Source organism: Telopea speciosissima, chromosome 3 (genome assembly GCF_018873765.1).
Source record: "Telopea speciosissima isolate NSW1024214 ecotype Mountain lineage chromosome 3, Tspe_v1, whole genome shotgun sequence".
Lineage (NCBI taxonomy): Eukaryota > Viridiplantae > Streptophyta > Magnoliopsida > Proteales > Proteaceae > Telopea > Telopea speciosissima.
Genome location: NC_057918.1, coordinates 69,712,453 through 69,832,870, shown reverse-complemented (window position 1 = coordinate 69,832,870; position 120,418 = coordinate 69,712,453). Strand labels below are relative to the sequence as shown.

The 120,418-nt window shown below is 38.4% G+C and overlaps 6 protein-coding genes and 1 pseudogene across 12 annotated transcripts; 6 read left to right on the top strand and 1 right to left on the bottom strand.

The window, feature by feature from the left end:
• Positions 1-10,744: 10,744 nt before the first annotated feature.
• On the top strand, positions 10,745-17,321 carry LOC122656027 (guanine nucleotide-binding protein-like NSN1). 2 transcript variants are annotated; one of them, XM_043850449.1, is made up of 10 exons: positions 10,745-10,763; positions 10,883-10,958; positions 11,039-11,283; positions 12,455-12,566; positions 12,647-12,820; positions 13,157-13,374; positions 14,881-15,145; positions 15,907-16,086; positions 16,199-16,413; positions 16,751-17,321. In XM_043850449.1, the coding sequence occupies exons 2-10, from the start codon at positions 10,940-10,942 to the stop codon at positions 17,105-17,107; spliced, it is 1,785 nt and encodes a 594-aa protein (XP_043706384.1). In that variant the 5' UTR covers positions 10,745-10,763; positions 10,883-10,939; the 3' UTR covers positions 17,108-17,321. The 2 variants fall into 2 exon arrangements, with proteins under 2 accessions (XP_043706384.1, XP_043706383.1); XM_043850448.1 differs by having other exon boundaries at positions 16,739-17,321.
• Positions 17,322-21,137: 3,816 nt separating this feature from the next.
• Positions 21,138-28,933, top strand: LOC122655478 (beta-glucosidase 18-like). The gene is made up of 12 exons (XM_043849670.1): positions 21,138-21,277; positions 21,635-21,701; positions 21,832-21,890; positions 22,221-22,296; positions 22,399-22,473; positions 22,932-23,019; positions 23,737-23,980; positions 24,247-24,362; positions 26,638-26,887; positions 27,117-27,219; positions 27,422-27,530; positions 28,717-28,933. The coding sequence occupies exons 1-12, from the start codon at positions 21,146-21,148 to the stop codon at positions 28,931-28,933; spliced, it is 1,536 nt and encodes a 511-aa protein (XP_043705605.1). The 5' UTR covers positions 21,138-21,145.
• A 4,169-nt stretch (positions 28,934-33,102) lies between these two features.
• On the top strand, positions 33,103-48,716 carry LOC122656032 (annotated as a pseudogene).
• Positions 48,717-62,305: 13,589 nt separating this feature from the next.
• LOC122656030 (beta-glucosidase 18-like) lies at positions 62,306-73,033 on the top strand. Its single transcript, XM_043850456.1, has 12 exons — positions 62,306-62,437; positions 62,623-62,689; positions 68,463-68,521; positions 70,275-70,350; positions 70,441-70,515; positions 70,638-70,725; positions 71,151-71,403; positions 71,564-71,679; positions 71,942-72,197; positions 72,329-72,431; positions 72,567-72,675; positions 72,768-73,033. Exons 1-12 carry the CDS (start codon positions 62,306-62,308, stop codon positions 72,985-72,987), a joined length of 1,554 nt encoding a protein of 517 aa, XP_043706391.1. The 3' UTR covers positions 72,988-73,033.
• Positions 73,034-78,825: 5,792 nt separating this feature from the next.
• Positions 78,826-99,798, top strand: LOC122656028 (beta-glucosidase 18-like). 6 transcript variants are annotated; one of them, XM_043850450.1, is made up of 12 exons: positions 78,826-78,975; positions 79,416-79,482; positions 81,908-81,966; positions 83,349-83,424; positions 83,515-83,589; positions 83,708-83,795; positions 84,224-84,476; positions 84,637-84,752; positions 85,071-85,326; positions 98,983-99,085; positions 99,221-99,329; positions 99,440-99,798. In XM_043850450.1, exons 1-12 carry the CDS (start codon positions 78,838-78,840, stop codon positions 99,657-99,659), a joined length of 1,560 nt encoding a protein of 519 aa, XP_043706385.1. In that variant the 5' UTR covers positions 78,826-78,837; the 3' UTR covers positions 99,660-99,798. The 6 variants fall into 6 exon arrangements, with proteins under 6 accessions (XP_043706385.1, XP_043706386.1, XP_043706387.1 ...); XM_043850451.1 differs by lacking the exon at positions 98,983-99,085 and adding an exon at positions 85,458-85,560; XM_043850452.1 differs by lacking the exons at positions 98,983-99,085; positions 99,221-99,329 and adding exons at positions 85,458-85,560; positions 85,654-85,762.
• Positions 99,799-103,394: 3,596 nt separating this feature from the next.
• Positions 103,395-106,511, bottom strand: LOC122656031. Its single transcript, XM_043850457.1, has 5 exons — positions 106,393-106,511; positions 106,144-106,264; positions 105,828-106,056; positions 103,946-104,080; positions 103,395-103,630 (listed from the first exon to the last, which is right to left on the bottom strand). Exons 1-5 carry the CDS (start codon positions 106,470-106,472, stop codon positions 103,509-103,511), a joined length of 687 nt encoding a protein of 228 aa, XP_043706392.1. The 5' UTR covers positions 106,473-106,511; the 3' UTR covers positions 103,395-103,508.
• Positions 106,512-112,863: 6,352 nt separating this feature from the next.
• On the top strand, positions 112,864-114,320 carry LOC122653870 (F-box protein PP2-B10-like). The gene is made up of 3 exons (XM_043847825.1): positions 112,864-113,210; positions 113,480-113,598; positions 113,752-114,320. Exons 1-3 carry the CDS (start codon positions 112,929-112,931, stop codon positions 114,311-114,313), a joined length of 963 nt encoding a protein of 320 aa, XP_043703760.1. The 5' UTR covers positions 112,864-112,928; the 3' UTR covers positions 114,314-114,320.
• The last annotated feature ends 6,098 nt before the right edge of the window (positions 114,321-120,418 follow it).

Genomic DNA, 120,418 nt, shown 5'->3' with positions numbered 1-120,418 from the left:
CAAGGAAACATTAGCGACTAGTGGATATGTTTTCACACTAGGAGGTGGAGCGATTTCGTGGAAATCGGTAAAGCAATCCTGTGGTACAGGATCCACCATGGAAGCTGAGTTTATAGCTTTGGAAAAGGCGGGAACTGAAGCAGAGTGGCTCAGAACTTTGATGGCAGATATTCCATTGTGGCCAAAACCATTGCCTTCGATATCACTTCATTGTGATAATCAAGCGGCAATAGCTAAAGCTAAGAATAAAATGTACAATGGAAAGAAGTGCCACATCCGCCTAAGACATAATTTTGTACGGCAGTATATTAATGAAGGAACAATAGCTATTGATTTTGTGATATCTGAAAGCAACTTAGCTGATGTTTTCACAAAACCGTTGCCTACAAAAATAATTCATGATTCATCTAAGGGAATGAGCTTAAGGCCTGTGACATAGGTCATGTGATGGACACCCAACCTATGTGAAGAGGTAAATTCCTGAATTAGGTTCAAAGGGTACAAACGAAGTCACTGGATGACCTGTCTAGTACTACTACATTTTTTGCTCATTCTAGGTAGATAGGAAAAGTAGTACCACCACAAAGGAAGGAGGATGAGTCTTATAGACTCTTAATCTAGTCGGATCTCATGTAAAGTGGGGGTGTGTTAACTGTGGTGCACACTATGGACTGACCTAAATAGATGTAGGAGGTGAGGCCGCCTACCGATGAGAATTTTATAGGCAAATTCTCTAAACATCTATGAGACCAGGATAGGGGACAAGGCCAGTTAAAAAATGTCCATCTTTATAAAAGGGATATCACAAACGGTCGACTAGTAGGATGTGGCTGGTGAACTAGACGGCTACACCGATGAGGAAAGGTTCAAGAAGTCTGACTTTACCTGTACTCTGTGGCGTAGTTCATCAGACCTAGTGTAGGTTCAAGTCCTGAAGACACCTGCAACGATGTGTCCTACTATGTCTAATATACTTATCACTCGATATGTATCACTATTTTGAAACTTGTGGGGGAATTGTTGTATTATTATTTTATAGAAGCACTTTGGGTCAAAGCACTTGTTTCAAAAAGCACTTTTTCAAGTGTGTGTCAAAGTTTCAAAATTGTGTTTTGTTTCATTCCCTCCTCTATTTTGTTTGAAATTGGTTGTACTCTCTTATGTGCAAGAGGCTAGAATTGAGCTCAAGAATAGTCCCACATTGGTTGTGGGAGAGTTACTTGAGGGGTATATATATAGGATTGTTTCCTTAAGGTGTGAGCCTTTTGGAGAGGAAGATACCCTACTCTCTAGTGTGTGGGGGGTCCTTGGGGTGCTTTTGAAATACGCGCGCGCGCGGGTCGAGTCGGGCCGGGCCGTGGCCGAGGCCGAGGTCGGGGTCGGGGTGTGGGTGTGGGTGTGGGCAAAACCTTATAGGAGTTTTAATGTTTTATTTAAAACTTGATTTGGTTCACCCGTGGTTCATCTATACGGTTGAACCACACTTGTGTCTATTCGTACATATATATGAATAGTTACACCCCCTCCCTGTACGTGGAGGTATACATACGGTCACACCTCCCATGTAAGGGTTACACCCCTGTATTCATACGGATGTATCCCTTCATGAAAGGGTACTCCAAGATTATATATATACACCATGTCATGCCTGCATTTGATATAGACAACAGAAACGTATTGTCCCTGCAACAGTCCGTTCCAGAGACAGATACTTACTGTATTTTCGTTTAAGTAATAAGAGGGTGTTATAGCTGTTTGGTATCCTTGGTACTCGTATTAGGTTCTGCAACCTATACGTTTAGGAGTTGTATTTATCTTGGAGGGTAAGGTGCAAGGTCAACCCCGTTGCAGAAGAGGGGGCATCTAAATCCTTAAGGAAAGTATCTTTCAGATACTACTCAACTCGGTTGTCCGTGCTTCTTTCTTTCTGGTTCGTTTCACTCTGCAACTGGTGTGCGAGAACAGGTATTTCTCTATTTCTGTACATCTGCTTTGTCTTACAGTATATGCCTAGTATAACAATATATTCTCTGTCAAGTGTCTATTACATAAGATCAAGGATGGAATTTTCATCCTCCCACGTCCCTTGCAAGCACAAGTCAATTCGGTTAAGGCCCTTATGATTTAAATTTTTTTGGGAGGGTTATTTTTTATTATAAAAAAGGCAATTTGAAATCAACATGCCTTACAAAACCATACATCTGTTTAGATCATGATTCTAGATATCGGTATCATATCATGTACCCATTGATACATATGGGCATCGCAATGCTCGATACTGATACTTTACATATCAACCCTATATTGTTACGATATAGATTAGAAACATCGTCTAAGAGAAATGACTGTTTTTTAAATTTACACCGATATAGGCTGATACAGTCTGATTCATATTGTATCAATATCGGTATCAATACTGGAATTGATAGTGAACGATATGGCCGCCGACACCAATACCTACAACCATGGTTTGGATATAGCTTAAGTTAAATCATTTTAGAGCATTAAGAAAGATATATGTATTGCTTTTAGACCAAGAGAAGGTTGAGACATTGAACACTCTCCTACCATCACCAAACACCATAGGTAATCCCATCCCATCAAATTTCTAAAACAAAATTAGAGCTCAAGGGGGGTGAAAGTTACCTTTCAAGCAATAGCATCTTCATGACATTATCTTATATAAAAAAAATAGAAAAACTTGATGACATTATATAAGGATTTACGTTTAATCTTATTGGTGCAACGGCCGGGGGGTGGGGGAGAGAGTAAGATAATAATAGCTTGTCAATACTAGTTGTTGGACATGACGTATGACAACGTGATCATGTAGGCTCTCACTGGACTATGGGAGGGATCTAACTCTCATTTCATTAACTTACAAGTAATGTAATGATTTTTTTTGGTAAACACAAGTAATGTGTTTAAAAAAAATAAGGGAGAAAAAACGTCACTCGGTCGTGTGCTATGGTGTGTACCTGCGTTCAGACACAGTTGGGTCCAAAATGACCAGCACACCTCTGCATTTCCATAGGAGTGGGGCGGTCATTTTGCACCCGGCTAGGCAAGACTGGGTGGTGTTCCTTTCTCCCCCCCAAAAAAAAAAAAACACAAGAAATTTAATGGTTAGGATGGACAATAAAAGAAAAGCATTCATGGTCGCTAAGACGACAATGAATGCCATAATCTCCATCTTACTAGAACGGCGTGGGGGCAAGGGAACAATGTTTAGTTGCATTAGTGCATCTCCCTCTCCTCCCATTAAAAAAAAGAATTGCCTGGTTGTGTTCCCTTGTGCCCAAACATAAGGGGATGAAATGACTATTGAAACCCTCATGTTGGATGCCCCTATATGTCCTCTCATTGACTTTTACGTTGGTGCAGGGGCCAAGTGATTGGGCAGCAAAACCTTCCCTTCCAAAAAATAATTGTCTTTTGTTTTAAATTGGCTAATCTTTTGGGGTTTTAAGAGAGAGGATTGACAAGTTTATTCAATCCTTGGGGATATTAAAATTTGAGACAGAATTATATTTTATTAGGAATAAATCTATAGATTTTCCTTTGGGTTTTAAGAAGTGAACAATCCACTCAATAGACACTTGGACTGCCTTAAAATGGTGGAAACGATTTTTTATATAGGTTTGCGAATAGCATTTGTTTACCACCCAAAAAAAATGTTTGCATTTTTTATTTCTTTGGCTATTTTTTTTTCCGGAGAAAAGTTATGTATGGGGGAAGTGTAATGCCCACACTCATACTGTCTTACATAGAAGGAGTGAAATGAACCCGCCCCCATGAAAGGTGGGGAAATCTTGTCACCCATGATGGCAATGCCCATGCTCTCCTTAGCTCCCGTGTATACAAGAGCCGCATTCTCCCCTAGAGAACAACGATCCTTTTTTATTAATAAATTAAATAGCATCCTTTTGTTTTGGAAAAAAAATTCATTTCTCTACTTAAACTCATAGTTGGAAAATTAGGTTCTTAGACTCAATTCTGTCTTCTAGAAAAACCTGGTGACTCGACCTTGTCAAACCCGGTCAAGGCGAATCATGTTTTTCTTCTTTTTTTAATGCAATAATTTGTATAAATTAGTAAAAAAAACCAGAAAACACAGAAAAAATATGGAAAACTAAAATAATAAATAAATCAAGGAATCACATATCAATGCATTTGAGTTTATACCATTGAACATGAGAAGAGAGATGAAGAGTTGAGGGTTTCTATGCTGCCGGAGATTTGGAGAAATTTAATAACAATCACCTGTCGCCAAATCTGGTTAGAAAGGAATCGAATGAGATATGAATGCTCTAAGCAAGTACCAAGATATGTGGTGAATAATTGCTTGAGAGATGTTTCATATGGCACCTGTATCAATGGCGTGAGGATTAAAACAGTTCAAGAACTGATGCTAGCAAGGACGGTGAATGCCAAAATAGACAGCCCCAAATCGAGAAGGATAATTGAGGTAAGGTGGAAGCAGCCCCCAGAAGGTTGGTGCAAATTAAATATTGATGGTTCCTCACTGGGAAACCCAGGGCCAACAGGGTTGGGAGGAGTGTTTAGAAATCATTATGGAGCTGTAGTCAAATGCTTTGTCACTTTCCATGGCATTAAAACCAATTTCTATGTAGAGATGGAGGCCTTTTTTATTGGAATCAAAGAGGCTAAAAAACCTAGACATCAAGAAGCTCTTGAGTTACTTTATTCTTTTGTTCCTAATGTTTTATTGATGAAATTTCTAAGGTCACCATTTCAGAGTTTGTTGATCAATGGAGATGCTCCTTAGCTAAATCTGGATCTTTTCCCACCTAACTCGCGATCAAGTTCTTAGATGCAACTAATCAATCTAGCCCTATTTACACCAAATGATAGCGATTTTTTTTGAAAACATAACATTCATCTGAAATTTAAAATGCTCGTTTGGCGTGTCTTAAATGCAGGATTACTTGTCAAAGCTATTCTCTCAAAATGGATACCTGTCGAGCCTACATGTGTTTTCTGTGGTGCTTGTGATGAATCCATATGGCATCTGTTTCTATCATGTGATTGGACTAAGCGTATTTGGGCATCTAGCCCTCTCGGATTGCGAAAAGAGCTGCACTCCAGTCCTTCATTGGCACATCTGTGTGCTTCTCTCCTCTTTTCAAACGCCCTAGATAAACAATATGCTATTTGATTTTTCTCCGTTATTATTATCACTTGCTATTTTATTTGGTATGTACAGAACAAAGTTATTAAAGGTTCATCAAGCATGTGATTCAGTGGCTCTTGGATTTACACTTACACCCTGACACCCTATCACAAACTGAAATTGCTTCACCACAAATCACACACCACACATGTTATACCCGCACCCCAGACATACCCTTATACCCCGAGGCAATTTAGACCTTTACCTAAGGGGCAATGCCACGGTGGCACTGGCCAACACCTGTAACCTTAGACTTAAAATATTACTAAAAGTATCCCCTCGAAGACCTGGAAGTGTGGGCCAAAGCCCCGAAACTTTCCTTGAAGTTTGGGCCTTGATAGCAGCACCAGAGTCACGAACGGACTCACTCGTGCTGAATCCGCTCAAGGATCCGCCTGTGCTGTCATCTACCTTTTTGGTTCCTTTTCCTGTGGGACCCACATCCTCGTATCCCGGACACTATAATTAGACCTTTGGACCATATGGACCCCTACCCTTGCCATTAGATGGTTAGTTGAACTATGAAAATGGGCCCATAAGGCATAACTTAAATGAATAATGGATTTTATATACCCTAACCTAAACCAAATAGACCTTAGTGGACAATTAAGTCCTATGGACTTAGGGTGCACCCCAAACATGACCTAATGGTTATAACTAAGGCCAAACAGACCCTAAGACCTAACTAAAACCCATTTAAAGACCTAAAGGCCACTAAGTGTTTGGGGGTGCCTAAACCAAACATGGCCTAAAGCCTATTTGACCCTTAAAAGGATAAGAGAATCCTTATTCTCTTATCTCTCCCCCTCCCAAGTAAACCGTGGAGGAGAAGAGACAAGAGAAGAAGAAGAAGTAGAAGTAGAAGTAGAACTAGGAGAGGAATAGGAGGGGAAGGGAAGAAGATGGAAGCCATGCCAAGATGGCTGGCTGCCCCACATCTCCTCCCCAAGCTGACCGGACCCAAGGGAGAAGAGAAAGAGGAGGAGAAGAGATGGAGAGGATGGTTGGAAGGAGGATCTCACTAAGGTAAGCTTTCAAACTTGGTACTTCTCCATTCTCATTCCCATTTTTAGTAGTTTTCCTTGAGCTTGGGCTAACCTAGGGTTCTATTTGGGACTCAAGGTGATGCTTGACCCTAATTGGGAGCTCTAATGGAGCTAATCTAGACCCCTTTGTGCTATAATTTCAGCCATTGTTGGTGAACCCTTGGACCTAAGCCATGAAAACTAACCCTTGGACCAATTGAGACCAAACCCTTGAAGGATCTTGGATCCAAGAAGTAAACCTAGGTTCTAGTGACCCTAGGGGGGCTTAGATACCCCCTCCATGACCCTGAAGAACTAGGGTGCTCCAAGCTTCAAGTTGGAGCAAAAGCCCTCTGAAATCTCGGAAGAGATTGTCGACGGACGAACGACTGGATCCACCAATCATGGTACCGACCGTCAGTCCACCCAGTATAATCCCTGTGTTTTGGCCTGAGCGAACGAAGGCACGGAGTCACTCTGTTTGCCTCCGCCCTAGGCCTGTTGCTCTCGGGTCTGTCTCAGGGATCGGACGGATGCAGGGGCGGACCCAAGAAGCACATCCGCCCGTTGATCCTCTCCCTTTTGGGTGTTTCTCAGGTGTCGAATGGAGGCACGATCGGATCCAAGTATGATGTTCCGTCCGTGGGTCCGTTCGCTCTGTTTTTACCTTTTTGGTCTGAACAGAGTCAGGGATGGACTCACCTCTGCTGAAACCGTCCGTGAGTCCGCTCGTGCTGTCTTGGTTGAAACCTAATTTTAACCTTGAGGGCCTAGCATGGAACCCTTCTATGCATGCTTTAATGATTGTTTTTGTATTCCTAGGCTACCCAAACTCAATGGATAGTGGGGAGCCCAGGTGAGATTCATGTCAACCACACACGGCGACGCCCCGTGTTAGGTGAGTGGGTTCTGGGTGATTTTGTTGGGCTTTAATATATATAATATGCGAATCTTAAGCATGCTACTATATAATTATAAGCATTGTGCGCATTGCATTGTTATTCAAATGTGAACTATATGAATGTGATATTATTCTCACCACTGTATCGGGCTACGGTGCTTGGTGTGCCGGTGCTGGAACCCCAATTTATTTAAATATGAAAACTGTTATATGCCATTCTGATCTGTATGTGTCGTGCCGTGCTGGTACCCGGGTACTAGATGGAATGGGACGTTGATGCACCCGGAATACCTCTCAGGACGATAGGACTTGCATATAGTATATCTGTGGTTAGGATGCTTGTTCCCTTATGCTACGACCCTTGCCAACAAGGGTTTATGTGTTGGATAGTCTGAACACCTGTGGTTTGTGGAGGTGGAAGAGGCCAAGACAGCGGTAGTGATGGCTATCGGGGTCTGCCACTGGGTGGTCATGATGGTTTCTACCGGCGTAGTTCCCCTCGTGATAATTGACGTTTCACTGGGACGATAGGATAAGTGACCCTCAGTGTCTCCCGAGTTATCACAGTAGCATACACTTAACCGATAGAATTGTGTGCTAGGTTGAAAATGAATCTAACATTAGCATGCATGATTCTGATATTGATATTGTTTGTGTGTATGCGTGTGCATTTCCCTTTGCTCCCTCACTAGCTAGTGTAGCTAACCCCGTTGCGCAACCCCTTTTTAGTTGATATACAGGAGGTACTACTCTAGATGAGCACCGTTAGATGCGAATCAAGTGGAGCCGGTGACTGTGACTTGGATGTAGACGTACACCCAAGATTGGTGCCCTTGTGGCAATTATTTATCATTTAATTTTCTGTCTTCATTCCACACTCATGTATAAACTATGTGTTTATTTATAGGAGAGATTGAATCGTTACATTTATGAACAGTGTACTATGTGTTATCATTAGAGAACCGATGCTTTATAATTTCACATGATTTAATTAAATTTTGCTTCCGCTAACTCTGTATTTGGAACGACTTATTCCATATTGGTACGTTCATTTCTGTTATTATTATGTGATGACAGGGTGGACTGTGGCTTGGGACATTGTATCTATGATCCTGGTAGGTATTTGGATGACACGGATTGTCCCAGTCACCCCCTATGTGGCAATATATATATTACATCGGGATGGGGGCGTGACAACACAAATGGAATGCATGATGTTTCTAACCTCAATTTACAATTCCCTGTTTTATTTTGTGCAGACATATATGAACCTCAACTAAGATTAACATGATGGGTGTTTTGCATTTTGCTAGCAGGGTAGGGTGTTTTAACATCTGCAAGTCCTTACAGATCAACATATATAATGGAGCCTGATCTTGCAGTGGTGGAAACATGCTGCAAAAACAAAGATCCAACTTAAAGCAATATGGTGCAACAGTAGTTGTCTAGGATCCTACTTTCATCCTTTTGACAATATGTGCATCCCTTGGAACCTAGTTCAATCAATTTGTAAGTTAGATGATCTATCTAACAACTTTACTAATGCGTCTTTTAACTGGAACAATAATAGTCTTTTTTTATAGTGCTATTAGGAAAATGGCTCTCACTCCATTAAGAAAAACTGTATTATCCTTAATCACTTTTCTGATGTAGTGTCTTTCTCTTCTTATTAATATATTATTTCCTTTTTCATAAAAAAAAAAAGGTACAACCATGCACCATGCATGAAACTTTTTTTGTTGTTTATGCATTTTTCATTATTAAAAAGATATATATTTATTTGGATTTAACATTCTTACTAAGAATTGCAAAGATGGACTTTAAGTTCGGGTATCACTAGGAAAAAGGATCGGGATCCTCTGCTGTCGCCTGCCCATGCAGTTGATATGCAGCCTATCACAGGCAAGGCGTGGACCTCACATGGATCCCACTTGGGCAGAGTGCTCGGGCAGTGGGTATGGCAGTCATTTTGCCCCTGCCTGTGTGAGGCTGCACGCCAACCGCACAGGCATGCAACAACAGAGGATCCAAATCCTAGGAAAACGATTAGTGATTGAGCTACTCCTTTGCATGTCTGGCCTCTCTTAGATGTCCCAAATGCCTACGTGCCCAAACATTTATGATTAAATTTGACTGTGAAATTTGATAGGCGGATAGTTAAAAATAGGGAAAATTACATGATTAGCTACTTTTGGGTTTTCATTTACAAAATTGGCCACCCTATGTTTGAGTTAACAAAAATAGACAAAAACAAGTTAAGGTTTACCAAACTGGACAAAATAGTGTTTCTCCCTCCCACATTTATTTTTTTAGACATTTTTACCCCTATCATTGCCTTCTCGCTTAGGCATCCTCTGTCCCTGCAATCCTACCCTTGTCCTAGCCACCGCCATTCTTTGCTACCCCAAGTAACAGAGGAAAAAAAAAAAAGATTTTTTTAGAGGGAAATTGCTGAGGAAGGAAGGAGAGTCACTGTTTTGTCTAGTTTTTTAAAACTAAACTTGTTTTTGTCTATTTTTGTTAACTCAAACATAGGGTGGACAGTTTTGTAAATGAAAACCCAAAAGTAGCTAATCATGTAATTTTCCCTTAAAAGTACTTAATAAAACTTCATAAGATGTAATCATACATATTTAGATTGGTCACAAAATTCCACGTGTAAATAATCTAAAAGATCCCGATTTGAATTTCGACATCAACCCACAATTGATTTGATAGTTAAAAATACTTAATAAAACTTCATAAGATGTAATCCACAAAATTCCACGTGTAAATAATCTAAAAGATCCCGATTTGAATTTTGACATCAACCCACAATTGATTTGATAGTTAAAATTACTTAATAAAACTTCATAAGATGTAATCATACATATTTAGATTGGTCACAAAATTCCACGTGTAAATAATCTAAAAGATCCCGATTTGAATTTCGACATCAACCCACAATTGATTTGATAGTTAAAAATACTTAATAAAACTTCATAAGATGTAATCATACATATTTAGATTGGTCATGAAATTCCACGTGTAAGTAATTTAAAAGATCCGGATTTGAATTTCGACATCAACCCATGCCACAATTGATTTGATAGTTAAGAATACTTAATAAAACTTCATAAGATGTAATCATATGTATTTAGATTGGTCACAAAATTCCACGTGTAGATAATCTAAAAGTTCTCGATTTTAATTTCGACATCAACCCACAATTGATTGAATAGTTAAAAATACCTAATAAAACTTCATAAGATGTAATCATACATATTTAGATTGGTCACAAAATTCCACGTGTAAATAATCTAAAAGATCCCTATATATTCAATGGTATGATTTACGACATTAGCCTTCCACATGGCAGAACTACACCAACCGTGAATAGATACCAAATGGATGCATCGATCTAGAGAACCTTTTTACAAAACCGTCAAATTTGATAGAGTTTTGGTCCTGATGTAAACCCGGCCGAGCCCGGCTCGTTGCCACCCTAGTGGCGGTCCACCCTCACGTGGATTTTTCTGAAGCCCTAAACTAAAACCCTTCCCTTTCTCAGCAAACTTCCTCCTTCGACCTTCTCTGCACTGGGCAGGAGACACAAAGCCTCCACCGATAAAGACCAAAATTTCCTCCTACAGAGGCACAGAAGGTAAAGAAATAGCGGTTACAATTTGATTTTTCTGCACCTAGAAGTTCACTGGGTTGTGAATTTTTTTGTATTTCTCAGACTGAATTGGTGTTGATATCACTCTTTTTTTTTTCTTTCAGAAAGTACGCTAAATTCAAATACCTGAAGTGTCACTTGGGTTGCTCCAATAACTAGAGATGGTGAAGAGGAGCAAGAGTAAGCAAAACTATATTTTTATGTTATCGATTGGATGTTTGTATCGATTCGATTCTAAATGTTCTGTTCTAATATTGCAGAGAGTAAGAGTAAGAGAGTGCCGCTGAAAAAGAAGTACAAGATCATAAAGAAGGTGAAAGAGCACCACAAGAAGAAGGCCAAAGAAGCTAAGAAGCTTGGTATAAACAATAAGCGCAAGGTCGAGAAGGATCCAGGTATCCCTAATGATTGGCCCTTCAAGGAACAAGAGCTTAAGGCTCTGGAAGTTCGCAGAGCTCGGGCAATTGAGGAATTGGAGCAGAAAAAGGCTGCTCGGAAGGAGAGGGTATTGCTCCTTTGTCATTACTTTTCTCACTAAGTTATAGTTTTCTATTTTGATGAGACTTAATTGCGTTTGCATTTTTTTTTGAACTTGGGATTTTCGGCGAATACTTCTCACGTCAAGGAATTATCTCTATTGTGTGCATGCTGAACTGCTGGGCATTGTTGAATTGTTTAGGACTCATTTTTTATGAACCTAAGGGAACAGTTGCCTGTGTTTTTTAATCCTTTCCTGCTTTCTTGCATCTGAACTGGACATTGTTGAATTGTCTAGGAGCCAATTTTATGAACCTAAGGAATCAGTTACATGTGTTTTTTTACCTTTCCTGCTTTCTTGCATATGAACTGGACTTATTTTGTTTGTGCCTATCGTTATATCTGTAAAGCGATTGAAATATGTTATCCGTGACACTGATTGGTCACGGAAACTTTGTTTTCATTTTATCCATTTGTCTTATTTTATCTTCAAAAGGATCCATGAAGGTACAACATATTTCGTTCTGGTTTAGCTGGACGAACATTTATAATCATTTCATTCTGATAAATTTACTAGTCATTTTTTCTTTAATTAGTGTAGGGGCTTTGTTAATCTTCGTTTGGATGAAATCTGTCTACGCAGGAAAATATGGAAAGTACTTTTGTTTGTCCACACCTCTTCAGACCAGTCTATACTAGCACACATGTAGTCAGGCTCTCTCTAGTCACAGTTAGTTGCAGGCTGTTAAATATAGTGTGGAAATTTAATGAGAACTGAGTAGTTTAATTATGGAGAAGAAGTATAGCTGATCTCTGCATGATGTGCTTCTTTTGCTTGACTTTATCTCCTAGTATTCTCTGCTTGGATCTTAAACTTTTTGGTCTTTCTAACTATTCTTTGTAAATTTTTTTTGCTTTGCTCTCTCTTCTAAGATTCCTATTTCAGTAAAAAAACTGTTTGTTTTTTACTTGCCTATGTGTAATATTTCAGGATTTGAGTGCAGATACTAATAATGTATGAGGTCTGTACATTGCTTTGTCATTGTACTGTAATGTTAGTATTCTAATATTTCAACTTCCTATGGATGAGATGTGTTCCTTACTTATGGACTTGGTTGCTTTTATCTATTCTGCTCATACTTAGCATATGTGTTTTATCATATATGGTCATGACTGAATGGGTCTTCCTATATTTTCAGGCCCAGAAAAGAAAGTTGGGATTATTGGAGGATGATGGAGCTTCTGAAAAAGAACAAAATTTTGGAGAGAGGATTGATGGCGTAGTTTCATCGGGAATTTCTAAAAGCCAGGGTGAGTCAATGTGCATGGAAGATTTGTTCCAAATGGAGAATTTATTGATTTTAATTTCCCCCTTTCTTAATTTCTTGCAGATAACTCGGATAGGGCTTTCTACAAGGAGTTGGCCAAAGTCATAGAAGCATCAGATGTCATTTTGGAAGTTCTTGATGCTCGGGATCCCCTTGGTACCAGATGTTTTGATATGGAAAAAATGGTGTTGAAGTCAGGCCCCAATAAGCATCTTGTTTTGCTTCTGAATAAGATTGGTAATGGCTCATCCAATTTGACTGTCTTTCTGTCTTACATACATACACCCGTGGCGGGGGGGGGGGGGTTGTTCTTCAATTTTGAAGATCTTAACATGATTGTGACTTTAATTGACTTGTTTATCCTTTGGAGACGAAATTCTTATTTCGATTAGAATGTAGAGATTGGAAACTGCATGCCTTGTTATTTTCACTATTTTCTTTGCAAGGTTACAAGATGGGGACTTTGGCTGGTCCTTGGATTTTGTAATGCATTACAAATTAAATTTTAAGTATGCTTTTTTTTTTTGTGTGTTTGCTTCTTTTCTCTGATTTCAATTGGAACTTGTGTCTCAGATCTTGTACCTCGAGAGGCTGTTGAGAAGTGGCTTAAGTATCTGCGGGAGGAATTACCAGCAGTTGCATTCAAGTGCAGCACCCAGGAACAGAGGTCAAACTTAGGTTGGAAATCTGCTTCAAAGGCTGCAAAACCTAGCAATCGCCTGGAAACTAGTGACTGTCTGGGTGCTGACACTCTCATAAAATTGCTGAAGAACTACTCAAGAAGCCATGAGGTAGTTTTGAAGTTCATTTACTTGGGACACATGGTTATGAAGAACTAGTTTATGATTTTTCATTTGCTCATGTTTCTTGGTTAATGAAGACCTAGACAGTAGCATACTTTTAGTTTTTATGTAAAAATATAGCATTTGCGTCTTCTTGGTTTTGTTTTGGGTAGGCAATTTGTGACATGGTCCACTGATTTGACACAAGCCTGATACACAATGGCATTGTGCTGACAGAAGCTTGTCTTGGGGTTGAGGGTGTATAACCTGCAATATTTTTGAACCACTGACTTGTTAAGTGTAAAACATAACAATATATATATATGCATATATTGGGGATCACTGCCAGGCTGTGTGGCCCCTGCACCAGCTCAGGTGCATTTGACAGGGTGGGGTGGTCATTTCACCATTCCTGTGTCTGGGCGCAGGCTGCACACAGTGGCAGCCTTCTTTTCCCATATATATATAATACATATGTATGTATGTATGTATGTTGGATTTCTTTTTGTATGAGGATACCTTTCTGTTACATTGTTCCATGAAACTTGTAGAATGTGTGATGCAGGGGGTTTTAAAACCTACTCCCGCAGGAGAGGCAAACAAGCATTAAGGGCCTTGGAGGCAAACAGGCCTTAAAAGACCTTTTAAATATGCTTTTCCAAACAGGCCTTAGTACTGTTTCTTACTGTTATTGGTGGGAAGCCATTGGTTACTTTATCCTTTCTTTATGCTCTGTTTTCCCTTCAAGTACTGTTTCTTACTGTTATTGTTCAAGCTTGCTGGAGGTTATTTGACATCGAGCTTTCTGCTATTGTTATTACTGATTCAACACTGTTGTTAGAAGCACTTACATCTCGGCAAAACAAACCACCAGAAATCTGGTGGCAGCCCTGTTTTGGGCTTGGTTTTGCTGAGATATATTTTGGTGATCAAGAGAGATTGGCCAGCAGATCATCCTTGTCTTTTGGGGGTATTCAAGGCCTTCAACAGGGTCTGGTGCAGGTCAGGTATCTGATCTGGAGATATAAAAAATCTCCCTAATCTGTCCCTTTGTTTTTCCAGATTTGGTTATCTGACTTGTGACTGCAATCCAACCATTAGAACCCTGTAGTATTTTAGGATTTAGTTACTCTACTGGTTTGTGAACCTTGGTCAAATTTTGACCATCATGAGAAAAAGGTTGACTTAAATTCTGTTTTGGGATCTTACTTGTGATCTTGTTACTGGGGTGTGTAATTCTGAACCTAGGGTTCATCCTACCTGTCCCCCACCATGTGTGTATTTACAAGTTGACCAATTGCACTCTGTTGTACGTCTTCCAGTTTGAGGATTTTTTAATTTTATTGTATTTATTGTGAGAAAATTATTCTGTTATATGTAGATTTTTGCTGTCATCCTGCAGAATCTTGTAGTGTTGAATTTAGTAATCCATCAAGATATAACTATATAAGTGTTTTACTCCAATGTTAAGTTTTGGTGCTTGGGTTAATTTATGTATTATCTTTGATCCTGTAGATCAAGAAGTCAATAACAGTTGGTGTTATTGGGCTTCCTAACGTTGGTAAGAGTAGTCTGATTAATAGCTTGAAGAGGTGCCATGTTGTCAATGTTGGGGCTACTCCAGGATTAACAAGATCAATGCAAGAAGTTCAGTTAGATAAGAATGTGAAGCTATTGGATTGTCCTGGAGTTGTAATGCTCAAGTCTGGGGAAAGTGATGCATCCATAGCTCTTCGTAATTGCAAAAGAATTGAGAAGCTAGATGATCCCATTGGTCCAGGTAAACGAACTCTTTCTCCATCCTTTCTGGCATAACATGGTTCATGCATTTTCACTTGTACAAGTCATGATATTTTCATAACTAGAAATAGAAGACACTATAGTGAGCTGGAATTGTTCAAGTAATGCCGAACTTGTTACGGTTACTTATATGTTCACCCCCCCCTTCCTCTCTCTCATTTTTTTGGGTAAAGATTCATAAGCACCCTGGAACCATTTCCAGATTGGCTCTTTTTCTGCCACTTGGGCTTTTTGAATTCTGACCATGGCGTAGTCTGTGATCTCTAATTCCATTTCAAGTTTATGAATTAGTTACAGGACACCTGCAAGTAATGGATAGAGTTGTATTGAAATATGGAATGATGAAAAATATGGTGTAGTGAATCATGTTGGGTGGGCACTTTGGGCTTATAATGGAGGATCTGTGAGTTGCGTATTTGAGCTGAATTTGCAAAAACTTTTCAATTCTTGTTCTTTAGAAAATCCAGTTTCACAAGCTGAGCTACCTACTGATTCTGATTTCCATAACTTAAGCTGTAGAATTAGTCTGTTAAAGTGATTATTCATTTGGAAACATCAGAGACATGATATTTATCTGTCAGTTATTCAATGAGAATTGGAGGGAAGCCATTACAGGGTGTCTGTGTGGCTGTAATATGCATTTCTCAATTCCGGAGCATGTGTGTTACCTCCCCCCACCCCTTTACCAGGATAAAAAGAAGAAAATTTTCTTTTGACTTTGCTTGTTTATGAATGTTGCAGTGAAAGAGATTCTCAGGCTATGCCCTGCTAAAACATTGATAGCACTGTACAAGCTCCCAACCTTTGATTCACTTGATGACTTCCTACAAAAGGTGGCTACTGTGAGGGGTAAGCTCAAAAAGGGTGGTGTTGTGGATGTCGAAGCCACAGCAAGAATAATTCTGCACGACTGGAATGAGGGTATGTATGCCAGACAGAATTGGCTTTTAATATGATTTATTTATGGTCTTAAAAAGTGGATTGGTAATTAGAATCTTCTTGGCTAATGGCATTTCTCTTTGATGTATCTTAGGTAAGATTCCATATTACACAATGCCTCCATCAAGGAAGCGAGATGAGCACTTGGAGGAGGCAACAGTTGTCTCAGAGCTTGGGAAAGAGTTCAATGTTGAAGAAGTTTACAAGGGTGAATCTTCATTCATTGGGAGCCTAATGTCTGTTGAGGATTTTCGTCATGTTGAAGTTCCTCCAAGCTGCCCCCTAACTTTTGATGAGAAGTTGCTGGAGGTCTGTGCCTTCCCAATTCATCTTTCTGTCTTTGAGGCCTGTGCATCGGTTTCTGATATTTGGCACTTGCCATCCAAACATGCCAATCGTACCATTATCTTTTCCATGAACTGCATTTTGGATTTCCATTCGTTTGGATTGACTTCATTTTTATTTGCACTGTAAGCTGTTCACCCGCAGCAGTTGGTACAACTTGGAAGAATTAAGCTTTTTGGCACTGGATTTTCAATCTATTTCATTTTTTTATTTTTTATTTTTTATGAAACCTTCCATTTTGAATTGCATTCATCAAGAGGTCTGATAATTAAAGTGTGTTCTTCCCCAGAATGATGTACAACCCAAAGTACTAGTTCAAGACAATGAACCACCGAAGGAAATGAATGAAGATAATGGAGACCAGCCAATGGGATCTGATGAACAAGACACTGGAAAGACCGTGGCCAAGACTGTCAATAGTAGGCAGAACGAGCAGCTATATATGGCAGAAGGCATCCTTAATACAAAGTTGCGGAGAGCAGAGAAGAAGAAAAGGAAGAAAGCTAAATCATCTGGTACTGATGATATGGATGCCGACTACGATTTCAAGGTGGATTATTCAAAGAGTGGATTGACTATGGAAGATGGTGATGAGAGTGGTGATGATGAGGACAATCAGATCCGAAGTGAGGTGCCCACCTGTGGTATGGATGAATAAAGCAAGTGATGCATTTCAGAATTCAGGTGGGGCAAGATCATCTGCCCTCACTTGGTCAATTTTGCACTTTTATCGGAGTTGGGATGCTTTTGCTCTGTTTACCTGTGAATTTGACGTCACATTGGAGCTGCGGTTTGCTTAACTGGAAAAGAGTTATTCTTGCTGAAGGATCTACCGTGTTTAGGATGCTAACTTCTGGCTTTCTCTGTTGGGGGTTGATGCTTATTCCCTGCCTGAGGTGTTCAGAAAAGAATTAACACCCACACTCTTCAACCCCAAGTTTTGCCTTTCCCTTCATTCAATAGTATAATATGACTTGCATTAAGTGTATTTATCAATGTCTAAACCTTTGTTTATGTAATTTACCCTTTGGATTCCATATTCTATTTCAGATTTTCTAGATAGTGAGAAATTATTGTGTACTCAAGTCATTTGAACTGATTTATTTTTCAAAAGAAGGGAAAGTTTCCAATTGTTATCACATTCTCTATATACCTGTGGTAACATTTCCTACATGCTTTATGACTTATGAAGAGGTTGCATCTAATTATTGGGAGGAGTTTGCTTTTTTTCTGGAAGCAATCAACGTTGCAAAATCTATGGCTCTTAATTGTCTATGGGTGGAGTGTAACTCAAAAGCGGTAGTGGCTTGCAATAGCAAGGAACACATTCCATGGAGTTTTAGGCAAAAATGATTGCATTCTAAAAGATATTTGGATGGAATTACTTGGAGCATTACTCATTGTTTTCGTGAGGTCAATGTGATTGCCGATAGATTGGCTAAACATGCTGTGGCTTCAAGGATATCAACAGTTTGGGAGGTAGCTCCTAGATTTGTTTTAATTGACATCAGTCAAGATGCTCAAATGAGGCCTAGATTTAGATTTAGCTGATCAGACTGCCTATCTGCTGATGGCCATGACGAAGGTGGATAGTAGTTTGATTTTCTTTTGATTCTCTTTGTTCTGATTCTTGGCTTTATTAACTGTTTGGTGTATTTCATTCACTCTCCAAAATACCTTTCCGATACCTGCATATATAAAGCCCCATGGTGAATGGAGGAAAACTCTGTCCATAATTAATTCTCTAAATCTAATATGATCAGAGCAAAAGGTAAAAGATTTCAGATCTTCTTGTTCTTTTATAACGCAGATTCTGAAATGTGGAATGAATGAGACTTGACCAATAAAAAGGAAGGGAAGGTTTGCTCGTGAAACAGAATCAGAATCAGATGGAAATCCCAAGTTACACGTGAGGAACAATACATAACCTACCTACCAACCAATCCTTCTCAAGACTTAGCGATCCCTCTACCATTCAAAGTTATTTAAAGCAGTTGGGGACACAGCATGATTATGACATCTTACCATAAAAACTTGGCCTACTTGAGTGACCATTAATATTGGCATCGACAATGCCATTTCTTCCCCATCAGGATAATGTTCTGTTAGGGAGCATACCCTACCCCAGATAGTTTTGTCTATCTCTCTCCTTGCCCTAGGTAATGGCCTTCTTACCTAAAAAGAGGGTTACTAGTTATAGGGTTTAGGAGGGGTAAATCATAAAAATGTTCGCAGTTTTACCTCTATTTCATAGAGAGACTGTCCATGTTTCGAACCCACAAACCCACAACTTGATGGTTGCAGTAATAGTGCAATTTAACCGTGGCATAAAGACTCAACCCACTTGAGTTTTCTCAAGGAGAATATTTTTAACTGGTATAGTGTACGTTTTTGGGCATGAAACACTCTTCCTTTATTTATTTATCTATTGCGTCGCAGTTTGAAAGGGGTTGAGACTATAAAAGAAAATTGAAAAATATGACCTATGAAAGGTTTATCAAATGTACCAATTTTGGAAAGTGAATAAAAAAAGAAAACTCATTAGGAAGAAACAAAGGGGAACATAAATCTGGTTTTTTTTTTTTTCCGATGATAAAAAGAAATATATTCAACTAGAGAAACGAAACATCTAAACAGTTCTTAGATTGAGCATACCTAGCTAGTTTAAGGGCTATTGTCATACAAAAAGTATCTCCCTTATTGTGGAAGGAGATACTTTGAGAGAAGCCAAGGCCAAGGGGAATTGGTTGGAGATGGAAGAAAGTTGAGGATCTGTTGATTAGAACATCACACTTCTTTTATCTTCAACCCCATATTGTTTAATCAGTTTTAGAATTATTTATACCCCCCCTAAAAAAAAACATAAAAATAAAAATAAAACCTCATCCATCCAAGGCAAATATGGTAATTTTGTTGAGAGACATCCAAGTCTTGGAGAGCTTAGTCAATACACTCCCTACTCCCTAGCCTTGGTAGGCTGCCTTTGTGATTGTAAACATCTTTTCCCTCTTTTTTGCATTAAATTGACCTACTTATAAATAATAAAAAAAGGTGAGAAATCTTTAGTCCCACATTAATTTTAGGAGAGAGTGCACTGAGATTTATATATTAGAATGAGAACTACAATGATACATTTCATGAAATAAAGGCTCACTATCATCTCTTCTCCAATGGATTTACGACTTTATTTTCACACAAACCCAAGCTAAGTTGGGACGAGGTGAGGCAAGGCATTGTGTGTGTGAGTGTGTCTTTTTTTTCCTTTTTTTTTGGCTACTGAATGGACTTAGATCCAAGAAACCTTGTCTCATCCCGACTCGGCTTGGATGTGTGAAAATAAACCCCTGAACCCATTGGAGACGAGATTATAGTGAGTTTTTCTTTCATGAAACCCTACTATTATGTTTCTCATTATAATATATATAAGCCTCACTTCATTCTCCTCTAAAAATAATGTGTGACTAAAGATTCCCCGTTCTTTTTTTTTTCCTGGATAAATAGATAATTTAATGCAAAAAAAATAAAAAAGAAATGATATTTACAATCACAAATGCAGCGTACCAATAGTAGGGACTAAACTCCCCAAGACTTGGAGGGCTCCAAAACTGAAGGCAAGGTCAAAGCCCCCCCCCCCCCACAACAATCATCTCAACGGGACATTACTCCTCTCAACCCACATAGGATATCCCACTACTATGCTTTGCTAGAAGTTTCTTTTTTTTGGTGAAAACTTTGCTAGAAGTTACATCAAGAAAGTCTCGAGTTCAACACTTGTGAGTGAGACAAAACATAGTAAAACTTTCAAAAAAAAAAAAAGTATTTTGAAACTTCCTTCAACAAACTCATTTCATACTACAGGTAGATCATGTTTTGAAAGCAACCTACCTAAAAGTCAAATCTCTTATAATTGGATCTGCCATGGAAAAGCAGTTTCTGAACAAACACATGTGTAGAAGAAGAGAGAAGACTATCTTCTCTCTTCTTCTTTCACAGACAGTTGGGGAAACTTTCAGTGTAAGTTCAACCAAGATATATCCTTTCTAATAATATAACCAAAGAATAGTTTCTCTACTTCTCCTAAACCAACTTGGACAGATGGTTGGACTGTTGAACTGTTGACCGACAGGCCAAAACATTTCAAGTAGGTTTTGAAAAACATTGCTTAATTAGGAAACATTTCTGGGTAAGAGCTGAGAGGTACTCAATGGTGGCAGAGTATACAGAGAGTCCAGACTCCAAACGTTGAAGAAGGAGGGACACACAAAGTAATGAAGATTAATGGGGATGGGGGTGGGTGGGTGGGTGATGGAATAATTATTACCTCCAATTCGCGGGCACCTTCAATTCCTCCAATTCCTCTAATAGGCGGGAGTGGACTTCACCTTGGGCAGTGTTTTTGGGCAGGGGCCGGTATGGTGGTTATTTCCGCCCCAGAAATTGAAGGGACAGCAAATTGGAGGGGATAACGATTCTAGGGTGGTGATTGATTAATCATTAATGAGGGTAGCCTTGTCAAAACCAGGGAAATAATTGGATTTTTGTGTTGACAGGAAAGTAGAAAAGCTCCACATTTTCTTGGTGCTTCTTCTATATATATATAAACGAAGATACCTTCATACACCATGACTGAGGTCCTTAAAATTTCTTTCTACATAATTCTCTCTCTCTCTCTCTCTATATATATATATAAAAGAAGATGATGGTGAAGAGGGCTTTTTCCTTGGGATTTGTTTGGTTTCTTCAACTAATCTCTTCCATTTTTTGTATAGTAGATCGTGGCCAATTCTCTCCATCTTTTCTTTTTGGAGCTGCAACCTCTTCTTATCAGGTAGATATATAAAACTTTTATATAGCTACTTATGTTGTATCCATCTCTCTTGCTTTAGCTCCAAGTGCAGTACATATATACCATATTTAATGGTAGAAGTAGGAAACTCAGACCACTAAACTCAATTAGGCTGTGTTTGGTATGAACTTTTGGAATGCATTCTAGGTCGATTCGCATCCTCAGATGAAACATAGTAGATTTTATCATTCAAGAATGCGAAATTGACATAGAATGCATTAAGAATGGATACCAAACAAAACCTTAGTTTCCAAGATTGAATTCTCCTCTACCAAACAAACAAAAATGTTGACAAGAAATAATTTACCTACCTTAAGATAATTACCATTTTCTCTTCAGATTGAGGGAGCTTACTTGGCGGGTAACAAAAGCCTCAGCAATTGGGATGTGTTCACACATATACCCGGTAATTAATTAACTTTTATTTTCTGTTTCTTTCTTTTATATATTTCACCTAATAATAATAGGAATACTATTGTACAGAAAGGGAATTTCCTTACATTAAATGAAGTGTGTTTTATTATTTCTTTGTTAAGGTAAAATCAACGGTGGAGGCACTGGAGATGTGACAGATAATCACTACTATCTTTACATGGTAAGCAACTGATTATTTTTCTGCTTTTTTCCTTTTTTGAAGAAATAGTGACTACACTTTTATGAGAGCTTGGAAGTCTTGTTACTTTGTTGGAAATCTCCTTTTAGCATTGAGAAGAAAATGTTCCTTTTAGCATATACTTAGTATACTATCAAAAACTAATGTTGTGTTTGGTATACATTCTAGGTTAATTTCGTATTCTTGGGGCGATAAAATCAACTATTTTTATCATCCAAGAATGCGAAATCGACTTAGAATGCATACCAAACACTGCCTAAGTTTTTTTTCTAACTCTTATCTATGAATGATGATCAATCATACCTCAAACAGCACGATGTGGAGTTAATGGGTTCCCTTGGAATAAATGCTTATAGATTCTCCATCTCATGGGCTAGAGTTCTCCCAAGTGAGCTATTGTAGTAATTCTCTTTTACTTCTCACCTTTTAGATGGATCAATTAATTTATGTATGGAGTAAGAGACATAATTAACATCTATCTAAACACCAGAAGGTAGATTTGGAGAAGTTGATCCTGTGGGAATTGAATTCTACAACAACCTTATAAATGCTCTCTTGAACAAAGGTAAACATTCTTTCTTGTGTACTTATTAAGATTCCTGTTATATTCACAAACACACAGAAGTTAGTGGCCCCTCTGTGGGTCCTTTGTATGGCCTCTAGTGGTCCCCTTGCACAAAAAAAAAGAAGAGCCTACGCAAGCACTCCCATGTGTCAATCTCTCTCCTCCTTAAATCAAGGGGGTAGAGTTGTCTTTTCATATGAGGATGAGACAGATAGATTCATGGGAGTGCTGGAGTAGTAGGCCACACTCCAGGACAGAGTTCTTTTCCCCCCATATATATATGGGAAAAAGATCTCTACTTGGTAGTGTTTCCTACGCCCTCTCACAAGGCACCGTGAGATGAAGTCTCTGCCCCTGGGTACCCAGGCGTGCTCATCCATTGGCCTAGACGCTTGTGTAGAGACACCAAGTAGAAAATATTTTGTAGTAACTTACCCTCCATCGTGCCATCGAACTAGGGATACAGCCATTTGTCACAATAAACCATTATGATCTTCCTCAATATCTTGAAGAGCGATATGGGTCATGGTTGAGTATTCAAATGCAGTAAGTCTCTAACCATTTTATGTTCTTCCTATTTCTACGGTGCTCCTTTGGCTATTTTTTTTTAATTATTATTGTTAATTATGATTAACTATGACATTTTTTCATTGAGAAAATGAAAAAACTTTAAGAGTATTTTTTTGCTAAAAGGTCAGCAAGTATATATTAAATAATGAAAAACTTTAAGAGTAGTGCATAGTCGGCTAACATAATAATCTTTATTCTTATATAAAGGTCTTTTTGGACTAAATGAAGTCATATTGAAGTTTAAAACCAAATTCGTCTTCTTGGTTCTTATTTCTTGTTGGAATTAGGGTTTCTTAACCTTGTGGATTCGCAATTTGGATCCTCTATTGCCGAACTGCCTGGCAGGACCCTACTGCCAACACACAGCAAGGTGGTAAATGACTGTCTTACCCTCACTCGGGTAAGGCGCTCGAGCAGGGGTAAGGCGGTCATTCCCCAGCTTGCTGTGTCTTGGTAGTAGGGTCCTACCGGGCAGCTCGGCAGTAGCGGATCAGGGTTCGTGGATTCGAGGGTTCGCTAACGCTAGAATGACATCTAGCATCCATATTTCCTATTGCGTTAGAAACAAATACAAATAATGTCTGTACATACATTTAGTAAAAATAAAACTTGAGGAGTTATGCATTATTTTCTTATCTTTTTGTAATGCAAATCTAATTTCCTACATTTTTTTTTTTCTTATGACTTTCATAGACAGGATTATACACATTTTGCGGAAGTATGTTTTAAAGCTTACGGTGATAGAGTGAAGTATTGGAGCACATTCAATGAGCCAAATGTCACGTTGACACTTGGTTACCTCAGCGGGGTATACCCACCCAACCATTGTTCATATTCTTGTAATTCCGGGGACTCCGAAATTGAACCATACATTGCTGCACACAATTTAATACTAGCCCATGCTAGTGCCGTCAACATCTATAAAAAAAAGTATCAGGTACTACATCATAGCATTCGAGTATACATGTGAAATGACACTATTACCCCATAAGAAAAAATTGTATCATATTACAAGGACAAGAAAAAAAAGTAAGGTTACAAATTATTTGACACCTTGAAAGATGTCAATAAGAAATCCCATTTTAAAATACCTAAACTATTTGTGGGATTACATGGGCATAAATTTCTAATGTATTATTATTATATGTAGCTTTGTGTTGGAAAATTACATAACAAATTTATAATTTCATTTGACTCAACAAGGTCAAGCAAGGAGGTATGATTGGAATTGTGGTAAATGCTGCTTGGTATGAACCACTCAGAAATACTCCAACAGATCGCTTGGCAGTTCAACGGGCTCTTGCTTTCGACATTGCATGGTAATAAATTCTACATCTTTTTAGTTTAATTGTGAGATGTTTAGTCTGTCTGGTGTTATTATTTTTTGGAATTTAAGTCAGTGTTTGGTATGCATTCCAGGTCAATTTCGCATTCTTGGGTGATAAAAATATATAGTTGTTTTATTGTTTGAGAATGCGAAATTGACCTGAAATTCATTCCAAGAATGCATACTAAATGCAGCCTAAATGTGTAATGGTTTAACATGGTTTTGCTGCACTAAATAAGCACAAGTGCGGGAAAAGCTACAAGAAAATTTAAAATTGAATTGAGTTTTGGTCCTAACCAAGTTCTTAAGAGATTGGCAATGCCGAAAAAGATTAAATATTTGTGGCTCTGTTCTATATATATATATGTAGCATGGTAACTAATGTACGACACTTAGTGTAGAATTTTATTTTTGGATAGATACTCATTTTATTAGAAAAAAGAAAGATATTTGCACAGCAAAGGAGGGCAGTCTACTCCCAACTAAGGCCAAGGCCCAGGCCCAGGCCCAAGAGGGGGAGAAGGCACTCACACACAAGCTAAGCAAAGAACTTTCCCACAACCCGAAGAAGCACTAAGGATATTCAAAGAAGACAAAAACAGTCATTACAAGAGACAATGGGAGGAAGCTACTAAAACAAACACAAAAACATCATCGTAGAGTCCACATGGGAGGAATTCCCCATATCTTTATAAAGAAAGAATTTTGAGGAGATTTTCTCCCATCATAGTGTTAGGGTTTAGGGTTTAAGCACAAGGTTGCTTAAAGCAATACACCCAGCATATCAAATTTGGAATAAATAAGTTGCTGCCTCTAACTGGTATTTAAAGGAAAGACTAGGGTTTTAGGTTAGATGGACTAACCAGTGGGATCCACCTCAACCAAATCGACTAAAGAAAAGGTTGGGGTCAGGATTCACTCCCCATCTTTGAGGTAGACTGACCCAAGGAAAACTTGTCAGACCCAACATCATACTTGATCCGGTGACCAAAAGTAGATAACAAAATAATAACCAGGTGTCATAGATCCAACCAAAATATGGTGGATTGGCTGGCCATCCCCAATGATATGATGAATAGAAGGACAGACACGGTCTCTGTATTTCAAGATCTTCCACCACACCCAGCAATATTTTGAATAGATTTCACTGACCAAATTGACTCCCCTTTTAAGGTATTTATGTCCCACCCATTGCACCGCAAAGGGACTCTTTGTGGGACACCACTCACCATATTTGCTTCATAATACCTACCACATTCCTTTGGTGGGACTATGCATTGAGAACGAGAAGGATCCTCTGTATTGTTTGGGACCACATTTGTAGACCTAATATATAACCACCAAAGGAATCTAGAGAACATGGACTCCAATTTCCCATCACCACCCATGGGAGACCAAAAAGCCCCAACCTAGTGTAGAAGTTGCTTAGGCTCGTAGTACATTTATTTATAGTAAAACAGTCATGATATTTTTTTTATTGAAATTATTTGACTTTGGTAATTACATTTTGGATCCTCTACTGTCGCCTGTTTATGCTGCATTCCTCACACAGGCATGGGCGCAATGACCGCCCTATCCACTGCCCGAACACCCTGTCCGGGTGGGATAGGGCTGTCATTGTGCCCTGCCTATGTAAGGAAGCACGCCCGCAGTACGGACAGAGGCAGATAAATAAAAACACAAACATAAGCTACTGGGAAGTAGATTCCAATATTTGGTTTTGGTATTGATATCATTCATGCTTTTATATATTGAAGATATCAATATAGTTCACCTCCTCACATTGGGTGAGGAATCCATTTTAAAGACTTCATTTTGATGACTCTTCTTCTTTATACTTTTCATCAGTAAACACAAGTTCTTATCAAGGACTTTATAGAAGGTGCTGCTACCTATATTGGATTCAGGTGATTAAACCTTATATTACACCATTAAAATAACAAAATTGTTAAAAAGAAAATTCACTTTGGACCCTAATACCAAAATTCTAAAATTTTGGTCTATATTAAACCTCAACCCTTGCAACCTTAGGTTCAAAATGGGTTTATTTATTTATTTGATGTATGTTTTATTTGTTGGACTTTTATGTTTCTTGCTCATAATCCTTCAAGGTTTTCTTATGGGTTTATGAAGAAAAGTTTATGGATTTATAATTTCTAGTTTAATTGACAAAGCTCCTAAGTTGTTTTTATTATATAAAAAGGGAAACCACACATTAATTATATATTATTAATGACCTTTAACTATTTATTATTTGAATTTTACAGGTTTTTGGACCCCATAATTTATGGTGATTATCCTCCTGAAATGCGCCAAATTGTGGGTTCTAGGTTACCAATATTTTCAGAGAAAGAGAGAGAATTATTAAGCAACAAATTGGATTTTATTGGAATTAACCAATATTCAACACTATATGTCAAAGACTGCTTGTTCTCTCCATGTGATTTGGGTAATCCTCGAGGAGATTCCTTTGTGCAACTCACACCAGAAAGAGCTGGTGTTCCCATAGGAGATTCGGTAAGAAATGAGTTGCTGGGTAGGAATATTGCATACAATTTTTTTAAAAAAAAAATAAAATTTAGGTGAGGGGTTCTATTAGTCTTTATTATCTTCTTCTTCTTGTTCTTCTACCCCCCCTTTCTTTCGTCTCTCTCCTTCTTTTCTCCTTTCTGGGTGTTGTATTCTTTGGGCTTCGTTGAATAAAATTTTTATTCATATCCCTACTAACAGTTTATTTCTGTTTCAGACGGGGAATCCAATGTATTACGTAGTCCCATATGGTATGGAGAAAATAATTATGTACTTCAAAGAGCGATATAATAACACTCCAATGTTCATCACAGAAAATGGTATGGTATACTCTACAAACATCATCCTTTACTTGTAGCAAGTATAGTATTAATTGGAAGTCTATGTTAAATCATATTTGCGATTTTCGAATATAAAATTTTCCTACTTGATTATTGATCCATAAGTGTAAGCATAATAAGGATGGTGCTTTCTAATGGAGGTCAAAAGAAGAACTCATCAGCTCATATTCTTTGTTTGCAGGCTATGGTCAAACAAGTTATCCTGGCACTTCTATTAAAGATTTACTCAATGACACAAAAAGAATAGAATACATAGAAGATTACTTGGAATATCTTAATGCAGCCTTAAGGTACTTTTAACAATACAAATAGGAATCTTGATTTATTTGGACATTTAGGCAGTGTTTGGTATGCATTATTGGAACCATGGAAGAAAAACTCAATCGAAACTTGTCGAAACCACCGAGTTAACTCGGTTTCGTAGGTTTCCAAGACAAGTTGAAGGGGGATTTTATAAAATCCCTTGATTCGACAAGGTTTCGATGGTTTCGACACATTTGCCCATTGAAACTAGGAGAAACTTGGCTCGAAACTGGGACAGACAGGTATTTACGCCAGAAATTGCCAAAAACCAGGTTAGAAACCAGGACAGACACTTAGTTACAAAGGAAAAAATAGTTAAAAAAATCTACCCCTCAGTTCAAGAACAAAAATTGGATTTTCGATGGTAGGTGCAATTTTCAACTTTCTAATGCTAGGATTTTTCTCAAATATAAAAATTGCATAAATCTCAATATGGTAAATCATCGCTAAAAACCAAAAGTGCAGTAAAATATTCATTTGTTTTGATGTTTAAAAAAATATTTTCATTCAGAGCGATTTTGACAGCATTCGCGTACACTAAATTAAGTTTGACCGGTACATAACTTCTTTAATATAAATCAGATTTAAGAAATCTTGGACTTATTGGAAAGTTATCAAAAAAAACTTTCTAACAGATCGAAGGTTACTTAAATCTCATTTATATTGAAGGAGTTATGTTTCCGATCAAACTTTATTCAATACCATTTTCAAGAATAATATACAGCATCAAACTAGGATTAAAACCACAAGTAATATTTTGAGTGTTCTCTATGTGAAACTAATGCATGGATTGAGTTTAAAATGTAAAAAATTAGCAGCACAACAAGAATCAAGGGAAAAAAAACAACTTCGGGGCCTCGAAACCAAGGTTCGAGTTAGTCTGGAGAAAGTCCTTGGTTTCGACCGAGATATGGTTGAAATCGAGACGAACTCGGTTTCTGGCTGGTCGAAACCTAGTCGAAACCCGAGTTTTAGAACGTTAGTTGGAATGCATTCCAAGTCGATTTCACATCCTTGAATGATAAAAATAATTGTTTTTATTGCCCGAGAATTCATTCCAAGAATGCATACCATACCAAACACAGCCTTATTGCTTATCTCACAACCTATTTTATATTACTATGCATTAATTATTCATTTACTTTGCAAATTTTTTTTATTGGCAAAGTACAGACAAGGAGCTGATGTGAGGGGTTATTTTATATGGTCTCTTCTTGACAACTTCGAATGGACATATGGCTATACTTTGCGGTATGGACTTTATTATGTAGATTGGGTTACACTAGAGAGAATACCGAAACTGTCTGCTATGTGGTACAAGCAATTTCTCAATGAAGAGAAGACACTGGAGCAAGAGGGCAGTGGCATTACTACAATACATAAATTGTAGCTCTGGGGAGTGGTTACATTAGATTGCTATTTTACAAACCCCTAATTTCATTTACATGACTCCATTTCTCATGTTAGTAATTTTATTGATATTTTTTTTTTCCAATGAGATTTCTTAGATCGAGAAATGAAAATCTTTAAAAAAGTTCTTGAAAAGGAACAAGTTATTTAAATCAGAAGGGAAAATGTCAATACATGAGAGAATATATGCATATATGATTGAACTTGAATTAGAAATTTGATGCATGGTCAATTCACCTCATTGCTTTGATACCTAATGGTTGGAATTGCCACATCACCCCCTCACGTGGTTTAACCTCTCGAACTATCATGAATCGCGATATGCTAAGAATGAAAACTCATGTCGTAACCATGGTGGAGGTGGTATATATAGATTGAGTCAGTCATCATCTTGAGACTTAATAACATAAAAAGGCTTAATTTGTACCAAAAAGTTCCAGGCCGGGTAAAGCAGGGCATAAGATAAATATTACCTTTTAATATCTTTTAGATGGATCAATGGTGTCCTCCCCCACATTTCTAGGAGAATCCTACCTTTAAAAGCGTCAGGCATCAAGTATAGTTCTAATTCCTTGAGCATGATCATATATTGTAACCTTTTTGGGAGTATCTCTAATTTCCAGCATTGGCAGATATTTAGACTTTTGATGCTAGACAATAGGCCTTCCTCTACCCTTCACTCTTCTAATTCATATAAGAACAAGGGTTTCAATTCTTGGAGCTCAGGAAACCTTTTGCAGAGGTGACTCGTGTTCTTCTCTCATAGATTTTGCCGGAAAATATAAGTGATGTTTTGAGGGAATCCAAGCAAGTCTGGTAACTTCTCTTACACACCCGCAACTTCAGCTTGTAGCCTTGTAAAGATACATATGACTTGAGAATGTCAATGTTGGAAATCCGTAGTAAGTTGATAAATGCAAGGATTGAAGGTTCTTAATTAGATGTACAATAGAATTTAACAATATTTCCCTGTGGAATTTAAGACACATCGTACTTTCAAATTTTGAATTGCATATGTGTAGACACTGAATTTCTCACTATCCCCTCATTTGCTACTAGTGACTTGAGCCCAAAACAACTCTCAGGGATTTTCTTATAAAAAATAATCATTTTGCCCCTAGATCCACTTGAGTGCTCTAACACTGTCAGAATGGAATGAAACTCTCCAAATATAATTTTCCATTATATTAAAGCATGTCCTTTGGGAGCAAATCTAGTATTGTTTAGCCATTTTCTCATCTAACCTTAATTTTGTGGGGTTCGCTTACTTTGGGACTGGTGTCCCCTACCAAATCTATGGTGGATCCTTGCAACATTGATTAAAATAATCAAAATTCTTTTTGATGATATGTGGTTGTCCAAGTATAAAGACGATAGCACATTCTCTCTCTAGCTCACTCAATAGAAGACCCTAAACATGAGAGGAGTGTTATTTATAGATTTAGTAAGGAGAAATTAACCATAAATACGTCTAAGGATCATTGTATGGATCCAAATCGTCTATTGGGAACCTCTTAAGGTGGTTTCTGATCAATGGAGCGAGTTTGGACACCAATCTTGTTCAATAAGGTGTAGACATGTAGATTTTTTTGTGCAAAAGAGGTTCCTAAGGGGCCAAAGAGTGACCAAAGATAGCCCAAAAGCTTTCAAATTGGCTCCCATGTGCAAATGACATCGCAATCTTCTAAGAAAGGAAGGTGAAAAATTCTATAAATTTGCAAATCTCGACAACAAGGCCCTATTGAAAAACATGTCGTGTCGTCAAATCGGGGGCTTTGAGTGTCGACCAAAGGTTTCTAATTGTTGATTTGTGCATTTGATGATCTCGATAGTGAAAACATCTTACTCAACAGATGGAGGGTTTGGCTCAATGTCTAGGTAGCTTGATTGACCGTAGCTCGAATTGAGTTGCGTATAGGATCTTCACTGCTAGATATTTGTTTATTCTTTTGTTCTAATAGGTATCTTTCCATTTCTGTGCAATGTTGAAGAATGGATCCTTGATTTAGATATTTATCCTTCATTAAGTTTAAGTACTTTTAATCATGAAATTCTAGCTGATATAGATTTTTTTGTTAGTTTGTTTTCTTCAGTCTTTTTTCGTTACATCCCTCGAACGCTCAATGCTGAAGCTCATTACCTTGTTACACGAGTTTCAAGGTTCTTTCTTTCAAAATGTATGGTGGCTAGTCCCTCCCCCTCCTATCCCTGATGTAGCTTTGTTGGATTTCTTCAATTTTATAAATCATAATGGTATTGTGTTCAAAAAAAAAAAAAAAAAAAAAAAATCAAGAAATTGACATTTTAGTACGTCTTTATCAAAAAAGTCTCCAAATTCCATTGAGAGGTCATAGTTTCACTTTGGGCCGTAATCATTGTGACGCTGACTGTCCAACAAACTGGGATCATCAGTTATCCCACAACAGTAGGTGTTTGATGGGCCACCACAACTCCTATGCGTTTGGCAATAGTGACGGACGTTGCCCACTCCATTATTTTTTAGGAAAATTATAGGATTAACCAATAATGGATTTGAATTTACAAAACTAGCCATGTCATGTTTATTTCAACGAATTACCCAAAACAAGAATGTGTTTTACGCGGTAGGTAAAGAGCTCTGGCAACATTCTCCCCCTGCTTCATACTTTATTTATTTTGGGGAGTTTTCTATCAGATCCCCTCGGCATACCCGACAGTCTTGACCACAGTTAGCAAAAATGGGAACGACAAAAAAACGGAGTCTAATGGTAAGAGTTTTAAACGGTAAAAAATTACAAATGGACGATCAAATAAAACGATCAGAAAAGCAGAGAATGGTAAAAAACGAAAAACGGACGGTACATGTTTTAATGTTTATATTTCAAAAAAATGGAACAAAAAAACACGATACTATTCTCACATAAATTTAAGAATTTTTATTTGAAATATATGCTTTTAATGTTCAAAGTGTAACATCCAAAATGAATTCATATATAATAATATTCCACAACCCGTTGTAAGCTCCAAGACATGTCATTTCCTTACAAAAAAAAAAGACATGTCATATAATATCATCCAATATTAGTTCTCAATTCATACACCATAATGTCCAAAATTGAGCAATATGGTTTGGCTATGGTGTTGGTCATTGTTGTTAACACAACCAACACACTAATGGAGTGATACATGTTTAGTTGAAGTTGAGTCATCACTTTAGAAACCCTTTTCATTAGATGCATCGATTTGTAACTCAATTTCGGGGTCCATGTATTGATATTGAGTTAAAGGTGATTTCATGAAAAAATATAACCATTCGAGTCATCTTTACATTGGTGAAAGAATCAAGTTGAACAGAGTTCGGTAGAGAGAGATATTTTGGTAAGTTAAGTTAGTCATTGTCTAACAAGTCCAAGTTCTTATTAAAAAAACACAAAAAAGAAACCACTTCAGTGGTGAAAGAATCAAGTTGAACAAAATTCAATAGAAAGAGATATTGTGATAAGCTAAGTTAGTCATTGTCTAACAAGTCCAAGTTCTTATAAAAAAACACTAAAAAAAAACTTATTCCTTTGATGCAGGCCATGCTTAAATGGAAAGCTTTAATATTAATAATATAAATCTCACCTAACAACTCTTTATATGGTGATGGGGCCCTCCCTCATCAACAAATAGTACACACATTCCCTCTTCAATCAATGATTGGTTATGGTGTTGGTCATTGTTGTCAACACAACCAACACACTAATGGAGGGATGCATGTTTAGTTGGAGTTGAGAGTCATCACTTTAGAAACTCTTTTCATTAGATGCATCAATTTGTAGCTCAATTTTGGGATCCGAGCATTGATCTTGAATTGAAGGTGATATCATGAAAAATGTAATTCTTTGAGTCATCTTTACATTGATGAAAAAATCAAGTCGAACTGATTAGGTAGAGAGAGATATTTTAGTGAGTTAAGTTAGTCATTGTCTAACAAGTCCAAGTTCTTATAAAAAAACACTAAAAAGAAACTTATTACTCTGATGCAGGCCCTGCTTAAATGGAAAACTTAAATATTAATAATATAAATCTCACCTAACAACTCTTTTTATGGTGGTGGGGCCCTCCCTCGTCAATAAATAGTACACACATTCCCTCTTCAAGCAATAAGCAGAGAGAGAGAGAGAGAGAGAGAGAGATGGTGGAGAAAGCAACAGTAGTGGGAGTAGTTGTTCTGCTTCTGCAACTGGTATCTTCCATTAATTGTATCTTGGATCGCACCCAATTCCCTGAAACATTTCTCTTTGGTACTGCAACTTCTGCATACCAAGTAATATTTATTTATTTATTAATTAATTATCGTCATTACATATTGCAAATTAATTTCTTTCATTCTCTTCTGCTCTTTCCATTAATCTATATTCATAAAGAGTCCAAAATTTTGACCTACTCTTTGTTCTTTCTCACAAACCCATTTATTTTTTCAATCTTTGGTTCCATTTTCATTATCTACACAGGTTGAAGGTGGCTACTTAGCGGATAACAAAAGCCTCAGCAATTGGGATTTATTCACCAAAATACCAGGTGATTTTTTTATTTATTTTTATTATGAGAATCAAACTAATTTACCAACCTTAATTAGCTTCTTAAGCTATTTAACACGGGAGAGTTTTGATTAGCAAGGAGGAGGAGCTAACTAGCTAGCTAGCTTGGGAGAATTTTATTAGAAATGGGAAAAATGATCCATACGCCGCTCATATAGGATCTTCCCTCCTCCTTGGTCAAACATAAACATAGATGTGGGCCGAGGTGTGGTGTGTTTTTTAATTTATTAGGCGACGTGAGTGTTTTTATTTATTTATTTATTTATTTTATCAGATCCTACCAAGGAACCGAGGACCCATAGGCCACTAGGGGTGACAGCCCAAGAGGGTGGCGAGTCCCGATAAGGTCCCCATGCAGGGACCATGGTAGGGGTGTCAATTCTAGGCCCGGCCTGGCAGGCCCGACCGAGCCCGTCCGGTTAATGCCCGGCCCATCTCGGACCGATTACTAAAGATGTCAGGCTTAAGCCTGACACATTTAGTAATCGGGCGGTCCCGGGGTTGGGTTGTAGCCCGTCGGGCGCCCGACCGGACCGACTGATTCCAAGCCCGACCTAGACCAACCGGTTATAGCCCGACCCTTAAACTTATAAACTTCCCCTCTCTTTCCCTCCAAATTTCCTGTTTTGTTTGTTTTTTTGTTGGTCTTTGACATTTATTGGTTAGATACACTAACGTAGGTGAAATGAGGCTTAGTTTTTAGTTTTTAGATCTTACTTTGTTAGATGTGCTTCTATTCGGTGTTGTGCTGTAATTTTTTTCTCCTCTACTTACTTTGTTAGATGTGCTTCTATTTTTTTAACCCTCTACTTACTTTGTTAGATGTGCTTCTATTCGGTGTTGTGCTGCTATTTTAGTTGGGATAAGCTTTATTTGATTTTGAGTTGAGGTGTACCGTGACTGCCCAACAGTGTGATGGTTTGAATTTAAAATTCCGGTTGCATGTTAATTAGTAAACCCACACCATTTAGAGACCATTTAGAGTTAAACGGCTCATGGGCCCAGTTTAGGTCCGTTTAGCCCGAATAAGACTGCCCCGATTAAAGACCGAACACCGACCGACCAAAATGAAACCATACCATGCCCACCCAAGGCAAGCCCGAATGCCTAAACGGTCGGACATGGTGCAGCCTGTAAAATTGGTGAGGCCCGGTTAGGCCCGATTGAGACCGACCGAGCCCGACCGGTTGACACCCCTAGACCATGGGGATAGATTCCAAATTCGAGGGCGGTCACGATTGCGTACCTGCTGTGTATCAGCTCCAAGAGGAGAGGACAACCTAGTAGGGGAGGAGATGGGGGAAAGTTGAACCAGCGATCTCTCCTTTGGACTAAGACCACCGCCCTACTTCACCTAGACTGGCATTTGTTTAGTTTATAATTATAAGTCATGAATCTCAAGAACACGCCTCACCTGGGCCTCGCAAGCAATAGAAAAATTGGTTCCTGGATTGAAAGTAAACCATTACATGTAAAGGATCTTCTATCTTTTCAAATGAAATGTTTTTGCTTTTTTTCATATCCATTAAGGAAAAAGATCGAACTCTGTCCGGGAGTGTCGCTTTCGCCAGAACTCCCATGAGTCTACCTCTCTCCTCCCTTTATGAAAAGACAACTCTACCCCTTATTTTAAGGAAGAGAGAGAGAGAGACATTTTTTTTTGGGTACAAAGAGATAGACACATGAGAGTGCTGGCATAGACCACACTCTCGGACAGAAAACTGCTTCCCAATGTTTTAATAGGGAATACAATCATAGAGATGAAACCCTACTACTATCAGGAAAAAAAAGACTGTTAATTGGATCAGTTAAGGCTGAGCTCACTTTCATATCAAAATGGGGAAAAAATATCTTGGGGGAATTATTTTTTGCTTTTTTAGTATAATACACTTTTTGTAAAATCCTGTTATTTCACATATATACTTGAAAAACATGTGAAACAATGATAATTCTTGAAAATGATATAGTAATACATATTTTTTTTCCAAGTATAAATAAAAGAACTTTTGAGAATAAGACAACGGACAATCAAAATGAAAATTATATTATTAAGAAAATATACCTAGGTCGGTGCATTGCGCTGTCCCCGCACCAACATACAAGGGCAACCAAAATGATCGCCATGTCCCTGGGAATTTCTGCCTTTCCATGGGGGCACGGAGGTCATTTTCCTATGTCTGGGCGCAGGGGCAGTGCACTGCATGCACCCAGGTAGCATTCTTTCTCCCAAATGTTTAGATGGATTCTACACCTTGTGGATAGGTAGACCCCGAGGTCTATTGTTCACATATAAAGTTTCAATGTTTCATCCCTATTGAACCTTACCACGTGGTGAAACGATGTTTTATAATCCGATATAGGAGAGTGCACAATAGTACACAAAGTACCATATGCTTACATAAACATACATGGGATGCACACTAACATATAAGAGGGTAAATGATTGAACTAGGCTCTGACATTTGACACATGACTAACCCTATGGTCACAAAAACTACAAGAGTTATCTACATGAAAAAAGAATAATGTTTTGTAGCAAATATTTTCCCTCTTCAATATGTGACTTCCACATATATTAAAGGTGGAACTTTTCATCCACCCATCTAGGGCATAGTTCTAGGTAACGGTATCAGATCGCCCGTATCAGGCGATCGATACCAGTTTTGCACCTTGCTGATCACGATACCGTGCCAATATCGTATCGGTGACACAATACGGACAAGGGGTAAATTGGTCAAAACATATTTCTAAAGGAGGATTAGGGGCAAATTTATCCGATATGGCCGATCCTTGCTGATACCAATCCGATACCATATTGGTTTTCGAGTTAACCGATGCCTGTTCTGATACCATGCACTAAAACCATGATCTAAGGTCATTATTACTTCTACCCTCACTGTATGAAGTTGATAATACTCTCACTATTCCCCAATGCCTTTTCCATGCCATCCAAGGCCCTCAGTCAAAGAAAATCCCTTGACCGTGGATGAAGGAAAACTCTATCCTGAAAAAAGAAAGTGATTTCGATAACTATAGAAAAGAAAATTACTTCAAAAATTGACTGAAATTGAATTACTTTTTTTTTTTTGTTTTCATAGGGAATATCCAAGATGGAAGTAATGGAGATATTGCTGATGATCACTACCATCGTTTCATGGTACCTCCTCCACTTATTACTTCATGCAAAGTAAATTGTTATTTTGTTTTCAATCAAAAACAAATTGTTATTTTATTGAGGCTCTGATTGTTTCGAAGAAAAAAAAAATAGAATAAAAGGAAAATTTGTAAGTGAAATCCTAATTGAAACATATTGTAGTCTTATAAAAGTATATTAAATCGCTTTAATGGTTACTCCCATATCATTTGAAAAAATTCAAATGGTATGCCTCTTTTGAATCTCATGTTTCACCAAATGATCCCATTTCTATTATCTATTGACAATCTTTAAATGATTGGAGATGTCTTCATTGGTGATGATCTTGCTTAGTAAAGTACCTTGAAAAAGGAAAATGAGTATTTTTCATGGATGGCAAACAAATGCAAAGCAGAAAGGCAGAGTAAGCTGTATCATTTGTGAAACCCAAAAGTAAATTACTGAGATTTCTGTGAATTCCATAAGCATATAATCAAACCAAGCATAATATGAGCAAAAGCAATAGTGCTTGCCTCGACTTGGAATCTGTAAGAGCTTTAGGTTGTGTTTGGTATATATTCTAAGAAATCATACCAAACGCCGCTTTAATCTTTCACCCTTGACCTTAAACATATTGACCCACTATTTATTCACTGTATTTTTGTCATTTCATCTTTTTGAAAATCTGGAGATTTTGTGGGTCCCAAGTACTTCATCCCCTGAAGATCCCAACTCTAAATTGTGGTTAAAGAGAATGAACCATAAATAGGATCACAGTATCGATGGAAAAGTCATTCAAAATAGAACGAAGCAGGGATCGATTATTACCTAAGCCTCACAAGTGCAAGACCTCCAACCGATGATAGTCCTTTCTCAAACGTTCCACGCACCACGCAAGCTTTGCGTTCCCACCACGGTCAAGTTTACTCCTCCACAGTTCCAAGAACACAATAGCTTGGACCACCTCTAGGATCAAACACCAAGAGAACAAGAGAGGGAGAAGACGATTTTTCTAGGAGGGAGAGAGAGCTCTGCGACTTTTGCTTTGGGTTTCCTTGTCTTGTGTGATTTTGTGATCTCATGAATATTTATAATTCTCTCACACAATCCCCATATTGCAAGCTCACATGGGATAGATATATTGAATTACTATAAGTGACTCAATTATCTCCCAAGCAATCTTTCTCTAAATTAGGAAAGACATGGATTGCTAGGAAAATCCAATCTTGAGTGAATATGAATATTCTCTCCATTGGGTTTCCTTTTCTAACAATCTCCTCCATCCTACTGTAAGATCCAATCTTACAAGAGAATCATGAAAAGGACATCACGATCAATTGTCACCGCATAGATGAATGGAACTGAAAGGAAAGGGGTAGGATCGCAATGGGATACCACTTAGCTTCTAAGAAAAGGCCATCGGAGATGCTAAGCAGATGTAATAACCTACGCCCAAGGTAAGTAGTTAAAACACGCATTAGTCCCCCACAAAACAATGTTGCATGGTTCAATATAAGGCATGTGTACGGGACTGTCAATCCTCAATGAATCGATACACCGATCGAGAGATTCAATTACCTTGATTGGACCAACAGAAAACATTTCAAACAAAATGTTCAAGAAAATAGATAATGTTTTATATATATAACTAAAAATATTTCAAAAACATTTTGAAGATGCTATCGGATCCGGATTTGGGTCCAATCCTGTACAGAAAACTCTCCTCAACATATTCCCAACGTATGAGCTGTAGGTTCCGTGTTGGGCATCTCTTTCGAATACAGTCAGACACTGAGAATCCGGAACACCGATATATAGTTAGAGATAGACATCAACCGTTGGTACACCAAAACTCTCAACATATGAATGCGTCGATAAGGACCCCTCAGGTCAAGGGACCAATTGTGAACTACTTAAGAGAATCTCATTTTCTTTATACTGACAGTACACCACATGTGAAATTCTCAATGATCCAGTCCAATGCACACACCAAATGTGCACTCACATTTGTGTCTTGGAAAATAACCTCCCTCCATGCCGGATGGGATGTCCAGTTCCATCCCTAGTGGTGAACAGTTTTAGGTATGAATACCTAAGGACAATAACTGAGCTCAACAACTGATCATGCTAATCAAAACAAGAATTTATTATTCAAATAGAATGAGTTTTGTATATCAGTGCCAGTCACCCATGGACTTCACCCCCATATTCCCAACATGTTTCTCAAAAACACTAGGAGGCAACGCCTTAGTCATGGGGTTAGATAGGTTATCTGCAGTGTCAACCTTAGCTATGGCTATAACGCCACGCTGAATAATCTCAAGGATCAAGTGATATTTCCGCTCCACATGCTTGTTCCTCTGATGAGCTCTTGGTTCCTTCGCTTGTGCTATAGCTCCCCTATTGTCACATAACAGTTGTATGGGTCGCTCCACTAACTCAGGCACCACCCCTAGGTTTGTCAAGAATTTCTTGAGCCAGACACCTTCCTTGGCTGCTTCACTAGCTACCAAGTACTCAGCTTCTGTCGTGGAGTCGGCTGTTGACTTTTGTTTGGCACTCCTCCAAATTACTGCACCCCCACCAATCATAAAAACCATCCCAGAGGTAGACTTTCTGTCATTCTTGTCAGTTTGGAAATCCGAATCCGTATATCCAACCACTGACAACTGATCACAACCATAAACAAGGAAGTAATCTTTGGTCCTCCTTAAGTATTTGAGGATCCCCTTGATAGCTGTCCAATGTTCCTATCCTGGATTGGATTGATATCGACTCACAATTCCTACGGCATGACAAATATCTGGGCTGGTACACAACATGGCATACATCAGACTTCCTACTGCCAAAGCATAAGGAACTCTCTTCATAGTCTCAATTTCCTCAGGAGTTTGAGGACTTTGTGACTTGGATAAATGATTCCATGTCTGAGGGGCACATTACCTCTCTTCGAATCCTACATGTTGAACCTCTCAAGCACTTTGTTAATGTAGGTGGATTGTGATAATCCCAACATCCTCTTCTTGTAATCTCTCACAAGCTTAATTCCTAGGATGTAGCTGGCTTCACCCAGATCCTTCATTGAGAATGTTTTGGACAACCACATCTTTACAGATGAAAGTAACTCCACATCATTCCCAATGAGCAATATATCATCCACATGTAGGACTAGGAGACAGACGGTACGTCCACAGACTTTCTTATACACACATGGCTCATCGATGTTTTGTTCAAACTCAATATCCTTGATAGTTTGATCAAAACGGATGTTCTATGATCTGAAATTTATTTTAGTCCATAAATAGACCTCAACAACCTGCATACCTTGTTTTCCTCTCCTGGAGAGACAAAACCCTCTGGCTGATTCATGTATATGACCTCATCAAGATAACCGTTAAGGAAAGCGGTATGCACATCCATCTGCCAGATCTCATAGTCATGGTATGCAGCAATCGACAATAGAATCCGAATGAATTTAATCATCGCTACAAGTGAGAAGGTTTCATCATAGTCAACACCCTCTTTCTGGGTGTATCCCTTCGCCACCAGCCTTGCCTTAAAACGTTCCACCTTTCCATCCACACCTCTCTTCCTCTTGTAGATCCATTTACACCCTATGGGTTTTACCCCAACTGGCAGATCTTCAAGAGTCCAGGCATGGTTAGAATCCATGGAATCTATTTCACTGCGCATTGCTTCCTGCCATTTCACTAAGTCAACGTCCTTAAGAGCCTCAGTGTAAGTATAAGGATCTGTGTCTGAACAGTCAGACACCATGTGGAATTCTTCCACTTTTTGATCCTCCTCCGTGAGAAGGTTCAAACGAGTTAGTGGCCTGATAGACCTCCCACTCCTCCTAGGCTCTTGAGGCTGTTGCTCAACTGTGGGTATGACAACTGGAACCTCTGTCGATGCTGAAGGTACTTGGTCATCATTTATTTCTTTAATGACCACTGGATCTGATCTCAGTGAGATCGTGTCATCCTCAAGAAAAATCGCATGCTTAATAACTATGACTTTCTGATTAACAAGGTCATAGAAGTAGTAGCCTATTGTAGTCTTAGGGTATCCCAAGAAATAGCATCTATCTGTTCGGGATTCCAACTTATCCGTTTGTTGTTTCTTTACATGCGCTATGCAACCCCACACCTTGAGATGTTGAAGGCTTGGCTTACGTCGATACCACAACTCAAAAGGTGTTCTGGTCACAAACTTTGTTGGTACCCTGTTCAGTATATAGATGGCAGTTTCCAGTGCGAAACCCCAAAAACTCAATGGCAGTTTCGAATAACTCAACATGGACAGAACCATGTCTAACAAGGTTCGATTCCTCCTTTCTGAAACTCCGTTCTGTTGAGGTGTTCCCGGGGCTGTCAACTGGGTTATGATCCCAACTTCTTTCAAATAATCCCTGAACTCATCTGATAAGTACTCTCCTCCTCGATCAGATCGAAGACACTTGATGCAATTTCCTAACTGTTTTTCAACCTCCGCTCGGAATTCTTTGAATTTATCAAAGGTTTCCGACTTGCGGTGCATCAAGTAAATATATCCATAACGAGAGTATTCATCAGTGAAGGTCACGAAGTATTCGTAACCATACCTCGCCTGAACATTGATGGGTCCACATACATCTGAGTGTATCAATTCTAACACTGCTTCGACTCTTCTTCCCTTGTTAAAGAAGGGTTTCTTGATCATTTTTTCTTGTAGACACGACTCACAGGTTGGGTAAGGTTCTACCTTCAATGATTCCAAAGGCCCATCCTTCACCAACCTGTTTATCCTTTCTACTCCAATGTGACCTAACCTCAAGTGCCAAAGGTATGTAGAATTATCTTGGGCTGATTTTCTTTTTAAAGAATTATTGGAAATCTCATTCACCTCTAGTATCGGTTTTAAGAGATATAACCCGTTATCCAGTAGGCTAGAAGCAATAAAAGAATTATTCAATCGAATAGTTAATTTATTACCAAAGAGGAAAGTATAACCATCCATAACAAACCTACTAACAAAAATAATATTCCTCCTAAAATGAGGAACATAAAAACAATCTCTCAAAACTAAAATACTATAATAAAAAACTAAAGTAAAATCTCCAACGGCCTCAGCAGCGGCCTCAGCACCCGTACCCATTCGCAATCGAACTTCATCCTTACTCAGTCTTCTTGTCAGCTTGAACCCCTACAACAAGTTGCAAATATGGGCAGTCGACCCCGAGTCCACCAACCATGTGTTAGTAGGTTCCTCTGACAAATTAGGCTCATAAAGGACCAAGGTTTCCGAAATACCTTCTTCCTGTTTCTCCTGCTTCTTTTTCTGAGCAGCCAGGAAAACACGACATTCCTTCTTCTAATGTCCGTCCTTCTTACAATAGAAACAAGTCCCTTTACTCTTGTTCTTCTGAATTCCCTTATCACCAACCTTAGGGTTTTTGCCCTTGTTAGCCTTCTTCTTCTTCTTCTTGCCCTTCGGCTTTGAGGAAGAAGACTTGTCCTCTGTAGTCAAGACCTCCACTTTCTGCTTCTTGGATGCAGCTTCCACCTCTTGCAACATGTTGCCCAACTCAGGGAGTTCCATAGAAAGTTTATTCATATTGTAATTGACAATAAACGATCCGTAGATATCCTGAGGCAATGAGTGGCAGATGACATCCATCTTATAATTTAGCTTGAATGAAATCCCAAGGTTTTCCAGATCTAGGAACAAGTTCCTCAGTTTGATGACATGGTAAATAGCCGAAGTACCTTGAGCCATCTTCGTGCCATGGAGGAGTGTCACCAGTTGATGATGGGCATGATGTTCTTCCCTCCCATACATCTCCTTCAACTCTTCCATCATGTCCTTGGTCAAGTACAGATCATTGACCCAATCAGCAATGGTCTTCTCCAGAGAACTCAATACGAGGAGTTTTGCCTTAGAGTTTTTCTGTCGAAACAACTCATAGGCAGGCTTCGATTCAGGGTTCTCCTCATTAGGGAATTCAGGCTCATCTTCGTCCAGGACAGACATTAGACCTTCCGCAGACAGGAGTAACTTGATGTTCCTCCTCCAGTCAACATAGTTAGGGCCGGTCAAAACATGGTCTTTGATAAGGGCGGCATAGTTCATTTGGGTTGATATTTTTAAAATCTACATGATGTACAAAAATTACTAATTAGCATGATCTACAACCATTGAAATAACTGGGGTAAGAACAATCAATGGTCAGTCACACCCCAAGCTTCCCTCTAGCTTATAGGGCATGAATTGGAAACGACCAACCCTCATGCTCCTGACTTAGTCTATCGGAGTTCATCATTCACATCTTGGTTGGGTGGACTATTCTACCCGTCACTTAGACTTCCAATGTATTTAGCTACCTGAGTGTCATGCCCATTCCTATCGACTGACACACACTCAAGTCAAGTGTTTACCCTTAATTTCGAAGGGAACTATGGTGTTTGTGGGTTAATGCCTATTATCATAGAACACATACCACTGACCATTTTCTCTACCTATCACATGTGAGATGAGTGCAGACAATTTCACCAATTCACCCTAATATTATCCTATCGGCATCTACAAGGGTGGATCAATGACATTTCTACACTCACCAATTAAGGGAGGCCATGAGAATCCCACCAACCAGGGCTTCCCATATCACATTTGTATTATAATGAGGGAAAACGGGAACGCATATTAAACCACAAGCATACATCCAATGTATAAACAAAATAACACATCCATCCAAGGAAAACTATAAACACATAAATACCAATGGTTATGGGACAACATCTTTAATCAATGTGAGTTCATAACCAAGACAAACTCACTTTAACTGAAAATGGATGGGAGTAATCATAGCCTCATATGTCACTCCCACTCACAGCAATTATAGTGTGATAATGCTTATGCAACTATCTATTACAGGGAAATTCTAAAACTGTAATAATTAAAGACACTTCAAGTGAGCAAGTCCTTCCTTCATTCTTGTCTCCAACGAACCGGCAAGATCCTTGATCCATGATCCACGATCTGTGATTCACGATCCATGATCCATAATCCACGAGGTTACAATGAATATTTTCAAACTAAGCTAAAAATATTACAACCCTTTCCAAATAAATAAAATTACATAACAGGAAACCAGTCCACCAAAATTGGACTGCCTGGAGAATAAAAAAAAAAATTACATATAAAATCACAGCCATGCCATGCCTAGCACACACATACATCTAATGCATGTAATTTTATTCATCCCATAACCATGGTCCACATTATTTACATGATGCTCAAAAATAATATTCCAACATTTATGTGAAAATTGTCCAAAAACACATAAAACATCATTATCATGACAATTCAAGCCATTATGATCAAGTGCATCCAATGCATCCATCATGCAACCATTACCATGACAACTTATGTCATAATGGTTATGTGCATTACATGCTCATTACCATGACAATCCAATGTCACCATGATCATGCACATCACATAGCCATTACCATGACAACTTATGTCATAATGGTCATGATACATACCGCACAAAGCCATCACATACATGCTTAAAATAAAACTAACAATTATAGTAAGCCATTATGCCAAATTGGGAAAGGTGGGTGAAGGGAAGAATCTCACCACCCAACTTCTCCAATGAAAATCCCTTTCATTAATGAAACCAGAATTTTTTTTTTTTTTTAATTTATAAAAAAACTTGCAACACAAAGTGAACCAAAACAAGAGGGAAAAACAAGTGCACATTCATACAATAGCATCACATGTGGCAAGGCTGTTTGCGCACGCATGCGACTTGCAGCCCTGCACGCATGCTGTAGGGTGCACACGGCCAGGGGGTATGGGCTATCCAAGGGGTGGGGTGCATGAGGCTAGGGGCGCGCGCAGGCAGCCAGCCCGCGGCCCCTATGCGCACATGCATCTCACCTCCAAATTTTTATTTTTTTTTTTTATATTATAAACAGAATAAAAATTATGAGCTTCATAAAATAATGAACAAATAAAATTGAAAACAACCCCATCGATAAAGAGGCTCTGATACCACTGAAGGCATCGCTAGTGCGATCGCAACAGAAGCGTAAATAGGATCACAGTATCGATGGAGAAGTCAATCAAAATAGAACGAAGCAGGAATCGATTATTACCTAAGCCTCACAAGTGCAAGACCTCCAACCGATGATAACCCTTTCTCAAACGTTCCAGGCACCACGCAAGCTTTGCGTTCCCACCACGGTCAAGCTTACTCCTCCACAGTTCCAAGAACACAATAGCTTGGACCACCTCTAGGATCAAACACCAAGAGAACAAGAGAGGGAGAAGACGATTTTTCTAGGAGGGAGAGAGAGCTCTGCGACTTTTGCTTTGGGTTTCCTTGTCTTGTGTGATTTTGTGATCTCATGAATATTTATATTTCTCTTACAAAATCCCCATATTGCAAGCTCACAGGGGATAGATATATTGATTTACTATAAGTGACTCAATTATCTCTCAAGCAATCTTTCTCTAAATTAGGAAAGACATGGATTGCTAGGAAAATCTAATCTTGAGTGAATATGAATATTCTCTCCATTGGGTTTCCTTTTCTAACACTATACAACTATGCTTTAACAGCATTTGAAATCATATATTGGACTTTTTGACAATAAGGCAACTTACGGTATGATTTCTTGTAATGCATTACCAACCTTGAATGCATACCAAAGAATGCATACCAAACGCAACATAAATATAATTGCATAAAAGATGGTAAAATGTCATTTAAAAGCCGAAAATTTCATGAAGTTCTAAATAAAAATAAAAATTTTGTTTGCAAAGATAAATAACTAAACATCCTCTTAAACAAATATATTAATATTTTCTTTGTTTTTTTATTCTACATCATATTGAAACTTATAAATTTATTTACCTTTTTCTTTTTTATTTTCTCTTTTTTCCGCACGGTGTTTCTTAAAAGAATGGTGGTTCAGAACAGATGTGTATGGATGCAATAGACATTTACATGATTAGATCATGCGGATAAAGTTGTCAATGGGATTCGAACCTAACAGAGGAAAACCTAGATCACCTGCCCACATCATTTAAAGAATTTTGGTTTCTTCAAACAATTGAATCAGTTTAAAATTCCATTTGTTCCCCCCCCCTCCCTCTCCCTAAATAGGGTCCTTTTACCTTTTTTCTAATGATAACACCTAATCAAATAGGAAGATGTGGAGCTAATGCATTCACTTGGAGTTAATTCTTACAGATTCTCCATTTCATGGTCAAGAGTCCTCCCAAGTAAGTTAGTATAGCAGTTCTTTTGTTACTTCTTCTTCTTCTAGTTATAAATTAAGTTAGACAATTAAAATCAATATGTAACACCAGGAGGTAGATTTGGAGAGATTAATCCTGCTGGAATTGAATTCTAAAACAAGCTCATAAATGCCCTGGTACACAAAGGTGGTCATATGCAGTTATTCATACTCCCAAACTTTGTATTATTATCCATTCTTCTGTTGTTCTGTTGGAGCTAAAAGGGGTAATGAGTTCTACTAACCTTTTTCCTATTATCGATCCAGGGATACAACCATTTGTTACATTGTTCCACTTGGATATTCCCCAAGAACTTGAAGACCGATATGGATCATGGTTGAGTCCCCAAATACAGTAAGTATTTTATATTATTTTTCCCTTGTTCTGGAATGTCTACTTAATGTGATAATTTCAGGAAAACTATAACAAGCTTGGACCAGTTGAAGATACAAACAAGTTCAGACTTCTGTTGTTAGTGTTTGTGATTGCTTAATAAGCTCGGATAACTATTAGCTGCCTAGCATTAAAGTTTTCTTGCCCATCAAACGAAATTAGGGAGAGGGAGCAGAAGCATATAACTGGAACTCTTGTTACATACATCAAGATTACATATTTTATGAAAATGGATTTGATTGATGAGAAAGAAAGAGCTATCTTCATCCAACACTCCACCTTAAAAGATAGGAGTAAATGAAAACTTCGATAAAGGTTTATAGAACTCAACTCAAAATTCGTAATATATCAAACAACTTGTCTTTCTTTTGAGTGCAGGGAAGACTTTGGATATTTTGCAGATGTGTGTTTCAAAGCTTTTGGTGATAGAGTGAAATATTGGGTAACCTTAAATGAGCCAAATTTGATGGTGTTAGTAGGTTACCTCACCGGGCAATTCCCACCCCTTCGTTGTTCCAAGCCGTTTGGTGATTGTCAATTTGGAGACTCTAAAACAGAACCATACATTGCAGCACACAATTTAATATTATCACATGCGACAGCTGTTGACATCTATAGAAAAAAATATCAGGTAGTTCTTGATTTGTTGGATTAATGTTTGGGCTTCATAATCACAAAATCCTTTTGAAAGTTATTCAAAATTCTGATTTACTTTGCTACATCAGGTAGTATATGGAAAGAAAACTCTTGTGAGTCATTTAACTTATCTTTGCTACTTATCATAGGTTGAACAAGGGGGTCTGATTGGGATTGTGATGAACACCTTCTGGCACGAACCACTTAGAAATCTTCCAGCAGACCGGTTGGCAGTTCAAAAAGGTCTTTCATTTTTTGTTGGATGGTAATCAATTTTAGACAAGTTTATTATTGTTAATTTTTTTATAAGACTATTTCAGTACATTATTGTGACACTGTCTATATGAACACTTACCAATCAGTTTTTTACCATAGATGACGGTAGGATATGGTGGTTTATGTACTGAATTTGCATTTTTATTTGACTATTTGTCAGATGGAAATAGTTTCACTCTTTATGTTTTAGAAACATTTGTTCTGACAAGGACAATATCCATTGTCCTTTTAAATAATTTTTGTATCTCACTCCACCACATATGTTTGTTGTTCATGATTGTTTTTCTCCAATGTTTTTCTTCTTTGATTCCTACAGGTTCTTAGATCCCATTATCTATGGTGAATACCCTCCTGAGATGCAGAGACTCTTGGGTTTGAGGTTACCAAAGTTTTCATTAGAAGAAAAGAAGAAACTAGAGTTGAACAAGCTCGATTTTATCGGAGTCAATCATTAAATAACTCTTTATGCCAAGGATTGCATGTTCTCTCAATGTCAATATGATACACAGCAGTGGTTATGGGATGCCTCTATAATCCTCACAGGGGAAAGGAATGGGATCCCTATAGGTATTCCGGTAAGAACTAAATAACAACTCTCTCATGTCTACAGAAATTACTTTGACATTAGGAAGCATTCTTGAATCTTGACACTTCAAAGTCAACTGGTTCATATAACCTTGTGAAACATGTATGTTTTTTCTTCACAAGACGGAAATGCCTCACTTCTACGAGGTTCCTTATGGCATCGAGAAGATCGTCATCTACTTGAAAGAACGATACAACAACACCCCAATGTTCATAACAGAAAATGGTATGAAACATTTGAGTAGTTATCCTGTATATAAAACAGTTAGAATCAAACAGTTAATGATCAATGACCTCTTTGAAAGTACATTTATTTTTTACTCCCAAGTACATAGACATGAGTGCAATATTTTTGTGCATAGGATATCCACAAGGGAGCACTCCTGATGTTTCTATTGAATACTTGCTCAATGATTCAAGAAGAGTAGAATACCTGAGCAACTACCTGGATTCCTTGACAGTAGCTATGAGGTATTTGGATTTAATATACCTTTTCAATTATTCTTCTGCCATTTGTCACTTTAGTATTTCCTATGCATGGTATGCGTCTTGTGCTCACATGAGTCCATATTCTTTCATAGGCATGGAGCTGATGTAAGGGGGTATTTCATATGGTCCCTTCTCGATAATTTTGAATGGCGTTTTGGGTTTACAATACGGTTTGGGCTTTATCATGTGGACTTCAATACATTAGAGGAACACCTAAATTATCAGCAGAGTGGTACAAACAGTTTCTAACTGGAGCAAAGACATTGAAAGAAAAGGGCAGCGAGACAGAAGTGTGGAACCTACATTACTGATTGAGGCATCCAAAGTAACATTAGTCTTTGACCTTTAGTAAATAGTTTACTGGGTGTGAGTATTGTAATAATCAAGAATGTCTAAAAACATGGCTGCATTGTTCAATGTCAATCATGCTGAACTTTACACAAATCTCATCTCACCATTAAGGAAGTTACTAGTGATTTTAAACTGCCACCATTTGCAACCTCCCTTAGTTGATGTGGCAATTAGGCCACATCAGCCAACATTTTGGTCTTGATTCACCTGAACACAAGGTTTATTGTTTGAATTTCGAGTTAGCCACCTCTTTAAGAAGTCCTTCGAAGAGATTATAAGCAGGCAGTTGGGATCTAAGATTTCCTAGTCATTGCAAAGGAACTCAGCAGTCAATGAAACAATTGGAGAAAGGTCGGAGAGAAGGTGCAAGAACTATTTGTTATTTCCAGACATTGATGTAAACAACACAGAAGACGATATAAACTATAGGAAAGGTGTTTGGATGGTAGAGAGTGAACTATATAAATTCAATTGATCCCTAAGGACAAGTACAAAATAAAGCATTTTCCAGGATATGCCAACAAGGGAGCAATGTAATATGTTGGTTCTAAAGGGTATCAGTCGCATACATAAATAGGTGCAAATGAGCAAAGCATAGCTCATATTTAAATGAAATTTCATAGCGCAAAGGAGCATTTTGGTATAACTTATCTAGTATAGGAGGGTTGACCTTCATAAGAACCTTCAAATGGGCATTTTTCTTTTTCTCGATTCTTGCTCATCAGCTCTTGTTGATTCTTCAGTTTCACCTCCCTGACTAGAACCATCACAATCTTTAGTATCTTTTCTAATATTCTTGAACTGTTCAAATACGGCTGCATCAAGAGACCTGGCCAACTGGTTGATTGAAAGGAGCAGCAGAATCCCTGTCCCCCAGCAGTGATGAAAAGGGCTTCTGTTTTGCCTGTTATTAATTCGATTCACCGTTATTAACTCGAAATCCATTTGCAGTAGAGTTAGAAACAAGCGGAAAACACAAAATCCAAAAATACCTGAACTGTTTTAGCCGATCAAGAAAGTCAGAGAAAGATTGCGTGACTCTTGCTTCGACGGCTTGGATTCCAAATTTCCATTGGAGTCGTTGGAATTGATTTGATTCACAAGGCTGAGAACCCACAAAACAAAAATTTGCTAATTAATCAGAAACAACCTAACAAACAACAGAAGAATTTGGAAATAACAAGAGATTGTACCTAGAGAAAGAGGAGATATATTACCCGCTCGAGCATGGGAAGACAAGTGATGAAGAAAGAGAACGCTGCCCAAATACCCTAATCGAAGCCCCTTTTGATTTCATCATATCTCCAAGCCCTTTTCAGTTTTACTCTTCTGCGTTTGGGATCACCTCTTAGTTCGCACTTCGCAGCAATCTTATCTTCTGGAGAATTGGCTCCAAATCCTATGGTATCTATGTAGAGTTTCTAGACTGTATTCCTTCCTGCTGCCACATTTTGGCGCCAAAAGATCCAAAATATTTGAACCTGCGAGGAAATATGTCCAGATATTTGAACTTTAAACTAGCGAGGATTAGGATAGGAGATTTCTTATTTTCTCGACTCCATTCGCCCTTTTGCAAAATCTGTGAGTAAAGCAAGCCAAACTAGATCAGGACGAGTCATGTTATTTTTAATATTTTATATGAAAGAAGAATGTTGTTTGGTTGCATGGCTCCTACACCTAGACACTGGAGTGCATGAAATTATTACCCAATCCCTCTTGAAATAAAAAATCTTATCTCTGTTGATGCCTCTCTATACGTTCTCATTTGTCTCTGCGTTATAGCCCAAGCAGCGATCGCTGCTTGGTCGTGTAACCCCGACACAAGCACGAGAATCAATGAGAGCATGCACAAGGGTTTCAACACAGATAGGAACTTTTATTTTAGTAGGAATCAGGTGATAATTTGGCGTGCTTCTGTGTCCGGCGTAAAAGCCACGTGACCAAGCAACATTCTTTTTTCCATAATTTAATTAATTCAACAACAGACTAAATATTAAACTTTATGTTTTTCCAAAAATTGTTCTAATTTAAAAGAAGTAACCATATTTGACATATGGGAGAAAGAACGCTAACCAATGTTTTGTGTGGGTGTGTATCTGCACCCAGACGCAGCCTGGTGCAAAAAGACCATCGCACCCCTGGACCTTTCCACTTTTTCAGGGGGTGCAACTGTCTTTTCGTGTCGGGTTGTGTCTGAGCGCAGGTACACACCCACACATAGCACCAGTTAGCGTTCCTTTTCCCTTGACATATTTATTATGAGTAAAGGAAGAATGGATGTCATGTCTCAATGAATACTTCCTTTTCACAATCTCTCCTCCTTTCTCTCTCTCTCTCTTTCATCATTAAATATGTGGGTTTTTTTTTAGTCATAGAAATGGCTACCTAGAGTAGAGTGAAAACCGTCAAGAAAGGGTTACCTGCTGCCAGATTAAAAAATTCTGGAACAGAGTGGAGCCGTTTGGAAAGGGCTACCTACTGTCAGAGTAAAAGCTACCTAGAGTGAGAGCCACCGAGGACGAGAACTACGAAAGCGTGGTGGTCTGTTATGTGCCTAATGGGGCCACTCTAGTGTATGGACGGTAGATTGGGGCCACTCTAGTGTATGGACGGTAGATTGGGTCAGCCTAGTATGAGATAGGTTAAAGGGTTTGATTTAATGTGTTCCATCAGCTTTGGAGCTTTAGAAGTATCGGTCAAGTACCTAACATTAATGATACGTGCACGGATAATCTAAAATAAAATAAGAAAAGAAAAGAAAAATAATAGGGAGAGAAAATAGGTGATGGGTTTGGCTTAATTAGTTGGAAACCGATCCTCTTTACTTTACGAAGGAAGTCATGCATCGTTTCAAAATAGAGAACTTTTAGGGATTCAATTCATATCCATTCATTTTATATCTACCTATTAAATAGGTTTAGCTAACAAGTAGTTATAATTTGTACGACGTCTCCACAAAACCCACGTACAACACAACTCAATTATCCTTTAACTCCCTCCCATGATATATTTATATAGATAACTAATAATAACTAAAATAATAATTACTAAAATTAACCTAACTACTAAAATAAAGTCAAGTGACATTCCATCCCTCTTTGAATCATCCTTGTCCTCGAAGACAATGAAATTGAGGAAGCGTCCATCAGGATCCCATAATCTAATAGGAAAAATCCAAATTAATGAAACAGGATTGCCCATCTCACGGTATGTCGATCTCATTGCAGGGAATGTTATCACTTTGAAGGAAGTGATACATGATTTGCATTGCTTGAGACACTTCTCAAGTGGATGGTTAACAATCTTTTGAAAATTTTTGTGTGGATTGGTGCAACAATCACTTTTTGTTTTGTCCTTAAAGCCGTTTCATGCAATAACTTGCTTTTGTTGTCGTCCAGTTCATTCAAGCTACTACGGATTTGGTGTTTGGCCTCTTTCTTCAGCTTGGCCAAACCTTTCTGAACGCGTTGAAAATCTTCCATCATTTTTTTTGGACATTGCGATGATGTTATGAATGCCTAATTGTAAATCTTCACGAATGGCCTCGATGATCTCTAGTGGAATACCCATGGTTGCAGGATTGTCAGCTCTGATACCAAACGATACGTGCACGGATAATCTAAAATAAAATAAGAAAAGAAAAGAGAAATAATAAGCAGAGAAAGGAGGAGGGAAAGAAAATAGGAGATGGATTTGACTTAATTAGGAGGAAGCCGATCCTCTTGACTTTGCAGAAGAAGTCATGCCTCGTTTCTCAATAGAGAACATTTAGGGATTCAATTCATATCCATTCATTTTATATCTATGTATTGAATAGGCTTAGCTAACAAGTAGTTATAACTCTTATAACTTTCTCCACAAAACCCATGTACAACACAACCCAATTATCCTTTAAGTCCCTTCCATGGTATATACATAAATAACTAACAATAACTAAAATAGTAATTAATTACTTAAATTATCCTAATTACTAAAATAAAGACACGTAACATCTTCCCTCGTACATTTTGCCAGAAAATACAAGACTTCGGAAGTGTGGAAGCTTCTCTAGTGTTGCCATTGAGTCCACTGTTAAACTGGACCTTTACAATATTAAGTGATGTTTTGAGGGAATCCATGCAAGTTTGGTAACTTCTCTCACACCTTGCAACTTCAGCTTGGGAATCCCAGGTTGACATTGAAGAGGGAGGTGAATCAGTGTTTACATAAATTTGTTGAATTTAAACCTTAATTTTCAACACAGTCTGCACTCACAGAGATGTCTTTGAGCAAACCTAATCTTACCAACCAATCACAACATGCATGCACATCCACCTCGCAACCACTGTGTGGCTAGATCTACCAGATAGTACATCCCACTCTGCAGATCAAACACACTTTAATATATGCAATGAAAAATAAAACCAACATAAGACACTATATTACGTGGTTCAACCAAACTGCTTACGTCCACGGAGCAATGCCCTATCCAGGGTTTCGTATATTACTTAATGCGCTACTCAATGTTTTTTATTACAACAACAGCTCAAGAGCTCCAATCTCTGCTTCAATTTGAGTTGCAACTCAGATAAGGGCAACAACCCAAAACCTTGGACAGGCCCCAACTTGCTAGGCTCACAATATAAAACTGAAAATTAAATCCCTCTCATTACTTCAACAATATAGGGTTTCACAAGATTCAAAAAACCCTTAAAAAATGGATTTTCAGTTGCGGAATACCTCTGCGGCTCTGCCTCTGTATTCCCGTTGTTGACCACTTGCTTGATATGCACTTGCAACCTTGAACACGGTCAAACAATGGATCCAATCTTCTCAAATATGAAAAGCCTTCAAAACTATGAAGCAAGAGCTTTTCAACTCTGAAATACCACTCCCTGGGTATTCCCACACTATACTGTGTCTCTGACGGGTTGTCAGTACACTACAGGCATCCCCATGTGCACGTGAATCGAGAAAATCACCAAATATATATTATATGAAAAATTGTGTTCTGTAGTAGCTTTTTCACTCTTTTTTTTAAGAATATAGGTGTTGTCTCGGTGAATGTGCAACACTTTGCGAAACTCAATTCCGATCTAAAATGAGGGAGATATCCCTTTTTTACTAAAACCCTACGATCTAGGGGCATTTTGGTCATTTTGAAAAATGTTCCGTGACAGTTCATCATTCACCGAGCGGAGGCGTGGCGTTCCGCACATCATAACAGAGGGTAGGTCGTTTCTAGATCGTCCGATTAAGCTTTTTATTTTCGGGGTTGATTAACAACCTTTAGATCTTGTTAATTCAGCCTTCAAGCAAAGAGGGTTTGCTAGTAGCCAACAGAATGGAATCTCACTCTAAGGTTCCGTATATGCGTCAAGCACCATAGAGGGAGCACAGGATGTACGTGACCAACTTCAAAGATATTCCTCTGAATAGGATCTAGTTGTAGCGCATAGTACTTCTAGATACCATAGTTGAAAAACTAACATGATCAACTGCAAAGATATTCCTCCGATCAGGATCTAGTTGTAGCGCACGGTACTTCTAGACAGTAGTTACAAGAAAACATGAGCTTGTGTAGGCTCGATTCTATGCAACACAGAGCATTGTACTGTATGCGCCCAACTAATAGAAACACTTGAAATAGTATCTACACTGGCCAAACCTTAGTGCCTTCACAGAATCCGTCCAAACAGAATCTTTTAATTTGAGTTGTCCATGTTTTGATACTGTGTATGATGAAACACCTTAATTGGATCCTCCCAACCTACCAGAGTGCACCAAATAGAATCTATCACGTTTCACGAGGTTTACCTCGAATTTAAATTTTTTCCAAAAATAGAAAGTGTTTAGAACGTTGTGAGATACTGGAATATATATTTATTTACAGGAAAAACTTCCAGTAGCTACCTTAAACTCGTCCACACTCTCCCAATTTGCTCCATTTCTGCGTAATCACACGGAAATCACCATAACTTCCCTGTCCAAGATCAAAACGACGTAAAACAAGTTGAGTTAGAACCATAACTCAACTAACTGAAAGTTTCATGTAGAATACTTCACCCAATTCTACCACTAAGGTCTCCGAAATTAGATCCGAACATGCTACCACTGTGTGAACCTGTAATTGAAGCGCTTTTATCGAACGGGGCCTATACATGATGCTTCAGCCTGCTTCCAAACACTTTATAAACATGTAATAAGCCTGGAAAAGCTTCCAAAAGCTATCAACTCTACCAAAAAACCTCTATAACATTGTCAAACCCTGTTCGCACCAAAATTGATCCATCTGTTCTACGAACTCACTGTCGAAGCTGCCACATCACTTGTATATAATCTGAACACCTCCATAATATCACCAATGACTTCACACAAGTTTCCAACAATGACAACCCATGATCCATTTGCCCAACACAACTTGTAAAGATACACATGATTTGAGGATGTCAATGTTGGAAAGTTGTAGTAAGTTGAAAAATTCAAGGATTGAAGGTTCTTTAGATGGACAATAGAATTTGACAATACCTCCCTGTGTATATTTAAGGCATATCGTGTTATACCCGCACCCTGGGAGTATAATTAATTATTAATTCTTCCCCGTGACGTGTAGTTATCACTGCCACGTATGCCGGTGAGTTGTTCTCACTGGTGGTCAAACCCAGCTATATTGACCATAGTACGAGGTTGCCTGTGGAAACTAGTCGGGACCACGGAGGTTGCACCTTGACGTGTCAGGGGTAAGTAGTTGACCAAATTTTGTTGTGTGCTTACTGCCCTCTCAAAGCCCTCGAAGTGTGGTCCAAAGGCCCTGACCTCTTATGGTGGGAACCACCTTCCTACTCGCATCGGAGGCAAGGTTACTGGCTGCCTCCGACCCTGCATCCAATGCTGCTAACAAGGACCCTTGTGGGTGAGACCCTGTGGCTAAGGTGCTATTGGTGCCCTGCCATGTTTGACCCTACCCAAATAGACCCTAGGTTACACTTATGAGGCCTTATCCAAATAGGCCAATAAATGTGAAGTCTATATGAGAGAGAGGGGTAAGACTATTCCTTAGTCTTTCTTTTTTCTTTCTCTTTCCTAACCTAATCGTGAAAGGAGAGGAGAGCTTTGAAGAGAGGAGGAGAAGGAGGAGAAGGAAGGGAAGAAGAAGAAGGAAACGGCTGCTGGGTTTGGAGCTTTAAAGAGGGCACCTCGTGTGTACCTCAAACCAGGTAAGCCAAGTGCCCTTTTCCCCCATTTTTCTCTCTTCCCCCTTGCTCGTTTGAGCTTGGGTGGTTCGTTGGTTGCAGCCCCAAGATGGGGATTTCTTTTTGGAAACCCAAAGGGTTAGCTCGAGCCATGTGTAGTTTCCCCTTGTAGGATGCTATCCCATTTTCATTACAATCCTATAAAGACCTCTATTTTGACCTCTTGCTGAATCTATTTGATTCTAAAGCTTCAACCACCAAAGAAAACCCCAAATCTGGATTTTTGAGCTTTTGATCCTTTAAACCCCCTTAAATCTTTGAATGTTGGGTGTTTCTAAGACCCAAATAGACTCCAAGACACCCCTCCCTAGTCCCTTGAGGCTTAGAGAACCAAATGGGACAACCCTGGGCTTTTAAAGACCTTGAAATCACACTTGGGTTGCATCGGAGGCAAGACTGCGTGAGTCCGATGTTTGCCTCCGATGTGTCCTGAGCCTGCAGGGAAGGTCGGAGGCAAGGTCGGAGGCAGGCCTGCTGAGTCCGACGTTGCCTCCGATGCAGTTTTTAAGGCTTATAACTTATGTAAACGGTGGGGTTTCTCTATGAGGCCTCCCCTACACTCTCTCACACTCTTATTCACTTCCATAGGCGCCAACATATGTGCAATGGGGTGATTTTGAGCGGGAATCGTTGCGCTTATACAAACTCCATTTGAAGTAATTGGTGAGTGGGTTTGGGTGACTGTTTGAGCTTGTTTACTATTGCTTATTCATGCATTTATGAATTATATTGTGACATTATCATTCAAGCATGATTGCATATTTGCATTTATTCTTATTCGATGATGATGATTTGGATGATATGGATTTGTGTTGGGTTACGGTGCCGGGAAGTACTGGCACCGGAACCCCCGTATTACGTGGAATTGTATATTGCATCTCATTCTTGCCTGTATGCGCCGTGTTGTGCTGGTACCCGGGTGTTAGATGGAATGGGACGTTGACACACCCGGATGTACCTCTCAACACGATAGGATTCATGTAGTATATCTGTGGTTAGGCTCAGTTCCCTATGCTACGACCCTTACCAACAGGGGTTTAGGTGTTGGGTAGCGAGCACCGCTTGCTGTGGAGAGTTAGAGAGGCCAGGCCAGGGGTAGTAATGGTTATCGGGTCCGCCTGCGGGTGGTGATGACTACGACCGGCGCGGGCTCCATAGTAATAATTGAGGTTGCATTGTGGTGAGAATGGAAGGATCCACAATGTCTTCCCGAGTTATTGCAGTAGCATATACCCATTGACTTAGCATTGTGTGTTAGATGGTAAATGAATTAATAATAGCATGCACCATGGACTATTTGTGATTGTGTGATTGTGCATCCCCTTTTCTCTCTCACTAGCTCGGTGGAGCTAACCCCCGTGTACACATTCTTTTTAGATTTGGATGCAGATGATTACTGTGGAGCCAGAGACCGTGACTGAGGATCATGGCCATGGTTGCCCATGATGATTGTGCCTACGGGTTGTACTGTTACTTGGGATCGTTCCCGTTTTATTATTATTTTAGAGCATTGTGCTTTGTATAAACTTTTATGTTTTACCTTTTTGGTAGCTACTTGATGGTCATAGGAATTTTGTAACTATGTTACTTATTATCATTAGCCAATGAACATCTTATAATCATTTCATTTACGCTTTCGCAAACTCTGACCTGTCTTGGAATGTAATATTCCTTTGTCTTTCGTACTCTGATATTATTGTATTTTAATATTGGTTTATGACTGTGAGTTGGCCACTGCATCGAGATCCTGGCGGTGAGGTGGGATGACGCGTGTCACCCCAATCATACCCTGATATTGTATTCTATCCCTTGTCGGGATAGGGGTGTGACATATCGTGTTTCCAATTTTTTGAATTGCATATGTGCAGGCATTGAATTTTGTCACCCCACTATATCCCCTCACTTGTTACTAGTGACTTGAGCCAAAAACAACTCTCAATGATTTTCTTACCAGAAAATTCGGATTTTTCCCCAAAGTCACTTGAGTGTTCAACACTGCCGGAATGAAATGAAATCTACGGATAGAATTTTTCATTATATTAAGGGAAATTTACGTCTATCACCCTGTATTTTCAAACAATTATAGCAACCACCCCTGGAATTTTAAAAATTATATTTGTAACCCAGAGTGCTAACTCTGTTAGTTTTATTTTGAAAAGACAATTTTGCCCTTTTTATTTATTATTAGCGAAATTTATGTTTACCACCCCTGTGGTTTCAAACAATTATATCTACCACCCCCGAAATTTCATCTATTTCATAAACCTCCCTCGTATTTTGAAAGATTCTTACAAACTTAACCCTACCGTTAGATGAGAATAGTTAAATGATGATGTCATTGCCCAAATATTAACTAAATGCCCGTAATACCCTTAATGAAGGTACTTTTGAAAGGTGTGTTGGTTGGGAATTATCTTAAATTGGAAAACTCTGGGATCTTGGAATGCATTCATATGCCAATTGGATCTCTCTACCTGATAACTTAAGCTTATGAGATGGACAATTCAACAAAATGTCCTTCATTATGGTGAGAAATAAAGAAAAATATTCATTCTCTTTAATTAAAGTAGTGTTGGTAGTTGTGAAGTTGAAGATTTAAGGTATAATAATTGAAATGATTGGTGAATATTGTATGAAGAATGATAATGACTTTAAGCAAATTAAAGTTAGGGATAATTTGTACATGCAAAGGCTTATACATATACTAATAAAGTGGCAAGGGAAGCTTTTTGGGTCCAAACAACATCGTCACATATATACACATGTCAACATCTCTCTCAATTATTGCTCTTTTTTTTTGTTTTTTTTTAATAAAAATTATTGCTCTTTCTCTTCACTTTTCTTTTTTTATGAATTTATAGAATTTATGGTCATTTGATACAAGCCAATGGATTGAAGTTTTTTTTTTTTAATAAGAGAAATACTATTAAAAGGAGAAAAGGGATAACCAGTTGTCTCCAATACATGTGCTAAGCTTTTTTATTCTGAATTATGTTCTTGTTGTAGGTCAAGATCATATAGTTTAATTGGAGCTCTGTTCACTGCAACCTTGTGACGTAGGTACTCATTCGGCTCAACACAGCTGAAATCCATAGACTTAAGAACTCAGAAATCAAGTGTAGCACTTTCACCCGAGTAGCAGGTGGTCGCCGGAGCAGGAGGTGGTCGGCTCCCAACCCTAGTTGCTCCAGATAACAAGGTATGCAATGGTAACAAGGGTGGGTGGGGTGAGTTTATTAATAACAAATAAGAAAGGGTAAATTTGTCTTTTTAAAATAAAACTAACAGAGTTAGCACTTAGGGGTACAAACATAATTTTTAAAATTCTAGCGGTGGTAGACATAATTATTTGAAAACAAAGGGGTGGTAAACATAAATTTTCCTTATATAAAAGCACCTTCATTAAGGGTATTATGGGCATTTAATTAATATTTGGGCGATGACATCATCACTTAACTATTCTCATCTAACGATAGGGATACGTTTATAAGAATCTTTCAAAATACAGGGGAGATTTATGAAACAGATGAAATTCTAGGGATGGTAAACATAATTAAGCAAATCTAATATTCTTTGGCCATTATCTCATCAAACAGTAATTTTGTGCGGTTCACCTACTTTGGGACATAGATTTGATGGTGTCCCCAACCAAATCTATGGTGGATCCTTGCATCATTGATTAGAATATTCAAAATTCTTTTCGATGATATGTGGTTGTCCAAAGGCGATAGCATGTTCTCTTAAATTCTTTTCGATGATATGCGGTTGTCCAAGTATAGAGGCGATAGCATGTTCTGTTGCTCGCTCACTCAATGAAGAAAACTCCGTTGTGCACTTGTGCTTGGGTAGAGTTTTCCCTAAGCAAAACTGGAGAAGAATCCCCCTCAACATGAGGGGAGTATTATTTAAAGGTGGGTACAAGATTTGTACAATGCAAGTTCAATTTCAAAATTGCATGCGAGTACTCTTCATAAGACTCAAATTATTGTACCATCTTTACCTATAAAATGTCTCATATACCCCCTATTTTTAGTGTTTCTCAATAATGCCCCTCCTCCGAGGCATGATATTGCACACTGCCTGTGTAAGAAATCTTCTTCCTTTATAGATTTAGGAAGGAGAAAACACCCCTAAATACGTCCAAGGATCATTATATAGATCCACATCGTCCGTTGGGAACCTCTTAATGTGAATTTTTACCAATGGTGCGAATTTAGACACCAATCTTGTCCAATAAGGCGTAGACATGTAGATTTCGTGCAAAGGAGGTTCCTTAGGGGCCAAGGAGTGTCCAAAGATAGCCCAAAAGCTCCCAAATTGGCTCCCATGTGCAAATGACATCACAATCTTCTAAGAAAGAAATGTGAAAAATTCTGTGAATTTGCAGATCTCAACAACGAGGCCCTGTTGAAGAACATGTCGTGTCGTTAAGTCAGGGGCTCTAAGTGTTGACCCAAGGTTTCTAATTGTTGATGTGGGCATTTGATGGTCTCGATCATGGTTCGTGATCTCGTTATCGACTAGATCGGATTGGATCAGGATCGGATCATCTGATATGGATCAGGATCGCCTAAACTCGAACAAATATGACACTTTTGTTCCTGTTTTCTTATTAAAAAGTTTTTTTTTTTTTACATTTTTACCCCTGTCTGTTCAGTTGGATCGGATTGATATTGAAAACGGTCTCAGCCGGTATCGATCTGATCCGATACCTCAAACCGTGGTCTCGATAGTGAAAACATCTTACTCAACAGATGGAGGGGTTGGCTCGATGTCGAGGTAGGCTCGAACTGAGTTGCTTACAAGATCTTCATTGCTAGATATTTTTTTTCTTCTATTGTTCTAACATGTATCTTTCCATTTATGATTATAACTGGTTCTTTAGTATCTTTACTATAACAATTTATTTTGCCTGGTTGCACATCAATCAGGTGATTTTCCAATCTGCTAAGCCAAATCTAGCGACTATTCTGCGCCATATTAAAGAATGGATCCTTGATTTAGATATTTATCTTTCATTAAGTTTAGGTACGTTTAATCATGAAATTGACTTTTTAGTCTTTATCAAAAAGTCTCCAAAAGCCATTGAGAGGTCTCCTTTCATCCATTGTTTACATTGTGGTCCTGACCGTCCAACAAACTAGATTCCTCGGTTGTCCCAAAACAAGTGTTTCTTTTTTTCGATGAAAAGAAAAATGTACAAGTGGGAGGGATTACACTCCTTCCATAGACTGCTTTAAGGGTTAGGGATTTTAACATAAAAAGAAGATTGTCATTATCAGAATATTTAAACATCGAGGTAGAGAAGTTGGTAGTGATATTCGCTAATTCTAGATTTCTTTGATGTTGATATTGGAGTGTTAGTATATCTCCAGACTCCAACCTTGTATCAATTCATTGAGTTCTGCTTCCATGCGTTGGCAATCTTGACGGACATTGACTACTCTATTATTTTTTTTGAAAAATTACACGATTAGCCAATAATGCGTTTGAATTAACAAAACTAGTCACCCAAATCAAGAATGCGTATTACCAATCTAACCAAAACAATGCTCACGGTAGGTAGAGCTTTGGTAACAAACATTCTCCTCCTGCTTCATATTTTCTTTATTTATTTTGGGGAGTTTTCTGTCAGATCCCGTCGACAGATCCGGTAGTCCTTCCTACAGCTTGAAGACACCGAAGAATGATTCGAAGGTGGAGATCTGCAACTCGCCGGAATATTGTACAGGTGAAAAGGGTAATCAGAGGTTTTAGAACGGATCAGAGGCCAAACATACAAGGGCATGGTAAGGGTAAACACTGTTTTGGTTAGATTTGTAAATACTTATTCTTGTTTTGCGTAAATTTGTTGAAATAAAAATGGCATGGTTAGTTTTGTGAACTCAAACCCATTATTGGCTAATCAATGAGTAATTTATTATTCTAGATGCAAGCGCTGCTTTTTTAATATTAATATAAATCCCACTTGGAGTCTCCAATTGTTTGGTTTCTCACCTTTCCATGGTTTCTTCATCTGTGTGAGGCAGAAGCCATTGTTTGTAATGATTCCTTGATTTAATGAAATGTCTTTCTATTAAAAAAAATAAATATATATATATATATATATATATATCAAGGGAAATGCGATTTACAAAGTTTTCTGTCCAGAAATGCGATCTACACCAGCACTTCCATGTGTCTATCTCTCTCCTCCAAACAAGGGGACAGAAGTATCTTTTTACATAGAAAGAGAGATAGACTCATGGGAGTGTTGGCCTGGACCACACTCCTAAACAGAGATCCTATATATAAATCCCACCCACCAACTCTTTATATGGTGCTGGGGCCGACCCTCATCAATAAATAGTACACACATTCCCCTCTTCAATGATTAGGAAGGAAGGAGAGAGAGAGAGAGAGATATGGAGGAAAAAGCAACAGTAGTGGGAATAGTAGTTCTGTTTCTGCAACTGGTATCTTCCATTAATTGTATCTTGGATCGCAGTCAATTCCCTGAAACATTTCTATTTGGTACTGCAACTTCTGCATACCAGGTAATATTTATTTATTTTATTAATTAATTATTGTTATTACATATTGCAAATTAATTTCTTTCATTATCTTCTGCTCTTTCCATTAATCCATATTCATAAACAGTCTAGAATTTTGACCTACTTTTTGTTCTTTCTCATAATTTTTTTTCTTTCTTTATTTGTTTCTATTTTCATTATCTACACAGGTTGAAGGTGCCTACATAGCGGATAACAAAAGCCTCAGCAATTGGGATGTATTCACCAAAATACCAGGTATTTTATATATATATATTTTTTTGTTTTGATAAGAATCAAACTAATTTACCAACCTTAATTAGCTTCTTAAGCCATTTTATACGGGAGAGTTTTGATTAGCGAGGAGAAGGAGCTAGGTTTTGATTAGCGAGGAGAGGAGCTAGCTAGCTTGCTTGGGAGAATTTTATTAAAAATGGGAAAAATGATCCATATGCTGCTCATATGGGATCTTCCCTCCTTTGTCAAACATAAACATAGACGTGGGCCTAGGTGTGGTGTGGTGTGTGTGTGTTTTTATTTTATCTTATCTGGGGATGTACGTTCGTGCTGTTATTTATTTATCTATTTATTTTAAGTGGGTGGTGAGTCCGGATCAGGTCCCCATGTGGTTGACCATGGAGATAGATTCCAAATTCGAGGGTAATTATTCTGTCATTTCAGTATAATACGTTTTTTCTTTTGGTATAAGTAAAATCCTGTCATTTCACATATATATTTAAAAAACATGTAAGACAATGACAATTCTTGAAAATGATATAGTAATACATTTATTTTTTCAAATTATTTTGAGATCTCTTTTTTACCCCTAACTAAAAGAATTTTTAAGAATAAGACAAGGGACAATCAAAAGAAGATTAAATTTTCTAAGGGAGAAAGAACTCTACTTGGTTGCGTAGGTGGAGCATTTTCCATACCGACAGATTGCAAACCAACTGATTCGGATCATTCATTAAGGACCCATGATATAATTAAGGTAATAACAAAATAAAATTAAATAAGTATTCCAATACTGTTGTTTTTACAGGTTAACGGTTAAAATGATTGAGGTTTACCAAAAAAAACTTGCAACAATTAAGGTAGGTTTCTCCTAAATCCATGGACTTAATCTCTCTCTCTCTCAAGGTTTACCAAAAAAACTTGCTACAATTAAGGTAAGTTTCTCCTAAATCTATGGACTCTCTCTCTCTCTCTCATCCCTACGAATCTTCATCTTCTTCTTCAAGTCAATACCATTCCCTTCCCTACAAACTTATCTCACTAATTCCCTGTTAATTAACTCCCCAGTCCCCACCCCTTCCCTACAAATTTATTGTTAGAACACGCAAGGGTTTTGTCAAACCCGAATCCGTTTCCATACAGATCTCTAGAACACGATTGAATCAAAATAAACACGGAAAGCAAGGTGTACCTGGCACCCACGTATGCCGATGAAGAACAAATAAGAACGTCTCCATAAGCAGCATCGATCTGTCAGAGAATGAATGCAATCCGTGATGGAGATCTTCTGCCGCCTCCTAAACTCTCTCACAGCTCATTTTCTTGTGGAGAAAAGAGAAAAGAGAATAATGACTGCATGGACCCCTCATCAGTTGTATTTATAATACTCCCCAAACCCTAACCCACTTCCACAATGGGCCAGGCCAGTCTGGTCCATCTCAATAAAATAGTAGCAGCCACATTAGCCCTTGTATTTCTTGATCCTCATCCATGATAGGCTCGATAATTAATTAAGCCTACATTCATCGCATTTCGGGAAAATCCTAACAATCTCCTACTTAGGCTAGATTAATTATAAGGTCATCATTATCAGATGTGGCCATGAGATCTCAATACAACAATAATGCTACTAAACCTTGATCAAGTTAACAAATATATCGATGTCGAGCAACAGCAGAGAATACACCTCAACATACGGCATATCACTTTCTATCAGCTACAAACAAGGATCTACTTACCAACATGAACCGCCTTGAGATAATTTTGTACAAGGAATGTCGTACACGTCTGTGATCACATAAATATCGTCATCATTCCTTGTGGATCCTCAAACGTATCATGAGCATCGTACGACTCATGGATTACCTTTGAACATCGTCATGATTCGTTGGTAATCGAATGACTTGGTTTATCACCAATCGAACATCCATGGCTAGAACTAGCCGAACGACTTGGCTCGTCGCCAATCGAACATCCTTAGACCAAAATGGCCTGCAACACATCAATCATATGCATGCATGCAAATGCTATTCATCACATCAAGCAGAAGCATCATTATCGAAACGAAATATATATTAAGTCCTCCCACTCAACAAGCATATCAACAAAATAGGAAGAACTCTCAATCCACAAATAGAACAATCATGTAAAGAAGAACTCCCACTGATCAAGAGAATCGAGCAAACGAAGTCGATCAAGTTTGAAATAAAGATTCAAACCACATATCTCGGTACAAAGTAATAAAAAACCGTCAAACTATTCGAACCGATTACTTTTTTTTTTGTTCTCATTCAAGTTATCATTCCCAAGATTCTTACTCTTCTTGTGCATAATTAGATATCAATTCCTTCAAGGGTATAATCGTAGTTTATTAAGTGCATCAATTTCTTCAATATGTTCTTCGTGATTTATTCTCGCTCATTCATTCCTTTCATTATTCCTTGTTTTGTTTTAGTGTTTGGCTTCATCTTTTCATATTAATGATGCATTTTCAATCCATGCCACCGAAGTAGCTTCCATCAAATGGCTCAAGGCCGATTATACCCTATAGGTTACAAATTATTTTTAAAACAATCTTTCATCGTTACAATTCTTATTGATGGATTATTCGTTCATGGTTCATTATGCTCGTTGGTAAACCGTCAGTTACTATAATTATTTACTTATTATTTCATCTACCATAATAAGTTATTATTCGTCATTCGTCAACAGCATAATTTTCATCGACATATAGAAGCAAAACATCATAATATTAAGGTTTTTATATCACACAAATCAGCATGTTCTTTACCCATCGCGTATCCATTCATTACTTAAACATACTACAACATATTATCACAAAATCAGTGGTTCCAAACATTTATCATCAACACATCAGACACATAGTTATATGCAATCAAGATGATAAATATCAATCAACAATACTTCTTTACAACAACATTGCATTCTTGCCCTTTCGGGTCAAAGGTACACGTCTTTATCGTACCGGTACACGTCTTTATTGTACCGTAAATACCGTGAGATAGCAACAACTTTCGAAAATCTCCCTCCACCTTTGGGTGATAGAGAAACCCCTAGGTTATGCACCTCAATAATAATTTATCGCACTGCAATTATCGCAAGATGTCGATGACTTTCAGAAATTTTCCTCCACTTTTGGGCAGTAAGAGAACCCCTAGGCCACGCATCCCAAATCTTTGAGTATACTATCTTTGGATGGACACACTGCCTTTCCGTGAAGAGATCAGTAGTTTTCAGAAATCCCAGCACCTTTGGGCAACTGGAACCCTTAGACCACTATCCTTCAAATCCATATGCATATCACCTCGTCAAACTTTGGCAACATCGTCTTTGGACTAATGTCATCTATTCCGCTGCCTTGACAGAACCATAAAAGGATTCAATGGACCACTTTGGTGGATCACCATTTTACCCTCTCATAATTCCTCAACTAGATATGCAACAATATATTGTGGAAGTAATACATCGATCGTCCATAATGTGTTGTGACATGCATATTTATCGTCACAGCGGCAATGGTCAACCCAATATAGTCCAAATATGCTCAAAACAGCATAATCATCCAAAACAGGTCCCTGGAATTATTAAACGTCCCAAAACTAGGTACCAATGGGTAGATTTTGTAATTACGAATGAAACAAAACCAACCGGAACCCAATCGGATGCTCCACTCGCCCATACGTCACTCGAAGGTGACACAATCGTCATTGACAAGTCCCATAAAGATAACAAAATGTCGGCCTTGAAAATTGAAGTAAAATGGGGCATCCTAGAATAGAATCCAATCAAAACGACGTTCCAAAACATGAATGACAGCTTCTGGAACAATTAAAAACGTTCCAAACAGTCAATTTTGTTCCCAAAACAACTGGAAAACGCAAAAAACCACCAAAACCATAGTCTCTGTTTATCCAAAGTATGCCGAATTGCATATCAAAACGAAGAGCACGAAAAAACAGACACATCAGAAAAAACCGTGTCTCAAAATTCATCTAAACGAACCCACACGGTCCATTTGAAGTTTTTTTTTTTTTTTATCATTTTCCCCTTTTTTTTGTTTTTGTTTTTGTTAAAGGTCGAACCAAACCGGTTTAACTGAAGCGAACCAAATCGGGCCGGACTAAACCCGATTCACCTGAACCGGGTCGTCGGTTCAGCTAGAAGGGTTACCAAGTCAAAATCCGGGTCGAAAAAATGGGTCGCACTAGGTCGTATATCCTGGTCGGGTCAAACGTGATCCGCAAGGAACAGGGCTGACGTCAGCATCGCTATAGGAGGTTTTTTTTTTTTTTTTTTCTTCAACTGCCATTGGCACGTGGATCTCACTAGCTGCTTCGGCCGGCGAGTCCGGCCGCCAGCGGTGACGATCCACACGTCGCCATGATCGTCTCTCCGAGACCTTCGCACCCATATAAAAATATTCAACTTTCGTCAGTGAAAAATTCTGGCAGCAGCCAAAACGTGCGATTTCGCCAATATCCGACCAAAAACCCTATTTCCACTGTCAAAACTCGATCCAGGTTCATAATCAATCGATCCTAGGTCCGTATGGTCAACTTTGATACCACTTGTTAGAACACGCAAGGGTTTTGTCAAACCCGAATCCGTCCCCATACAGATCTCTAGAATACGATTGAATCAAAATAAATAAGAAAAACAAGGTGTACCTGGCACCCACGTATGCTGATGAAGAACAAATAAGAACGCTTCCATAAGCAGCATCGATCTGTCAGAGAATGAATGCAATCCGCGATGGGGATCTTTTGTCGCATCCGTAACTCTCCCACAGCTCCCTTTCTTGTGGAGAAAAGAGAAAAGAGAATAATGACTACAGGGACCCCTCATCAGTTGTATTTATAATACTCCCCAAACTCTAACACACTTCCACAATGGGCCAGGCCGGTCCGGTCCATCTCAATAAAATAGTAGCAGCCACGTCAGCCTTTGTATTTCTTGATCCCCATCAATGATTGACCCGATAATTAATTAAGCCCACACTCATCGTATTTCGGGGATATCCTAACATTTATCCCTCCCATTCCCATTCGAACCAAGATATAATATAACCCATCATATCATTTCCATTTTTCATAATTCTCATTTACTGCCAAAACTCTGTAACTCTGTGATCAATAATAGCTTTATTAACATCTAATATCATTTTGAAATTGCAAGTTATAAACCAAGAAATGATTAGCAAGAAAGCCGCCGGTGGGAATGACTTGAGGAAGAAGAAGAAGATAATGATGAAGGTACATACGGGATAAGAGAAAGAGATGTCAAAGTTAAGAGAATATTGCCTTAATTGTAGCAAGTTTTTTTTTTTTTTTAGTAAACCCTAATCATATTAATCGTTAACCTGTAAAAACAGTATTAGGATACTTATTTAATTTAATTTTTATTTTGTTATTATCTTAATTATACCAAGGGTCCTTAATGAATGATCCCAATCAAATGGTTTGAAGTTCATCGGTATGAAAAATGCGCCACCTACACAACCAAGTAGAGTTCTTTCTCCCATTTTCTAAATACACCTATAGAGGTTTCATTCAATAGTCTCTTTATTTAAATAAATAGAGTAAATAACCATTACTAAGAAAATATTAGGGGAAGAGAACGCTACCTGGGCGGGTGCGGTGTTGTGCCCCTGCACCAACATACAAGAGTGAGCAAAATGACCGCTGCACCCCCAAGAATTTTCCCCTTTTAATGAGGGTATGGAGGTCATTTTCAAAAGTTGACTGAAATTAAATTATTTGTTTTGTTTTTCCAGGGAATATCCAAGATGGAAGTAATGGAGATATTGCTGCTGATCACTACCATCGTTTCATGGTACCCCTCCACTTTTACTTCATGCAAAGTACATTATTATTTTGTTTCAACCAAAAAAAAAATTGTTATTATGTTGAGGCTCTATTTGTTTCCAAGAAAAAAAAAACTGAATAAAAGGAAAATTTTGAAGTCCAATCCTAATTGAAACATTTGTAGTCCTCTAAAAGTATATTAAATCGTTTTTATGGTTACTCCCATATCATTTGAAAAAATTCGGATGGGTTGTCTCTTTTGAATCTCATGTTTCACCAAATGAACTCTATTGTCTATTGACAATCTTTAAATGATTGGAGATGACTTCATTGGTGATGATCTTGCTTAGTAAAGTACCTTGGAAAAGGAAAATGAGTATTTTTCTTGGATGGCAAAAAAAACACAAAGCTAAAAGACAGAATAAGTAGTATCATTTGTAACAATCCAAGAGTAAATTACTGAGATTTCTTTGACTTCCATAAGCATATAATCTTTTTTTTGGTAATAAACTGGATTATTTATAAAAAACTGAGGGGCATGCAGCCGGGGAATTACATAACTCCCTAAGCCACGGAGTGGCAATAGGCCAATCTGTCGTACAGTGCATTGATAGAGCCTTCCTAGCTAAAGAATCCACTATAGAGTTGGATTCTCTTGGTACATAGACAAAGCTACAAGAAAGGGGATAAGAGGCTAAATGCATGATATCCATGATAACTGGGTGAATATCCAGGGGTGGGGAACGAGTGAGATCGTTGATACAAGAGATAACCTCCTTGTTGTCTGACTCGATAATAAGATGGTTCACTGCAAGAGCGAGTCCCTCTAATAGGCCAAAACGAACTGCAAGCGCCTCCCCCACCAGGATATCCCTGAAAGTATCCTCGACGGATTTGGCAAGAAGGGGTAACCCCTGAGCATATAATCAAATCAAGCATAATATGAGCAAAAGCAATAATGCTTGCCTCCCCTCTCGACTTGAAATCTGCAAGAACTTTAGGCTGTGTTTGGTATACATTCTAAGAAATCATACCAAACACAGCTTTAGTCTTTCACCCATGAACTTCAACATATTGACCCACTATTTATTCACTGTTTTTTTTTTTTTTTTGTCATCTCATCTTCTCAACCTCAAGATTTTGGGGGTCCTAGGGACCTCATCCCCTGAAATCTCAACTCTAAATTGTGGTTAAAGAGAATGAACTATACAACTATGCTTTAAAAGCGTTTGAAACCATATAATGTACTTTTTGAAAATAAGGCAATTTTTGGTATGATGTCTTGTAATGCATTATCAACTTAGAATGCATACCAAACCCAACATAAATATGATTGCATAAATGATGATAAAATGTCATTTGAAGGAGAAAAGGTGCATGAAGATCTAAATAAAAATTAAAACTTTGTTTGGAAAGGTAAATAACGAAACATCCTCTTAAACAAATGTGAATATTTTCTTTGTTTTTTATTCTAGATCATGTTGGAACCTATTTATTTACCTTTTTCTTTTTCTTTTCTCTTTTTTCCGCACAATGTTTCTTAAAAGAATGGTGATTCAGAACAGATGTGTATGGACGCAATAAACATTTACATGATTAGATCATGTGGATGAAGCTGTCAATGGGATTCCAACCTAACAGAGGAAAGCCTAGATCATCACCTGCCCACACCATTTAAAGTATTTTGGTTTCTTCAAACAATTGAGTCAGTTTAAACTTCCATTTGTCCCAAATGGGGTCTTTTTACCTTTTTCTAATGATAACAACACCTAATCAAATAGGAAGATGTGGAGCTAATGCATTCACTTGGAGTTAATTCCTACAGATTCTCCATTTCATGGCCAAGAGTCCTCCCAAGTAAGTTGGTATAGTAGTTCTTTTGTTTCTTCTTCTTCTTCTTCTAGTTATAAATGAAGTTAGACAATTAAAATCAATATGCAACACCAGGTGGTAGATTTGGAAAGATTAATCCCGCTGGAATTGAATTCTACAACAAGCTCATAAATGCCCTGGTACACAAAGGTAATCAATCATATGCAGTTATTCATACAACCAAGCTTTGTATTATTATCCATTCTTTTGTTGTTTTGTTGGAGCTAAAAGTGGTAATGAGTTCTACTAACCTTTTCCTATTATCGATCCAGGAATACAACCATTTGTTACATTGTTACAATATGATATTCCTCAAGAACTTGAAGACCGATATGGATCATGGTTGAGTCCCCAAATACAGTAAGTTTTTTTATATTATTTTTCCCTTGTTCTGGAATGTCTACTTAATTAATGTTGTAATTTCAAGAAAACTATAACAAGCTCGAACTAGTTGAAGATACAAACAAATTCAGACTTTTGTTGTTAGTGTTTGTGATTGCTTAATAAGCTTGGGTACCTATTAATTAGCTGCCTAGCATTAAACTTTTCTAGCCCAACAAATGAAATTAGGGAGAGGGAGCAGAACCATATAACTAGAACTCTTGTTTCATACATCAAGATTACATATTTTATGAAATGGATTTGATTGATAAGAAAGAAAGAGCTATCTTCATCCAAATCTCCACCTTAAAACATAAGAGTAAATGAAAGCATTGATAAAGCTTTATAGAATTCAACTCAAAATTTGTAATATATAAAACAACTTGTCTTTCTTTTGAGTGCAGGGAAGACTTTGGATATTTTGCAGATGTGTGTTTCAAAGCTTTTGGAGATAGAGTGAAGTATTGGATGACCATAAATGAGCCAAATTTGATGGTGTTTTTAGGTTACTTCAACGGGCAATTCCCACCCCATCGTTGTTCCAAAACGTTTGGTGATTGTCAATTGGGAGACTCTAAAACAGAACCATACATTGCAGCACACAATGTAATATTATCACATGCAACAGCTGTTGACATCTATAGAAAAAAATATCAGGTAGTTCTTGATTTGCTGGATTAATGTTTGGGCTTCAAAATCACAAAATCCTTTTGAAAGTTATTTAAAATTCTGATTCACTTTGCTACTTCAGGGAATATATTGAAATAAAACTCTTGTGAGTTATTTAACTTATCTTTGCTACCTGTCAATATCATAGGTTGAACAAGGGGGTATGATTGGGATTGTGATGAACACCTACTGGTACGAACCACTTAGAAACCTTCCAGCAGACCGATTGGCAGTTCAAAAAGCTCTTTCATTTTTTGTTGGATGGTAATCAATTCACACAAGTTTATTATTGTTATTATTTTTACAAGACTATTTCAGTACATTATTGTGACACTGTCTATACGAACACTTACTAATCAGAATTTTACCATAAATAGTTTCACTCTCTATGTTTTAGAAAAATTTGTTCTGACAAGGACAATGGAAATTGTCCTTTTAAATAATTTTTGTATCTCACTCCACCACATATGTTTGTTGTTCATGATTGTTTTTCTCCAATGTTTTTCTTCAATTTTGATTTCTACAGGTTCTTGGATCCCATTATCTATGGTGAATACCCTCCTGAGATGCAGAGACACTTGGGTTTGAGGTTACCAAAGTTTTCATTAGAAGAAAAAAAGAAACTAGAGAACAAGATCGATTTTATTGGAATCAATCATTATACAACTGTTTATGTCAAGGACTGCATGTTCTCTCAATGTGAATATGATACAAGTCAGTGGTTATGGGATGCCAATATAATCCTCACAGGGGAAAGGAATGGGATCCCTATTGGTGTTCCGGTAAGAACTAAAGAACAACTTTCTCATGTCTACAGCAATTACTTTGACATTAGGAAGCATTCTTGAATCATGACACTTGAAAAATAACTGGTTCATATGACCTTGTGAAACATGTATTTTCTCTTCATAAGACAGCAATGCCTCACTGGCACGTGGTTCCTTATGGCCTCGAGAAGATCGTCAGCTACTTGAAAGAAAGATACAACAACACCCCAATGTTCATCACAGAAAATGGTATGAAACATTTGAATAGTTATGCTGTATACAAAACAGTTAAAATCAAATAGTTAATGATCAATGACCTCTTTGAAAGTACATTTCTTTTTTATTCCAAGTACATAGACATGAGTGCAATATTTTTGTGCATAGGATACCCACAAGGGAGTAATCCTAATGTTTCTATTGAAGACTTGCTTGATGATTCAAGAAGAGTAGAATACCTGAGCAACTACCTGGATTTCTTGACAGTAGCTATGAGGTATTTGGATTATTCTTCTGCCATTTTTCACTTGAGTATTTCCTATAAATGGTATGCGTCTTGTGCTCACATGAGTCCATATTCTTTCATAGGCACGGAGCTGATGTAAGGGGGTATTTCATATGGTCCCTTCTCGATAATTTTGAATGGAATTTTGGGTATACAATGCGGTTTGGGCTTTATCATGTGGACTTCAATACATTAGAGAGAACGCCTAAATTATCAGCAGAGTGGTACAAACAGTTTCTAACTGGACCAAAGACATTGAAAGAAAAGGGCAGCGAGACAGAAGTGTGGAACGTACGTTACTGATTGAGGCATCCAAAGTAACATCAGCCTTTGACCTTTAGTAAATAGTTTACTGGGTCTGACTATTGTGATAATCAAGAATGTCTTAAAACATGGCTGCATTGTTCAATGTCTCATCTCACCATTAAGGAATACTAGTGATTTTAAATTGCCACCACTTGCAACCTCCCTTAGTTGATGTGGCAATTAGGCCACATCAGCCAACAATTTGGTCTTGAATTTCGATTTAGCCACCTCTTTAAGAAGTTCTTGGAAGGAGCATTTTGCTACAACTAATCTAAGATAGAAGGGTTGACCTTTATAAGAACCTTCAAATGGGCATTTTCTTTTCCTCGATTCTAGCTCATCAGCTCTTGTTGATTCTTCAGTTGCATCTCCCTGACTGGTTGATTGAAAGGAGCGGCAGAATCTGTGTCCCCCAGCAGTGATGAAAAGGGCTTCTGTTTTGCCTGTTATTAATTCGACTCACCGTTAATGACTCGAAATCCATTTGCAGCAGAGTAAGAATTAAACTAGGGGAAAACACAAAATCCAAAATACCTGAACTGGTTTAGCCGATATGGGAGTCTTATTAAGCTTCCGATCAAGGAAGTCAGAGAAAGATATGCGTGACTCTCGCCTCGACGGCTTGCATTCCAAACCTCTAGTGGAGTCCTTGGAACTGATTTGATTCACGAGGCTACTTCCGCCACTGCAGGGTCTGGGGAGGGTCAAAATGTGCGTAACCTTACCCCGCTTTTGCAGAGAGATTGTTTTTCGACTTGAACCCACAACCATTAATGGAGCAACCTTACCGTTTGTGTGAAATAAGCCCTTCAACAGAAGATATGCCATTTGGTGGAAATTTCTATGGAAACTCAAGTTACACCTCAATTTCAAGGGTTTTTCTGGAGAGTGTTGAATGAAGGATTTCCTTGTTGATCAATAATAGCTCAATGGGCATCTGACGAGGAGATATGTGTCTTGTGTAATCAATGACCTGAATCTGTAATTGACCTTTTTCATCAATGTGATTTCTCACCGAAAGAGTCTAGGCTGGGGGAGGGCCAGGGGGGCATTGAGACTTCGTAGGATTCAGATCCTCTGCGGCGCGGGCTGCCCCAACGGCAGTGCTGCACAGACATAGGGCCATGCGTAATGATCATCTTACCCCTGCCCGAGCGCCTTTCTTGGGTCGGGGTAAGGCGGTCATTGTGCGGTCCTTGTATCTGTGCAACACGGGGCTGTTAGGGCAGCGCGCCGTAGAGGATCTGGATTGGACTTGGAATGGATACAGATCTTCTACGGCCTCCAGAAAAGCAGCGATTGTCCTACCCGGCTTTCTAGGCAAGACACGTGTAAAGTAACATATCGAATGGCCATTATTGCAATTTTCAAACTTTCTTTGTTAAAAGCGGTTGAAGAGAGGCAACCCAAACTGGACCGGTCAGACAAACCAAACCCGACCTGCCTAGCTCGGTTTGCACACTAAACAAATCCTTTCCCTTTTCAAAACCCAACTCTCTTCTTCCTCTGGCGAACTGAAACCTCTCTTCTTCCTTTGGCGAACCTGAAACCTATCTTCTTCCTCTCGCTTTGTGCTTAGCAGAAATCAGGTTTCTTCTTCACTCACCCAAACCGAGCTTCTTCCTCTGGCGAACCTCGAACCTCTCTTCTTCCTCCCACTTTGTGCGTAGTAGAAATCGGAGGTGGGAAAAAATACCCAGATCCGCATCTGGGAACAATTTGAGTAGCAGAGGTCCAAACATTAGAATTTTAGTTCTAATAGAATTCTATATGGACCTAATTAAATCCCTAAACCAGACTAATTAGAGTTGTGATCTAATAAAGAGGGTCATTAAGTGGTTTTAAGAGTCCTATGTGGACTAGTTATGATGTGGGCATTTGGATTTCTACTAGGACTATGATGAGAGAGGCTCTATAGGAAATACTATATAAAGAGAGCTAGGTCCCCCCTCTAACTCAACACAATTATTATTCTCAACCTGAGTTGAAAGAGTGCATTCTGGAAAGAGAGGGAGATATTCAGTGTTCATCATTCCTATTGTATACGGTATTCTCATCAATTCTGTTCGTTGGGAATAGAGGGGAAGCACCTTGGTTTTTGGTCTTTATCTTCCGCTACGATTATCATCACTATGGATTAGAAATAAGGTTAGTGGTTTTACTCTGATCCTTTATTATTTGTTTCCTTGGGTTCTTAAACGTCCTATGGAGATCCCTGTTTTATGGTTTTTGTCCCTATTTGGAATAAATAAACTAACACCAAACTCTTCTTGGTTCAAGCATCTGGGAAACGACAAACTCGATCTCTCTCTATTTGTATCTGAATAAATGTGAAATTTTGTGGTGATGCACGAGGCACTGGCGACAGTTTCTCAAGTGAAATTTTGTTGAAGTCTCACCGAATTGATAGAGAATCGATCCAACCATTATCGCTTAATGTTTGTTTATTTGAAAGAAGAAGAAGAATTTGAATGTTAGGTAGGCTTGGTCAAGGCTGGCGGTGGCGTCGACGTTGGCTCTCGTCTCCCAATTAGAATTTCCCAAAAATTAATTGGCAACTCTGTTTGATTTCCTCCCCCAAAACTCTCCCTTTTCTTTTCTGGTAATTCTCAATTTCCATTAATGGAGATGCTTCAGCCTATGAAGCATCCTTGAGAGTTTCAGCAAAAAACCAGAATCTTCTTTCCCGTTCTTTCATTGGGTAACTTTCAATTCTCATTGATGGGTGCTTAGATTTTGATGCCTCCTTGAGAGTTTCAGCAAAAAACCCAGAATCTTCTCTCCCTATTTCTTTTTTTTTTTTTTTTAGGTAATTTTCAATTTTCATTGATGGGAACTTCAGCCTTTGAGGCCTCCTTCAGAATTTCAGCAAACCTAGAATCTTCTCTCCCTTTCTTTTTTTGGATAATTTTCAATTCGCATTGATGGGTGCTTCAGTCTTTGAGGCCTCCGTCAGAGTTTCAGCAAACCCAGAATCTTCTCTCCCTTTCTTTGTTTGAGTTTCAGAAAACAATCGGCAAGTAAACATCCCCAATAGCATTAGAAATAAAAAATCAATACCAAAAAGGGAGAAAAAAAAACACTCTAATATCTGAATCCAGTAACCAGTACTGATTCTATTCATGCTTCCCTTAACATCAAAATCACACAAAAGGAATAGAGGAATGGAAATAAAGATTTCGTAAGCTTTTTGAATAATGAATCTTCAGAAATTTATTGTAACAGAATTCTTATGTATTCAATTTAATAGAACTGAATTCCTATAACTCGCCCATGGGGTTCTTCCTCTTAGTTTTGTGGGTATTTACATGTGAAAAAAAATAATGAAATAAAATGGGATAAAACAAAGATTTGAGGAATGAAATGCTAGTTATTCACGTTGTTGGTTCCTTTGCTTGTTCCAGAAGGAGTGACGGTACCCTTGGGAAGAAGATTGAGCACCAATGGACGACCACCATACCTTCCCACCACCTTCTGAGGAGGCGCAACCACCTTTGTCACCGGAGAATTCTTACCGGATTCAATCTGATCACCGAAGTAGAGAAGTTTTACTAGTTCTATGGAAGAAGATAGGTTTCAGGTTTACCAGAGGAAGAAGAGAGAGGCTTCAGTTTGCCAGAGGAAGAAGAGAGTTGGGTTTTGAAAATGGAAAGGGTTTTGTTAGTGTGCAAACAGAGCTGGCCAGGTCGGGTTTGGTTTGTCTGATCGGTCCAGCTTGGGTTACCTCTGAATATTGCAAAAATGGCTATTAGATATATTACTTTACACGTGTCCTACTCAAAAAACCGGGCAGGACGATGGCTACTATTCTAGAGGCCGTAGAAGATCTGAATCCCTCAGTTCCAAGTTGCTTACAGGATCTTCACTAGTAGATATTTGTCTCTTTTTTTGTTGTAGTAGGTTAGGTATCTTTAAATGGGGTGAATCCTCTTTAGTATCTTTTCTATGGCAATTTACTTTGTGTGATTTCAGGGTGAATCCTCATTAATTAGGACCTTTATAAGCCATTAATGAAAAGAGGTTTCCTTTCATCCATTGTTTCACTTTGGGGCGTTAATATATTGTGAGCCTGACCGTCCAACAAATTGGCATCGTTAGTTGTCCTTGTCGGCTTGTCCCACAACTGGGCCAACTCCTTCTATGCATTTGGCGATAGTGATGGACGTTGCCCACTCCATTATTTTTTTAAAAAAATTACAGTATTTGCCCATAATGGATTTAAATTTACAAAATTAACCATGTCATGGTTGTTTCAACCAATTTACCAAAAACAAGAATGTGTATTACCAATCTTAACCAAAACAGTGCTTAGGTAGAGCTCTGGCAACAAACATTCTCCTCCTGCTTTGTACTTTCTTTATTTATTTTGGGGAGCTTTCCGTGAGGTCCCATCGATATATTTGGAATCGTGATCCACTCCAATTCCACATATAGGGGTAGAAATAACCATCTTACCCCCTGCCCGAAAATACTACTCAAGATGGGATCCACTCCCCCCTATAAGAGGAATTGGAGGTGCTCGTGAATTGGAGGTGATAATTGTTCACATATTCGGCAATCCTTCCTTCCAGCTTGAAGACACCGAAGGTAGAGACCTACAAGTCGCCAGAATATTGTACAGGTGAAAAGGGTAATAAGAGGTTTTAGAGCAAATGAAACGAATGTATTTTACCCAACATACGAGGACATGGTAAGGGCAAGCATTGTTTTGGTTAGATTTGTATTTCTTATTCTTGTTTTTGTGTAAATTTGTTGAAATAAACATAGCATCGTTAATTTTGTGAACTCAAACCCATTATTGATTAATTCTGTAATTTTCCCAAAAAGAAACCAACTGAGTAATTATTACATCTGGATGGATGGAGGCCCTGCTCACAATTTTTTTTGGTAATAGCCCTGCTCAAATGGAAAACTTTAATATTATTATAAATCTCACCTAACTAAACTTTTTGGGATTGATGTGTGGTTTATATAATTATTTTCATAAATAAAAAAAAAAAGGAAAGAAAATTTTCATGTACTTCTCATGAGATCTGCTTTAATTACACTTTCACTCATAAGATTTGAAAAATCTCACGTACTACCCCTTGCTTTCCAAACTACTTAACAAAAAAAAAAACAGTCCATCAACTGATGACTGAAAATGTTAAAATTAAATCTCACGTACTACCCTTTGCTTTCCAAACTAATTAACAGGAAAAAAAAAACAGTCCGTCAACTAATGACTGAAAACATTAAAATTGTGTTTTAATTGATCAAAATGCCCTTCATACTAATTCAGCATTTCTCCATCATTTCTATTATTGAAGAACTCGAACCTGCAACTCATCCTAAAAGCTTGAATTTTTTCCAATGGCAGAACAGGAGAGAGAGGGTGGAAGGAAAGGAAGTGAAAATTGGAGAAGAAAGAGAATCGTGTACAAGGGAGCCGTTTTATTCAAAATTCTAAATCTTTTGTGGGCTTTGGTTTCATGGCTTTTTCTTCTGGGTATTGGGGAGTGTGAACGAAGCTTTCATGCATTTACACCACACATGCCGAGCTTTAGGAATTGGACAATAACATAGGTGACGAACCAGGTGTTCAGATATGCAAATAATGCTGGAGGAGCAAGCTACATAAACAATTAATTTGGAAAGCAGGGGTGGTACGTGAAAATTTTCAAATCTCATGGGTCAAAGTATAATTAAGGAAAATCTCAGGGAAGATACGTGTAATTTTTTTTTAAAAATTATATGGTGGTTGGACGTCCCTCATCAACATCCCTCTTCAATGATTTGATATAAAATAAGAAATTATTGGGTACCTGATGAACAGGCAAGGAAGCAGAGAGAGAGAGAGGGAGAGAGATGGAGGAGAAAGCAACAATAGTTGTAGTGGGAGTAGTTGTTCTGCTTCTGCAACTGGTATCTTCCATTAACTGTATATCAGATCGCACCCAATTCCCTGAAACATTTCTATTTGGTACTGCAACTTCTGCATACCAGGTAATATTTATTTATTAATTATTGTCATTACATATTGCAAATTAATTTCTTTCATTCTCTTCTGTTCTTTCCATTAATCCATATTCATCATAAAGAGTCTTTTTTTCTTTCATATATTAATTAATATTTAGTCATTACTCAAAGGTTTAGGAATGCCAATTATTCAATTACATATTCTGGCAACAAGTGATCTTACTGAGGATTCCTCATCTCTCTCTCTCTCTCTCTCTCTCTCTCTCTGTATAAACCCAATATCTCGTGGTTGAACAGCTTAAAACAAGAGTTGGGGAATGAAATTACTATGGTGGAACTGTGTTGTTTTTCTCTTAGTATAAGTTGTTGATGACCGATGAGAGGTCTAGAATTTTGACCTACTCTTTCTTCTTTCTCACAATTTTTTCTTTTTCCATTCTTTGGTTTCATTTTCATTATCTACACAGGTTGAAGGTGGCTACTTAGCGGATAACAAAAGCCTCAGCAATTGGGATTTATTCACCAAAATACCAGGTTTTTTTTTTTTATTTTTTTATTTTTTGGGATAAGGACCAAACTAATTTACCAACATTAATTAGCTTCTTAAGCCATTTAACACGGGAGAGTTTTGATTAGTGAGGAGGAGGAGCTAACTAGGGGTGCAAATGAATAGCCGAAATCCATTTTTGTATCCGTGTCCGTATCCGTTGAGCACCATTAGAATCCGTCCGAAAGTTAAATGGATGTGGATACAGATAGATTATAGCTATCCGAAAAGCTATATTTACATTTAAACGGATAAAATATCCGACCGTATCCGTGTCTGTATCCTTTTAGCACTATCTGAATCCATCCGAAAGCTAATTGGATGCGGATGCGGATGCGAATTTAGCACTATCTTAGCCAAATCGAATCCGTTTACATCCCTAGAGCTAACTAGCTAGCTAGCTTGGGAGAATTTTATTAGAAATGGGAAAAATTATCCATATGCCGCTCATATGGGATCTTCCCTCCTTGGTCAAACATAAACATAGACGTGGGCCTAGGTATGGTGTGTGTGTTTTATTTATTTATTATTATTATTATCAAGTGGCGTGGTCATTTTTTTTTTATTTTATCAGGCGACATTCGTGTTTTTATTTAGGGTAGATGTTCTCTGTGTAGCAGCGCAGTCGGCGCCCAGACACATGGGCCTACCATTCAGGGGGGCAAAGTGGTGATTTCGCCCACCCCAATGTGTCTGGGAGCAGCCTGCACCCCGACACAGAGAGCATTTGGCCTTTTATTTATTTATTTTATCAGATCCTACCGAAGACCCATAAGCCACTAGGGGTGACAGCCCAAGAGGGTGGCAAGTCCGGATCAGGTCCCCGCAAGGGGACAGATTCCAAATACGAGGGTGGCCAAGATGGCATACCTCCCCTACCAGCTCCAAGAGGTGACGGCGATCTACTGGGGAGAGGAGATGGGGGAAAGTTGAACCAACGATCTCTCCCTTGGAGTTAGACTAGTGCCCTACTTCACTTGGACTCGAGAACAAGCCTCATCTGGGCCTGGGCCTAACCCAAGTATTTCACACTGAGGCCCAATCACTGCATCAGTCAGCCCATGAACAAACCAACGGTTTTCAAAATGTGAGGACATTTATTTATTAATCTCAGCTCCTATTTTATCACAAGCAACAGAAAAATTGGTTCCTTGATCTTCTATCTTTTCAAATGAATTGCTTATTTTTGTTTGAAAAAAAAAAATCTTTTAATGGGTGATATAAAGATGATACCCAACTATCATAAAAAAAGATCGACAAATTTGATAACTTATGTTTATATCTTTTTTTTTTGGTAAGAATTTGATCACTTAAGGTGGAGCTCACTTTCATATCAAAATGAGGAAAAAGTATCTAAGGGTAATTATTTTTTGCCATTTTAGTTTAATACACTTTTTCTTTTAGTGTGGGTAAAATGCTGTCATTTCACATATATACTTGAAAAACATGTAAAATAATGATATGGTAATACATATTTTTTTTCAAATTATTTTGAGATCTCTTTTTTACCCCCTAATTAAAAGAACTTTTGAGAATAAGACAAAGAGCAATTAAAATAAGATTACATTTTCTAAATACATCTATAGAGGTTTCATTCAACAGTCTCTTTATTTAAATGCATGGGGTAAGTAAGCATTATTAAGAAAATATTAGGAAAAGTGAACGCTACCTAGGCGGGTACGGTGCACACAAAATACGATAAGTTTGCATAAACATACAAGGAGATGCATACTAATATACAAGAGGGTAAGTGATTGAAAACTCAACTCTAACATTTGACACATGGCTAATCCAATGTTCAAAAAAACCACAAAAGTTATCCACATGGAAAAAGAATAATGGTTTGTAGCAAATATTTTGCTCTATATGTGACTACCACATATACTAAAGACGGAACATTTCCTCCACTCAAACATCCACCCATCTAGAACATGGTGCTAAGTATTGGTATTGTATCGCCCGTATCAGGCGATCTATACCGATTTTGCACCTTGTCGATCATGATACTGTGCTGATATCGTATCAGTGACATGGTACAGACAAAAGGTAAAATTGTCAAAATATATTTTAAAGGCATATCAGGGGCAAATTTGTCTGATACGGCCGATCCTTGCCGATACCGATCCGATACCATATTGGTTTCCGAGTTGACCAATACCCACTCCAATACAATGCACTAAAACCATGATATAGGATCATTATTACTTCTACCCCCATTGTATGAAGTCAATAATACTCTCAATGTTCCCCAATACCTTTTTCATGCCATTCGAGACCCTCGATCAAATAAAATCCCTTGATCGTGGATGAAAGAAAACTCTGTTCTAAAAGAAAAGTGATTACGACAACTATTAAAAGAAAATTACTTCAAAAGTTGATTGAAAATTGAAATACTTTTTATTGTTTTTCCAGGGAATATCCAAGATGGAAGTAGTGGAGATATTGCTGATGATCACTACCATCGTTTCATGGTACCTCTCCACTTATTACTTCATGCAAAGTAAATTGTTATTTTGTTTTCAACCAAAAAAAATTTGTTATTTTGTTGAGACTGTGTTTGTTTTCAAGAAAAAAACACTGAATAAAAGGAAAATTTTGAAGTGAAATCCTAATTGAAACATATTGTAGTCCTATAAAAGTATATTAAATCGCTTTAATGGTTACTTCCATATCATTTGAAATAACTCAAATGGGAAGTCTCTATTGAATCTCATGTTTCACCAAATGATCCCATTTCTATTGTCTATTAACAATCTTTAAATGATTGGAGATGGCTTCATTGGTGAAGATCTTGCTTAGTAAAGTACATTGGAAAAGGAAAATGAATATTTTTCATGGATGGCAAACAAATGCAAAGCAAAAAAGACAGAGTAAGTTGTATCATTTTTTAAACCCAAAGTAAATTAGTGAGATTTCTGTGAATTCCATAAGCATATAATCAAACCAAGCATAATATGAGCAAAAGCAATATTGCTTGCTTCCCCTTTTGACGGGAAATCTGCAAGAACGTTAGGTTGTGTTTGGTATACTTTCTAAGAAATCATACCAAACGCAGCTTTAGTCTTTCACCCATGATCTTAAACATATTGACCCACTATTTATTCACTGTATTTTTGTTATTTGTCATCCCATCTTTTTGAAAAGCTCAAGATTTTGTGGGTCCCAGGTACCTTATCACCTGAAGATCTCAACTCTAAATCGCGGTTAAAGAGAAGGAATTATACTACTATGCTTTAAAAGTGTTTGAAATCATATGATGGACTTTTTGAAAATAAGGCAATGTTGGGTATGATGCATTATCAACCTAGAGTGCATTCCATGACTGCATACCAAACTCAACATAAATATGATTGCATAAAGATGGTAAAATGTCATTTAAAAGGAGAAAATGTGCATGGAGTTTTAAATAAAAACTAAACCTTTGCTTGGAAAGGTAAATAACTAAACATCCTTTTAAACAAATATGTGAATATTTTTACCAAAAAAAAACAAATATGTGAATATTTTCTTAGTTCTTATTCTAGATCATGTTGGAACCTATAAATTTATTTACCTTTTTCATTTTCTTTTCTCTTTTTTCCGCACGATGTTCTTAAAAGAATGATGACTCAGAACAGATGTGTACGGATGCAATAGACTTTTACATTATTAGATCATGTGGATGAAGTTGTCAATGGGATTCCAACCTAACAGAGGAAAGCCTAGATCACCTGCCCACATCAGTTAAAGTATTTTGGTTTCTTCAAACAATTTAATCAGTTTAAACTTCCATTTGTTTTCCCCCTACCCCCTTCCTTGCCCCGAATGGGATCTTTTTACATTTTTCTAATGAAAACAACACCTAATCAAATAGGAAGATGTGGAGCTAATGCATTCACTGGGAGTTAATTCTTACAGATTCTCCATTTCATGGTCAAGAGTCCTCCCAAGTAAGTTGGTATAGTAGTTCTTTTGTTTCTTCTTTTTCTTCTTCTAGTTATAAATGAAGTTAGACAATTAAAATCAATATGTAACACTAGGTGGTAGATTTGGAGAGATTAATCCTGCTGGAATTGAATTCTACAATAAGCTCATAAATGCCCTGGTACACAAAGGTAATCAGATGCAGTTATTCATACATCCAAGCTTTGTATTATTATCCATTCTTTTGTTGTTCTGTTGGAGCTAAAAGTGGTAATGAGTTCTACTAACCTTTTCCTATTATCGATCTAGGTATACAACCATTTGTTACATTATTCCAATTTGATATTCCTCAAGAACTTGAAGACCGATATGGATCATGGTTGAGCTCCCAAATACAGTAAGTTTTTTTTTATATTATTTTTCCCCTGTTCTGAAATGTCTACTTAATTAATGTTGTAATTTCAAGAAAACTATAACAAGCTCGAACCAGTTGAAGATACAAACAAGTTCAGACTTTTGTTGTTAGTGTTTGTGATTGCTTAATAAGATTGGGTACCTATTAATTAGCTGACTAGCATTAAACTTTTCTTGCCCAACAAATGAAATTAGGGAGAGGGAGCAGAACCATATCACTAGAACTCTTGTTTCATACATCAAGATTACATATTTTATGAAAATGGATTTGAATGATAAGAAAGAAAGAGCTATCTTCATCCAAATCTCCACCTTAAAAGATAATAGTAAATGAAAGCATTGACAAAGTTTTATAGAATTCAACTCAAAATTTGTAATATATCAAACAACTTATCTTTCTTTTGAGTGCAGGGAAGACTTTGGATACTTTGCAGATGTGTGTTTCAAAGCTTTTGGAGACAGAGTGAAGTATTGGGTGACCATAAATGAGCCAAATTTGATGGTGTTTTTAGGTTACTTCAACGGGCAATTCCCACCCCATCATTGTTCCAAGACATTTGGTGATTGTCAATTGGGAGACTCTAAAACAGAACCATACATTGCAGCACACAATGTAATATTATCACATGCAACAGCTGTTGACATCTATAGAAAAAAATATCAGGTAGTTCTTGATTTGCTGGATTAATGTTTGGACTTGATAATCACAAAATCCTTTTGAAAGTCATACAAAATTCTAATTGACTTTGCAACTTCAGGGAATATATGGAAATAAAACTTTTGTGAGTCATTTAATTTATCTTTGCTACCTATCAATATCATAGGTTGAACAAGGGGGTATGATTGGGATTGCGATGAACACCTTCTGGTACGAACCACTTAGAGATCTTCCAGCAGACCGATTAGCAGTTCAAAAAGCTCTTTCATTTTATGTTGGATGGTAATCAATTCAGACAAATTAATTTATGTTTTTTTTAAAAGATTATTTCAGTACATTATTGTGACACGGTCTATATGAACACTTACCAATCAGTTTTTTACTATAGATGCTGGTAGGATATGGTGGTTAATGTACTGAATTTCCATTTGACTATTTGTCAAATGGAAATAGTTTGACTCTTTATGTTTTAGAAACATTTGTTCTGACAAAGGACAATGGAAATTGTCCTTTTAAATAATTTTTGTATCTCACTCCACCACATATGTTTGTTGTTCAAGAGTGTTTTTCTCCAATATTTTTCTTCTTTGATTCCTACAGGTTCTTGGATCCCATTATCTATGGTGAATACCCTCCTGAGATCCAGAGACTCTTGGGTTTGAGGTTACCAAAGTTTTCATTAGAAGAAAAGAAGAAACTAGAGAACAAGCTCGATTTTATCGGAATCAATCATTACACAACTTATTATGCCAAGGACTGCATGTTCTCTCAATGTCAATATGATACATATCAGTGGTTATGGGATGCCTCTATAATGCTCACAGGGGAAAGGAATGGGATCCCTATAGGTGTTCCGGTAAGAACTAAATAACAACTTTCTCATGTCTACAGAAATTACTTTGACATTAGGAAGCATTCCTGAATCTCGACACTTGAAAGATAATTGGTCCATATAACCTTGTGAAACATGTATTTTCTCTTCACAAGACAGCAATGCCTCGCATGCACGTGGTTCCTTATGGCCTCGAGAAGATCCTCAGCTACTTGAAAGAAAGATACAACAACACCCCAATGTTCATCACAGAAAATGGTATGAAACATTTGAGTAGTTATCCTGTATACAAAACAGTTAGAATCAAACAGTTAATGATCAATGATATGAGTGTAATATTTTTGTGCATAGGATACCCACAAGGGAGCAATCCTGATGTTTCTATTGAAGACTTGCTCAATGATTCAAGAAGAGTAGAATACCTGAGCAACTACCTGGATTCCTTGACAGTAGCTATGAGGTATTTGGATTTAATATAACTTTTCGATTATTCCTCTGCCATTTTTCACTTCAGTATTTCCTGTGCATGGTATGCGTCTTGCGCTCACATGAGTTCATACTTTCTCATAGGCATGGAGCTGATGTAAGGGGGTATTTCATATGGTCTCTTCTGGATAATTTTGAATGGTGTTATGGATATTCATTGCGTTTTGGGCTTTATCATGTGGACTTCAATACATTAGAGAGAACACCTAAATTATCAGCAGAGTGGTACAAACAGTTTCTAACTGGAGCGACATTAAAAGAAAAGGGCAGCGAGACAGAAGTGTGGAACCTACGTTACTGATTGAGGCATCCAAAGTAACATCAGTCTTTGATCTTTAGTAAATAGTTTACTGGGTCTGACTATTGTAATAATCAAGAATGTCTTAAAACATGGCTGCATTGTTCAATGTCAATCATGCTGAACTGTACACAAATCTCATCTCACCATTAAGGAAGTTACTAGTGATTTTAAACTGAAACCAGTTGCAACTTCCATTAGTTGATGTAGCAATTAGGCCACATCAGCCAACAATTTGGTCTTGATTCACCTGAACACAAGGTTTATTGTTTGAATTTCGAGTTGGCCACCTCTTTAAGAAGTCCTTCGAAGAGATTATAAGCAGGCAGTTGGGATCTAAGATTTCCTAGTCATTGCAAAGGAACTTAGCAGTCAATGAAACAATTGGAGAAAGATCAGAGAGAAGGTGCAAGAACTATTTGATATTTCCAGAGATTGATGGCAAATTCTGATACAGTAAACAGCACAGAAGACAATATAAATTATAGGAAAGATCTTTGGATGGTAGAGAGTGAACTGATATGCTTGACTCCCACTTCGACTGCTTGCATTCCAAACCTCCACTAGAGTCCTTGGAACTAATTTGATTCACGAGGCTACTCCTGCCACTGCAGGGTCTGGGGAGGGTCAGAATGTGCACAACCTTACCCCACTTTTGCGGAGAGATTCCTTTCTAACTTAAACCCATGACCACTAGTTCACAATGGAGCAACCTAACCGTGGTGCGAGGTCTGTCCTTCAACAGAAGATATGCCATTTGGTGGAAATTTCTACGGAAACTTAAGTTACACCACAATTTCAAGGTTTTTTCTGGAGAGCGTTGAATGAAGGATTTACTTGTCGATCAATAATAGCTTGATGGGTATTTGAAGAGGAGATATGTGTATTGTATAATCGAGAACCTGAATCTGTAATTCACCTTTTTCATCAATTTGTTTTCTAACCAAAAGAGTCTAGACTGGGGGAGGGGGCATTGGGACTTCGAACTGAGTTGCTTACAGGATCTTCACTGCTAGATATTTGTTTCTTCTTTTGTCCTAGAGCATTCAGATCCTCTACTGCCAAGATTCCTCTCCTCTTCTTCATCTCCTCACCGATCCTCACCTCTGCAACCTCTCGTCTTCGGAATGGTGCCCTAAGAAAGATTCGGAACGGATACATGGATTATCATCTGTTTCAGTATGGCCACCCACCCATAATCCATTAACCCAGAAGAGAAGATTTGCAAAACAACTGGAAATTACTTAAAGGCTTGATTCTAAAAACCCAATTTTTAACGAATAGCAGATAATAAGATCTAATAAGGAAGAGAAGAGAATGGTAAAACCAACTGCAATAAACACCTCTCAAACATTGTGCTTCGATGGTATTATCTCATATAAACTACTGAGATGCTCAGTAATGTGCTCCTCATCACCCAGAAATCCAGTAACGAAATTAAATTCAATCAAAGTTTGCCCATAAGATTTGAACAAGAAGAACTAGAAATCACACTCAATGGCACAACATATGACTCAAAAATCAGATTATTATTGAACAATAAACAGTGTAAGATTTGATATGGAAGAAGAGGGGAGTAAAACTCAGTTTGATAAAACCCATCTCAAACAATGATTTCTTTCTCACTGCAACTACTCAACCGAGCAGAAACGTTGGAGGCCACATCAAAGCCGGTGGCGCCACTGCATTGAGGGAGGTGGTTGTGGTGGTGGTTGACGTCAAGGTTGGCAGGAGGCCGTCTTAGGGCCGTGAGAGTGGAAGTGAGCAACGATCCTCACCCCTGCATCCAATAACTCTACGTACTTCCTCATCTCTACTCTCCCTTTTTCACTGTCTCTGATGCTTTAATTTCTCCTCTTCTCTTCTGAAAAATAAAAAATCTATGGAAGAGATTGTAGAAGGGAAGAGAAAGAAAAAGAAACAAATCAAAGAATGATGTTAAATCAGATCCCACATAACAGAGTCCATGAGAGCTCAGGTCTGATGGAGAAAGTAAAACTCTAAGGAGGAGAGGAAGAAGACACTGTCTTTCAGGTTCCATCGCACCTCTCATCAAAACTCAAGTTGTGTTTTGTTTTGAAATCCAAGCCGACCGGTCGGTTTTGGTGTCTTGTGGCCGATCGGCTTGGGTTTGATCTGAGAACAAACCAGATTCTCCACTGATTTGAATTAATTCGAAAATCATCCATTGGATCGAAATAAGGGCACGTGTCATGCTCACCGAACTGCGCAGAGGATGGCAGGACTCTTCTTGGCAGTAGAGGATCTGAATCCTATATCTTTTCATTTATGATTATAACCGGCCCGCATCGGAGTCATCTACTGCCTGTACTGATATGTGCGCCCAATGTGGTGATGCAGAAAAAACCGCCTTAACCTTGCCCAAATGCCTTACCCAAACAAGAGTAAGCCAATCTTTTCACCGCTGCTATGTGTGAGCCGCACGACAGTAGGGTCAGCTTGGAAGTAGAGATCCAGATCCTAACTAGTTCTTTAGTATCTTTTCTGTAACAATTTACTTTGCCATGCACAGCAATCTCGTGATTTTTCAATCATGACATTGACTTTTCAGTCTTTATAAAAAGTGTCCAAAAGACATTAAGAGGTTACCGCAGCGGTAGGGTGAGGAGAGGAGAGGAAGAAGACGAGGATCTTCTTCACGGTTCCTCTCTTAGGGTGGGGTTTTTTAAACCAATTTGGTTTGTTTTGTTTTGGTCAACCGGAACGGTAAGGGTTGGTTGTGGAGAAAATCAAATAAAGATTTTAAATTTTGAATTTTTCTAAAAAGAACCGTTAGATGGGAATATATACACGTGGCACATCATAGGAGCATGGCAGCGCAATGACGGCCAAGACTTCGGCAGTAGAGGATCTGAATCCTCTGAATTAAGGGTGTCAAAGTCAAACCGAAACCGTTTATTGAACCGAATCGAATCATTTAAACCAAAACCAGTAGGCCGTTTAGTTAAATGGTCCGATTATGGTTTTAGAAATGACATCGTTTATTTAATCGGTTCGATTCAATTCAATTTAGACCGATTAATCCAACGGTTTCAAATCATGTAATCCAATTAAAATCGATAATAACCAAACCGTCTAACCATTTAAAAACCTCAGTTTTAGGGGAACTATTGATTCGTACTGTTATGTGCTTCTGGGTCTATATTTTGAAGGTCTAACCATGGCTTACGTTGTTCTTATTTCATTCTTAATTTTTATATACATCTTTCTTAATGGTTATATGCATTCCCAAAGACCCCCATTTTCTATTAAAAAATACAGCAGATAACCAATGTAAATTAGACTTAGTAAATGGTTTATGAAACCATCTAGTAACCGTCTAATCGAAATCGTGTAAAATTATTTAAAAATCATTTAATAGAAATCGTTTAAAAATTATTTAACCGAAATCATTTACCAAATGGTCCAAATTTTGATTATGAGACTGATTATGATTTCCACCATCAAATAATCAAAATCGAATCAAATCGAACTAAACTATTTAACCGAAATCAGATCATTTAACACCCTTACTTGAATCCTTTCTAATACGTGTCTTTTAATTTCTGATTATAACTGGTTCTTTAGTATCTTTATTACAACAATTTACTTTGCCATGCACAGCAATCTCGTGATTTCTCAATCATGACATTGACTTTTCGGTATTTATCTAAAAGTCTCCAAAAACCATTAAGAGGTTACCTTTCATCCATTGTTTCACTTTGGACCGCAACATTATGACCCTCACCGTCCAACAAACGAGTCTAGTGATTCTTCACGTACGTGCGATTCATAGTTGTTCAGATAGAATATTCTCATGGATAGGATTTTATCTGGTTGTGAATCATTCACGTATGCTCACGTACGTGAAAATCGTCAGCTGTGAACAACTCTAATGCGATTACCGAGAGTGACATACGTTTGCCCACTCCATTATTTTTTGGAAAAATTACAAGAATAGCCCATAATGGGTTTGAATTTATAAAACAAGCCAAAAATTTACCCAAAACAAGAATGTGTATTACCCTATCTAACCAAAACACTTGAGGAAATGGTAAGGGGTCCCACTTTTGAAGAGAGAGAGGCAAGAGGAACACATGGGTCCCACTTTCAAATGATTGGAAGGGGGGAGATCCGCAACTCGCCGTAATATTGTAATAGGTGAAAAGAGCAATCGGAGGTTTTAAAGCGGATTGGACGAACCTAATTTGTCAAAATGGTACGGGCAAGCAGTGTTTTGGTTAGATTTATAATACTTATTCTTGTTTTGTGTAAATTAAATTTGTTGAAATTAATGAATTTGGATCTTCTACTGTGGAGCTGTTCGGTAGGATCGTGCTGCCTGACATGGTGCTGCGTGCAATGTGCGCCTTGCCCAAGTGAGGATAAGACAATAATTACACTCAACCTTATGTCTGGGTAGCACGGTCTTGCCGACAACTCGACAGTAGAGACTCTGGATCTGACGTGGTTAGTTTTGTGAAGTCAAACCCATTGGGTAATCCTGTAATATTCCCCAAAAGAAATAAACTAAGTAATTTATTACTCTGGATGCAGGCCCTGCTTAAATGGAAAGCTATTAATATTAATAATATAAATCCTCATCTAAATAAATTTTATATTGTGGTGGGGCCCTCCCTCATCAACAAATGGTAGACGCATTCCCCTCTTCAATGATTAGGAAGGATTGTAGGAAGCACAGAGAGAGAGAGAGAGAGAGAGAGAGAGATGGAGGAGAAAGCAACAGCAGTGGTGGGAGTAGTTGTTCTGCTCCTGCAACTGGTATCTTCCATTAATTGTATCTTGGATCGCTCCCAATTCCCTGAAACATTTCTCTTTGGTACTGCAACTTCTGCATACCAGGTAATATTTATTTATTTATTAATTAATTATTGTCATGAGATGGATCCCTGCGAAGAGATAGATAGATAGATATATAGCAAATTAATTTCTTTCATTCTCTTCTGATCTTTCCAATCCATATTCATAAAGAGTCTTTCTTTCTTTCATACTTTATTATTTAGTCATTACTTAAAAGGTTTAGGAATGGCAATTACTCAATAACATATTCTGGCAACAAGTGATCTTACTGAGGTATTATTGTCTCTGGGTTTTTCCTCATTTCTCTCTCTCTCTGTCTCTCTCTGGGGTTTGATGTGTATGATGGTGGAGGCCTGGCAATTTGGATCCTCTGCTGCTGCCGCCTGGCGAAGCGGCCGGTCGGCAACCTCACACAGGCAGGGGCCAAATGACTGACCTACTCACTGTCCGAATAGGGTCCACGCCCTGGAGGCGGGTATGTTGTGGATGATAAAGATTGAGAGACAGAGGATGATTAGAAGAACAAACCCCAACATCTGCTTTGCGTATAAACCCCAATTTCTCGATTTTCATGGTTGAACAGCTTAAAACATTATTATGGCGGAGCTGTGTTGGTCTTCTCTCTCTTATTAGTACAAGTTGTTGTTGTTGATGAATGATGAGAGAAGCCTAGAACTTTGTCCTACTCTTTGTTCTTTCTCACAATTTTTTTTTCTTTTCCATTAAATTTGGGTTCTATTTTCATTATCTACACAGGTTGAAGGTGGCTACTTGGCGGATAACAAAAGCCTCAGCAATTGGGATTTATTCACCAAAATACCAGGTTTTTTTTTTTTTTTTTTAAGAACCAAACTAATTTACGAACCTTAATTAGCTTCTTAAGCCATTTAGTACGGAAGAGTTTTGATTAGCGAGGAGGAGCTAGCTAGGGAGAATTTTATTTGAAATGGGAAAATGTTCGTTCATACGCCGCTCTTATGGGATCTTGCCTCGTTGGTCAAACATAAGCACAGTCGTGGCCTAGTTTGTGTTTTTTTATTATTATTATTATTATTATCAAATGTCATGATTGCTTTTTTTTTATTTTATCACAGTCACATGCGTGCTTTTATTTATTTATTTTATTCGATCTTACCACAGGCCCATAAGCCACTGAAGGTGACAGCCCAAGATGGTGGCGAGTCCAGATCAGGTCCCCATGTGGGGACCATGGGAATAGATTCCAAATTTGACCACGGCCAGGATGGCGTACCTGCCGTACCAGCACCTAGGGGAGAGGGTGGCCTAATGAGGGAAGAGATGGGGAAAAGTTGAACCAACGATCTCTCCCTTGGACTTAGACCAGCGCCCTACTTCATCTGATCTGGCATGTGTTTAGTTTATTATAAGTCATGAATCTCGTGAACAGGCCTCACCTGGGCCTGGGCCTAACCCAAAGTATCACATTGAGGCCCAATCTACTGCATCAGTCAGCCCATGAACAAACCACCCTATTGATAAATAGAACCCCCGATTTTAAAAATGAGAGGACATTTATTTATTAATCTCAGCTCCTATTTTATCACAAGCAACAGAAAATTTGGTTCCTGGATCTTCTATCTTTTCAAATGAAATGTTTTTTATTAAACCCAAAAAAAAAATAAAAAAATCTTTTAATAGGGGATACAGATGAACCCTACTATCGAAAAAAGATGGATAATTGGATCACTTAAGGTTGAACTCACTTTCATATCAAATTGAGGAAAAAAATACTTATGGGTAATTATTTTTTGCCATTTTAGTATAACACGCTTTTTCTTTTATTGTAGGTAAAATCATATTATCTCACATACATACTTGAAAAACATGTAAGACAATGATAATTCTGGAAAATGATATAGTAATATATATATATATTTTTTCAAGTTATTTTGAAATCTCTTTTCTACCTATAACTAAAAGAATTTTTGAGAATAAGACAAGGGGCAATCAAAAGAAGTAGGGCTACAACAGCTTTAGGTTGGGCCGGCTTTTTAAAACCCTAGCCCAACCCTGAGTCCCCTTAACTGGGCCCAAGCCTGGCCCGACCCTAACTCAGGGCCGGGTTGACCTTGATTGCCCTGATCATGGAGTGGGGGAAGGGAGAGATGCATGGACTAGACTGAGTTGGGCTAGGCTGGGAAGAAAATTATTAATTGAGTAAATTACATGGACCTCCCCTGTAAATATGCTTAATTCAAGGTACACCCCTGTGTTTGCAAAAACTCTACGCAATAACCTTATTTCACAAATGTAGTTACAGTCGGCCCCACTTCGTTAGTGATCTGTTGTTAAGCAATGAAGTCATAGAGTAAATAAATTTACCTTTTTACCCTTATGTTTACCTTTACCTCCTTCTAACCCGCCCCGATCCTCGGTAAGACTGGAAACCCACCTCCACCCTTGCAACCTAGACCAAACCCTGCTCTTCATCCCAATCAGTCCCCCACCTCCACCCCCTACAATCCAGCCCCACCCCCAACCCCTGTTTCCACCTCTTCTTCTTCTAATAAGGCCACCGACCTTACCCCACCCTCCCTGCCCTGCAAACCCATCCCACCCGATATGGATTCTTTAATTCCTAGCTCCATCCTCTCCGTGGTCACGCAACCCTGCCTCCTCACATAACCAAATCCCTGGCATGGTGGCATCAGCAGCTGCTGCCATACTGCAATCACCATCGTTGCAAGCACTAGTCCCCACCCCCTGTGAAAATTGCTTCTCCAGAAAGGGTAGTAGGGTCATTCATTATTCAACCAAACAAACTCTAACGTTCTAGGTCGACTGTAGTTTTTAAAATAACAGGGATGTATTGAGAATTAGGCATAATTATAAGGGAGGTCCGTATAATTTACTCTTATTAATTTTACATAAAATAACACTATAATAAAATATAGGGAAGTAGTTTTCTATCCGAAAGTGTGGCCTACGCCAGCACTTCCATGTTTCTATTTCTCTCCTCCTCAAAACAAAGGGGTAGAGGTGTCTTTTCAAATGAGGAGGAGAGAGATAGACTCATGGGAGTGCTGGCATAGGCCACACTCCCGGATAGAGAACTTTCTCCCTAAAATATATTAACACTTATTATCTTCTTTTATGATATATTATATAACAAATTATGTGTGACATTTAAAGTTTATAATATATATAGTAAATCAATATTTTTTATAGTATTAATTTAAAACAAGGTCGAGCTGGCCGGGCCGAGTTCTACCCTAGGCCTCAACCCTAGCCCGACCCAACCCTAACTCATGGCCAGAAATTTCCAGCTTTGACCTGCCCTAAGGGCCAAGTATCTCAGCCAAGGCCCTTTTCAGGCTCAGGGCGGGTTTGGGCCGACAAGGCCAATCTTACAACCTTAAAAAGAAGATTACGTTTTCTAAATACACCTATAGAGGTTTCATTCAGCCGTCTCTTTAATTAAATATATGGGGTAGGTAAACATAATTAAAAAAAATATTAGGGAAAGAGAACACTACCTGGGTGGGTGTGGTGCAAGACACAAGGGCAACCAAAAAGACGGTTGCGTCCCCGAGAAATTCTGCCTTTCCATTGGGGCACGAAGGTCATTTTGCTCACCCCTATGTCTGGGCGCAGGGACAGCACACTGCACGCACCCAGGTAGCGTTCTTTCTCCCAAAATATTATTACCTACTTCCCAAACAACTTTTTAACTCCTTTCCATAGAGAATCCTATTCCTACTAGGTAGACCCCGAGGTCTATTGTTCACATATCAAGTTTCAAGGTTTCATCCCTATTGGACCTTACCATGTGGTGAAACAATGTATTATAATCTGAGGTTATACGAGAGTGCACAATAGCACAGAGAGGACCATGGGCTTGCATAAACATACATGGGGATCCATACTAATATACAAGAGGGTAAATGATAGAAATAGGCTTTGACATTTGACACATGACTAATCCAATGATCAGAAATACTACAAAAGTTATCCACGTGGAAAAAGAACAACGGTTTGTAGCAAATATTTTCCCTCTTCAATATGTGACTACCACATATATTAAAGGCAGAACTTCACCGTGGAGGAAACATAAACCCATCTAAGGCATGGTTCTAACTTCTAAGTATCGGTATTGGATCACCCGTATCGATTCGTACCACTTTTGCACCTTGTCGATCCTGATATCGTGTCGATATTGTACCAGTGATATGGTACAAACAAGGGGTAAATGGTCAAAAAATATATTTTAAAGGAGAATCAGGGGCAAATTTGTCCGATATGGCCGATCCTTGCCGATACCAATCCGATACTATATCGATTTTTGAGTTGATCGATACCTGTTCCAATATCATGCACTAAAACTATGACTTAGGGTCATTATTACTTCCACCCCGCTATATGAAGTCGTTAATACTCCCACTGTTCCCCAATGCCCTTTCAATGTCATTCGAGGCCCTCGGTCAAAGAAAATCCCTTGACCGTGGATGAAGGAAAATTATGTCCACAAAAAGAAAGTGATTTCGACAATTATAGAAAAGAAAATTACATTAAAAGTTGACTGAAATTGAATTACTTTTTTTGTTTTTTCAGGGAATATCCAAGATGGAAGTAGTGGAGATATTGCTGATGATCACTACCATCGTTTCATGGTACCCTCTCCACTTATTACTTCATGCAAAGTAAATTGTTATTTTGTTTTCAACCAAAAACAAAATTGTCATTTTGTTGAGGCTCTGTTTGTTTCCAAGAAAAAGAAAAAAAAAAAAAAAACTGAATAAAAGGAAAATTTTGAAGGGAAATCCTAATTAAAACATATTGTAGTCCTATAAAAGTATATTAAATCGCTTTTATGGTTACTCCCATATCATTTGAAAAAATTCAAATGGGATGTCTCTTTGGAATCTCACGTTTCACCAAATGATCCCATTTCTATTATCTATTGACAATCTTTATATGATTGGAGATGACTTCATTAGTGATGATCTTGCTTAGTAAAGTACCTTGGAAAAGGAAAATGAGTATTTTTATGGATGGCAAACAAATGCACAGTAAAAAGACAGAGTAAGTTGTATCATTTGTGAAACCCAAAAGTAAATTAATGAGATTTCTGTGAATTCCATAAGAATATAATCAGACCAAGCATAATATGAGCAAAAGCAATACTGTTTGCCTATCCTTTCGATTTGGAATCTGCAAGAACTTTAGGCTGTGTTTAGTATACATTCTAAGAAATCATACCAAACGCAACTTTAGTCTTTCACCCATGATCTTAAACATAATGACCCACTATTTATTCACTGTAGTTTTGTCATCTCATCTTCTCAACCACAAGATTTTGAGGGTCCCAAGTACATCATCCCTGGAAGATCTCAACTCTAAATTGTGGATAAAGAGAATGAATTATACAACTATGCTTTAAAAGCGTTTGAAATCATATAATGGACTTTTTGAAAATAAGGCAACGTTTGATATGATGTCTTGTAATGCATTATCAACCTAGAATGCATTCCAAAAATGTATACCAAACGCAACATAAATATGATTGCATAAAGGATAGTAAAATGTTATATAAAATGGGAAAATGTGCATGAAGGTCTAAATAAAAACTAAAACTTTGTTTGGAAACGTAATAACTAGACTTACGCTTAAACAAATGTTATATTTTTTTGATCATGTTGGAACCTATAAATTCATTTACCTTTTTCTTTTCTTTTCTCTTTTCTCCGCATGATGTTCTTAAAAGAATGGTGATTCAGAACAGATGTGTATGGATGCAGTAGACATTTACATGATTAGATCATGTGGATGAAGTTGTCAATGGGATTCCAACCTAACAGAGGAAAGCATAGATCACCTGCCCACATCATTTAAAGTATTTTGGTTCCTTCAAACAATTGAATCAGTTTAAACTTCCATTTGTTCTCCCCCCCCCCCCCCCCCATCCCTCTCCCCAAATGGGGTCTTTTTACGTTTTTCTAATGATGATAACAACACCTAATCAAATAGGAAGATGTGGAGCTAATGCATTCACTTGGAGTTGATTCCTACAGATTCTCCATTTCATGGTCAAGAGTCCTCCCAAGTAAGTTGGAATAGTAGTTCTTTTGTTTCTTCTTCTTCTTCTTCTAGTTATAAATGAAGTTAGACAATTAAAATCAATATGTAACACCAGATGGTAGATTTGGAGAGATTAATCCCGCTGGAATTGAATTCTACAACAAACTCATAAATGCCCTGGTACACAAAGGTAATCATATGCAATTATTCATACACCCAAGCTTTGTATTATTATACATTCTTCTGTTGTTCTGTTGGAGCTAAAAGTGGTAATCAGTTCTAGTAACCTTTTTCCTATTATCGATCCAGGGATACAACCATTTGTTACATTGTTCCAATTTGATATTCCTCAAGAACTTGAAGACCGATATGGATCATGGTTGAGTTCCCAAATACAGTAAGTTTTTTATATTATTTTTCCCTTGTTCTGGATGTCTACTTAATGTGATAATTTCAGGAAAACTATAACAAGCTTGGACCAGTTGAAGGTTCAAACAAGTTCAGACTTTTGTTGTTAGTGTTTGTGATTGCTGGTACCTATTAATTAGCTGCCTAGCATTAAACTTTTCTTTCCCATGAAACGAATTAGGGACAGGGAGCAGAAGCATATAACTGGATCTCTTGTTACATACATCAAGATTACATATTTTATGAAAATGGATTTGATTGATGAGAAAGAAAGAGCTATCTTCATCAAAATCTCGACCTTAAAAGATAGGAGTGAAAGAAAGCATTGATAAAGGTTTATAGAATTCAACTCAAAATTTGTAATATATCTAAAAACTTGTCTTTCCTTTGAGTGCAGGGAAGACTTTGGATATTTTGCAGATGTGTGTTTCAAAGCTTTTGGAGATAGAGTGAAGTATTGGGTGACCTTAAATGAGCCAAATTTGATGGTGTTATTCAGTTACCTCACCGGGCAATACCCACCCCGTCGTTGTTCCAAGACGCTTGGTGATTGTCAATTTGGAGACTCTAAAACAGAACCATACATTGCAGCACACAATGTAATATTATCACATGCAACAGCTGTTGACATCTATAGAAAAAATTATCAGGTAGTTCTTGATTTGCCGGATTAATGTTGGGCTTCATAGTCACAAAATCCTTTTGAAAGTTATTCAAAATTTTTATTTACTTTGCTACTTCAGGGAATATATGGAAATAAAACTCTTGTGAGTCATTTAACTTATCTTTGCTACCTATCATAGGTTGAACAAGGGGGTCTGATTGGGATTGCGATGAACACCTACTGGTACGAACCACTTAGAAATCTTCCAGCAGACCGATTGGCAGTTCAAAAAGCTCTTTCATTTTTTGTTGGATGGTAATCAATTCAGACAAGGTTTTCTTTATTCTGTTATAAGATTATTTCAGTACATTATTGTGACACTGTCTATATGAACACTTACCAAACAGTTTTTTACCATAGATGATGGTAGGATATGGTGGTTTATGTACTGCAAATGCAATTCCATTTGACTATTTGTCAAATGGAAATAGTTTCACTCTTTCTATTTTAGAAACATTTGTTCTGACAAGGACAATGGAAATTGTCCTTTTAAATAATTTTTGTATCTCACTCCACATAAGTTTGTTGTTCATGATTGTTTTTCTCCAATGTTTTTCTTCAATTTTGATTTCTACAGGTTCTTGGATCCCATTATCTATGGTGAATACCCTCTTGAGATGCAGAGACTCTTGGGTTTGAGGTTACCAAAGTTTTCATTAGAAGAAAAAAAGAAACTAGAGAACAAGCTCGATTTTATCGGAATCAATCATTATACAACTCTTTATGCCAAGGACTGCATGTTCTCTCAATGTCAATATGATACACATCAGTGGTTATGGGATGCCAATATAATCCTCACAGGGGAAAGGAATGGGATCCCTATTGGCGTTCCGGTAAGAACTAAAGAACGACTTTCTCATGTCTACAACAATTACTTTGACATTAGGAAGCATTCTTGAATCATGACACTTGAAAGATAACTAGTTCAAATAACCTTGTGAAACATGTATTTTCTCTTCACAAGACAGCAATGCCTCGCTTCCACGTGGTTCCTAATGGCCTCGAGAAGATCGTCAGCTACTTGAAAGAAAGATACAACAACACTCCAATGTTCATCACAGAAAATGGTATAAAACATTTGAGTAGTTATCCTGTATATAAAACAGTTAGAATCAAACAGTTAATGATCAATGACCTCTTTGAAAGTACATTTATTTTTTACTCCAAGTACATAGACATGAGTGCAATATTTTTGTGCATAGGATACCCACAAGGGAGCAATCCTGATGTTTCTATTGAAGACTTCCTCAATGATTCAAGCAGAGTAGAATACCTGAGCAACTACCTGGATTCCTTGACAGTAGCTATGAGGTATTTGGATTTAATATAACTTTTTTATTATTCTTCTGCCATTTTTCACTTGAGTATTTCCTATACATGGTATGCATCTTGTGCTCACATGAGTCCATACTCTTTCATAGGCATGGAGCTGATGTAAGGGGGTATTTCATATGGTCTCTTCTCGATAATTTTGAATGGTGTTTTGGGTATACATTGCGGTTTGGGCTTTATCATGTGGACTTCAATACATTAGAGAGAACGCCTAAATTATCAGCAGAGTGGTACAAACAGTTTCTAACTAGAGCAAAGACATTGAAAGAAAAGGGCAGCGAGACAGAAGTGTGGAACCTACGTTACTGATTGAGGCATCCAAAGTAACATTAGTCTTTGACCTTTAGAAAATAGTTTACTGGGTCTGACTATTGTAATAATCAAGAATGTCTTAAAACATGGCTGCATTGTTCAATGTCAATCATGCTGGACTGTACACAAATCTCATCTCACCATTAAGGAAGTTACTATTGGTTTTAAACTGCCACCAGTTGCAACCTCCCTTAGGTTTATTGTTTGAATTTCAAGTTAGCCACCTCTTTAAGAAGTCCTTGGAAGAGGTTATAAGTTGGGATCTAAGATTTCCTAGTCATTGCAAAGGAACTCAGCAGTCAATGAAACAATTGGAGAAAGGTCGGAGAGAAGGTGCAAGAACTATTTGATGTTTCCAGAGATTGATGACATATTCTGATACAGTAAACAGCACAGAAGACAATATAAACTATAGGAAAGGTCTTTGGATGGTAGAGAGTGAACTGTATAAATTCAATTGATCTCTAAGGACGAGTAAGAAATAAAGCATTTTCCAGGATATGCTAACAAGGCAGCAATGTAATATATTGGTTCTAAAGGGTATCAGTCGCACACATAAATAAGTGCAAATGAGCTAAGGAAAGCTCATCTTTACATGAAATTTCATAGCCACTTACAAATATATGAATAAGAGCACAAATGAGCAGTTTGCTGACCTTTATAAGAACCTTCAAATGGGCATTTTCTTTTTCTCGATTCTTCCTCATCAGCTCTTGCTGATTCTTCAGTTTCACCTCCCTGACTTGATCCATCACAATCTTTAGTATCTTTTACAATATTCTTGAACTGTTCAAATACGGCTTCATCAAGAGACCCAACTGGTTGATTGAAAGGAGCAGTAGAATCCGTGTCCCCCAGCAGTGATGAAAAGGGCTTCTGTTTTACCTGTTATTACTTCGAAACAAGCGGAAAACACAAAATCCAAAATACCTGAACTAGTTTAGCCGATACGGGAGTCTTATCAAGTGCTGCTAATTAATCAGAAACACTAACAGACAACAGAAGAATTGGGAAATAACAAGAGATTGTACCCAGAGAAAGAGGGGATAAACTTACCCGCTCAAGCATTGGAAGACAAATGATGAAGAAAGAGAACGCTGCACAAAAACCCTGATCGAAGCCCCTTCTGATTTCATCATATCTCCAAGCCCTTTTCAGTTTTTATCTTCTGCGTTTGCGATCACCTCTTAGTTCGCACTTCTATGGTACCTATGTAGAGTTTGTAGACTGTATTCCTTCCTGCTGCCACATTTTGGCGCCAAAAATCCAAATATTTGGGATTAAGATCCTCTCCAATGAGGGCATCGCCCAATGAGCATCCCACGGCTGGGCTGCTTGGGCGTGTGCCGGGATGTGTGCTAGGTAGCCCAGCTATTGAAGGATCTGGCTCCTCTCCAGAGAGCTCAGCGACTAGGGCATGCCCAGGGGGCATCTGAGGGTTGGGCTATGCCGCACACATCTCGGCGCATGCCTAGGGATGTGTGCGGCACTGCACAACAACTAGATGCCCCCTGGGCATGTTGGGCTCCCCGAAGAGGAGCTCAATCTGCTATTGAATGCCTCGTTGGACACTCATTGGGCAATCTCTTCATTGGAGAGGATCCAGATCCAAATATTTGAACTTGGAGATATGTTCAGATATTTGAACTTTAAACTAGCGAGGATAGGATAGGAGATTTTCTTACTTTACACTTGTGCATAGTTATTTTTTACTTTTTTAATGAAAAAAGAATGATGTTTGGTTGCATGGCTTCTACATCCAAACATGGGGTGCATGAAATTATTTCTCAACCCCTTCTGAAATCAAAAATCTTATCTCTGTTGATGCCCCTCGTTGGACACTCATTGGGCAATCTCTTCATTGGAGAGGATCCAGATCCAAATATTTGAACTCGGAGATATGTCCAAATATTTGAACTTTAAACTAGCGAGGATAGGATAGGAGATTTTCTTACTTTACACTTGTGCATAGTTATTTTTTACTTTTTTAATGACAAAAGAACGATGTTTGGTTGCATGGCTTCTACATCCAAACACGGAGTGCGTGCAATTATTTCTCAACCCCTTCTGAAATCAAAAATCTTATCTCTGTTGATACCCCTCTATGTGCTCTCATTGATCCTCGCGCTGCTTGGTCGTGTAACCCCTCCACCAGTGTGGGGACCAATGAGAGCATGCACAAAGGTTTCAACACAGATAGGATTTTTTATTTCAATAGGGGTCGGGTGGTATTTTCACATGCTTCTGCATCTGAGCGTAGGAGTCACGTGACCAAGCAACATTCCTTTTTCCATTTTTTAATTAATTCAATAGCATAATAAATATTAAATTTTATGTTTTTCCAAAAATTGTACTGATTTAAGTGAAGTAACCTTTAATTGACATATGGGAGAAAGAACGCTAACCAATGCTGCATCCAAACACACCCCAGTGCAAAAAGACCATCATACCCTTAGACCTTTCCACCTTTCTAGGGGGTGCGGCAATCTTTTCACGTCGGGCTGTATCTAGGTGCGGGTACACACCCACACACAACACCGGTTAGCGCTCCTTTTCCCTTGACATATTTAGTATGGGTAAAGGAAGAATGGATGTTTTTTATTTTGGTTTTTTGGTAATAAGGAAGAATGGATGGGATCGTGAGAATACCTGAACAATTACTTGGATTCCTTGAAAGTAGCTATGAGGTATAACTTTGGATTTAATAATTAATAAACCTGTTCTATTATTCTTCTGCCATTTTTCACTTGACTATTTCCTATGCATGGTATGCATGATGCGCTCACAAGAGTTTTTTCATACTCTTTCATTGGCATGGAGCTGATGTAAGGGGGTATTTCATATGGTCTCTTCTTGATAATTTTGATTGGAATTTTGGGTATACTTTCCGGTTTGGGCTTTATCATGTTGACTTCAATACATTAGAGAGAACACCTAAATTATCAGCAGAGCGGTACAAGCAGTTTCTGACTGGAGCAAAGAGATTGTAACATACCTTACAAAGATGAACTTATATTTATGCATGTATAGCTTCAAGAATATCAAGATTTGCTGTGGTGTGCAAACACAATTATCTCAATGAAAACTAGATCAAAGACACAGAGTGAACTAGTTGAATGCTAATTTGGCTTCTCTAATTATAGGCATGAGGCTTTTTCAGAAATATAAACAGATTTTTCTTTATATATCAAGAAGATAACTCTTGAATAAGCACAATCTAATTTTGCATATGTTTCAATGCAATTTGTAGACATTGAGCTGATGTGAGGCTGTTTGAATTGCCTGTTGAACACCGAATTTGTTTACGAGGATACTCCACATTCAAGGATCAGACTTTCAATAAACATTTTTGCCTCTTTTTTTTTTTTGTCTTTTGGGGGTGGGGGGGGGGGGTTGGGTGGTTGGGAATCAATGAGATCTGAAGGACCAAATTTGATCCATGAATAGACTTAATATTTTTTTGCAATGAATAGACTTAATATTTTTTTGCAATTTATCACCTGAGTCAAAACTCTGCCGTTGCTTTGTATACCAGTCCCAAGTCTGTGTCATGTTGTCAGTTGGCATCATTAGAACCCATAGTGAAACCTTCTACCATGGATCCTGAACATATATTATTTACTTCTTGTAAACTGTCCCTAAATCAACAAAAATGGCATCCATTAAGTGGCCACATTTCTTTGGGTCTGGTCAAATTTTCTACATATAATACATAGATTGGCTTAAAAGAGGGAAAGAAAAAAAAAAGTATATTAAGGGAAAATCACTACAAGACCATAGCCAGAAGTCAAATCCCACAAATACAAACTTGAAGAGAACTGTGGGCAGAAATCATAATTAATACAGTCAGTGCCACTCTAGTCCTCCTAAAGTGGTGGATCCCATACCTTCCCAAACTTCACTGCAGCCTACTTCTTCACTGTCAATACCCTCCATATCACAGTCCCACCACCCCCTTCCATTTGCATCTGAAAACAAAACAAATCCATCGTCACCTGGTTGGTACACAAGTTGCACATGGTTCATAATGTTTCACTTTAAGTTGAAAAATATGCTTAATTGGTCTTCATATTAGGACTTCGGGAGAGTGAATTAGTGAACTTGTAAACAGTATGCAAAATCCAGAAAATTGAATGGAGATGCATCAGATGAATAACACTAGTTTGCTTACATGACTTGCTTAACCCATGCATATGCATCACTAAACTTTAACAAAATGGGTTAAGTGGAAATTCTGATGAGCTTGATTGCTTTTGAGTTTGGTCATGGGACAGCCTACTTACAGTGATTAAAAGTAGTTCTCGACTTCTTCTCCACAATAAACTTCTCCCTTTGTCTTCTTCCATTTTGTGTGGTAGGCTTTGGATCATCTCCAAGAACTACCATGGACCGTGGAGTATCATGTATCTCAAAAACCCCTTGGGAATCAGATAAAATAAATCAGATCAAAGACCGTAGCAGCATAAAAGGAGTAATTTCTCGTGTAAGAAAAATATAAAGATTATGTCATAGTATCTATACTTGATTCACATAGCACACTAGGTAGCAAACCCCATCAAATTAGTAGTCCAAACAACACCATAGTCTAGAATAACTTTAACTCATTGAAGTTCTTGAATTCATTTGAAGGAATGAGGCACCTAATAATTTTACAAGATACCTATAACAGTGGGGTGGGGGAAGTTTTTTATGGTTCCCATATCCATTGCAAGAAAATTATGACATGATTCAGGTACTATTCATGTGGAATAATTCCTTCCAATTTCCTTTCAATGCTCAATCTGGGAAGCTTGTGGCTGCCCTAACCTAAGAGTAATCAAGAGAGATCTTTCAGCTAAAGATAAAAAGGCCACTCTTCATAAATGTCTTGGCAGCTCTTTCTCATAAATCCTGATACAGTGTGGGATTAGTACCCTTTGAGTTGTCAAGAGTTTATCCAGGTTTTCAACACTGACAATCTCATGATTTCAGACATAATTTAGTGTCTTTCCTTTTTAATTCCACATGTCACAAATGAGATGGGTCTGAGATTTTGACTGGAAGATACAATGCCTACATTTTTCCTGCACATTGGCCTTTGCAAAGCATGAGCTAAATGAGGAGAGTTTCTCTGGTAGGCGGTTTTAAAAGGTTGGAGTCATAATGACTCTTGGATAGGAGTAGGGGGCAGTGCGATAACTTTGTTCAATAGGGGGAGAATGACATGTCTCTACTGTGAATGACTCCAAACCATGGAGTTAGTTTTCTGGTATATGTACATTTATGGAAGTCCACGAGGGTTTTCCTGGGTTATTTGTGTAGTAGATCAATACAAACTGAAGGAAGGTGGCAGCAGACTTACCTCCAAATAGGATCGTAATCCCACCATGCTGTCCAACAGTACTCCGGCTCCTTGCTGTCTCCATTTTCCAGTCTCCTATAGTATCACCTTCAGAGAGAATCTTCTGGCTTCTCTCATCTCTCAAAATTTAGAAGATGATGGATCTTTCTACATCAAACTTAATGAAGCCAGAAACCCTTCGCCATTTTAAAACACTGGGGTTACTTCCTACCATGAAGGAAGTTACTAGTGGTTTTATACTGCCACCAGTTGCAACCTCTCTTATGCTGATGTGGCAATTGGGCCACATCAGCCAACAATTTGTGCTTGATTCATCTGAAACCAAGGTTTTTTTTTAATTTCAAGTTAGCGACCTCTTTAAGAAGTCCTAGGAAGGAAGAGGTTATGAGCAGGCAGTTATGATCTAAGATTTCCTAGTCATTGCAAAGGAACTCAGCAGTCAATGAAACAATTGGAGATAAGATCAGAGAGAAGGTGCAAGAACTATTTGATGTTTCCAGAGATTGATGATAACAGTAAACAACACAGAAGACAATATAAACTATAGGAAAAGTCTTTGGATGTCAAAGAGCAAACCGTACAAATTCAATTGATTCCTAAGGACAAGCACAAAATAAAGCATTTTCCAGGATAAGCTAATAAGGCAGCAATGTAATATATTGGTGCTAAAGGATATCAGTCACACACATAAATAAGTGCAAATGAGCAAAGGGAAGCTCATCTTTACATGAAATTTCATAGCCACTTACAAATATATGAATAAGAGCACAATTGAAGCGCAAGGGAGCATTTTGCTATAACTTATCTGAGATAGGAGTGTTGACCTTTATAAGAACCTTCAAATGAGCATTTTCTTTTTCTTGATTCTTGCTCATCAGCTCTTGCTGATTCTTCAGTTTCACCTCCCTGACTAGAACCATCACAATCTTTAGTATCTTTTCTAATATTCTTGAACTGTTCAAATACGGCTTCATCAAGAGACCCAACTGGTTCATTGAAAGGAGCAGCAGAATCCGTGTCCCCCAGCAGTGATGAAAAGGGCTTCTGTTTTGCCTGTTATTAAATCGACTCACCATTAATGACTCGAAATCCATTTGCAGCAGAGTTAGAAACAAGCGGAAAACACAAAATCTAAAATACCTGAACTGGCTTAGCCGACATGAGAGTCTTATTAAGCTTCCGATCAAGGAAGTCAGAGAAAGATATGCGTGACTTCTGCTTCGACGGTTTGCATTCCAAACCTCCATTGGAGTCCTTGGAACTGATTTGAGACACAAAGAAAAGAACCCAGAAAAAAGAAGTTGCGAATTAATCAGAAACACTAACAGACAACAGAAGAGTTGGGAAATAACAAGCGATTGTTCCCAGAGAAAGAGGGGATAAGCATACCCGCTCCAGCATTGAAAGACAAATGATGAAGAAAGAGAACGCTGCCCAAATCCCCTAATCGGAGCCCCTTTTGAGTTCATCTTATCTCCAAACCCTTTTCAGTTTTTTTTTTTTTTTTTTTGGTGAGAACCTCTTACAGTTCTTCCCTTGTGGTGAATTGCCTCCAAATCCTATGGTACCTATGTAGACTGTATTCCTTTGCTGACGCCTTTTTGGAGCCAAAAGTCCAAATATTTGAACCTGCGAATTGCGAGGATAGAAATCCAGAGAATTTGAAGTTTGAACTCGCGAGAATAGGATAAGAGATTTTCGTATTTTACAATTGTGCTCCTGTATTTAGTGTTATTTTCGATAGGAGACCTCTGCTGTTCAATTTTTCCAATCCCTCGCCTATCATATGGAGCACTTTTAACCGTTGAAATTGTGCTGATGTCAAATCTGACCTCGAGTAACCACAATCTACTCTCTCTCCCTCTTGAATTTTTATCCGTTGTTGTAACTACAGCGCTGCTGTGTCATCGTGCATCGCAGCAGCAACCATGTGTGCACACCAAGGCCGCACGATGCACACAGCAACGGATAAAGGTCCCTCCTTGCCTCTCTCATAGGGAAAAAAATTTCTACCAAAAATATATTTAAAAAAAAAAAAGGAAAAAATTTTGCTTAGACAGACATGGTACGGTTTACATACGCTCAGTCAGTCTCAGGCTATAATTGGGCTACTAGAATCAAGCCTTAATTGACTATGGGCCCATTTAACTCTAGGTGGTTTTTAAAATGGGCTCTAAGCAGTACAGCCCTAAAATATTCTCTAAAGTGGGTTGAAAAGGGATACCATTAAAATAAGGCCCAGAAATTTCAATGAAATCCACCTATCTAGGTTTTATGGTGATAATGTACAATTGTTTGATATTCTGATTAATACGTTAGATCTTAATATTAGGTTTTTGGGTGGTGTATAATGACACCTATCTCTACCTCTACCGGGCTCAGCCTAAACCCAACCTGGCCTTGATTGACCCTAATTGGGACGAGTTAGGCCGGATTGGCCCTGATTGACCTTGATTTTTGCCGAGGGCTATGTTGGCCTTGATTAGCCTTGATTTTTGCTAGGGCTTGGTTGGCCCTGACTTGCCCTGCTTTTTTGCCATTTACGTCCCATAATTGGGTATTGGTTTGTTTCATACTCAATTGACTATTAGATTTTTCTTTGAGTTAAAAATCTTAGTTCAATCTCAAAATTTTAAATATTTTCGTTCAATAGATAAATTAATTTTTTTTTCTTGGTAATCCAATAGATAATTAGACACTAAAAAAAAATTTGCAAAATGTAAACAATAAATTGTAAAGCATAACCTAACATGGGGCCCGGCTAGGCTGGGCTTAATCTAGGGCCTCAACCCTAGCCCAATCTAACTCTAATCCAAGGCATGAAAATTACAACCCTAACCCACCCTCAAGGTTGAAAATTCCAGCCCAGATCCTGTTCGGGCTCAGGGCGGGCTTGGAGCGATAGGGCCAAACTTACACCCCTATTGGTAACGTTTGCATATGTATACCCTATCCGATTAAGAGTGGACACCCTCACCCAAACCCCTTTAAGCTAAGAGGTGGAAAGCCCTCACTCATACTTCTTAAGGACAATCAAGTATCAGGTATTCAGGTACCAATTGGTCCATGGTTTTGAAAACTGAACCGGGCACCAAACTAAAAATGGCCCACGACCTTTGAAATTATTCTAAAATTAATTTACCCAGTTAACTCGATTAGGTTTGTGCCAAATGTTCTGGCCAGGTTATAGTCCGGAAAGGGGTTAGACACTCCAGATTACCCAGTTCAATGAACCCGTTTTATTTTGGTCTTATATTGTCATAGCATGACCTAGTTGGAAATAGAGGCTTTCTTGCAACAATACTATCATTAATGTTTAAGGACCGAGTTTTCCTTCTCCCAATCTTGGTTTGCCTCATCATCGGTGTAAGTTTTAACAAGAATCTCTTATTAGGTTAACTAATCAACCCATTAACAAGATCTTCACTTCACATATACTAGAATACAACCAATGGAATAATAAAGGAGATGAGATGAATCACATACATGTTCCTTATGTTTGTAAAAGATCTAAGCTTTAAGAATGAGATCTCCAAAGATCAACCTTCTCCATTTGGTTAACAGCCACACACTCTAACTCGCCCTAAGGTTATTCCCATCGTGCCCAAACAATAATTTCCCTCTATAATTCCATGAGCAAAGTTACGAATTGAATTGGGGGATGACAGAGACTTAGGGTTACTATAAATAAACCCCAGACTTAATACATCCCCATAATGGACGATCTGTATTAAATTCCCTTTAAGTAAATTAATATGGACCCAATAAATCAATCAAGTCATAATAATTGAACCAAAAACCCAACATCTATAATATATTATGCTTGATAACTATCATGATCCTAGTGGAAACAAATGATATTATTGTCTTCTTATCTCCAATGCATGTTTCCCCAAGATGTAAATCTTACCTTGGAATCCTAGTAAATGACGTAAGCATGTCCGCAAAATTTACAGGGGCCTATCAACGTCATCAACACAATTTTGGTTATGATGGCTACTTTTATCTTGTATAAGAATGACCAAGACACGATAATGGTTGTGCTTTGTTGCATTTAGTTATGATATAATTAATGTACGTAGTATGCTAAGAATTTTGTGTTTCTCAATGTTTTGCACATGTTGGTTTCGACTCGCTACTTATCTCTACAAGCCTCTCATGCATTGAATCATTGTGTTAAATGTGAAGACTGAAGATTTCATTCCTTCTCAACTACAAGTTAATAAGGAATAGTGGGATTGTGTCTCCCATCCCTTTGTCATAAGAGTATCAATTGAATTTATTTATGTGAGCGTCGAAGGGTTATTTTAATAAAATTACGTTCTATGTGCTGCTCAACTTGTCCATTTGAGCTTTATCTGACACATTCACTGTGAATATGTGGGGGAAAATATATGGTTGTTTGCATACTATTAATTTATCAAAAATACATTTTCATAATAAAATATATTTATTGCTTTTAAGATAAGAATATAAAAATATTTTTAAAAATAATTTGAAAGTAACGTATCATTGTGTAATATCAAAAGGTGCCATTGTTATATATATTTTTCTAATATACATATGAAATGACATAATTATCCTCATTAGAAAAGAATTATGTATTATATTAAAATGGTATAAAAATAAGGTTACACCTCAAAGATTATGAATAAGAAAATCACACAAACAAAAAAAAAAAACATTTAATTAATATATTATATGATTTTAAATATGAGGGCTTATTTCAATGATAGATTTTAATGATTTTGATCTGAAATACTAAAAAAGTGGCTGAAGAGATCCTCCTTAAATATGGGTAAGGAAATCATAAGCTCTAGCTAGCTAGTACCTCTTGTTGATGTGGACATACTAGAGCGGGGATGGGCTTTTGGCTTTTGCTCGCGAGATTGTTGGCGAAATTGAGCATGCCCATGTGTGGTAGGACAACATGTGATGTGAAACATCCTTCTTTACATGAAGGAGATGTAATTAAATGGGATTTTCTTTTTCTTTTTCTTTTTCTTTTTTTGACCTTTTTTCTGAACCTTTGATATGTGAGACAAAATTGCGTACGCCAAGTTAATTTCTGATACACAAATGACTCAGACTACTGATCTTTACAGCGGTTACGGTTTCAAAGTCGAATCATAGTTTGAAAATATATATTACAATATTTTTACGGCAAATGCTTCCTATAACTGGACCATTCTGATAAGCTATTAAAATTAAAAAAGTGTCAGTCATGTGGTTGATCAGATGGACCCAAATTTTCGTGCATGGATAGACATACTTACATATTATTTTTCAACACACGGAATTTGTCAAGTGATAAAATAAAGTTTAGGGACGAAAATGTGCATATGCATAGTCGAATATTTGAAAGTTCCACTATACCCAGTCTATTGATTAAAGTCGTCCATATACTTGGAGGCTGGAGTAGGCTACGTGCCTAACCTTTGCCCTTATATTAAATAATTGCTTAAGTCTTTTTATGTGATAGTAGTTTTTTTTGTGCATCATTTTCTATGAAACTGTTTAGGAATCATATAATAGTTTAATAATAAATGGCTCGCATTACATGAACCATTTAATAAACGGTTCAATTTTGATTTCTACCCAAACCAAACTGTACCATTTAATTGAAACTGCACTGTTCAAAACCCTTATATAAACTCAAATATAATTTCAGGGAAAAAGGTCTCTACTTGGTGGTGTTTCCTATGCCATCTCACAGGTATCGTAAAATGACACCTCTGCCCCTTGGGTAGATACCCAAGCATGCTCTCCCATTGGCCCAGACGCTTGTGTAGAGACCATGTGACCAAGTAGAGATCTCTTGCCCATAATTTCATTATGAGAAAACGAAAATGAGGGAAAAGGGTAGGTTAAATATTTAAGTTAGGGCAATGTTCGGAAAAGTGTAATTAACTCAGGGCATTTTTATTAAAGAATAATAAGGTCGGTTCAGTTTTCGAGCAGTTCACGATTGGTGACTAGTTTCGGTCAAGCACCCATCGGTACAGATCCTCTATGGCATGTTGCTCGCAACAGCCTGTGCTGCCCAGATAGAGCGCCCACGTGCAATGTCCGCCTTACCCCTGCTCGGGCAAGGCGCTCGGGCAAGGGTAAGGTGGACATTGCACGCGACGTTCTGTCCGAGCCGCACAGGCCGCTATGGACAGCGCACCGTAGAAGATCACAATCCTCGGTCATCAAGGCTGAGTTTGAACGAATAGTAACTAGTTTGGATCCGAGATCGAGCCGTTTACTAATTGATTAGTCCAATGTCGGGTTTTAACCGGTCGGATTAGTTGGCACAATTCAAATCTTGACACCCCTAAGAAAAGAGGAGTGCTTGGATTGACCAAATTCCATACTCAAATTCAATATCCCACATAATCCACACATCAATATATTTTCAACCATCTATGTATTGGCATACATCTTCTTATAATACCCAATCCATATTTTCACACGACTTATCGGACTCCAGTTGATCTGAAACTTGAAGGATGGCAGAGAAAGTAAAGGTCTTCTTGTTCATAATACTTGGGCCTTGTCTAATATGCAATGAACCCGATTTTTTTAACTTGAGGTTTGTGGTAGTCTATCGGTTCAGAATACTTGGCCTTGTCTAACTCTAACATGCAACAATGGACTAGATAAGCTTCCCCTATTATGTTAGGGGAAATAGGGGAAAAAGAACTCTGTCCAGGAGCGTGACTTACATATATCGATGTTCACATGTGTCAATTTTTTCTTACTCCTAGATAGAGAATCACTTTCTGTAAAGAAGTTTGTTCTTTGCATGCGTGCGAAGGCCAATGAGAGTGCGCATGTTGGCATCATGGAGGTAGGATTTCTACCTTTCATGGAATGGGGCGGTCATTTTACCTCCCCCTTTGTTTGGGTGTGGCTATATAGGAAAAGAGAACGCTATCTGGTCGTGTGTAGTGCGCAGCTCCTGAACCTAGACACAAGACTGCATGAAATGGATTTTAATCCTCTCCAATTCCTTAAAGTGTATAGTGTGGCAGTGCTAGGTGGATATGTCGACACTTGACAGCTCAGACATCCAATAGTCCAAGCTCATTGGCATCCACCGTTGGATGTCTGACCTGCCAGATGTCGACATCTTCACCTAGCACTACCGCATTGCACACTTTTAGGATTTGGAGAACCTGATCCCTGTAAAATGACTCCCTTGCCCATGATCCCATTGACCACACCATACGGACGGACGGTGCCTATCCTTCTTTATGTTTGAGATTTTAAATGAGTTTTCGTTTGGTCAAGAAGCAAAGGCAAGCGCAATTCTCAAGAGAAAGATGGTGAGGCAGGCAGTGAGGCGTCACTGCATTGAGCCGGGGACAGTCCACATGGGGAGAGAGAGACCGAGAGAGATTAATATAGAGAGTTAGAGACACGCTGAGGCGGTGATTGGCCGGCGACAACGTGGGTTGGGACTTGGGAGTTATATTAGATAGAAGTTCTAAACAGGGTTATTTTCGTCCAAATAAGACAAGATTGAGTGAATCATTTTTTCCTTTTTTTGGTAAAAAGGATCGATTGCGTAACCGGTAGATTCCTCGTGTGGTTGTTATATATATAATATCCCAACGAACGTTGCGGGAACTGTGATGGACAGACAATCGATCGAGTCCAAGAAAAAGAGAGAGAAGCTTAGCCACGAAGGATTCATATTTCCTCTCTCTCTCTCTCTCTCATCTCTATCTCTTTAATAGTCGTCTTTTTTTTTCACCGCTTTCTTTGAATAAAAGAAGATCCATAACTGTTAAAGAAGCCTATAAAAGGGAGAAAAGCCTTAGCGACGAAGCCTTCTCCTCTCACTCTTAACGTATAAAAGGGACCGAAGAGGGCAACCGAGATAAGACTGCGAAGGCTAACAAACAGCAAAAGAAGAAGAAGAAGACGACGAAACAATGGAACAGGGGAGCACCGTAGATCTCTACGTCCTACCGGAAGGTTGTATCTCGAACATTATATCCCTCACATCTCCTCGAGATGCGTGCCGTTCCTCGGTTATCTCTTCAGTTTTCCGATCGGCGACCGATTCTGATTCGGTATGGGAGAGGTTCTTACCCTCCGATTATAAGCAGATCTTGTCGTCATTGGTGTCTCCGTCTCCGTTAGTTTTCTCGTCGAAGAAGGATCTCTATCTCCATCTCTGTGATAACCCCGTTCTCATCGATAAGGGCATTAAGGTAATATCCTATTATCCTTTCCCTGTCCCGCAAGACCGCAATTACTCCTCCCATAGGTAGAAATCATAGAATAGCGATAACTCTGCACGCGGCGTCGAACATCCATTTACGGTGCGGCATTGTGAGGCGCAGCACCAGAGGCCTTTTGGTCTGATCCCGTACAGGGCCGTGCATTTGTACAATTTCAGCAGTTGATTTGATTTTTTTCGGTGGGATCATATTAAACCGCGCAAATTTTATTTTATTTTATTTTATTTTTTTTGTTACAGACCTTCGCGTTGGAGAAATGCAGTGGGAAGAAGTGTTATATGATTGGAGCAAAAGAGCTGTCGATTGTTTGGGGAGAATGTCCATCGTATTGGAATTGGCATCCTCAACCTGAATCAAGGTATTTTCTTTTTCTCTTTGAAATTCTGAATCCTTATAGATGGTGTGAGATCGATTGTGATGGTTAAATCTCATGTGGGGTTTCTCACCCCACATGGGTAGAGAATCGAAAAACTCGACTCTCGCAATATGATGGGTTTCACACATGTTCCAGGTTCTCAGAGGTTGCGGAGCTCTTAGGCGTGTGTTGGCTCGAAATCCGTGGCAAGATGGAGACGCGACTACTATCTCCAAACACAACATATGTAGCCTACATGGTGCTCAAGTTCACGGACTCAGCCTACGGATTCGAATTTCCACCGGCGGAAGTCTCAGTCAAATTAGCCAGTAAAAGCGGCGGTGGTGGTGGTGGTGGTGATGGTGGTGGTGAAGAAGAAGAAATGAAGCAAGTGTATTTGAATCCGATAGGGAGAAAGAGGCGGCAGCTTGGAATGTACAGGAGGATTGGAAGCTTTTCAAGAAGTTTGTTGTTCAGTTACGCCTTGAGGCCTCAGGAACTACTAGTAGAAGAAGATCCACAACCACAACCACAACAGGAGAGTGAGGTACCCAATAAGAGAGAGGATGGATGGATGGAGATAGAGATGGGTGAGTTCTTCAACGAGAAAGGTGAAGATGGAGAACTGGAGATGACTCTAATGGAGGTCAAAGGTGGTAACTGGAAAGGTGGCCTTATCATCCAAGGCATGGAAATCAGGCCCAAAAAAATCCAATGAAAACTACATTAATGATGTTATCTTTTTTTCCTCCATTTTGGAGGCCATGTGAAGTTGTTCATTTTATTTTCTCTTATTTTGTTTTTGCATGCCGTGGGGAGCTGCATATATGTCAAACTACATGTGAAGCAGACCAGGAAAAAGTAGACAACCTTTAGTGAAGCTATATATATATATATGCCCCATATGACTACTATTAAGGTTTCTTCTTTATTGGGTTTCTCAAGCTCATGTGTGTTAAAAAAGAGCTTTTCTTCTTTTTAGTTAAAAGTTTTACCAGCCTTGTACTTCCATGTTGGTATTGGATATCGATGTCAAAAGTTTCACCAACCCTGATAAAATGATTAGGAGAGAGAAAATTAGATATAAAAAAAAAAGAAGATAGAACCATAGTTAGTAAGTTCGCGTATTAATTATCGTATTCGATCGTATAATTCAAATTCCTAACTCTTGCCAGTTGAAGTGTATTATCATTCATTAATTTCAGTATAGTCTCAAAGAGACAATACATATACAATAGGTTACAAGGAGAAACTCTTGCCTGTTGAACTGTATTATCATTCATTAATTTATCATTCATTAATTTCAGTATAGTCTCAAAGAGACAATACATATACAATAGGTTACAAGGAGAAACTCTTGCCTGTTGAAGTGTATTATCATTCATTAATTTCAGTATAGTCTCAAAGAGACAATATATATACAATCGGTTACAAGGAGAAACAATAGGAACATGGGAACCCTAATCTGATACACTTGCCATACATATTTGAGATTATATGGGATTCTATATTTTATGTGATTACATAGGATATGATTGCCTTGTGGAAGAGATTGAGTTTCCTATGAATACCGTGAAGAGAGGGCAATATATGTCAATACACCCCCTCAAGATGGAGGGTCAGCCTGGTGAACCTTCAGCTTGTCCCAAAGAAATTGAAACCACATGGTGGATAGACTTTTGGTGAGAGCATCAGCAATTTGATCAGTTGTGGAAATAAACTGAACGGAGAGCTGACAATTGGCAACATGTTCCCGTACAAAATGGAAGTCAATCTCAATGTGCTTGGTGCGGGCGTGGAAGACTGGATTGGCTGACAGATAGGTTGCACCAATATTGTCACACCAAAGCACGGGTGGGCCTTGGAGAGGGAATCCAATTTCTTTGAAAAGAGCCTCCAGCCATATCAACTCTGCAGAAGCATCTGCAAGGGCTTTGTATTCAGACTCAGTGGAGCTACGGGCCACAGTCTTCTGCTTACGAGAGTTCCATGAAATCAAGTTGGGACCCAAAAAGATGGCATATGCACCTGTGGAGCGGCGATCAGAGCCACTACCAGCCCAGTCTGCATCTAAAATTGCTTGCAAACAGTGGGTCGAGGAACGTTGAAGTAACAAACCATGACTCATAGTGCCTTTCAAATAGCGCAAGATACGCTTAACCATAGCCCAATGAGAGTCGGTGGGAGCATGCATAAACTGGAAAACCCGATTAACAGAAAAGGCTACATCGGGGCGTGTCAATGTGACATACTGAAGCACGCCAACAATAGACCGGTACTTAGTAGGATCGGTCATAAGAGCACCCCCTGTGTCAGATGGGGGAGAGGTAGCCATAGGTGTAGAGATAGGCTTGCAATCACTCATACCAGCACGCTCGAGAAGATCCTTAATATAACAGCCTTGATAGAGAAGAACACCCTTTGATTGGGGAATGACTTCAATGCCCAAGAAAAAGTGAAGTGACCCAAGATCTTTAATAGAAAATTCGGTAGCCAGCTTGGAGAGCAAAGTGGTAATCTGACTGGAGCTATTGTTGGTCACAATAATATCATCGACATAAATGAGGACATAAATCAACAACGAACCTTTACAGAAAATAAACAATGATGGATCTGTGCGAGATGCGGTAAAGCCAAGCTAGAGCAAAAAACATGTAAGCCGATGAAACCATGCCCGAGGGGCTTGTTTGAGGCCATACAAGGAACGATGCAACCTGCATATGTGATCAGGCTTAGAAGAATCCTCAAACCCAGGTGGTTGAACCATATATACCTCCTCTAAAAGAACACCATGAAGAAAGGCGTTGTGGACATCCAACTGACGTATCGCCCAGCCCTGAGAGATAGCAATGGCTAAAATAGAGCGAACAGTGGTCGGCTTCACTATAGGGCTGAAGGTGTCTGTGTAATCTGGGCCCTCAAGTTGATGGAACCCTTTGGCGACTAGGCGAGCCTTATAGCGCTCAAGTGAACCGTCAGCCTTGCGCTTGATCCTATAAACCCATTTGCACCCAATCAAATTCATGTGAGGAGAGCGAGGTACCAAAGACCATGTCCCATTTTTAACCAGTGCATTGAACTCATCAGACATTGCTACCCGCTACTCAGGAAATTTGCGAGCCTGGGAGTAGCAAGTGGGTTCTGTGGGGGGAGGGGTGGTGGTGGTAGTTAGGGCATGGGGAACATGGGAAGGGGGAGGTATGGGTTGGGTGGAGTTGTATATGTCCACCAAAGTACGGATTCGGCCAGCAGGAGAGGGTGAGGGAGATGGGGTGTCAGGGGAGCCAGCAGGGGATTCATGAGGAGGGGGCAGCATCGTGGGTTGAGTCGGAGGTGTAGGAGAAGGGGGAGGGAAGGCGCAAGGGGAAGAGCCGGCACAGGTGTGGGTAGAGGCACCTGGGTAGGGAGGACACCCCAAGGAGCCGCAGGAAGGGTGGGGTTGGGTGTAGAGGAACCCTGTAAAGTGGATTGAAAGGGAAATGCCGTCTCATTGAACCGAATGTGGCGAGCTATATACATGCAATTGGTGGAGAGATCAGGACACCGATAGCCTGCGTGAGAAGGACTGTAACCAAGAAAAAAACACGGTTTGGAATGAAAATCCAATTTGTGAGCATTGTAGGGACAAAGGAGAGGAAAACATAAACAACCAAAAACGAGCAAGAATGAGTTTATGGTGAATGAGTTGAAAAGGGGAAACCCAATGAGATACACGAGAGGGCATGCGATTAATGAGGTACACAGCCGTATCAAATGCAAAGTGCCACTAATGAAGGGGAACCGAGGCATGAGCAAGAAGGGTAAGGCCGGTCTCAACAATGTGTCGATGACAGCGTTCCACAAACCCTTATTGCTCATGGTATGGGAACAGGATAGACGATGAGAGATCCCAAGTTTGGCAAAAAAAGTTGGGAGAGTGCGATATTCACCACCCCAGTCAGTCTGGACAGCCATAATTTTTTGAGAAAACTGTCGTTCAACAAGAATTTGAAAAGAAACAAATGTATTAAAAACATCAGATTTCTTAACCAAAGGGAAAAACCAGATAAAGTTGGTATTATCGTCCACAAAAATGACAAAATACTTATGGCCATCCTTAGAGAAAGGCAAGGAAGGTCCCCATACATCACTGTGAATAAGATCTAAAGGGAAAAGATTGCGACTATGTGTTTCACGCAAAGAGAGACGACTAGCCTTGCCGGACTGGCAGGACGGACAGACAGATTGCAGACGTGTGGAATGACACGGCATATGATATTCCTTGAGCATAAACCGAAGAAGATTTTCATGAGGGTGACCAAGGCGGTGATGCCAACCATCGATGGAAGTACGTTCAGCAACAGAGACAGTAGGGGAAGAAGAGTGTGGTGAAGAGGTCAATGTATATAGCCCGTCTTTACTCGGTTCGGAGAGAAGAATTTCCTTGGACACCTGATCCTTGACAAAAAAATGAGAGGGGTGAAATTCAAAATAAACATAATTATCAATGCAAAATTTTTGGACAGATAATAAAGACTTAGTAATGGAGGGAGCATGCAAAATATTGTGAAGAGATAAGGGGCGATTAGGAGAATGAGAGGGTAGGGAAGAATGACCAATATGTAATATGGGCAGTCCCTTACCATTACCGACATGCAACTGATCTGAACCATTATAACCATCAAAGGAAGAAAAGGACTAGATATCTGGAGCAACGTGATGGGTAGCACCCGTGTCGGGGTACCAAATCAGGGCAGTGGATGGGGGATAAGATGGGGTAGGTAGCAGGGGAGGATTCGGATGAGGTGATGGAGGGGTGGAGTATGGGTGGGGAGGGCGGTAATATGTGGGGGTGGAGTAGTGAGTGTACGGTTGGGAGGGGTATGGGTTAGGGGGGAGATGGCGGTAGAAGCACCGGTCAACATTGTGGTTTGTGCGTTTGCAATGGGTACAAAACAGATTGCCTCCACGACCACGGCCACCACGCCCACGGTCACCCCGAGTAGCAGTGGAACCGGCATCAGAGGAAGCAGCAATATTGGCCTGGGCAGTGTTTGCAGAGGGGGGGTAGCAGTAGCAATGGGAACTTCAGTCCTTTAATTTTTGGAACTCTTTCATACTCTCATGGCTCAACAATATGCCATTGAGTTCAGTGTAGGAGGGAGGTACCCGTTGAGTGAGCAAAGAAGGGACAATATCCTGCAGATCGGAGCAAAGTGCACGAAGAACATATATATTAAAATCAACGGTTGCAAGTGGTTTCCCGACTGCAGCCAATTCATCGGCCAGAAGCTTTGCACGTTGAAGGTACAAGGCAATAGACTCATCCGGGAGTTGTTGAAGATTCTGCAGGGTCATGTTGAGAGACATCAGGCGAGTAGAAGAAGTGGATCCAAAAGCCTCATGAAGGGCGTCCCATATAGCATGGCTAGTTTCCTTGTCAAGAACCAAGGACAATACACTCTCAGATAAAGAAGAGAGAAGAAGGCTAACAATAGCCGAATCTTGCTGCTACCATGAAGAGGGATCAATAGGAGGAGATGGACACACACTGCTGCCATCAACGTATGAGAAAAGATTCTGCCCCTTGAGATACGCAGTTAGTTGCTTGCGCCAGAGAAGGTAGTTTGTAGAGGTGAGTTTGAGAGAGACAAAGTGATGCGCGCCTGAAGGGAAGGGGGTAAGGGTGAGGAAGAGTCACCCATTGCAGTAGATGAGAAGGGACTAGGGTTTCAAGGAGAAACCAGGATCGAACAAGGGAGAGGGGCATTAGCCAATAGCGGATGATACCATGTTGAAGTGTATTATCATTCATTAATTTCACTATAGTCTCAAAGAGACAATTTATATACAATAGGTTACAAGGAGAAACAATAGGAATGTGGGAACCCTAATCTGATACACTTGCCATACATGTTTGAGATTTTATGGGATTCTATATTTTATTTGATTACATGGGATAGGGTTGCCTTGTAGAAGAGAGAATACCGTGAAGAGAGGGCAATATATATCAATATTGCCGTATTCTATGGGGATAGCTTAATTCCGTACGTGACTTTTAAAAACAATCGTATTAATTATTGTATTAATACATATTTATGTATTTTAATTTAATTAAACAAAATAAAAACCTCAAACCTAAACCTAAATGTTGTATTAATTGTTGTATTAAATATTAATACATATTTATGTATTAATCGTTGTATCAAATGTCGTATTAATTGGTTAAACTTAATTAATATTAGATGTAAAGATCCAAAAGATGGGAAATGATTTCAAATTGGAAAGCCATATTGGTTTTAAGTGTTCATTAATGCATGAGAAGATTAAAATCTACTTGCAAAAAAATCAGTTTTCTCCTTGATTTGTACTAGGATAAATCCGTATTTTTGCTCCCATACTAATTCAGAACAATCATATTAAAACACATATTAAACACGTACCAATTAGTTGTCGTATGCGTTTTATTGCACAGGATTTTTTAGATCGAACTATTGCCATGTGAATCGATTAATTACCGTACGTATCTGTTCCCATATTATTACCATACCCGAACTTACTAACTATGGACAGAACTCTCTTAATTACTGCAATGGCAAAACATGAAATTGATCTCCACTTTAGTCGTTATCACTATGAGGAGATGGGAGTGATTCTTTAAAGATAATCTCTTTAATTCTAATATAGATGATTCTCATCATAAACGAATATTACCATGAACAATCCCACAAAGAATTGCTAGTGAAAGAATCGATTCAATTACGCAATTTACTTTGAAGAATCTAGAACCAGTGTTTTCAAATGAAGGCTCCCACTACTGCCACATGATCACAGTCCAATTGCA

Bases quoted from the DNA above. Each gene is read 5' to 3' on its own strand.
- LOC122656027 (XM_043850448.1), top strand. The intron at 11,284-12,454 runs GTATTGCTCCTT...CTATATTTTCAG, and splicing joins AGGCTGCTCGGAAGGAGAGG to GCCCAGAAAAGAAAGTTGGG. The intron at 16,414-16,738 runs GTCTGTGCCTTC...GTTCTTCCCCAG, and splicing joins TTGATGAGAAGTTGCTGGAG to AATGATGTACAACCCAAAGT.
- LOC122656030 (XM_043850456.1), top strand. From the start codon at position 62,306: ATGGAGGAAAAAGCAACAGTAGTGGGAATAGTAGTTCTGTTTCTGCAA. The intron at 70,351-70,440 runs GTAAGTTGGTAT...ATGCAACACCAG, and splicing joins ATGGCCAAGAGTCCTCCCAA to GTGGTAGATTTGGAAAGATT. The intron at 70,726-71,150 runs GTAAGTTTTTTT...TTTTGAGTGCAG, and splicing joins TGGTTGAGTCCCCAAATACA to GGAAGACTTTGGATATTTTG.
- LOC122656031 (XM_043850457.1), bottom strand. From the start codon at position 106,472: ATGAACTCAAAAGGGGCTCCGATTAGGGGATTTGGGCAGCGTTCTCTT. The intron at 106,057-106,143 runs GTATTTTAGATT...ATTTAATAACAG, and splicing joins TGTCGGCTAAGCCAGTTCAG to GCAAAACAGAAGCCCTTTTC. The intron at 104,081-105,827 runs GTCAACACTCCT...CTGATTCCCAAG, and splicing joins ATTTGAAGGTTCTTATAAAG to GGGTTTTTGAGATACATGAT.
- LOC122653870 (XM_043847825.1), top strand. From the start codon at position 112,929: ATGGAACAGGGGAGCACCGTAGATCTCTACGTCCTACCGGAAGGTTGT. The intron at 113,211-113,479 runs GTAATATCCTAT...TTTTTGTTACAG, and splicing joins TCATCGATAAGGGCATTAAG to ACCTTCGCGTTGGAGAAATG. The intron at 113,599-113,751 runs GTATTTTCTTTT...CACATGTTCCAG, and splicing joins CATCCTCAACCTGAATCAAG to GTTCTCAGAGGTTGCGGAGC.
- LOC122656028 (XM_043850450.1), top strand. From the start codon at position 78,838: ATGGAGGAGAAAGCAACAATAGTTGTAGTGGGAGTAGTTGTTCTGCTT. The intron at 83,796-84,223 runs GTAAGTTTTTTT...TTTTGAGTGCAG, and splicing joins TGGTTGAGCTCCCAAATACA to GGAAGACTTTGGATACTTTG. The intron at 99,330-99,439 runs GTATTTGGATTT...ACTCTTTCATAG, and splicing joins TCCTTGACAGTAGCTATGAG to GCATGGAGCTGATGTAAGGG.
- LOC122655478 (XM_043849670.1), top strand. From the start codon at position 21,146: ATGATGGTGAAGAGGGCTTTTTCCTTGGGATTTGTTTGGTTTCTTCAA. The intron at 21,891-22,220 runs GTAAGCAACTGA...TACCTCAAACAG, and splicing joins ATCACTACTATCTTTACATG to CACGATGTGGAGTTAATGGG. The intron at 27,531-28,716 runs GTACTTTTAACA...GGCAAAGTACAG, and splicing joins TATCTTAATGCAGCCTTAAG to ACAAGGAGCTGATGTGAGGG.